Below are 142,325 nucleotides of genomic sequence, written 5' to 3'. Positions count from 1 at the left end.
TAAATTTAAGAATTTTTTCAAAGAAATGCAGTCAAACAAAGTGTAACCCAACAATTTTTCATCATAAATGACCATTTCCGATAGGTTAAGTCCAAGGCTGGTAAATTTCAGTCAATATCTTTTCTCCTGACTAACGTCTAGTAGTCAATGTCTCCGAAAGAATTGAACAAAATCAAAGTTTTTGATTTCCAACTTATGTTTTTCTGATTCAAAATTAATCCCGAATGTTTGTTTCACCATTTCACGTCATTTCAATGAAGAAAGTAAGTAGTTTGGTGAAGAATTACAGATCAAATATCAAATTCCTTAACGCTAGAAGAGTATCTGGAAAACTCCTTAAAATGCAGTTATCTATTCAAATAATTCATAGAAGCATTATTATTCACTTTTACCCAGTAAAGTTTTAAAAATAATCTTGGTTTTGTTGGAAAACTCAAGTAGTGCTATTCTTATTTCGCATCCTTTTTTTATATATATACAAACTCAAGCTCAGTCAATCATCAGTGATATTAAAAAAATAACTATCAGATATTATAATGTAGACTAGGAAAATATAGCCAAATCTACTAGCTGTTTAAATATTTTAGCGATATGCGGTTGAGAAATCCTCTACAGCCAAATCAACTTTACATAAACGCTAGTTTGTTTGTAGTTATCGATGTTGATTAAGCAATATTATGGGTTCAACCAAAAATATGTGATATAGATGAGCCAACCATACGAATTTTGATAACAACCTATAGAGTTTTTTATCCGTGATTGGAAAAATCTTTCTTTACCAAAACAATCATTCATATGAATATGTTGTAAATTTCTTTTTTGTTTTAATATTGATTAGTGATCATAATATTGATACTCTTCAAATCAGTGAGAAACCAATATTTACAAAAATTTATTTTTAAATTATTGCTAAAAAAACTTGAATGTCCTCTAGTAGACTTTTTCCCCCTACCCTACCTAATCATTTTATGAGAGCAATTCGTCGAGGTTTTGAATTTCTACTATGAAATCGAACCGTTCGCTCAGGAAAATTCGCATTAGATCTAATACCTATATGTTAAAATATCTATTCCTTCTGCTTGATAATTGTTTTATCAGTAGTGTTTCACATTCACTTCACTGTTATTGTGCTTGGAATTCAACCGTAACAACTCTTCACACAAAACTTTCGAGGCTCCACTTAGCAAAAATGAGCAGTTACTTTCAGTTAGCAAATTTTTTTTTTTACTGTTGAGTTAGCACTTTCCCAAATTGTCATGACTTTTGCTCAATTTTCGTAAAAATAACCAATTTACTACTAATTTTAGCATTTGAAGTAGCATGGACTCAAACTTTTAGCCTGTGCTCAAACCGCGTTCTTTATGTGCTCAAATTTTAGAAAGGCGACACAGGCGGGAACCTGTCAGATTGTTCTTGTTTTTATTTTGCACCGCGCGCGGGTAAAAAGATTTTTGTTTCGCTCCTCTGTTTTTCGTCGTTTGATTTCAATTTGAATTTGGTAAGTAGAACATAAAATAGTAGTTAAAAGGAGAAAAAAAGGCAGAGAAAATTTAGCTTGCCGATCCTCAAATCGGCATCGACTAACCAGGTTTCCGAACTTTTCCAGTATCAACAGCAGCTCGTGTTAAGGAATGCTGCAGAAGTAGCCGCATTCTCCCTCCAGCGGAACGGTTACCGGTTCGGTAATCAGTGGAAAAATTACGGAATCCCAACGCTGCCATACCGGTACACGATAACGAGAAAGGAGAAGAAAAGTGTGAAGCGCAAAACCGAACCCGGAAGCAGCAGTAGTGGTTCCACCGGGTGGTGTGGTTTACCTGTTTGGTGGTCAGTGTTTCTAACTATCAGCTAACAAAAAAAAAATAGACTGTCTACCTATTATAGTTTTATTTCTATTCTAGATTCTAATATGAAATGCACTAAATTAAATTATTTCTGTTTTTCAGATTTAATTGGTGAAGATGTATAGTAAATGCTTCAAGAACACGATGATGGAATACACTTTTCGAAACTCGCGAAGTGATGCGAACAAAAATAAAAAAGAAGAAAAAAAAATCAAACCTCATTTTTTAATATTTGAAAACCTTTCCATTGAAAATAATTTAATTTTGGATTTTACTCAAATTATAGCAAACGTTAGAAATATAAATTTTGCTAAAATGTTATCAAACAAAGGTTTTTGTTTGCTTGAAAATTAGTAAACATTCAGTCAGGACACATTTTGCTATTTTGCTAAAATTTTAGTAAAAAAAAATTGCTAAAATGATTGCTAAGATTTTAGCTGGTCAAATTTGAGCAAAATTTTGCTAATTTTCGGCCTCGAAAATTTTGTGTGTTGAGTCTGAGGTTCTCGAATCCAACAAAAACATAGAAACGAAAAAAAATACCATGGGGACAAAGCTACCTAACTGCTTCGCTGGTTTGAATTAATTCACGGGATTAATTTCTCCGATCTCGACGATCTCTTATCTGGGGAATAAACTCAGCGCCATCTCACATGCCTTGGCGTTGATACCTACATAGCTTAACAATGAAAAATCACTTTTGATTTTTAAGGGTGCCTAATCAGAATTGCGCATGGCACCTTTTCATATAAACGAATTTCAAATAAAAATCACTTTTAAATTTCGCTTCTGAACACTGATTTTGAAATTCTTATTCAAATTCAACGAATTTGTTACTTTGTCTGGAAATATTGATTGTAAATGATGTTAAAAGTTACTTCTATTCATACACACATTAATTTTAAAAATAAGTTTAATATTTTATTGAAATTAAAGCAATTTTAAATTTTTTTTCGTAATTATTTCGAAAAACTTACCAATAGGTGTATTAATTGGTGTAGAGATTTTAGGAAATACATTGATATATACAGCATTAGTCTTTGCCTTAAGAACCGCGAAGAAATCTAAGCTGTGAAACAACGCAATTCGGCATTCTATATCTCAGAATCCATTTGACCAAATTCTACATATTTAGTTTCTTAAGATATCTAGATCATTTTCCGAAAGATCGACCAAGAATTTCATCATTATCATAATGAGATAGTGTACGGCCCGCAAGCTCTGGTCATTGATACAGATTGGTACTGAATATTGAGTTTGAAATAGATGTAAAAAAAAATTTATTAGCCAACTCGAAACTCTTCTTATTGTAAAAATGCCTAGTTTTGCCATGACTGAAACATCAACATTCAATTATGTGCGTACTGTGATGGTAACGACTGAATTTGTTGTATGTTTAAATTTTGATTTCAATTTTAGCATACTCAATGAAATTATTTTCCATCGCAGAAAATTAAATAGCAAATCATGCTAAAGGGCATGCATACGGTCAAAATTTGGTCAATATCAACTTTACGTATTTCTTTCAATTTTGCATTTAAAAAACCTGAACACCCCTCATTTTGAAGGTGTGTGTGTGTGTGTGTGTGTGTGTGTGTGTGTGTGTGTGTGTGTGTGTGTGTAGAATGTTGCTCCTATTTTGATTTTGGAATTCACTCTTCAGTTGTCAAAATGCCGTCCAAGGAAGAAGAGCAGCGTATCAAAATTTTGCTCGCGCATCGCGAAAATCCGAGCTACTCGCACGCAAAGCTGGCAAAATCGCTAAAAGTTGCCAAATCAACCGTAACAAATGTAATTAAAGTGATTGGGGAACGTTTGTCGACAGCCAGGAAGTCTGGATCGGGGGGAAATCGAAAACCGGAAGCCGCTGAGACGACAAAGAGAGTTGCCGGTAGCTTCAAGCGAAACCCTTACCTCTCTCTCCGAGATGCCGCAAATAAGCTGGGTGTATCGTCTACAACCGTGCATTGAGCCAAAAAACGAGCCGGGCTACCGACTTACAAGAAGGTAGTGACTCCAAATCGCGATGATAAACAAAATACAACGGCTAAGGCGCGATCCCGGAGCTGCGTGGTAATGGACGACGAAACCTACGTCAAAGCCGACTACAAGCAGCTTCCGGGACAGGAATTTTATACGGCAAAAGGAAGGGAAAGGTAGCAGATATTTTCAAGCACATGAAACTGTCAAAGTTCGCGAAGAAATATCTGGTTTGGCAGGCCATCTGTATCTGTGGGTTGAAAAGCAGCATTTGCATAGCTTTCGGGACTGTCAACCAAGAAATTTACGTGAAAGTGTTTGAATAAACGTCTGCTGCCTTTCCTGAAAAAAAAAACACGGTTGTTCCGTACTGTTTTGGCCGGATTTGGCATCTTGCCATTACGGTAAAAAGGCCATGAAGTGGTACGCTGCCAACAACGTCCAGGTGGTTCCCAAGAACAAGAACCCTCCCAACACGCCAGAGCTTTGCTTAATTGAGAAATACTGGGCTATTGTCAAGCGGAACCTAAAGAAGACCAAAAAAACTGCTAAGGACGAGCAGCAGTTCAAGGCAAACTGGCTTTCTGCGGCGAAGAAGGACAAGGTGGCTGTACAAAATCTGATGGCAGGGGTTAAGCGTAAGGCCCGGCAATTCGGATTCGGAAAAGCGGAAGCCTAACTGAATATTTTTCCTGAATTTTATACTAATTAAACTTGAAAAAGAAATTTAATTTGATTTTTTAAATAAACGATTTCACAGATTTACACGCGTTTTCCCTTGACCAAATTTTGACCGTATCACCCTTTATTTTACTGATCTTCCGTTCCTGCTTTTTGAATATTAAAGAAACTTTAATGATGCCTTTTTTATTTATATTCCTTGAGTTTAGATATAAAAAAAAAACGTTGGATAAAACCAAACTCTTCGATGAAATCGATAATTTTGTGATAGAAGTTTCATTTGTTGAAAATGAACCCTCGATTCCAAAATTAAAGAAAAATTCAATTCTAACTACAATTTTTAATTGTGATTTAAGTAACCGATGCATCATTGATCTATAAACATGAAGAAACATTATGTTCCAAAAAGTGATGGATAGCTCATTTATGCCTCCAGATTATGCTTAGAATTTGATTTCAGTTTTGTATTTTTTTAATAAGGGATTCCCCAACGATGCCTTGTTTTGCTATTGGGTTAGTTGTACAGCGAATGATGCAATATATTGTTCTCATTTTTGCTGTGTACCACCTTATGTCAAGCAAAATGAGAGCAAGTTGGGCTCTCAGGGCGTGATAGCAAAATTTGCTATAATTTTGCCATAAAAGTCAGCTCGGGATAATTTTGATTTCGGGTAGTATTTCAGACATCTCGATAACGCCAAGTTTTGTTGTGAATTTAAATTCTACCAAATTTTTCTGCCTTTTTCACTGTTTATACCTAATTGTGGTCTCCGCTTGCTTTCAAATAAAAATATATGATACCTTTATTATGCCTAATTTTGCTCTCCTACAAAATTCAATAGTAAAAGATGCTCTCAGTTTGCTGTTGACACCATATCATGGTCTCAGTTTGCTTTCAATTTGGGCATCACAGTCTGCTCAGGATTTGAGTTATCGAAAATGTTGCGTTCAATTTTGTCAATAGTTTCATATTTAAATGCATAAAATACGAGTTATGCTTCTATCAGTAGCACACTAGCGCAGTAGTTTGGTAACCATAAGTTTAACAAATCTAGCAACTTTTTACCACTTTTTTACCCGACACTCTGTATATATCGACCTATTTATACCGCCGGGGGGGGGGGGGGTCAAATGACCCCTAACACTTTTTCTACTAAAGCTCTCTTGTTACTCAACCGATTTTTATAAATTTTATAGTTTTGGCAAGCTTGAAACAGGACTCAAATGTTATTCTGAGACAATATTAAGGTACAATAATTTATTTTCAAGTAAGTCTAAGAAAAAAAAAATCCAAAAAAACTGCTTCGGGAAAAACGCTGTAAGTCAGTTATTAATTGCTCGAAAAAAAATCACTTAGTGCTTTAGAAAGCTGAAGCTTGAAGTTTTTTTTTATTTCTTACTGACATTTTATAAATTTTTGCTGTATGTAAAATAAAGTAGGGTTCATTACGATTTGTAACAAGTCATAATGAAAGCATATTTTTACTATTTAATTTGAAAAAAGGATTTCCGGAATTCAATTATTTCGCTAAAATACTGTTATATTTCTAAAAAAAACTGTCGTGTAGTAGGAATATTGAAAGATTTAAATAAATTTGACCTTTTGTCACACAAGTTATTTAAAAGAATGCGACTGATTACTTATTTTATTTGAATAATAAAAGCTTTCAATTTTCCATAAATCGTAGTTTCGTTTGGAATCCCATAGATACATATCGTTTGAAATTTCGTAACTAGTTTTTATCCTGCGTTTACACGGATCTGTCGGTTGAGATTAAGCGCAATGTTTACCTTTCCATTTACCTATCTTGGTTGAAGCCTAAGGCAATGATCATTTAGTATCCGGGCAGTTACAAACGTGTGTATTTTAAAAACTATTCATTTGATCGAAAAACTTTCTATGGAGTAAATGAAGGTGTTAATATGATATTTAATGTAAAAACATAAAACAAATATTTATCAATGATTTCAAGAAATACTCTAACTTTTTCAAAAAATCTTTTTTTTTGTCTTTGCACACTTTCTTCAGTCATGTATTGATTTATTTTTTAATACCACAGAAGCAAAACCTTTGCAAAATCATGATATTTTACACAAACTCACCTAGAAAAAGCAATTGGAATCTGGTTGGAACCTTTTCATGAGTAGGCATCTCGAAGAATTTGACATCTTAAATTCGGTTTAAACATAAATTTCCCGGTCCATCAGAACACATCTGTTAGATTGCGTAAAAACCAGATTTACAGATCGCGATCTTTGGAACTGATCATTATTAGTTATTTACTTGGTGTCTACTAATCAGGCAACACTTTTTGCCTGCCGGAAATGGATGTTTTGCATTATTTAAAGAGTTTGCATTCAGTTATCCCCAATAACCATAGACTTTTTACCATATTTAAGATCAAGGGTTGCATTCCGATGGTTGGTTTAAACTTCGTGTTGATCCTAGAGTGGCTCCTTATACTTCTTAACCATTTGGTCCGAAAAAAAAATCAGAAAAAATCAACAGTCATTAGCTTTCAAGTCAACAATGAAGAATTTTCGAGGCACAAAATGCGTAAAATGAGTAAATTTGTGCAAAATTATTTTATCCATGTCTTTTTGCATCGTAAATATCTCAAACACATGTTAACTTAAAAATCTATCAAAAATAGGCAAGATAGTCCTTTTCATAACCAATACAACGCTACTAAAGTTTTGCATGTCCGAGCTCTATTAACGTAGCTATTATCGAAATAAGGTGCCCGGATACTAAATGATCATAGCCTTAGTCCACACATAGGAGACGGTTCGTCTCGAGACGGTCTCAGCGTCTCCCATTTTCTTCGGGAGACACTGAGACCGTCTCAGGTTTCCAACAACAGGCAACAAAGTTCGTCTCATAACAAAAATCGCAGTTCATGTTGCCTAGTGTGGACTAGGCTTTAGTTTTCTTTAAATGTAGAACTTTTCTTTTTTTTTCGCAGCCATGAACATGTTTTGATAATCAAACGTACGATACATGTGTATGCCCAAGTGCTCTCTATCTATCGATAAAACCGCTAACTTTCGGGTCGCACAGCGTTAAAGCAAAGTAATGGAGACAGGCGATTCGGCAACGCTACCGCTGGGTTCCACGAGCACTCCGCTGGTAAGGCCGAATACTTTGTTGCCCCCGGAGAAAGAGCCAGTATTCTTCCATATCAATCTTATCGGTGCTCCGCCGGAGGTCGAACAGTTGATCGAACATATAAAATCTGTTGCCGAGCAGTTTCTGTACCACTGGAAAACTTTCCCAATCAGTAAGTTTCACTCATTCACTATCGACCATCGCAGAGCGTGATGTGAATATTTGAACTGAGAATATAATAAATTTTGCAGATCTGCCAACACCCCTGTCAATCAATAACCAGGTGGGCGGAAGTTCGGGACATGTTGGTGCAATTGTAGCTGGAGGTAACAATACATCCAGTACCAATAGGAAATCACGACCCATCAACCTGCGCGATTTGTTTATTGCGCCCTCCTTCGATGAACTGGATGCGGTTGCGGCCGATGGGACGGGTGAGCCGCGCCTTCTCAACAACACACAGCTGCGTTCGTTACGCGAGAGAGGGTATGTTGCGTATAAACACTCTCAAATAGTTTATATTTTTATTCATCGCCAGTCTGCAGCGCCTAGTGATATCCAGGCGCGCAATTTCAATCTCAGTTATTTGCGTTCGCGTTAATTGTTCCGTTCACAGATCCAAACAATGGGCACCGATTTAGAACACTTGTGTATGATTTACCCCTATTGCTGTACCTAAATATCATCCCCAATGTAGGTGATGAAATGGAACCGTTTCACTTAGTTTTCAGATTCTTTCCACTCCGAAGAGAAATGTGTTGCTAATTAACACTCACACAGAACACATGGTATCGTTTTTTTTTTTAAATCTCAATTGCAATTTCCAACCACCAACATTAAATAAGACTTAACATATAATATATTTTGTTCTATCAATTCTGTAAATATTCCCTTAAAGCTTGCAAAAGGACAGATTCGGCAAACCGAAGAAATTAAATTTGGAACAATTGGACTCGATACAGTTGACAGGGTAATGATCAAGATCAGCGTTGGTTTTCCGTTTTCTTCTATTTGTTTGAAGTTTGAATTGTGTTTATAAGTAAAAAGCATATCTGAAGCACACGTTGTGAATTTTTTTTATGACTTTTGAACAATTTCAAATAAATTGGCTCAAATAGTATTAGATAAGCAGCATGAAATCGAGATTATCACTGTAAAATGTAAACAGTTAAGCTATGTGTTTTTAAGAAATTCGTATACTGAAAGGCTTAAGGACGTTTAAACTTAGTTAAATTTCTATTCTTCACGTTCCTGACACAGACAAGTCGTAAGATTTTTATTTTACGGATAGAATCTATAAAGTTCATTTGTTGAATCAACTTATGACAGGAGACCCCATAAGATTGCACACCTCAACCATTTACCTACGTCGATGTTTGAATTTATTTCCTTTCTGTAGCTGATTTTCTGTTTTTATGTTTTGATGTTTCTATGAGTGTATCTAGTACGGACCTTGTAACCCTCTGTAAATCAAGAAAGAAAAATATATTCGTGTAGTAGGTGAAAGTGTTGGACAATTGATCACTATCGTTTTTAACCGCTATCTACAGGGAGTTCGAGGTTCCCAGTTTGAATTTCCCGGGCCAAATGCATCGCTGGAGGTTGTCCCAGATTCTGCAGAAAGGCTCCGAGAGAACACGCAACTCATTGCTAAACGATCTAGCCCTTTCAGCTCGCTTTCTGGTAATCACGGCCAAGAGTCGACTGACAGGGCACTTTTTCTCCCTTGCTCATGCAGCCCATGCTTTGTTGCTGGGTTTAGTCAAGCTTGTCGACATGATCGTTGGTAAGTATTTGGGTTTGAAATACAAATTATAGGAAACTAATATTATGATTTTACAATGTTTGGCAGGTGTTCCCTCACTCTTGGCCCATAATTTAGATAACAAGATTAAAGAGGAAAGGTGTCGATTTTTAGTTGCCGAGCTAGTTTGTAGAGTAAGTATTAGTATTGAAAAAACCTACCGGCGGACTATCAAGCACTTTTTCCCATTTTCTCCATGACAGAACGAGTACGAAGACTGTTTGGATTCGTTGTGCGGTTACGTACGGCATCAACTGCGACGTGCTACTATGGAAAAGTTCGATGTCAATTGCCAACAGGCACAGCCCGTCCCGTATTTGTACGTGACCCCTAAAGGGCAGGACATCGATTTACGATTGTTTTCCAAAGACATCATGCGTAAAGCGCTACCAATATTGGTGGGCATTCTGGAAAAGGAAACACGTGGTTGGTTTTTGCATTTTCGCGAACGACTGATTGCCGAGTTGCGTGAGCGCAAAATGACCGATGCCGAAATCGAGGAGGAAGTAAACGATGCTGTGATGAAAGAATATTTGCAACGAGTCTACACCTCGATATTGACCAATTCCGATCTGGCAGATTTAGGCGAAAACATTCCTCAACTTTTGGTGCAACAGGCTCAATCTGTAGTCATAATGCATAAGTATGAAAATCAAACTCAGCTCATGGTTAATGAGAATAGATAATAAACAATTAGTTTTCGATTCCTATTTCAGAGCTGTCGACAAGATTCAAAAAGAGTTGAAAAAATCCCGAGATGAACAAAGAAAACTGCTAGAAGAGCAACATCCTGTCCTGTCACAGATTACCCCTTGGCTTCGCACAAAATTGGAGAACGCAGAACAGACCAAACTTTCCAAGATAACCTGGGGTGCCCACGAGGAAGCTTTGAAGATCGCACAAAAGCACAACTTGCATCAGACGGTTTACTTTTTGAGCCGTGATTTGGCGTTTATGAAAGAGGTAATCGTTTCCAACGAAATATCTACATTTGTAACACTTATTAAAAATTGTATATTTTACAGCGAGAGCCGGTTCTTTTGAAAGAACTGAAAAATGCCAAAACCCCTACGAGAAATTTCCAGTGGGCCTGCCGCATATGGTCACCTAAATCATGGATTATTCGACGAAGTTTCCAGGGCCACTCGGAAATCATTCCTACTGTAATTACTCAACAGGCCACCTCGATAGTTACACCTCGGTCCGACCCCAGTCAACCGGTGTTCCTGGTCGAAAAAGAACTCGTACGATCGACTAGCACACGTTGGCCAATGTGGCGTCTGTTGAATCTCTTCCAGAGAACGTGGACTTGGACATGGAATATAATGTTTCTGTTGGGTGTCATTGTGCCATGGTGCAGCTCGCTCGGTCTACGTGCATTGTTCTGTGTGAAACCTTTTATGGGGGATCTGGAGTTGTCCCAAGTGAACGGAACGTTATTTCCGCGAAAAACTAGCATAACTCAGACTATGTGTTCACGTTTGGTGGAGTTGTGGAGACACATTTCAAAGGCACGAACTCATTTCGAAACGGAGCCAGATACAGGATTCGTTGGGAAAGGCATGACTAGACATTTGAATCGCCTTTATAACTATTTTATAAAAGGATTCCTGGGATCATTCCTGATACTAACTTTATTTCCTCTATTGTGCATAAGTGTTAGTTTGTGCAGTATTGCATTCGCCATTGCAGCGCCCTTGTGGATGCCTTTCATAACAGTAACTCTGCACCTCTATATGATGCTGGTGTATGACTTGGACTGTCCAGACGAAAGTCGGCGTAACAGATATTGTATTTTTCTTGAAGCAGTCGGGTGGAATATAGTGGCCCAAGGTTTCGTTCAACCAGTTATTGCTCTTGTGGTGGCGGTATTCATTTGCCCGCTGATTTCGGTATTTGTGCTGTTCGTTGGAGTAAGTCGCTACTGGATTCGACTTTTCTGGGACGCTATCACGTTCCATTTGTTTATCAAAAAATGCGGCAGGGTACCAGCAAGTGATAGCTTTGCAGTGAAACGCATTGCTGGTCCCGGACTAGTATTGGATTACTATTTTGCTATCAAACCCGAACAGGCATTGGCAGCCTTCGAGGCGAAAATGGAACTGGACGAATTACAGGTAGGCTATTTTATCAAACTCATTTTTCTTAATTTGTGATTCAAAACTGTCATTATAAATCTTAGAGACTAAATTATTCAATTATTGATTTACCTATCAACAGGCATTTCAACATTCAATGGAAACGGTCATCTGTCAGCCGCAGAAAGACTTCAGCCAGTTTATTGACGCTTGCTTCGGACCATTTTCGGCACAGCTTTCCAAATCGATGGGACCTTATCGACAGCTGGAACGCGAATGTCAAGACCTGATGACTTCACTGCACGAGAAATTAGAAAAACGTCGGCGCGATCTGCAAACCGGACTGACCACAGCTGTGAAATCACGCATCAAGCTAAACACTATGGAATTAAAAATCGTAATTCAGCAGTCAGCATATTTACTGGAGAAGTTTTATCCTTCGCATGTTATTGCTCGATTATCGATTAGCGAGGACGAGTTTTGGGATGCGAAAGTAAGTTTTAAGGTACTTAAACGTAGATAATTATTAAATTTATTATTGTTTTAAGGGTCTTTCTGTCGGAGATTGGGCTGGCTTAGCTGGCATGTTGTATGCCGACATTTTCAGCTTAGATTTCTTGACACCTCTCTCGGAGACCGATACGCAATTCAAACTTGAGCCACACGCACAATTAGATATGTTTCGTTACACTGAAATGGTTCAAAACACCAGCGATATAATGGGTATAAATGGTCCAGACTTGTTAGGGAATGTATACGCCCCACGAGGCAATATTCAAGTACATTCGCCATACCTGGAGGTTTCAGCTTTTAATCCACGCTCGCGAGTAATGATCAATTCCAGAAGAGCGGACAAAAGAAAGTAAGTCTTTAGAACTACTTATGATGAAAAAATATAAATGCTCTACCTTTTTTAGCGATACATCGTCTGGCCTAACGACACCTCGGGTGAGGGCTCGAAGATCTCCGATACCGACGGCAAAATCACGAAACAGTTGGAAACCTTGGAAGCGAAAACAGTTGAAGAAACACGTGGCCGACAAGCTGCTTATACCGTTACCGATTCCACATCCTGTTCATATAGCCATATCAATATATAATCGGGATTCTGATCACCCGATTCCAATAGAGTCGGACATTTGTTGGGAGATTCTACGGTCCATAGAAGAATGCCAAGGCGACCTGGAGGCCATCGTTCGTTTCAAAGAATCCGGCGTTGACGGAAATCGCTCTGTAGGAATAAGCGTCGATGGTTTAGCAGCCATTGATTCCAGCATCGACTCTTTGGATTCAAATTCAACTAACTCTGGGACCAAGGACAGCATGGACATGATTGCAGGAGCTAGTGATACGCTTCCTTGTACAAATAGAGAGGTAACGATCATAATGCCATCATCTGCTATTAAAGATGTAGACGAGTCTAGAGTCACAACCAAGCGTGACAGTATTGAAGCGACTGTCGATGAAACACCTTCTGCACCGTCGCATTTCCATTGGACTCTGCGAAATTGGGGGGCCAATAGCGATGGCCAGTCGGTGATATCGGCAAGAAGAAGAAATACAAGCTACACCTACAGTAGCAACACAAGCGGAGGGCCAGGAAATTTAAATAGTGCCAGTACAAACTCCCAAAACGACACACAACTCGAACAAATTCGTGTTGATCTGGCTAGTCCAGAAGACATTTCGTTAGATACTGATAGTACTAGGGCTGTATTTAGTGCAGCATATGGAACCACAGTTTGAATTTTATAAAATTGATTTTTTTTTCGTAAAAAATCATATTACTGATAACTACACTTTCTTTGTGATAATTCGATCAGCACTACTTTTCTCACCTACCCATAAACAAATAATTTTAACGTACAATGTGAAATGCGAGTTTAAAACCCGCAATTTTAATGTATAGTTTTTTTTTGTTTAATATTCTTATTCAACATTAAGAATATTTTTTTAACCGATGAAGTCATTTAAATTCACTTTAACCATTGATTCCATCTTTTTGGTTTGTCTAGTCTGTCGCATTATAATTACGTGTTGATTTTCAGAATGTCTTTTAATGTATGTTTTAATGTGTACCGAGTCATGGAAATGATAAAATATCTGAGTTTATTTTCTAGATAACATATATTTATGATATTTATTGTGCTTTTCCAACTGCTGAATATAGAATATTTACAGAAATTAAATAAGAAACAAATGAAAAAACTGGTTCGTATCGAAAAAGTTCGATGCTCATAAACTCAAGCGAAAAGGCATTTAATGTTGCATGATCCAAACCAAATCTATGAGTACATACATTAAAACAGTAAAATTAATAAAACTAGGAAATCTTTAAAAGCTCGTATATTGGTAACAAAATATTCGCAGATTTTTTGTATTTTATCAAAATGCAGTACAATACTGAATCTGACACCACTGCGATGAACTATTTAGAGGAAATAGATTTTTTCTGTCTCATGTTAGGTCAATGCTAAAAATCTTTTTTGCGAAAAATTTCAGATTGAAATCCACTACAGATATTAGTTTTCTCACTCTACAGTTTTATATAACCGAAGGTCACAGAAGCAGCTTATAGGCTGATGACGCACTGACGCGCCGATTTTAAAGTCAACTTTAGCGAACGATTGAACAAATCGGCTTTGGCTTTTTAGTTCCCAATATGTGAGATCTGAGCCTTTCCAATGGAAAGTAAATGGCAATAGTTGAGACGCATAGAGTCGAGCGCCTCAGTATGTCAACGTCCATACTCGGTCAATTGTGTTTTTCGGATTCTGAATTGCTGTAGAATAGATATGATATTTTTTAATCGGTCATATTGAATTGTTATCTTAAAGTTGCGTTTTTCGACTCCGAAAAACAGATTCTTTCACATTTTACGACCTGTTGTTGAACATAGTTTAACATGATTTGCGTACAAATTATGAGTTGATAATACATTTTTTTGAAACATTCATATCATTCCATTACCCATGACCCATCATAGCGTTCAAATCGGACTGAATATTTCGTAACAAAGTCTCTCTCGCTTGATATCAAGCTGTTGGCAAAAGTAAACGATGAAATCACCTCAACAAATAAAAGTCTAAGCAACATCCATTTCACACGGCAAATCAGTCTGCCCTTCATGTACAGTATCTCGAAAACCTGGAACCATTTCATTCACTTATAAATTAGAAAACTAGCTTTATAAGGAATTCTCGTTTAACAGGCAAAACACAAAATGATCGCAATATGTATCCACTCATGTTAAGCAAAGCAAAGCAAAAGGTCCATCTTTTTACTCTAAATGTAACGAAAACCAAAAAATAACATAGAAACACAAACCCAACTGCTCTCTACATTCAACAAACCTTATTATTTAAATCCGGCGTTTGAATTAAAAATTGTGTATCTGATGATTAAGTTTTAGCTACGTCTTTTAACATTTTAGACCTAAAAAAATCTCTTCTTACAAATACCTACTTGTAGGATTAACATTATGTGTGGATGGAATAATAAATACGATCAAAACCTGAAAAGCAAATTTCGTTATGCTTCACACTTTCTGTGGCCACTTAGTAGTTATTCAAAACTAAAGGCTTTCGTTTTTGCTTGTGCTTTTCAAGCTGAAAATCTAGCTTTTACGATGCGGCCATTTGACAGAATGGAATTCAACAAATGTCTTTGGAAATGAGTGTAAGCGAAAATGAAAAAGTAAATCTACAACAAACCTATCTATAGAAAAACAAAATGATTCCTTGCAAGTCGAATTTCATTGATGAAAAACCAATAAAGTTGTCCACAGTTCTGAAGAGTATGCTGCAAAAGCTGAATCTTCTCGGCTACGTATTTTTTTTTTAATTTTATTTAATTGTGATGACACTCCCTATGGAGATTTTGTGACTAAGCTAGACTGTGTATCAGATCTCAGTGCCACCAGCGCAAGCATAATTGAATAAATATCGTAAAATACTTTTAAAAAGGAGAAACGCCAGAAAAATATAGGTCTAGTTCCCTCTTAAATTTCTGAACTGAACATACAACTAATAATCCAATCCAAGTTTTCTTCAACTCAAAACATGTACCTACACGCAGCGAAAAGATTTTTTATTTCAAAGGAAAGTGCCGCAAAAACAAAGGATTTTTTCCTTTGATTTTGGGATAAATAAAAATTCCTTTGGTTCAAATGAATTTTTCTTTGTTTCAAAAAATTTTTCTTTTGAAAAATCTTTGAATCAAAATTCTAATCCTTTGAAACAAAAAACAGTTTCATTCGATACAGAGTCGTTTTCGTTTGCTACAATGTAACAAAGATTTAGATTTAAAAGCATTTATTCATTGAACTCTTTCTCTTTATTCCAATTGGAAGAAATATTTTCAGTTGTTCCGAAGTTCCTATTAGGAATTTTAAATAATAAAAAGAAAAATATAAAATTTTTAATTCTTTTTTATTCACGAACTTAAGAAAAACACTTGTTCACTATGTAAATAATTGAATGGTCCGATCCTAAATTTCGGTGACACCAGTCTGGCGTAGAGGCATTTCTTCGTGAGCTGACTTCCGGAAGCAAGTCTCGTTGCTGGCTTTCCTTGCCATCCGACTGGTAGATGCCGCTTAAGATCGGGCTGAAGATAAACTAACCGCTGAATTTAGGGTGGAATCAGCAGTGGTCCTGTAACAATGCAAGCGCTTATAGAAATTCTTAAATATTCCCTTTTTTATTAACGGATACACTTACCATTCTTCATCCTGAATTCTCCTTAGCTAACTCTGATTAACTGGTTTAGATTTTTAACACAACCGGCCAAACTCAATTCTATTTTTATGATTTATTCTTCTCGCTCAATCCAAAATAACTCTAAGTTTGAAGTTTTTATTTAAAGAAATTATTCCTTTCCTTCGAAAGCATTTTTCTTTGGTTAAAAGAAAATTTACTTTGTTTCAAAAGAAATATGCAATTGAACAAATGTCTTTTAAATCAAAGAATTTCTTTCAAATCAAAGCCCAAAATTATTCGATTCAAAAAATTTATTCTTTCTTTCAAAAATTATTCATTTGAATCAAAACCATAATTCATAGATTCAAAGAAAACAAGAGTTTGATTATAAAAAATGAATTTTTTGATTCAAAGTCAGTTTTGTTTTGTATCAAAACCCAAGTTTTCTCTGCGTGTACTTACCGTGTACTTACCCATGCATAATAAGAAAAATTCTCGATATTTCGTGCTGAAAACATTCACTTTATTGTTTGCCAAATTCGTTTAAAATTAAATCCTGCATATTATTGTCTCCATCAGCAGCGCATCAACCCCATAAAAGTTTTTTTTGTCGCGTCTAAATCTTCTTCTTCTTCTTCTTCTTCTTGTTCTATCGTTGATTTCTCTTTTGAGCCATCAACTGGTTCATGGGGCCGGTAGCGGTGACCATATACCCAGCATTTCTGATTGAGTTTTCCGTCACGCGGTCGGACGGGTTATAACTCCGCTTTTATTTCCTTGAGGAAGCTGGTGACTTCCTTATAAATTTTTAGATCTTGAGTTTTACATAATTCGATGAGTGTTGTAAACTTTCTCCCGAAGGAATAGTTCGCTCTTATCACGTTGAAACGGTTGCAAAAGAGTATGACGTGTTCAGTTGTTTCCGGTATTTTGCATATTTCACAGTTAGGATCGCTCACAATTTTCCATTTCGCTAACCAATATTTGCAAAAACTGTGTCCTGCCATGATTCGATTCATGGTTCTTATTTCCCAGTTAGTGAGTTTCTTTCTTGTGTACCATGGCGACTCTTCAAAGCTGTTTTGGATAGCTTGGAAGAATTTTCCCGGTTCTCCATCCCTTTTAGTATAATCTGTGTACCATGTTTTTGTAGTTCTTATTTTTTCTTGACGAAAGATATTTAGTGCATCTTTTAGAAATAAGCCATTTTTTGTAAATGTCCGTAGAGCTTGTGCCAGCCTTTGCCAACGCGTCAGCTATGTCATTACCTTTTATTGAGATGTGACTGGGCATCCATTGGATGGTTGTATCCAGTTTGGATGCTGTGTCGATTATCTGCTGAACTATTTCGTTTCTTAAGTTGCTCTTTAATGTGTTCTTTATTATTTGACATGATGACAGTGAGTCTGTGTAGATGACTCCATTGTATATTTGATGACTATCAAGATGTTCTAGGGCAACTTGGATTGCGATCATTTCAGCTGTGGTGATGCAAGTTTCAGCTTCGAGTTTCAAGCTGATCCTTTTGTTGATGTTTTCAAAATAGATGCCGATCGCACATGTCTCTTGGAGCTTTGAGGCATCAGTGTAGATTGCAGGGCGGTTTTTGTAAATTGAGTTTTGGACAAATAGTACCATCTGTTTCCAGACCCTCGGGCCAGCATCTTTTTTAGACGATTTAAAACAAGCAATTTCGGTTTTAACATCCAGTGAATCAGGTAATACGGTTTTAACTATTGGAATAATCGATTCGAAAATATCTCGATATTTTGTGAACGTCTTTTCGACCAAAGTAAGTTTATTTCTTGAAATATCCTCCTGCAGTTCTGTTAGTTGTCTCGCAACGACTGTTTTGTTAGCCATATGTTTTGATATTTCTTTGCACGTGATGTAATTAACTCTTATTCGTATCGGACTCTCTGCAACAAGAGCAGCCAGAGTGCTTATCGGCGTTGACTTGGTGCAACCGGTGATTTTTCTCCAGCACAAATTCGTGAGTACTTCCAACTTAGATATATACGTTTTGGCAGCATTACCAAAGATTGATATGCCGTATTCTATAACACTGCGTACTAGTGCCCTATAAAGCAGGACCCACGTTTCGGGGCCAGGCTTCCGAAAAGTACTGCCGAACGACAGTATTCTTGCGAACGCCGCACGTTCGTCTCGATGAAAGCTTGCCGAATATTTCTTCCCCGACAGTTTCAAAAGGAGCGGTCGTGCGATGTACAGCGAGGCCTCGTTTTACCTCGTGCGAAAGTTTGATCGTGGGTATGAAAGCTTTTTAAGCTCCGTGACAGTTTTGGGATTATCTTCGTGACAGTTTTCAATGCGTTGAATTTCGCATGACAGTACTGCTCATTCCGTCCGACTGTAGCCAAGATTCGTTTTGGATTATCATCGGCTCACGCTCGGGTCGGGTTAATTTCAAATTAAAGCACGTATGAACTTTCCTTCTGCTTGAAGCTCAAGCAGCAAGCTAGCAACTGCGGCTGGCTATCATAACGTTATAAGTTGGTCGGCATTGATGCGTGTTGTATTCCAGCCTGAAATTGGGTGTCGTTTATAAACATCAAGTTCAAGATTTTATATTTAAAATTGAGATACATATGAGATTTCAGATTTCAGATAAAAATTCGTATTTAAGATTCAGGTTTATGATTTAAATTTCAGATACAAATTTAAAATTCAGATTTCAGACGTAGATTTCATATTATGATTTCAGAATTATATTTAGGGATCATATTTGCGATTCAGATTTCAGATTCAGATTTCAGATTCAGGTTTCAGATTCAGATTTCAGATTCAGATTTCAGATTCAGATTTCAGATTCAGATTTCAGATTCAGATTTCAGATTCAGATTTCAGATTCAGATTTCAGATTCAGATTTCAGATTCAGATTTCAGATTCAGATTTCAGATTCAGATTTCAGATTCAGATTTCAGATTCAGATTTCAGATTCAGATTTCAGATTCAGATTTCAGATTGCAGATTTGTATTTCAGATTGCAGATTCGTATTTCAGATTCAAATTTCAGATCCTGAATCCAGATGCTAATTTCAGAATCAGATTTCAGTTTCAGATTTCTGATTCAGATTTCAGATTCAGATTTCAGATTCAGATTCAGATTTCAGATTTCAGATTTCAGATTTCAGATTTCAGATTTCAGATTTCAGATTTCAGATTTCAGATTCAGATTTCAGATTCAGATTTCAGATTCAGATTTCAGATTCAGATTTCAGATTCAGATTTCAGATTCAGATTTCAGATTCAGATTTCAGATTCAGATTTCAGATTCAGATTTCAGATTCAGATTTCAGATTCAGATTTAAGATTCAGATTTCACATTCAGATTTCAGATTCAGATTTCAGATTCAGATTTCAGATTCAGATTTCAGATTCAGATTTCAGATTCAGATTTCAGATTCAGATTTCAGATTCAGATTTCAGATTCAGATTTCAGATTCAGATTTCAGATTCAGATTTCAGATTCAGATTTCAGATTCAGATTTCAGATTCAGATTTCAGATTTCAGATTCAGATTTCAGATTCAGATTTCAGATTTAGATTTCAGATTCAGATTCAGATTTCAGATTCAGATTTCAGATTCAGATTTCAGATTCAGATTTCAGATTCAGATTTCAGATTCAGATTTCAGATTCAGATTTCAGATTCAGATTTCAGATTCAGATTTCAGATTCAGATTTCAGATTCAGATTTCAGATTCAGATTTCAGATTCAGATTTCAAATTCAGATTCAGATTTCAGATTCAGATTCAGATTGCAGATTCGTATTTCAGATTCAAATTTCAGATCCAGAATCCAGATGCTAATTTCAGAATCAGATTTCAGATTCAGATTTCAGATTCAGATTTCAGATTCAGATTTCAGATTCAGATTTCAGATTCAGATTCAGATTCAGATTTCAGATTTCAGATTTCAGATTTCAGATTTCAGATTCAGATTTCAGATTTCAGATTCAGATTTCAGATTTCAGATTCAGATTTCAGATTCAGTTTTTAGATTCTGATTGAAATTTAGATTTCAGATTCAGAAATCAAATTCCTATTTCAGATTCAGAATTCAGAAACATAATTCAGATTGAGATTTAAGATTTAGATTTCAGATTCAGACTTCAGATCCAGATTCTAGATTAAGATTTCAGATTAAGAATTCATATTCAGATTTCAGATTCAGATTCCAAATACAGATTTCATCAGATTCAAATTTAAGATTTAGTGTTCAAATTCAGATTTCAGGTTCCAGAATCAGATTTCAGAGACAGATTTCAGAATCAGATTTCATATTCAGATTTCAGATTCAGATTTCAGATTCAGATTTCAGATTCCGATTTCAGATTCAGTCAAATACAGTCTTCGTTCCCGAACGTGTGTGCTTTTGCGATGTTGCAAAGCTGTACTTTTTGGAAGCCTCCGTAGCTGTTGCTTTAAGCTAGCTTCTAGGTTAGTCAGTCTTCCGCTGAGTGTTGAGTGATAGGTGCTCCTTTTTTTTGGCTGGTGGATTAACGAGTATTTAAAAACAAATCCGAACGATGAATACAGAGGGAAGTGAGGGAGTTTTGAGTGTGTTTGGTGGGAGCAACAGTGATGCTGATGGTGATTTGGTTTTAAGCAATGCGCGAGGTGTGGGATTGTTTGGTGGGAGTGGAAGTGGGGGTATGGGAAATGCAAATGCAGATTCGGTCGTGGGGGTAAATGGTGGTTCCCGAAAAAGGAAGCCAACGTTTAGGGACATTGCCGAATCATGCATGAAATTGCAAGATGATTTCTTAGTGTGTGCTATTGATCCAGCTGGATGTCGGGCCAATTACAAACAAAAGCCGCAGCGTCTCGATATAGGAAATTTCATCCGGCACCTTCGCGTGGAGCATTCCGACTTAGCAAGGGAACGCGGGCTCTTTAAAAACGCGAACCCCGGCCCTGCAAAGAAGAGACGGATTGCAAAAGTTTCCGTCCCCATTGATGCACAAACTGTCATTGAATCAATAGTGCGAATGGTAGGAGTTGAGGACCTTCCAATAAACAAAATAGAGTCAGATGGTTTTCGGATGATTTTGGACCCTCTCTGCCATGCATTGGGGTTGACCGTTAACGAGAAAACTACCATGGCTCACGTGAACACATGCGCGGATAATATTCGGAAAGAAATAAAGAAGGAGGTGGAAGGAAAGCTGCTTTCGTTAAAAATCGATTCAGCGTCGCGTCATGGCCGACACATTCTAGGCATAAATGTGCAGTTTTGGAACGGAGAAGAGGTTCTGATCCGGACTCTTGGTAAGTACGAATTAAAATTGACAGATTGAACAGTCCTGCCTTCAAAATCAGCTTCTGGTTTCGGTTTTCTGGTTCAGATTTCAGATTTATTTAAGGATCCAGATTTCAGATTTCAGATTCAGATATCAAATTTCAGATTTTAGATTTCAAATGCAGATTCTAGATTCAGATTCAGATTTCAGATTCAGATTTCAGATTCAGATTTCAGATTCAGATTTCAGATTCAGATTTCAGATTCAGATTTCAGATTCAGATTTCAGATTCAGATTTCAGATTCAGATTTCAGATTCAGATTTCAGATTCAGATTTCAGATTCAGATTTCAGATTCAGATTTCAGATTCAGATTTCAGATTCAGATTTCAGATTCAGATTTCAGATTCAGATTTCAGATTCAGATTTCAGATTCAGATTTCAGATTCAGATTTCAGATTCAGATTTCAGATTCAGATTTCAGATTCAGATTTCAGATTCAGATTTCAGATTCAGATTTCAGATTCAGATTTCAGATTCAGATTTCAGATTCAGATTTCAGATTCAGATTTCAGATTCAGATTTCAGATTCAGATTTCAGATTCAGATTTCAGATTCAGATTTCAGATTCAGATTTCAGATTCAGATTTCAGATTCAGATTTCAGATTCAGATTTCAGATTCAGATTTCAGATTCAGATTTCAGATTCAGATTTCAGATTCAGATTTCAGATTCAGATTTCAGATTTTTTTTTTTTTTTTTTTTTTTTTTTTTTTTTTTTTTTTTTTTTTTTTTTTAATAAAATAAAGTTGTTTATTCACAAAATATACACATTAGTTACAAAGGTTTACATATTTTCCAAAATGTTTCTTCAATACAACTCTATGATTCCATTTGTATTCGTTCAGGCGTTTTTTAAAAATGTATAAATTTCCTATTCTTCCTAAATTAAAGCTCATTCCCCTAGCGACTAACCATAGCACAGTTTTTTGACATTGGTTTTTGGGCTGTATTTTCCACGAAAGAATATCTTCAAGAGATTGTACAGATATTTTGAATTTTTCTGTAATGACTTTTTCTATCCACTTCCATACAGGCTTTGCATTTGTGCATTCTTTGATGCGATGTATATTCGTATCCGGCTCTGAGCAAATTTCGCAATTGCTGTTTTCTAGGCGACCTATATTATACGAACGTAATTTTTCTTTGTTTGGCAACAAATCATTAACTAACACAAATAATCGCGATCTATCTTCAGCTGCTAAGAAGTTACTATTCAAATTTTCCCATATTGTTTCCCAATTTATAAGTGGTAAATTTTCTTCAATTTTTGGAATGATCTTTTTTGTATCAATGAAATACCAATATAAAGCTCTGACATTTGTCAATGAAAAGTTGGTTTTTAAAATAATCGCTTCTTCAATCCAAGCTCTCCCATTCCTCGGTAAAATTTCAAATGATCTTAGGTTAAGGAGATAGACCTCATCCACTGGTTTCATAAAGAATATTGCGGATATACAAAGCTTTAGCTTTACTCTCAGGATCTATAAGATTTAGTCCACCTTCTTCAGGTCTTAAATATAACTGATTCCTTTCTATTTTAAAAATAAAATTTTTCCAGAAAAACTGTCCTACTGCCTTTTTTATTTTAGCTATGTGTTGATTAGTAGGAGGGAATACTTGTGCTACATACCAAAATTTAGATAAAACAAAGACATTCAAATAAATTACTTTATCGATTAAATTCATATCACGAAACTTGCTGTGCAGTAATTGTAATTCTAAATTATCAATTAGTTTTTTATAAGTTAAATTTATAGTACTAGTCCATTTGCAAGTAATTATCACTCCTAATATTCTTTGAGACTGTACTTCTTGTATAGGAAAAGGACCTCCTTTACAATTATTTATCCGAATAAAAGATGATTTTCCAAGGTTCAACTTTATTTTTGAGGACCTGCTGTAAGAATCTATTAAACTTTTCATCAAATCAAACTCTTTTTCATCCCTTACAAAAATCGTGAGATCATCAGCATAGGCCATTATCGTCTGAAACCTATCAAATACTAGTAACCCTTTGATATTAAGCTGCAGTTTTCGAACAAGAGGTTCAATATAAATTACAAATAGAATCATGCTCAATGGGCAGCCTTGTCGGACTGACGAGTTGATTTTAAATTCCGATGTAAAAAATCCATTGAATATTACTTTAGAAGTAGCAGTTGAATATATGTTCTTTATACAAGTAATTAAAGAATCGGGAAAGCCAAACTTACTCATAATTTTCCATAGAAATACATGATTAACTTTATCAAACGCCTTTTCAAGATCTAAGCTGACTAAAAATCCTTTGAGTTTTTTATTTTCCATTGATTTTGTTATTAATCTGCGAATATTTTTCAAGCTATCTATACAAGATTTATTCTCGGTGCAAGCTATTTGGCCTGGTCCTAAAATTTTATTTAAAATATGTGAAACTCGTTTTGCAATAATCTTCATTAGTAATTTGTAGTCAGTATTCAATAAACTAATTGGTCGCAAATCTTGAATACTTCGAGAATTGCCCGATTTCGGTATCAATGTGATAATCCCTGCAGAGAATTCTTTAGGTGGCAAAATACTATTCGAAAAGTACAAATTAAACAATTTAAGCATGTCGTCAACTATGTTATTGTAGTTTTTGAGGTAAAACTCATATGTTATGCCGTCAGGCCCTGGTGATTTCTTTTTAGTGCATGATTGGAGGACTGTTTTAAGCTCGTCAGCAGTGATCGGAGCAGTAAGAGAAATTTTATCACTTTCATCTAAAGCATTTTCTATTAAATCTAAAGAATCATCACTATCATTATTTGTATTTATACCCTCGCCTGATTCAGATTTCAGATTCAGATTTTAGATTTCAGATTCAGATTTCAGATTCAGATTTCAGATTCAGATTTCAGATTCAGATTTCCGATTCAGATTTCAGATTCAGATTTCAGATTCAGATTTCAGATTCAGATTTCAGATTCAGATTTCAGATTCAGATTTCAGATTCAGATTTCAGATTCAGATTTCAGATTCAGATTTCAGATTCAGATTTCAGATTCAGATTTCAGATTCAGATTTCAGATTCAGATTTCAGATTCAGATTTCAGATTCAGATTTCAGATTCAGATTTCAGATTCAGATTTCAGATTCAGATTTCAGATTCAGATTTCAGATTCAGATTTCAGATTCAGATTTCAGATTCAGATTTCAGATTCAGATTTCAGATTCAGATTTCAGATTCAGATTTCAGATTCAGATTTCAGATTCAGATTTCAGATTCAGATTTCAGATTTCAGATTCAGATTTCAGATTCAGATTTCAGACTCAGATTTCAGATTCAGATTTCAGATTCAGATTTCAGATTCAGATTTCAGATTCAAATTTCAGATTCAGATTTCAGATTCAGATTTCAGATTCAGATTTCAGATTTCAGATTCAGATTTCAGCTTCAGATTTCAGATTCAGATTTCATATTCAGATTGCATATTTCTAATTCAAATTTCAAATTCAACTTTTAGATTTCAAATTTCAGATTCAAATTTCAGATTGACATTTCAGATTTCTATTTTAGATTCAGATTTCAGTTTCAAATTTCATATTCAGATTTCAGATTTCAGATTTAAGATTACAGATTTAAATTTCAGATTTCTGAATCAGTTTCAAGATTCAGATTTCAGATTAAATGATGGCAGTTTTTCTTATAATTTCATGATTTTTTTTATATTTTTTTTCTTATCTCTATTTAAACTTTCTGATACAAAACTTAAAATTGGGATTAATTTTTCTACTAGCTATGCTCGAGGTTAAAGGACGGCAGACTGCCAAATTCATCGTTCAGAAAACTGAAGAGATTCTCAAGATATATGACATATCACTCGAACAAATTTTGACTGGAACATGTGACAACGGCGCAAACATGTTGGCGGCCATTAAAGCGTTGGACCAAAACCTTCAGTTGGTTGAATCTGAAAGACAACCTTTGGATGACGACGATAGTTTCGAATGCATCAATGACGATCTTTATGATGAGCTTATCAAGGAATTCGAATCTAGAATCTGCCTTGTGAGATGTGCGGCTCACACCTTACAGTTGGCTGTGACGGACGTTATCAAGCACACAGATATTCGAATTCGCAGCATAACAAATGTGGTAAAAAACTGTAGGAAGATTGCATACAGAGATTCATTTCATATGCATAATGTGCCTATTCCACCGATGTACTCAAAAACAAGATGGGGAGGAGTATATGAAATGATTTTCAACCTTTTCGAACACGAATCCTTTTATAAAGATTTAGGAGATCAGTTTAAGGAGCTAGGTAAGTTAAAAAACACGTAAACAGTTGCTATTTGCTTGGTGTATAAGTTAATGATTTTCTTTCTTATCACATGACCTTTCTTCAAAATAAAAACTTGGATTGAAAGGTCCAGACTACAATCTAAATTGATGACCTGTTACTTATTCCACTGAACTGCTGATTGCCTTATATCATAGATACAATAATCTTTGAAAACAAATCATATTACGGAAGATTTAAGTAAACGTTTCTGGTTTTATTTATAAAAAAATATGTTTCCATCTATTGATAAAAAATATCAATTTGTGAGAAACTAAAAATTTAAAATATTTGCAAGAAACATAAAAAACAAATTAACAGTTGGATTCATAAGAAAACACCTTTATCATCGACCAAATAATTTAACGAACAATATATTAAATAATTTGTATAACCCCTCTTTTCCCCAACAGATCTGTCTGAACACCGGGATTTTATACATGAGTATGAGAACGCTCTAAAGCCCTTGTATATCTCTACCAAAGAGATGCAAGCAAAGCATCTATCTTTAGGAGATTTTTATATTCAATGGTTACGTTGCTTGATGGAAGTTAAACAATTAACAACCAACGAATTGGCGAAATCTCTGATCATTTCATTAACTACGAGACTTCAGCAACTGAAAAACAATTTTGCCTTTAAAGCCGCTTTGTTGATTGATCCCCGGTTTAATTATTTATCTTCAGCTGTTTTCATGCCTGAAGAGAAGGAATCAATCAGGGTATTTAATCACAATTTCTGCTTTAATGCCTAAAGCTTTAAAAACATGTTTTTTGCAGAATTTCATCATTGCAACATCAAAGAGAATACGTGCATTGAAACCCGTCGAACCAGTGGTAGCCACGCCTTCTGTACCCGAGCCTGATACTGTTACTCAAGATTTAGATGATTTTATGACTGATCTATTTGGAGGGGTGCCACCGTCGGCAAATAACGACAATGTAGGCCAGGGCCAGGACAGTTTTATCAAACAGTTGAATGCATTAGATCTCGAGAACCATCAAAATCACAAATATGATATTTGGAAGCACTGGAAGGACCGTATCAACTCTCATCCTGAGCTTGCGGAGGTGGCGCTCTCTATCATGTCGGTTCCTTCGACCCAGGTGTCGGTAGAGCGCTCTTTCAGTGGGCTGGCGTTGGTGTTGTCACCTGCTCGCACAAATTTAACAGCAAAAAATTTGGAAAATATCCTTCTAGTTAAACTTAATAGCGAGTTATTAAAAACCATTATACCTAACATGTACGATTGGAAGCAGTATCAGGGACTAAGCGCTCTGCTTGAATAAAAATAAAATCAACGAATTTATTTCAGAAATAAGGCATATTATCATTATTTGGTCGATTTTTTTAGTTGTACTGTTTTTGTCGTATTTGTCATGATTTTTGTTTGTTTTGTTATATTTTTGTGATGGTCCCTATATTTTTGTCCTATTAGTCATAATTTAACTAGATTTTTGTAAGAACTTTAACATGTATTTTTTATTTTGTCACATTTTTATCATTGTTGTCATATATTTGTCAGAGTTTGGTCATATTTGTCATAATTTTGCAAAATTTTTTCATATTTTCATCAGAATTTTGCCATATTTTTATCAGAGTTTTGAGATATTTGTCATGATTATGTCATATTTATGTTTTGTTTTTGTCTTATTTTTTGTTGTCAGAATTTCAATATTTTTGTCATAAGTTTGTCATATTTATGTCAGCATTTTCTAATATTTTTTGTCAGATTTTTGTCATGTTTTTGTCAGAATTTCGTTAAATTTTTGTCATATATGATTTTGTCATATTTTAATATTTTTTTTCAGAATATAGTCATATTTTTCATAATTTTGTCATGTTTTCAGAATATTGTCTTAATTTTCCGTTAATAATTAATTGTCAGAATATTTCCATTTTTTTCAAAATTTATCATATTTGTCATGATTTTGCCATATTTTTATCATTTTTTTGGTATATTCTTGTCGTAATTTAGATTATGTTTTTGTAATATTGGTTATGATTTTATCATATTTGTTATGATAATTTCATATTTTTGTCATAGTTGTTTTCATGTGTTATTTTTTTTAAATTTTGTAATATTTGTCATATTTAAGTCAGAGTTTTGTCATGTTTGTTTCACAATTATGGCGTTTTTTTGACAGGATTTTGTCATGATTTTGTCAAATTTTTGTCATAATTTTGTCATTTTTTTCACATTTTTAGTCAGATTTTTATCATATTTGTCAAAATTTTGTTATGTTTTTTTCTGAATTTTTTTAAATTTTGGTCATATGTTTTCCATATTATTGTCAGTATTCTGCCTTATTTTTGTCAGAATTTGGAAATCTGTTGTGTCAGAACTTTGTCTTATTGTCATGACTTTGTCATATTTCTTTATTATAAACTCACGCGCGCCTATTCAAACTCCCAGGCTCCTTTCATGGTATCTTCACTTGTCATGTTATCAATTTGAGCATTTTTGATTAATTTTTAAAATGATGTGAATAAATTAGGATAAAATCCAAGCATCTGGGCCGAACCAGACTTGTTTCGAATTATTCACTGAATATCTAGACAACTTCGGAAATTTTCTCACACACCCAACGCATCTCCCGAATCAAATCTTTTTACGTGTCGGGTTTGAATTTAAAAATCATTGTTTTAAGAAAGAATTTCTAAATGAGTTTTAAACTAGCAAAATTCTTCCTAGAACTTTAATTAAAGTTTAATTAAACTTTAATTAAATTTTAACCAACCTAATTACCAATTTTAAAAGAATTTATTCCGAAATCTCATACTGTTTAAAAGGCAAAATATTGTTTGTTTCTCAATGTCAAAAAAAAGTTTTTTTTCTACAGAAGATAATGAGCATTCAAAATATATATTCACTACGGAATGTTCAAATCATCGTGCGGAAAAAAAATAAATAAATTTTTCATCTTGTTTTCACCTCGCGTCATACATTTTCGTTTGCTGCTGCTGCTGTGCTCTCAGGATCAGATCAGACGAACATTGCCAGCGCCCAACATAAACGAACGACAGCACGTGCTTAACAGCCGGTCGTGACAGTTTGATCACCGTATACCAAAACTGTCGCGGCAATGCAGCCGGCTGTAGGATCGAAATAATTTTCGAAAGAGTAGGTATGAAAGTACGGAAACCGAACCTTCAGTTCGGCTCGCTAAAGCTCAAGCACAAAGTTTTCGGCACAGCTACCCAAGAGCCGATCGTTCAATTACAGTTTCTCGCACCCGAACGTGTGGCTGTGGCCAATGCTTTGCTGTTCGTGATCAACTATACAGCAGCGACTTAGTGGCTATGTGAAACCGAGACAGTTTGTTCGGGAGGGAAAAAGCTTTCATCCAAAAGCTGTACTTTTCGGAAGCCTGTTCGGGGCTACCACCATATCTTGAGCCAGAGATAACTTTAAGCATATCTAATCGATCCTTGACTTTTTTGTCTAGAGACTGGATATGAGTTCGATAACTTAGACTTCGATCAAGTTCGATTCCCAGGTATTTATAAGTTTTTACAGTTTCGATTCTTATTCCTTGTACGCGTAGTTCCATTTTTTCTGTGGTGTTTTTGAAGATCATCGCTTTAGTTTTGCTGGGGTTGATTTCGAGGTTCAAATCTCTAGCTCGTGTTTCGAAGATATTCAGGAATTCTTGGGCTTTCTCTGATGCTGTTTTGGTATTGTTAGCTGTAACAATCACCACGAAATCGTCGGCGTACTGAGCTAATGAGACATCGCTGATTTCAATTTGGTGAAGAGGAATCGTGTATAAATTGAAAAGGGTGGGTGATAAAACGTCACCTTGAGGTAATCCGTTGCTTATAACCCTGTGAATATCACCGTTCCCAGACCTGAGAAAGATTTTTCGATTTCTCAAAAATGCTACAATCCATCTTACAAATTCGTATGGGATTTTTATATCTGACATTAATTTCTCAAGTATCTCGGTTCGTACTGCGTTAAACGCGTTCGAGAGATCTATGAACACTACTGCGGTTATTAGGCCCTTTCTTTTATTCGCTTGGATCAGGTTTGTCACATACGTGCAGCAAGTGATGGTTGATTGGCCTTTCCTGAAGCCGAATGATAGTTCCGGGAGAATGTTGTTTGAGTCCAAATAAACTTGCAATTTTCGGTGTACAGCCGAATTTAGAATTTTGGTGAGTGTTGGGACCAGGGAGATGGGTCGATTTCCAGATGCCGTTTCTTGATCCCTACCTGGTTTAGGTATGGCAATAGTTCTTATTTCTTTTAGAGGACTTGACAAGTTGCCATGTCTCCACATTTGGTTAAGATCGTAAACGATTGCTGACGCAGCATATCATATGAAATTTTGTCGTTGCCTGGGGCCGTTGATTTTTTATTTTGTAGAATGTGATACCATCCAACTCGATTTAAAATGTTGTATTGTGTTGGGTGTTCAACACTAATAGGTTCATCTAAATAGACATCATTATCCCCAAAATGTAAATCTAAAAACTCATTTGCAAGTATGGGACTATCTTGAACTGCATTATTTCGTTGTGTTTTTCTTTTTCCCGTCAGACCACACGCTAACTTTTGGCTACCCCTTAAAGGCGTAAAAATGACCCGTTATTGAAAACCCCCATGATCTGTCAAATAACGGGTCTTTTTATCGGGTCAATATTACCCCTTATTTCGGAAAAGGAAAGTCCGCTTAAAAAGGGTAATTTTGAAACTTGCGAAGTTTCAACTAGTTGATACTTTTCTTTGTCCGTCGATGTGATTATGGAGAGAAATTGCGGTAAGGTTTTTATTTCATATTAAACTTCTTATATTAATCAGAACTGGTTTTCATTTAGATAACTTCGTGGTGCACCAGATGGATTTCGACGACACAAAGGATTCAGCTGTGGATAAGAAAAAGCTGGTAAGTTATGTATATTTATTTTATTTTCATAATCTAAAGTTCGATTTTGTTTTAGGATTTGCCCAAAGAAATAAGCGGACAACCAACGAATCTCAGTACCATCCCCGAAAAGAATATCAACATGAAAAAATTTAAAAAATAGTGTCGTAAAATGTGATAGTTTTAATAGATTCTAATCTTTAGCATTCCAATAAACCAAAATAAAAAATATTTTGTTGGTTCTATTTCTTTCTAGCGAACAAAATTCCTTTTAGTAAATACTCGAACCTCCACCAATTGCAAGCGTTTCAAATAAGGGGTAATTTTCATCCGCTACAAGCGTTATCAAGGTGAGTACCCCTTAAAGGGTACAACGGCTTTATCCCGAAAAAGGAGTTCTCCCAGTCTTATCGAATAACGGGTCAAAAGTATTCGTTAAGGGGTAGCCAAAAGTTAGCGTGCACGTATTTTTTGCCATAGTTGAGATGAACTTGTTTGAGGAGGGTTTATTTCTTCTGAGAACTTTTTTAAGTTTGATTTCATTCGTTCTTTCTTTAACCGCTGGAAGATAGCAGTCTGTTTTTTAAGGTCTAATAGATTGTTTAAGTTAGATAATTTGTTGAATCTACTTTGTGCTTGTTGTTTTTCTAACCACGCTTCCTCTACTGCATCATCCCACCAGTATTTGGGTTCAAATCTGTTTCGAACTCTGTTGCTTTTAATGATTTGGTTGAACTGTTTGGTGAGTTCACCGGAATCTGAAATTTGATGGACTGATAGTTGGTTTATCTCTTTGAGTATTTGAACTTTTTTGTAGGTGTATTTCTGTTTTTGTGGTTTGTTTGTTTTAATTTCTATATGGATGAGCGAGTGGTGGCTACCGACTGTTTCGTCTAGCACCTTCCAAGTTACGTCAAGATATAATTCGTTAGTTATGGCAGTAATATCTATTGCCGATGGGCTTTTATTCAATTCCAGCGGTCTGTACGTAGGGCTGCCGTCATTCAATATAATCAAATTGGAACCGTTCAAAATTTGAAAAATGGCTGAGCCTTTTCTATCCGAGTTATTATTGCCCCATGTCGTATGGTGGCTATTGACGTCCCCGCCTATAATTAGTTTGGGAAAATGGGAAAATTCTTTGGTGATATTTTCTAGCTCTTTTTGTATATCGCCACAACTTGTGGAAGGACTGATGTAGATTGAAATGACCACTATATTGTTGGACAATATTTTGGTCGCTACGCACTGGATTGTATCACACGTTGTTGAATATGGTATTCTTTTAAAACCGAGATTATTGCGGATATAGATGGCAGCACCCCCATACCCATCATTACGAGATTGTAAGATTTTATGGAAACCACTGATGTGGTACATGTTTGTTGCTTCTAATTCTTCTTTGGTCCATGTTTCACTAAGGATGGCCAATGAGTAAGATTGCGACATCAATGTACGCTGTAATTCTTGTCTGTGTTTCGAGATGCTTTGTATGTTACTTTGTAAAATTTTCAAACTCTCCATTTTGATTTATGAGGAGGGTTAGGAATGTAAATAGTTATTGATGTCTGTATGTTTATTTGTACTATTTATTTTGTTTTATGTATGGTATCAAAGCCTATGAATTTCTTACTTTTTTCGATGAAATTTTCTCTAACTTTGCCTTTTAGACTACACTCTTCTAGTACTTCAGTGTAGTACTGAATTAAGGCCTCTTGCACGGCTAGGGTAATCGCTGTGTTGTTAGCTGCTTTATTGTTTTTGTCAATTTCTGCGAACTTTTGTTTCCACCTTTCGGCTTCGCTTACCTTAACACGATCGTCGCCACGTCACCCATATATGGGTGACGGCTCTCTTAAGCAAGGTTGCCGCTCAGTTCTGCCACGCGTTGTAAATCTGAAGCTCTCTCGCTTTACTTTCATGCTCTGAGATTTTTTTTGGGCGACGAACGTGTTAAATGGGTTGTTGAGCGCCGTGCCGGTAATTTCGGGATCGCTGGTTGATTTTGGTCTCTTCCTGGAAATTTCACCTGTTGATGTGCTGGGTTGCGGGCTAACAGGTCTGCGTCTTATTGTTTGGCTGGGTTTAGGTTCGTTGTTCCTTTTCAAGATGTTTGCAAAACTTACTGCTGGTGTTGGTTCGTCGGCAAACTGTGACAGGGCATCAAACTGATTAGATGTGCCGATGGAAAATTTGTCTTTAGCTTCGTGGTATGAAAGCCCATTTTTCGCCATAGCTGTTTTGATCGCATTTTGCCTCACACGTTCGGAACAATTTATGTCGTCCGTACCGTGATTTGCCTTGCAATATACACACTTTTTCTCCAACTTACACTGTTCAAAGTCGATACTGTTTTCGTGTTGCATTCCACAACGTAAACAACGTTGCGAACTTCTACAATCAGCTGCTTTGTGATTGTATCTCAAGCAGTTGAGACACAATAACGCTCTACGGACATATGGCTTAACTGTCATCATACATGAATAGAGTTTCACAGAAGTAGGGAGTTTATTGGTACGAAAGGTAATACTCACGGTTGTGGTGGGAACGGGTTTTTTGTCGACGAAGCGGTTGAGACGGTATACACTCATAATCGGTACCGGTGTGTACAATTCCTCCTGATGTATTTCTTGGATACTCACATCAATTGGGACATCAGTGATCACTCCTGTGACCGACACTAGGTGGCGCGGTACATATGCGTTGTATCCATATGAAGCTGGGAGTTCGCTGAGGATCACTCGGTTAGCCGCAATGTGGCTGTTGAAGTAAACCATCACTTTAGTTCTGCCGGTGCTTTTTATTTCGGTGATACAGTTCTCAGTTCCAAAGATCCTTTTGAGCATTCGTCCTACACCAATTCGGTTGATGAATTTTTCCTTTCCTTTGTTCAATTCGATGTACACTCTATATGGGGCTGGGTCGTCGGCGCGGTAGTCAAAGTTCTGAGGTGGTGGGGGAACTTTTTTCTGCTGGGTATCCTTGCTGGTCTCCGTACACTCAGAAATAAATAAAATATCAAACAATTATTTTTTAGGTATTTTCACGTTTCTCCCTCTTTACGCACAAGAATATTTCTCATGGTGTAATTACTGGGATATTTCTCACTGAGAAATATTTCTGCGATTAAAATTTATGCATTGAGAGATGGACAACAGTGACATCTGGTGGTCGTAAAAATAATTAAACGGCGGTTATAGCAGTTATATGAATAATCATTGCACCATAATGAAAATTTATGAAATTTTTTCAGAATTAATAAAAATAAAGGGATGAAAAGTTTTAAAATATTCTTTATTTGAAGCTTCACATAAAAACAAAACAAAGTTTTCACTTAAAAATAAAAAAAAAAATTTCAACCCAAGCTTCTTCAGAACATCGTCTTCAGTGAGAAGAAGAAATACCTCTATCGTGTCGACTCCGGTTTCTGAAAATATACAAAATCAAGATTTTTATTTTAAATAATGTGGAACATCATCGTTTTCAATTCATCACATTTGTATTAATTAACTGACCTATCACGAAAAAGAATCCCATCTATTACTAAATGTTTTACAAGAAGAAAATTCATCATTTTACTAAAGATGCATTAACGTATTCTGAAATATGATTCAGATGGGTGGTGAGGTGGTGTGGTTATATAATTTTGATCTACCTCCACGAAACGTAAACTTTTGAATTGAATTTGAAAACGGAATCTGGCTTTACTACGAATTAAAGCTATAACTAGCAGAACTGGCAATGTTTACTTTAAGGCAATTTTTTTAATTTAATGAAACTTATAATGTTGTCATAACTTGACTTACCTCGTAGTTGCTGAGTTACAGCGCTTGCAAGCTGACTCTTCACACAATCCATGACCGCTGTGCACAAATACAAAAGGCAAAACACATAAATTTTCTAAAATATCGCAGTAAAAATAGCACTGGATGTGTTAAAACACTAACCGAATGCTACAATAAGTCCAAAATCAAAAAGGGAACAAAAGGAAACACCTGCCCAAAAGAAGAAGAAAATGACAGCTGAAATGTTTCGGTAATAAAATTTATGCACCGGATGATTTCTCAAAGTGAAATGTTTCCAATGCATAAAAAATAATTATCGCGGCAGTTACTTTTTAATGACTGGAGTAATTTATCATCTAGAAATCACTGAATATTTAGATAAAAATTATTTCTGTATTTCATTTATTTCTGAGTGTACTAGAAGCTGTTTCTCCATCGGAAATATCCGGGGGGTCTGTATTCATACTTTCTTGTTCCATTTTTTCCACTCGCCAATATGGCGGCGGAGAGTATGGTATTAAAGAACGAACACTAAAATCTGGCTATTTCCAACTTGGTTGGTGAAATAAACTTTCTTCAAATACTAGATTTGCACTTAGTGATCGCAGAGCGAATTGGGAATCTTTATTTGACACCAAATTTTGAAATTATAATCAAAAGTATTCTGCTGAGCAGGAAAACACGCGTCTACACTTTACAAATGGCGGAGAAAAAGTGCGTCTAAATCTTCGACCTTTCGTTTTTTGCCGATCAGCTTGCTGAAAAGTAAACAAATAATGTTTTTTTATTTTACTAATATATTCAACGTTCACACCAAAAACATCAAATCGAACTTACCATTCCGGAGATAACAATAACATTTGTTGCATTTAAGCTTATAGCTAAGTTATTAGTCCTAAAAATATTTCACGATACGAGCGATTGGCAAACTAACACATAAAAACCCATCCCCATATAGAGAAAAATCAGCGTGTTGTTATTATTAAACCAAAATTGGTTAAAATACGCCAAGCGTGAAATTTTATGTCAAGAGCACCCAAAAATGAGGAAAGGAAACGCAGCGTGCAACAAGAGCTGTCAAACGGGCCACGCGGAACAGATCCGCCATTTCGTTCCTAGCACCGTCGTGAACAGACGGAAAAAGTGCCGCTAAAAAAAATCGGGAAGTGGGGTTGCGTTCGCGGATTTGCCGGAAAAAGCAGAAATCCACTCCAGAGCGCGTGCCAGACGAGCCGGAAGGTACACCTTCAATAGATTTGGCCGAAGAAAAGAAAAAGAAACCTATCGACGAGACAAGCCGGCCAGAAGAGGTGGACAGGAAAAAACAAAAAGAGCCGCACAACCACGCTGCGTAAGTCGTTCGCACTAGACCCGTAAGCCAGCATTTTAAGCGTTTCCTTTCTGCTTCCTCAGGGCTCTTTTTTCCCCCCTCACCTCAACTGCCTTCCGGTGCGGCAATTTCGGGCGAGCCGAAGAAAATCAGCAGCCCCCTGGTAGACCCCAGGAGGCGCCACAAGTGTAGGACGGAGGCACGAATCAACCAAGACCAGCAGCCCCCTGGTAGACCCCAGGAGGCGCCACAGGCGTAGGGCCACAGTTCCCGCAGTGCTGCCAATCGGCACTCCGAATCGCCGAGCAGCACAACAAAACTCGGAGGCCCCGGGACTCTGCCGTGAAGAAAAGTGGAGGTCTTCCGGCAGAGAGGGTCCACAAGGGAAAGCAGCAGCAACAGCGCCACCAATCGGCCCCAGGCGTAGGGCGGCCGACCAGCAGCAACAGCGCCACCAATCGGCCCCAGGCGTAGGGCGGCCGACCAGCAGCAACAGCGCCACCAATCGGCCCCAGGCGTAGGGCGGCCGACCAGCAGCAACAGCGCCACCAATCGGCCCCAGGCGTAGGGCGGCCGACCAGCAGCAACAGCGCCACCAATCGGCCCCAGGCGTAGGGCGGCCGACCAGCAGCGACAGCGCCACCAATCGGCCCCAGGCGTAGGGCGGCCGAATAGCGGAAGAAGCACGAGGTGCCACCCGATCGGCGCTCGGTCGAAAGGCGGCGGACGCATGCCGGGCAGGCGAGGTGCCGTACAGTGGGATCCATTCGGCGAAAATGCGGTGAGTACACGCTGGTTTGGGGAAGTGTGGGTGTGTCTTGCCATAATCCTTTGTAGCCATCATTTTTATTCATGTGGCATCGCCCACGAAAAGCCTCTTCGATAAATGGCGCCCAACAAAAACGAACCGCTTAAGTTTTGTTCGGGAAAAATAAAATATCATTTGTATTTGTGATGATATTAGTATGTTTTTGATTGTAACAGTAATTTAGTTAAACCTACTGTTATGTTATTATTATTATCGCTCAATTTTTGTATCGTATCGTAATTTTGTAATCTGTAAGTCCACATTTGTCTGGTTTTTTGATCCTAATAAACCTAAAATAGAATGATGAATAAACAAATTGATTTGTATCATCTTAATGATGAGGAGATGGAATATGAATTGGCCTTGCGCCATGTTTCAAATCTAGCCCCATGCTCTAGAAGAGCTAGGGTTGTCAAGTTAAAAGCTCTTGTCCAAGAGGACACCCTTAGAGACACCATCTATGTTAATTCAGAACACGTAATGTCGCCGGAGTTGAACATCGAGGTCTGCCAGAGGGCAGTGGTAGAATTGAGAAATCATGTTGATTTAGCCACGCAGAATAGAAATGCCGATCAAATGGCTTGCGCGAAATCGAGATTGCTTCATTACCGGCAAAGATTATCACTGATTCCAGTGGTCGCGAGTTTAGAGGAAACGCGTAGGGTCGTGTGCGAGCTTGTAGAGACGCTGCTAGCTCAGATAGAGTGCGTGAACAGTGCAGTCAATATGGTGTTAAGTGAAACAGAAAACACTAGCCTTTCAACTAGTGTCCCAACCATCCAGGCAGAGAACAGTAGCAGTAGGGATGCCTGCGATGCGTTGACGATTCCACCGAGGCCACAAGCAGTCGGAAATGATGAAGGAGCACGAGCACGGATGCAAGAAGCGGATGTCGAGCCGTCTTCTCTTCCATTCCAAGAAGGCAGACAAGGACAGAGGGACTTGGAGGAAGTAATCATCCGGAGGTCGGGTAGTTCGGCTGGTCTGGCTGCTGTGAACGTTCTGGACGAACTGCGGTTCGACATTCAACAACGACAAAGGAGGCAGCAGCAGTTGAACGACAGCTTTACAAACCGGAGTGGTAGCAACTACGACAGGCGGATGCAGAAGGCGATTCACAATTGGCCTTTCAAGTTCCGAGGCGAAAAGGACACCACGTCCCTCAACATTTTCTTGGACCGGGTGGAGACGTTTGCCAGATCAGAGGGAATCGACGATCAGACACTTCTGGCTTCTATCAAGCACCTGTTGCTTGAAGACGCCCTCGACTGGTACTCCAGAGCACTTGCCCAACGTCGTCTGTATTCCTGGCAAGCATTCAAGCTATGTAAGCAACAACGCTGACCACAAGCTCACTCGGAGCACAAAACACGAAATGGAGAAGGCTGAAGGACCAACATCATCTTTGAAACCTCGCCCCAACAACTCGGAGTAAATTATGCAGAACTCTTCCATTCGAACTACTCAACGGAACACAGCGGATGCTAATTCGTCACTAGGACATCGACGAACACCACGAAGTAGGCCTTTATGAAGGAGACAACGGCCTTGCGCGGGACCAGCGTCGGCTGAATGGACTCTGAGAACTCTGCCAGGAAGTTCGTCAGAATTTGGAGAGGGCTGGCAACCTTGCGTGGGATTGCCGCCACTCATTGTCCAGAATGCAATCCTGTTATCTGAAGCAGCGTAGCAGCGCTGGGGATAGTAGTACTGGTGAGCCACCGTAGCCAGGCGCTACACACCATCGCAGAGAACCCATCCAGGTTCGGGATATTGGAATGTTCGGAAAGTCAAGTACAGCAGCTCCAAACACCACGTCGCTGCAATTGAAAGGATTGTCAGGACATCAATAAGAGGATTCAGCACCAGAGAACACAGTTATGCGAAGAAGTTGTGAGGAGTAGACATCATGACGGCCGCTACTACCATATCGACTTTCTCTCGCTAACTATCGAAAGCCACACGCAAATGATTCAGCTATGACCACAGCCAAAGCCTGTCAACCAAGCGCAACAGCGCAGGAAACACCGTTAGGCCGATCGGGAAAAATCGTGCATCTGGAAAACGCAGCGAGCAATATCTCTTATTTACCCCCTCGTGAGTACAGCAAAAAGTTTAGCTATGTCCGCTACCCAAGGTTGCCAACAAAAGCATCACCGATGCAAAAAACACGTTCATCGTCAGCACCACAACCATCTGCTTTGCGCGACGACTCCGGAAGAAGGGCCCGTCTGAGGGAGCTCATTCGCAGCAGCAGCAATATCCGATTTTGTCCCACAAACACGAACCCTGCTTATTCAGCACAGAATCAACAGGACGAATCAGGACAACGCCCAGGGTAACTTGAAAGAGGTTGCAAGATTCCTGCTGACTTTCTCCTAGTCCGGAGGACCATAGCTGACCAGGCTTCCCAGAAATAAGAAAACCGAACAAGTACATCCACAAGGAACTCCCGATTAAGACTACCCGATCAAGACTACCCGATCAAGACTACCAGATCAAGACCATCTTCAATCAACCATGACAACTCCCGATTAAGACTTCCCGATCAAGACTATCTTCAACCAACCATGTCAACTCCCGATTAAGACTTCCCGATTAAGAATATCTTCAACCAACCATGTCAACTTCCGATTACGACCTCCCGATCAAGACGAAATTCTCAAAAGTTATCTACCAACTTTGTCAAAACCACAAGCTATGAGAACACCATCTACCATGGTCCACACCCCAAAATACGCGCAGCGGAACCACAAATTACCCTCGCCTGAAATGGTGTCGACAGTTCAACTGTCCGATTCAGACTTGACCACAAATCACCAACCTCACAAAATGATACATAATGGATCATGCACAGTTGTCAAGGGGGTTGCCAAGGAAATATCAAAAGGAACGCGATCTGGAGGCGCGGTATAACCTCTATTCCGGGCCCTTGGTAATTAAGAGGATTAAATCCCTCTTTTCCTTAGACTTCTGTTGCTTTTAGTATAAACCAGTTAAGCTCCCACCTAAATTTCGTTTGTTAAGTTCTATTTGTAAGATCTAGGTTATTATCTCTATCAATAACCATTTGATTTTGGATTTTCGTATGCTGCTGAGGTGGATGTTATTAAGTAGATTGTTTTAAGGATTCGAAGGAGTTTCTTTCTGCCAGATATACTGGTAATGATCGACACATTTGCCATAACTTGTTGGCTTAAATTTTGTTGGATTCTGCCAAGATTCGTTGGCGTAGAGATATAGTTTATTGTCTTTAGTTTTGAAGAAACTCACCACTGCAGGGTGACATCAGTACGAGGTTTTCTCGACACAGCCGTCGATTTTCATATCTCCTTCGAACTCCTAGTGGCGTGATTATGAATTTTTCATGGATCCTTGTCATGATCCATGAAAAATTCTACCAAAGCAGCAATGTTGTGTTGCATTTAAGCTTATAGCTAAGTTATTAGTCCTAAAAATATTTCACGATACGAGCGATTGGCAAACTAACACATAAAAACCCATCCCCATATAGAGAAAAATCAGCGTGTTGTTATTATTAAACCAAAATTGGTTAAAATACGCCAAGCGTGAAATTTTATGTCAAGAGCACCCAAAAATGAGGAAAGGAAACGCAGCGTGCAACAAGAGCTGTCAAACGGGCCACGCGGAACAGATCCGCCATTTCGTTCCTAGCACCGTCGTGAACAGACGGAAAAAGTGCCGCTAAAAAAATCGGGAAGTGGGGTTGCGTTCGCGGATTTGCCGGAAAAAGCAGAAATCCACTCCAGAGCGCGTGCCAGACGAGCCGGAAGGTACACCTTCAATAGATTTGGCCGAAGAAAAGAAAAAGAAACCTATCGACGAGACAAGCCGGCCAGAAGAGGTGGACAGGAAAAAACAAAAAGAGCCGCACAACCACGCTGCGTAAGTCGTTCGCACTAGACCCGTAAGCCAGCATTTTAAGCGTTTCCTTTCTGCTTCCTCAGGGCTCTTTTTTCCCCCCTCACCTCAACTGCCTTCCGGTGCGGCAATTTCGGGCGAGCCGAAGAAAATCAGCAGCCCCCTGGTAGACCCCAGGAGGCGCCACAAGTGTAGGACGGAGGCACGAATCAACCAAGACCAGCAGCCCCCTGGTAGACCCCAGGAGGCGCCACAGGCGTAGGGCCACAGTTCCCGCAGTGCTGCCAATCGGCACTCCGAATCGCCGAGCAGCACAACAAAACTCGGAGGCCCCGGGACTCTGCCGTGAAGAAAAGTGGAGGTCTTCCGGCAGAGAGGGTCCACAAGGGAAAGCAGCAGCAACAGCGCCACCAATCGGCCCCAGGCGTAGGGCGGCCGACCAGCAGCAACAGCGCCACCAATCGGCCCCAGGCGTAGGGCGGCCGACCAGCAGCAACAGCGCCACCAATCGGCCCCAGGCGTAGGGCGGCCGACCAGCAGCAACAGCGCCACCAATCGGCCCCAGGCGTAGGGCGGCCGACCAGCAGCAACAGCGCCACCAATCGGCCCCAGGCGTAGGGCGGCCGACCAGCAGCGACAGCGCCACCAATCGGCCCCAGGCGTAGGGCGGCCGAATAGCGGAAGAAGCACGAGGTGCCACCCGATCGGCGCTCGGTCGAAAGGCGGCGGACGCATGCCGGGCAGGCGAGGTGCCGTACAGTGGGATCCATTCGGCGAAAATGCGGTGAGTACACGCTGGTTTGGGGAAGTGTGGGTGTGTCTTGCCATAATCCTTTGTAGCCATCATTTTTATTCATGTGGCATCGCCCACGAAAAGCCTCTTCGATACATTTAACATTGAAGGAAAACTATAATAACTATGAACTGGCGATTGCTTCGTACTGTTAGATGATGAAAAAAAAAACTGATGCTGATGCTGATTAGTTTGGACGCAAAAAAGTGGTTCATAAGATGTATCTTATGAAAATTATAATAAGATTTCCTCTGAGTGCAGTTTTTATTACACATTATCTTCATTGATGAAAGAAAATGGAACTAATTTGGTTCGAACAAAAGATGGTTATACTATTTTCGAGTAACTTACCCAATACACATACGGGTTTCAATGTAACTTTTCTAACTTAACACTCAGGCAAATTCTTACTATATTTTCATAAGATACGTCTTATGAAGCGCCTTTTGGAGTGTTAAATTATTTTTCATGAGAGTCTTATGAAATTCTTTCAATTTCCATAAGAAGTTCCTAAGAAAAATAGAAGAAACGGGATTGTGCAAAGATGATGAACATGTTATGCACATTCATTCCATCAGTCAAAATTTAACCGAAGTTGTGGAGTTATTCATTTTATTCTTCTACATGGTAAGTTTGAATTGAAGTGTGTTTGTTAGTGAACTCTTTATTTTTTTTTTATTTTTTTGTGACACTTTATCAACGTTTTGTCATTGGTGTCAATATAGTTAAAGTTTTGCAGTGTATCATAAATCACCTACAAAAGCGATTTCTCATGCGAGTCTTCATTTTTCAAAGACCTAAAGACGCTTATGAAAAAAATCTAAAAGGCGTGTCTAATGAAAATTATAAGAATTTGCCTGACTGACGGAAACAAAAAGGAGTTTTTATTAAATCTACAAAAGGCTATGATATATTCACTTCTTTTTCGTGATAACGATGTTCTTTGGTAAATCATTTAATATATTGTCTTACATCGATTTGTGGCTTTTGGAGAGATGCCGCCTTAACGATCCTCGACAACTGTATGGAACGTTACAGAAATCGCAAACAAAAGTTCTATAGGGACTGTGGCTTGCTGCAATGTGATCGTTTAGATGTGACTTTTGAAAATATCGCTTTGGACATTCTGGGCAGCCGAACGATCGTTCCTGGCGATGTTTAGCGCGTATGTGCTTCGTAAGATGATCCTTACATGCAAACCGTTGATCACACTCCGGACAACCGTGGGCTTTCATTGTGCTATGAACATTCCGCACATGTGCATTTAGATTGCAATTTGCGGTAAACTTTTTGCTGCAGTAAAAACAGGGGAATGCTTTTATGTTTGCATGTCTTTTAAGGTGGTATTTCAAGCCGGAAATAGAAGTGAATTTCTTATCGCATAACGTACAAAACAGGCTGTCTTGGACAAGTTGAGTAACCGGTTGTATGTCATTGCTGGTACAAGAAACAGTTGAGTTATGCTTACAATCATGTTTTTCGAAGTTGCATTTCTTTACAAAAGATCTTTTGCACGATTTGCAAACAAATAAAAGACTTTGATCTGTGTCGTGGACCATGTAGGTTTTGGTTTCCGGTTGAACAATTGATAGTGCTATCTCGGTTTCCGGAATTAAATTCTCACGAAACCTGGTATTATCTTTTAGATGTTCGCTGCGATGAGACCTATATTGTTGCGTTCTGTTAAAACTTGCTCCACAATCGTTGCAAATGAGACATGGCAGATCATGAACTTCTGATAGATGAATAGTGAGATTCATCTGTTTTTCGAAACCGAGTTCACATTTGGTGCATTTATATCGTTTCGAATTATTCACGTTAGCACTTTCCAGATAGAAATCGCAGTTATCAATCAAATATTCCTCTCCACCTTCAATATACTTAGTCCATATTTGATCGTTTTCAAAGGCTTCATCAAGAAATTCTTCCAAAATCATTTTATTGGCATCAAGGCAAGTTCCCTTGTAGATACTTTCTGTCAGCTGAATTCTCCTCAAGCTAAAATGTTTCAAAAAATCTTCTTGCTTTTCGTCATGCTTCAACTTGTCATGATCGACCTCCAAAGGAAGCCCAATGTCTTTTATCAAAAATGAATCGTTCAACAATTCTTCGTAAGGGTTATCAGTTGCTTCACAGTCCTTATGATGTTGCATTATGTGTTCGTTAAGATCTATAAGATCAACAAACGAAGTCTCGCAACTGCAATGGCCACAATATAGCTCCAAACCAGCAACATTGTGCGCAGTTTTTAAATGTCTGTTTAGCAGTTTTCTTAAACGTTCTTTTCTTGAACAGTGATTACAACGAAATAATCGATCGGAATGTTCGCTTCTGACGTGTTCAATAAGTTTCTGTTCGTTGATCCAACCTCTATCACAGAATTGGCACAGAAAATCCAGATGATATTTCTGGTGGTTCTTCAAATGAGCTTCGGTCTGGAATGTTTGTTGACATAGTTTACATGTAACATGGTTAGATTCTTCCCAAGAGTGGCGGTAAGTCATATGTTGATGTAGCCCTCTGAGAGTTTTGAAATACTTGAAGCATTCCGCACAACGGGGTTGCTGTCGTTTTTCGTAGGTATGATCTAGGTGTTGAAAACTGACATGTGTCAATGAATCGACATTGTTCGGGGCTAAGAATTCCCCTGCTCTTTTCTTGTGTAACCCTATGGTTATATGTTGTTGATCTCTATATTTTAATGATTGCAGTGTTTCAACTACACGTAGGTAAAAATGGAAAGCATTTTCCAGATGTCGAAGGCACGTTACACATAAGCTTTCTGTGAATGTGCAATCCTGGAAACGTCAATGAATGTTTAGTGCACAGACTAGTGTTTGATAAGTTTTTCCTACCTCGGGAAGTTTGAAAATATTCCACATCTGCTGAATTGTGACGCCATGTCCTTTTTCGGGCCTTTTATATTCCGGCGAAAATGATTGCAAACACACGGCACAGCTCCGCATAGTCTGATTATTTGCCATATTGATCCAGTGGCAATATACTGTAAATAAATCAACAATTACAATTACAATGAATAACCGAATAAAACGAATAAAACCAAAACAGCGATCAAAAGAAAATCGGTAGTAAATTTTGAAAAGGGCGAATGCGTCAAATGTAACAAATGGAGCAAGGTTATTAGAAACCTACAAGGTTCTCTGCCTTTCACATATAGTCCACACCATGATGGCTCTAGATATGGTGATCTCAGATGCCAAATCGCCATTCCGCCATATTGAAAAAAGTTTTGACAGCCGGCTGTAGTGTTTACGAAAAAAGGGGTCAAGGGATGCCAGGTGTTAGTGATAAAAAATCAGATGGGAAAAAAGTGTGTATATGTGCAGAAGCCAATCGTAAAGGAAAGTTAAAAAGATTTAAAACCGTACTGGGGTTTAGTTTATTTTATTATATTTAAATTGAGTTTTCGGAAAAAAGCAATGATATGAGTATATTCAATGAATTAATTTGTATTCTAAACACTTTTTTTCAATAAAATTACAATACAGTTCGGTCTATCCGTATGTTCCGAAAAAGAAAAACTTTTTTTGACCGTTATGATAGAAAGGATCTTAAAGGGTGGAACAAACAACTAAAACCCTAAACCGGATGTTTGCTCCTTATATTCTTTTTACCTTATCCAAAGAGCTATTTTGTTTCCCTTTAATCGAAACAAGTTGGATGAAAATAAACGTAAATCGGTTCTGCTAAAGGAATGCTCTAAATTCTGCTATTGATCATTTTCATGTACGATTTTATGATTCGAAATGCTACCCATCAGATCCGGATTACTCGATTGGATCTTCTGGAGCAGCGATGGCAACAGACGGGGTCCTCCTGAAGCAGCTTTTTCATCTCGATGAAGATCGAGTCCTCCTGAAGCAGCTTTTTCATCTCGATGAAGATCGGATGTTCCTGCAGGAGGGCCAGCCGCTTCTCGGACGATGGAATGTAACGCCTCGCTATGTTACCATCCGATTCGATGACTTTCTGCTGCTTCTAGATAGCTCTTGAAAGAAAAAAGTGTTGAATAAGCATAAATTTATCATAAGTAATGCAAAATTAATGTTATTAACCGCTACCGACAAAGCTGGCACCGTCGTTTATAGGTCCAACTTCTTCCAGCTTTGCTTACCAGCCCGGAGCTCAGCCGGAAGATTTTGTTTCGATTCTATGAATTATATTTGCAAAAATCAAGGCGAAATCTTTGTCTAAGCAATATTTTGATGATTGGCAAAACTTCGTGTTTTACAAAAAATCAGAGCACCTGGCATCCCAGCCAGCCAGCAGCCAGCCGAACAGCCAGCTGTCAAATTTCGGCTCCTCCTCCGCCTCCAACCCTCGTCTACTTTTTGCCAAAGAGAGACCACCATATCTAGAGCCATCATGGTCCACACTAAAGCCCATATACAGTAAAAGTGCGGCAGACTGAATTTCTCACCGATTTGGCAGCACTGAAAAAGCTTCTGCACGGACAAAAAAAAACTACCCACTCTAGGTACTTTTGACGTAAATCGCCACTTCAGTGCAGGAACTTACTAGTAGGTTAAAACACAACAACCTAAAAGTAGGTAGTTCACGCAGAGAAAACTTGGATTTTGAAACAAAACAAAACTGACTTTGATTCAAAACACTCAGTTTTTTGAATCAAACTCCTGTTTTCTTTGAATCAATGAATTCTCGTTCTGATTCAAATGAATAATTTTTGAAAGAAAGAATTAATTTTTTGAACTGAATAATTTTGGAATTTGATTTTAAACAAATTCTTTGATTCAAAAGACATTTTTTCAATTGCATATGTCTTTTGAAACAAAGTAAATTTTCATTCAACCAAAGAAAAATGTTTTCAACAGAAAGGAATAATTTCTTTAAGTTAAAACTTCAAACTTAGAAGATAATTTGGATTGAGCAAGTACCGAATTTCGAATAAAGTTTGGCCGGTCGTGTTAAAAATCAAAACAAACAAAAGTGAATCAGAGATAGCTATTTAGGAGGATTCAGGATGAGGAATGCATACCATGGTAAGTGCGTGTTAATCCATTAGTCAAAAAGTGAATATTTAAGATTTTATATAAACTTTTGCATTGTTACAGGACCACGGCTGATTCCGCCCAAAATCCAGCGGTCTGATTATCTTCGGGCCGATCTTCAGCGGCAATCACCAGTTGGATGACCGGAGTTGCTTCCGGAAGTTTATTGAGCGGTCCAAGAAGAATGCCCTCAGGCCAAAATTTAGGACCGGTTAATTCCATTATAGTGAACCAGTGTTTGTGTTAAGTTTGTAATAAAAATGAATTTAAGATGTAAATTGTTTCTTTTTATTGTTCAAAATTCATAATTGGAACTTCTGAACAACAGAAATTATTTCTTCCAATTGGAATAATAGGAAATAGTTCAATGAACCAATCCTTTTAAATCTAAATCTAAATTACATTGTAGCAAACGAAAAAGACTTTGCATCAAATGAAACTGTTTTTTGTTTCAAAGCATTAAGATTTTGACTCAAAGATTTTTCAAAAGAAAAATTCTTTGAAACAAAGGAAAATGTCCTTGAACCAATGGAATTTTTATTTATCCCAAAATCAAAGGAAAAAATCCTTTGTTTTTGCTGCACTTTCCTTTGAAATAAAAAATCTTTTTTCTGCGTGTTGTACTTTAAGGTCCCAGTGGGTGAAAATAATGACTTACTTCATTAATTTATGGGAAAATGAATAAAAATACGTCGGATCGATGTTTTAATGCTGTTTGTGACATTTCTCATGCTTCTAATGCATGGACCCTCATTTTAAAGCCAGGTTTGGTAATTTTTATAGTGAATTTATTCATTTTTTCACATTGACGAGTACATAAAACTTCAATAATACCGATCATTGATAGAGCAGCGGGTTTGGGATTTGATTCACAAACTCGTGCCGGATATGGATAGAATTGCATCCACTTTGTTGATGGCTAGGGCTAGGCGGATGTCCCCCTGTGATGCCACTGCCCTCCTTTTCCGGTCGATGAGATCGGTCCCTTCCATGTGTCGTTGTTTCCATTGATCTGTTTATGCTGTGTTGCTGCATCTGTTTGGACGGCTGGTCTTCCGCCGCAATCCTCCCAGCCTGCTGTGTTGGATGATTCTTGTTGGTGAGCGCTGCAACTTTCCCATCGTAAGCCCGAGCCGACCTTGTTCCAACTTATGTTGCTGCTGTTACTGAACTGCTAGCTGCTGCCATCGGGAGGTAGTAAATTTTAGGTTAAGTCGAAGCACTGGAATAGGCCTTATTCTCCGGACCATCTTGTGCCATCCGTCGTTGCTGTGGCTCAAGCTCCGGTCAATGGCTGAAAAGTAGAAATCAAGATTCCAATCAATGGATTCATAACTCTATTGGAATCAAAAGTAAAACAACTCACCAGAAGCATTCTTGCGAATGTTTCGCCGGAAGCGAAACCAACCTACATCTTGCGCCTTCCGGACTCGTCTTTGCCCGCTTTGCATGTTCTGTTGCTTGTCTCGTTCTTTTCCGCCGGAGTCATCTGATCCAGGAAATACATTGAGAGATGCTACTTCAGGTGACTGGTAGGGCACTTACCTACCACCTATGAAAAAGTTTTATGCTGGCTCAAAATAACCAAGCCGGAAAACTGCTTTAGCACCTGTGAAATAAAAGATGTTTGTTTATTTAAATTAGTTGTTTTTTATGAAAAATGAACAAAACAACTTACCAGAAACTTGAGAGGTTCTTCTTTCCGAGGAAACTGGCCTAAAATGAAAAACGCGAATATTCGCTCATAACAAAATGTCTGACAATGCAGGAAAAAATGCTACCCAGCCAGTGGGTACTTCGATGAAAACCTCAAAGTACATCAAAACTACTCACCCGAAACTACGTACTTTGGGCTTAATGTAAAACAACCCAGTAGTGAGTAGTCCAGTGGGTAGTTTTGTTTTGTCCGTGTGTAATCTTTCAACACTGCCAATAACGTAAACATTCGCACGCTCCTCAAAATTAAGTAGTTTTGTTTCAAAACAGCACTTCAGTGGCAGCCCTCAACTTTGAGTATGACTGGACAATCGCAAAAATTAGGAGCACCTGTATCCGTGGTCCAAACAGTCGGTTTAGACTCAAATTCCAACCCGAGCAACCGCACTGATGATCCATTATACCAGTTTCAACCCAACTTTTTTTTGAACTGATATAAGGATTGATCCAAAACTGATGAGATTTGGATCCAATTTGACGCAGTTTCAAACTGTTTGACAGTTAATGGAGCACGAATGGGGTTGCCAGTTTTTTTCACTGGATTGGATCTAACGACTTTGGTTCAATTCTTGTATAAATTCTACCCAAGAATGGACCATGGATAAAGATGCTCTATAAGAGGTCCGTGGTCCAAAGAACCGGTTTAGACCCAAATTCCGACCCGGGCAACCACACTGGTGATCTATCCATTATACCAGTTTCAACTCAATTTTTTTTAGAGCTGGTATAAGGATTGATCCAAAACGGATGGGATTTGGATCCAATTTGAAACAGTTATAATTCTATAAACCGTTTGACAGTTAATGGAACACGAGTGCAGTTGACAGTTTTTTCATTGGATCGGATCTAATTTCTTTGGTTCAATTCTTGTATAAATAAGACCCAAGAATAGACCACCCCCCTCTCCCCTTTTGCGAATTGCGATTGCCCAGTCAAACTCAAAGTTGAGGGCTGCCGGCTGCCACTGAAGTGCTGTTTTGAACCAAAACTACTTAATTTTGAGTTTAAAAAAAGGAGCGTGTGGACCATGAGTTTTCCGCGTGCGATGAATTCGTAAAAACATCGCACATTGTTTACAATTTCATCGATTCGCACGTGCTTCTGTTTCTCAAACTCAAATGTAAACAGTGATCCATTTATACGATTTAAAAAGATGGCTAATTTCAGAAGTAACAAAAAGTATCCCCAGCATATAAATGGTCAATCTACAAAGAAAAAGTTCGAGTTTAAATCTAGAGGCAAACCCAAAGGGAACCAATTTAGGTTTTCCGTTAAGGAAGAAGAGCAGGAAATAAGTCGGTTGCGGGACCAATACTTCTCGATAACAATCGACTCATCGAGTAAGTTCAGTGATTTTCCTCTTTCGAAAAAGACATCTCGAGGATTAGCAAAGGGTCAATACAAAAATCCTACTGCAATCCAGCGCGAATCAATTTTGCCGGCACTACAGGGTAAAGATATTCTGGCCGCGGCAAAAACAGGAAGTGGTAAAACGTTGGCGTTTCTTATTCCTGTATTCGAGAAGCTCTACCTTGAACGATGGACCAGAATGGATGGGCTAGGTGCTCTAATTATTACACCGACTCGTGAACTTGCACTGCAGATATTTGAAACCGTTGCTAAAATAGGGAAAGACCATGATTTTACTACGGGACTGATCATCGGTGGTCAAAATTTAAAGTTCGAGAAATCCCGACTTCATCAACTCAACATCATAATTTGTACACCTGGACGACTGCTACAACATATGGACCAAAATCCGCTGTTTGATTGCACCAATCTCAAGATCCTCGTTTTGGACGAAGCTGATCGGTGCCTTGATATGGGGTTCGAATCTGCCATGAATGCCATAATTGAAAATTTACCGAAAGAAAGGCAGACCCTGCTGTTTTCAGCAACGCAGACTAAATCGGTCAAGGATCTGGCTAGATTGAATTTAAAAAATCCGCTATACATTGCGCCCCATGAGAAGGAGGAATACACAACGCCCAACCGGTTGCAACAAAACTACGTTGTTGTTGAGCTAGAAGATAAGTTGACTATGTTATGGTCGTTTCTAAAGGCTCACCCCAAGCAGAAGATAATGGTGTTTTTCGCAACATGCAAACAGGTAAGATAATAAGTTATAACTTTTATCATTAGGTATAGTTTCGCTAATCTAAAAAAAACTTAAAAATTACAGGTGAAATATTTCTATGAAATTTTTCGAAAACTTCGCCCCAGTATTCTATTGCTTCCACTCTACGGTGGGATGAACCAGGAGAAGCGAAATAAAATCTATGCCGAGTTCTGCTCTCGAAGTAATGTTTGTTTGCTGGCAACGGATGTAGCATCGCGTGGTCTAGACTTTCCTAAAGTGAACTGGGTCGTTCAGCTGGATTGTCCAGAGGATGCAGCCCAATATATTCACCGAGCTGGCCGAACAGCTCGATTAAACACTAGTGGCGAATGTTTGCTAGTGCTGTTGCCCCAGGAAGAAGACGGAGTTGTGAAGTTGCTCGAGAAAACCAAAGTACCCATCAATAAAATCAACGTTGACCAGAAGCAATTATTTTCACCGCTGGTGAAAATACAGTCTTTTTTAGCACAATCTCCGGAATTGAAGGAAACAGCTAAGCGAGCATTCGTTGCCTACATAAAGTCAGTGGCACTTATGAAGGACAAAACCATATTTGATGTCAGTCAGCTCAACTTAGATGGTTTTGCAAAATCGTTGGGATTGTTGGTTACACCTCGTGTTAGATTTTTGAATAAAATGAGCGTAAAAAAGAAGAATGTGGATGTCAGTCTAAAGGTGACAGTCGATGATGAGGAAGAAGAAGTCAGCGACAGCGAATTGTTCTCGGTTAAGAAGTCCGGAAGGGCTATTGCTGAAGATGTTCAGGTTGAAAATGAAAAAGAATCTGTTACATCTAAAAAAAAAATTACCAAGATTAAACTTTTGAAAAAATCATTGGTAACGAACAAGAAAATCACATTTGATGAAAGTGGAGACATTTTGAACGAAAACGATGACGAAGAAGTTTACGACATTGAAAAGGCGCGCGCAAAACTACGAGAAGAGGATGTGGCCGATAAAGAGCGTTACAAGAACCTTCATAAGGCTAAGAGAATAGCGAGGAAGGAAAAACTGAAACGCAAGGCAGATGATGATGATGAAGTAGATGACTTTGGTAGCGATGAAGAGGACAGTGTGGACTTAAGCTGGTTGCCAGATCCAGACAAAGTTTACGTAGATCAGAAAGAAGGAAATTCTGAACCGGAGGAAAAACCTGTTCCTAAAAAGGTCTCATCGAAAAAGCGGAAACTTGCAGAGACTATTGGTGATATAACACTCACAGAGGCAGAACAGCTAGCAATGAACCTTCTAAAGTGAAACTTTTATTAGAAAGATTTGTATGAAAATACGAACGGTAATAAATGCGTTTCATTGTTTTTTAACCAACTGGAGCCAGTCTCTTGGACTTTTTAGAACGCTGATAATTTCACCTTCCCTACTTTCCGGATTCGGTTGGTGCATGTACTCCCAGCGCTGTAAATTAGAGATTATATTTATATTCCTTATGCTTCAATGAATCTTAATTGTCAGAAATTTTGAAGAGCGCTCACTTAGACTAAACGAAATGAGTAACTTCAAACTTACCGCAATGAGAGGCAACGACATCAAAATACTTTCGTAACGTGCTCCTGGAGTATACAGGCCGAATTTAGTTCCTCGATCATAGATAAGATTGAATTCCACGTAACGACCTCTTCTTAGAAGTTGCCATTGACGTTCACGGTCGCCATAGTCGGCATTTTTATGCTTTCTAACCAAGGGCAAATATGACGGCACGACCGAATGCGCACAGCTGGAAACAAAATTAAATGCGCTTTCCTGATCGGGCATGTCTAGATCGTCAAAGAAGATACCGCCAATCCCGCGTGACTCGTTGCGATGGGGAATAAAGAAATATTTGTCACACCATTCTTTAAACTTGGGATAATAGGTTTCATCGTGTTCGTCACACGCTTCCTTGAGCGTTCGATGGAAATGAATTGCATCTTCTTCATTGAGATAGTAAGGGGTCAAATCAGTCCCTCCTCCAAACCACCACTGTTTGTTTCCTTCGGAATCGGTTACCTCAAAGTAGCGGTAATTGAAATGGATGGTCGGAACCAATGGATTTCGCGGATGAATTACCGCACTGACTCCAGCGGCAAAGAATGGCAACTCTCCATCAGCCAGCTTTTTACCCCTTGAACGCATTTGTTGGATTGCACCTGGAGGTAATTTGCCGTGCACAACAGAAATGTTGACACCGGCCTTTTCAAATACATCCCCATCTTGGAGGACACAGGTTATACCTCCACCACCCTCTTTCCGTTCCCATCGGTCTACTATAAACTTTTTCCCGAAGTTTTCCTCATTTTCAAGGGCGTGACAAAAATCAGCTTGTATTTTCAGAATGAGCAGTTCCATTCGTACTTTCATATCGTTTGACCCCAACATGGATCTTTTGGCATTGATAGGTTCGGCCATGAATCTCGAACTTTGCAAATTACGAGCCATGTGAGCCTCATTATGCTGGAAGTAGGTAGCTATTGTTCCACCTGCAATTACGGTTCCAACGGCACTGATAACGAGAAAAAAAAAATCATTTGCTAATCGGAGTGACTTGAGTATTTTTACCCTAGGATTCGTTTTCCTCGTTTGTCTGCTAACCAGTTAAGGATTCGAATGTTTGTTCGAAACACTCGGAAGACCATATTGCAATTATAATATTTACAACTAGTATTTCTAATTACACACATATAAAACTTATTCTTTACTGATGTAATCTTTAGAATAGGCACATTCAATAACAGCCACTACTTTTATCAAACGTATCAAAATGATATCACGGAATTAAATGAAACAAGTCCATAGATGTGTATACGTGACATTTAGCAGGTTCTGTTGCTGTTGATTTTTGACTCTTTTTCTCCTTTTTCCGACCAAAGTTGTCAGATTGTATAAGCCGCCCAAATCTGTACATTCGACGAAAAACGGAAAAAATGGTCGTCAGTTTGAATTTATCCGTACATTTTTTTCAATAGTCCGTGGAAAATCCGTGCGAAATGTAAAAAAATCCGTTTATTTCGTTGAGCACCGATCGGTACAAGTGCTCAAAATCTGTTGATCTGGCCACGCTGTTCCTGACACAAAAAAAACACGGAAAATAAAAAAAGGTACAATTTACCCAGAAGCGAGGTGAATTTTTTTCACCCAGCTTTCTCGGGAAATTTTACCCATTTTTTCATTCACCCATAGCAAAATGCGATCATGAAAAATCCAATCGAACTGATTGAGTCGTTTGTTTACTGTCACGACTTTGTGGATTAAATGAGTGTGGAATGAATGACGAAAGCAAAAATTATTTATTCACTGTCAGTTGAAGCACTGCAAATCCCGACGAAATAAAATTCTAACGCAACATTTCAAAAAGGCGAAACTACCAAATATAAACAAATCGAGTTCATTCGGGATGTAAGCGGTTGCACTTTAACTCAAAAACTCAGCGGTTTCATTTTAAAATCACTTACAACTTTCAAAAAAAAAAAAAAATAAAATAAAATTCAATTGGGAGAAACTTCCTGTTGTTGTCTTTTCGTTGGAACGTGAGTTACGCCTATTCAAAATGGTATTAATTTTTCAATTTGCGTAGGGCCAATAGGCGTAACTGAGTTGACCGTGTGCAACAAAGTGGCCTTATTAGTTTTTTCGTGTAGGATCAAAGGGCGAAACTTCAAAACCAAAATAAAAACGACCTATATGAATTGGGCAAAACTTGCATGCAGGTGTAACTGCGGAACCGAAAACAAAAAAGGGCGGAACTTGATAATATCTTAAATTTAGTGAAAAAAGTTAAAGTTTTGATAACCAACAAACAATAAGTGAATATAATGCACATTTTTTATATTCTTGACCAAAAAGTGGTCGATTTTTTAAATAGGATTTGTAGATGTTTCGAAATTTTAAACACGTTTTTCTGGTTTTTCTCGTTCTCGCTAACGCTAGACCCTTTACATTATTTTATTGCCGATTTGGTTCAGTGTGATGTCGAAAACTAATGCCATATTTGTTTTCATCTTGGTGGTGCACCGGTAGTGCACCAAGTGCTGTCAAAGCGTTTTTTTTATATGAAGATGACAGCAGTTGGTGCACAACCATCTTTCCACCAGATGAAAACGAATATGGCATAATAAATTTCATTGGGCATCTCTTCCTTGAATGAAATGTCAAAAGCGTCAATAAAGAAGGTTTGAAAAACCGAAGAACATACGGGTTACGGTTTTTACGATGATTACGAAAAGATCTCTAAAAGTTTTAAACTCAACCCAAATTTCACTATAACAAATGCCGAGCTACTAGCCATTCTAGAAGCAATTAAATATGCGGATAATAAAAAATTAAGTAACGTCTGTATTCTCACAGACTCAAAAAGTAGTTGTGAGCTGTTGGAAAACAATAAAACTGACAATTACATCATAAATGAAATAAACAACTTCACAGCAAATGCAAGTTTTCAGAAAGTAGCAATACAATGGATTCCTGGACATTCTAACATCTTAGGGAATGATAGAGCTGACATTGCTGCCAAAATGGCTAAAATGAAAAATTATGTTGAACCCTTCGGTCTTACCTTAGGAGATGCGCTTTTAACACAAAAAAACGAAATAATTAACGAATGGAATAAGAATTACAAAATAATATCCCAAGAAAAAGGAATAAAACACTTCACAATTATGCCTAACATTCATACCAAACCATGGTTTCATAATATGTTTTTCAACACCAACACGACAGTACAAATATCAAGGATAAGAACATTCCATACTGCAACAAAGGATCGTCTCCAAAACTGGGGTCTAATTAGCTCCAACCTGTGCGACCACTGTGGGGTGATCGAAGACCTCGATCATCTCCTTTTTGATTGCACAAAGTTCACCACTCACCGTACAGTCTACCATTTTCTTGAAAATAAAAATAGCTTCCTAAAAATGTTAGAAAGAAAACAATATAGTGAGTATAAACTCTTCGCAGATTATTTGGATGAAGTTAAGATAAATGTTTGAACCTGTAAAGTTAAGATTTTAATATGATTGTTTACTAAACTTCACTCAAATGATATTTTGACCGCGTAACGTATAATAATTATTGTCAATCGACATAAAACTCAACACCATTGGCTTTATGGAACACCCATGGTCCGTGCCAAAATTAAAAAAACGAAAAAAAAAAAAAGGTTTGAAAAGGAAAATATTTTCATGCATTTTGAATTCGTTTGTGTAGCTGCATGGTGGTTCGCCTGAATGCTTAAGTAAAATCAAAGAATCATCGGCCACTTGCTACCAAGCGTTAATCAGTTTTAATATTGGCTTTTAAAGTTTATACCAGTAACATTTTTAACTCGTGCAGTTTCAAAGCTACGTTCGTTCAGAAGCATTGGAAAAATAGCTAGCGAATCAGTGTTCATTCTCTTCATTGTGCTAGAAAGAGAGAAAAAACTACTAGAATTAAAATCCACCTATCAAGGCCCCCACTTCTAAAGGTTTTTTTTTTCTTTTGGCCGCTCATTAAACGCAATTGGAAATGTTCCTCGTCGGTTTAACCGGTGGCATCGCGACCGGAAAGAGTACCGTGTCCAAGGTTTTCCGCGAGAATGGAATTCCAGTCATCGATGCCGATGCTATCGCTAGGCTGGGTAAGATTTTCTATTTTACATTTGTGGTCATTTTTTTGCTTCAGGATTGGTGCTGATATTCTCGAAATATTTTGTTCTTCCTACGCTATCATACAATTCGCTTCACGCACTGATATAAAGTGCGAAATAGATGATTTGAATTGCTAATTAACCCTTGGATATTTCGAGGACATTATGAGTAGGCCATCAAGGAGAGTGTTTGATTTAGATAAATTGTTTCATTTTGGTTTTAGTGCTATTGGTTGTTGTTGCATAACATTTTGAAGTGTGTTGTGCAGTAACAATAAAAAAAACAAAGATCGCTCGATGTGATTTGATTGACTTGATGATTTTCTTTCTCCTATTAAATATTAAAATGATAAATTCCATCATTACAATTAGGTACAAGATCACAATTATTTGGTTAAGAATAAATTGAATTTAAAATTCGGTTTTGGTTAATATCAAAACAAACCCAACATTTCTTTTTTTTGTAATTAGACATCATGTCTAAGACATGTAGGTATATCAATAAAAGAAAATGTCAAGATATGTATGCTGGAAAAAAATGATCGTCCGGAAACCATTTTTGTCACAAAATTCATGTTGTGCAAGTAAATTTAACAAAAATCATAATCATTTAAGCGATTGAATTTAATATGTTTATCTTTTATGCTTAAAATAGGTATTTACTCTAGCTTAGTTAAAATAGGAGCACATGTAAACGTAAATATTTAATTAACTAATAGGTATTATGATTATTGACAGTTGTCGAACCCGGAAAACCCGCCTGGCACAAAATCAAGGCCGCATTTGGCGAAGGTGTGTTCAATGCGGAAAATGGCGAACTCAATCGAGAAGCGCTAGGAAAGCTGATTTTTGATAACGTGGAGAAACGGAAATTGCTAAACGAAATCACGCATCCTGAAATCCATCGAATCGTTTACAAAGAAGTGCTGAAATGCTTCTTTCTAGGCCACAACTTTGTGGTGCTCGATCTGCCGTTGCTCTTCGAGACGGGTCTTATGATTAATTTAATGCATAAAATAATCACTGTCACATGGTGAGTTTTGGCAATCTATGCAATATGGGATTGGGAACTGAAAATATTTTCCCTTGCAGTGAGGAGGACATTCAACTCACAAGACTTATGGATAGGAATCATCTTTCAGAAGCCGATGCCAAAAAACGAATCAAACAACAAATGCCGTTGGAGCAAAAGTGTAACCAGTCACACTTTGTTATAGAAAACTCAGGTACATCCCAACTTTTTTCTTTTAACACCTGATCTACTCACTCAAAAATGTATTCTCTTATATTTTCTAGGTACACTTCAGGACACTGAAGAGCAGACATTGAAAATCATGGCTGTCCTACAGGACAGTAACCAACACTGGAAAATCCGTGGTGTAATATTTGCAACGGCTGCAATCGTATTTTCTAGCATAGCGTGGATCCTTAACTATAAGTATAAGATTTTCTCCAACAACTGATATTTGAAAAGGTAAATTGAAAGACAAACAAAAAATCGGAGTATGAAGCATGCGAGTTTGATGCAACTAAACATCAAACATCATCTATAGATGAGCAAGCGCGGTCGATGGAGTGGGTATCCAGACAGATAGGCTAGGCTTAAAGATACATGTCTTTATATTTCTTATTCAAATAGATTTTCATTTTTACTGTTGAATTTAAAGAACAGTATCTAGTTTCATGTGCATTTCAATTCGTTGGTGTGTGAAGGGGAGCTGATCGGATATAAAATGAATGTTTCAAAATACAATTCCAGTGAATATAGACAACACAGTTTTGTTTATGCAATCCGAAAGGCATTTGAAATTTTTTGAAACCGTGCAGTACCTAGAACTTTCGGTTGAATTATAAGATTAGAGGAGAGTGGGGTATTGTGGGCCAATCTCGATATCTCGGATGTATGTTGAAATAAAAATCTCGATCCAACATTCCTCGTCGTATACATATACACCAAGGTCTTTTTTTTACACTGATATACGTACCGCGTAAAAAAACCGTGTAAAAAACCGTGCTAATTTCCGAAAACCGTGTCAAAAAAACCATGCTAATTGCGAAAAACCGTGTAAAAAAACCCCTCAAATTTATGCAGCTTTGAAACTTGAAACAATAAGACATGTAACTTGACGCTGGTGGTCTGATGTCTCAGGTTTCAGGTCTCATGTATCATGTCTCATGTCTCATGTTTCATGTAACATGTCTAAATTCTCATGTCTCAAGTCTCAGGTCTCAGATCTCAGGTCTCAGGTCTCAGGTCTCAGGTCTCAAGTCTCAAGTCTCAAGTCTCAGGTCTCAGGTCTCAGGTCTCTGGTCCCATGTTTCAGGTGTCATGTTTTATGTCTCAGGTCTCAGGTCTCAGGTCTCAGGTCTCATGTCTCAGGTCTCAGGTCTCAAGTCTCATGTCTCAGGTGTCAGGTCTGAGGTCTCAGGTCTAATGTTTCACGTTCTTAGTCTCAGAGCTAAGACAAATACACAAATAACACACGACGTATTACAGGACACGACACTTAATGTTTTTACTAACGTAAAAAGAGTGAGGACTACGACAACAAAGTTCGGGACATGATTTCGACGGGCCCGTATGAGGAATGCAGTTACAAAAACGGTAAGCCAAAAGACCCTCTCAATAATATGATCGAGGAAGCAAACAGCACAAGGCAAAAAGTGGCTGACTTAATGGGTGAAATAAAACTAGAAAGAAAATTCCTCGTCCCGAACCCAAAAGTAGCCTCATTGTATTGCCTCCCAAAAATTCATAAGAACCCAATCGCAATGAGGCCCATTTCTTCAAACATCTGCACTCCAACCGAAAAAATGGCAGCGTGGTTGGTAGAAGAAATGCGGAAATATCCAGTTAAGCACGGCAAAAGTGTCCTCAACTCGGTTGACCTAGTGGAAAATTTGAAGGATTTCAAAGTGCGTCGAGGAGAGATTTTAGTCTCATTTGATGTCTCCGCACTTTTTCCCAGCGTCCCTATTCCTGACGCCTTACGCAGCCTTCGCAGACACCTAGAGCGACGCCGCGCACCCCCAAACCAAATAGAAGCGTACGTCACCATAACCGAGGTTTGTATGAATCAGAATTACTTCTTGTTTCGGGGTAAATTCTACAAACAAACCTTCGGCCTCAGCATGGGAAGTAAATAATTATCCCCCCTACTGGCTGAACTTTTCATGAGTGACTTCGAAACAGATCTCGAAAAACGGGAGGAACTTTTCCCTCGTGTTTGGTGGCGTTATGTTGATGATATCTTCGCCACCGTAAAGGAACGGTATCTCCCGCAAACGCTTGAGGTTTTGAACAACCAGCATAGTTCGATTAAATTTACCGTCGAAAAAGAAGTTGATGGGAAACTTCCATTCCTTGACCTGTTAATTTCCAGAAAAGAAGATAACACAGTGAAATTCGGTATTTATCGTAAACCCACGTCAACAGATCGCTATATTACGGTTGATTCAAACCATTTTGGAGCGCAAAAGCAAGCTGCCTTTCATTCGATGGCCCACCGTCTGTACAACATACCAATGGAAAGCCATGAATTCGAACTAGAAAAGCAAAAAATTTTGCAGGCTGGTGAATTAAACGGATACGATAAAGAATTTGTCAGCAAAATCCTCCGAAAACACGAAAGAAAAAAGCTCCGTAGCAACGCAACCACATTCAAACCAGAAAGAGATGAATCCCAAAGAGTCAGCCTGCCGTACCACCCACCACTGACAAATAGTATCCGTAAGATTCTCTCTAAACATGGTCTGAAAGTGGCTTACAAAAGTTCAAACACTTTGAAAGATCGACTGGTTTCTCTAAAAGACAAAGTGCTACCGAAAGAGAGATCTGGAATTTATGAGATTCCATGCCAAAACTGCCCGGCCGTCTATATTGGGCAAACCAGACGGAAATTCAGAACCAGAATCAAAGAGCACAAAAACGCAGTAGATAACAGCAGGAGCAACGAATCAAGTGTAGCTGCCCACGCGTCAGAACTTAATCATCACATAGATTGGGAAAAGGTTAAGTTCAGAAAATGTGTACGCAAAGCGTCACATTTAAACGCATGGGAATCCATGTATATCACCACATCGGAAAGGCCACTTATGAAGAAGGATGACGCTCCAATCATATCACCGCTTTTCAACCTGCTCAAACCAAATTTTCAACAACCCGACCACCCTTCGACGAATACTATCGGATAGTATGAACATGTGTTAGTGTTTTTCCTTCATCTAGTCAGTCGGACATCGTCCTGTAGATGGGCAACATCGAGCCCGAAACCGGTCGACAAAAAAAGGTAAATTTAATTCCTTTTTCCGTTAGTAAAAACATTAAGTGTCGTGTCCTGTAATACGTCGTGTGTTATTTGTGTAGCATTAGTTTTTACGTTTAGCACAACCAGTAAAATGAGCGAAATCAGAGCTAAGATTTTCCCAACTTCAAAAAGATTCTAAGTGTTTTCCTTTGAAAAGGACTTATAGAGAATATTTTCTCTCAAAAACCGTGTTAATTCCCGAAAACCGTGTAAAAAAAGCCGTGTTAAAAAAACCGTGTAAAAAAACGCGTAAAAAAATGCTAGGTGTATTAATAAACAGTTGTTAAAGGGTGTTCGGATCAAAAAGTGGTCAACTTAAATTCGCTAATTTTTTCATTTTGTAGGTGTGTGTGTGTGTGTGTGTGTGTACAATGATGCTTCTATTTGGCTTTCGACATTAAGTCTTAAGTTTTCAAAATGGCGTCCAAACAAGAGGAGCTATTGGACTTGGGCCTGCTAAAAAGAATAAAGCTTGCTCTTTACTCTTACACAGATTTCCATAAGAATGACTGCCAATCGAAGTGGAATTGGAGTGAAGCCTATTGCATTGCAAAGTCTTTTTTAAACTATCAAGGTTTTCCAAGAAATATCTCGTTTGGGAAGTATCTTTACATGAGGCTTGTAAAGCGACATTTTCGTTGCAGCCGGGATCGTCAACCAGGAAATTTCTGAAGAAACATGACTTGTCTGTGCTGTTTGGCCGGCCATGGAGTGTTATGCCGCTAACAACATTCAGGTTGTGCCCAAGAATATAAGGGTGATCGCTTCAAAAAGTGGTCAACTTAAATTCGCCGTATTGTTTCTAATCATTCATATTAAAAACCTGATAAGGATAAAAACTCTACACACACACACACACAAGAACTTCGCACAATCTTTAAATATTGGACGGTAGCTGAGTAGAACTATAAAAAGACCCAAAAACTGTTAGCAGCAACAAGCTGTTCACAGTAAACTGACGTTCTGATGGCAGGCGTCAAACGAAAGGCTCGCTAATTTAGACTAGGTCAACCGGAATCATAACTGAACATTTTTTTCCATCTTTTATACATATTAAACTTCAAAATGAAAGATACTTTGACTTAATAAACATTAAATTAATTAACTAAATTAATAAACAAATAATCAATTTACAAGTAATTTAGTCTGACCACTTTTTGATCCGAACACCCTTTATTAGTAAAGTTAATGCGCCGTGTGTTCGTGTTTCATCCGAAAGATTTGCCCGTGATACGATCTCTAGTACTTTCGAAGGTAAAAATGGATATATTTATATTCGTCTAAAACTCGACTATACTATACATTTCATGGTTGAAGCTAGGTGGAATAGATCAGGCATGGTTGAAAGATTATTTTTGAACTGATTTCCTTCTTGAAATCTTTCTACACTCAAAAGAAAAGCATAGAAAAATTACTAAATCCGTGGTTTAAATGAACAACCATATTTTTGAGTCAATAATGTTTTGTTCTTAAAAATACTCCACGCATGGTAATTTTACTATTTACCTATTACCTATTTTACTATCTTGATTTTTGATGCGCATGATAATTTCGACTGCAAACGTGTTAAAACTGCCAATGACAGCAAAATTTCTTTTACTTCGTACATTGTAAAAGTGCTATTTTTGCATGTCGAAAATAATTTTCTTTTATGGTAGAAACGAGTATGGTATCATGATAGAAATATCAAAATTACTATGTTGCTTAGTAGAACTATCGCATATTATAGGCTTACCACCCGAATAGGATTGCACCGTGAAAAAACCATGAATTCCGTATTCACAGACTATGAACTGTATGGTTTACACAATGATTATTATCGTCCTCGATACCGTGAATGCACATTGGAATTCATAGTTTTCGACCATACATTTCATCGTTTTGACGAAAATAACCATGAAAAAGGGGTATTGTTATGCAGCGTGACCATGAAAAAAATGGCGATTTTCCATACATTGGGAAGCCCAAAAATATAAAGTTCATGGTTGTAACAGCTTCCAATTTTTCATAGTAAAACCATGAAAATAAGATGATTTTCATTGTAAAACCGCTGTAACAAAAATATTTGCTCAAGGTGGGGTTTTTGTTGTTGTTTTTGAATGTCATCATTTTCTTAATTTTTTTTAAAGTAAAAACGAATGAATTTATTTAAATTTAACTATTTATTTAAAGAATCTTTAACACTTTACTCACACACTCCAAATTATGATTCTTCCACTGGATTTTTGGGGCTCGCAACTCCCGCATCTTATTGCTGCTCGTGGCATCCGTTGGCTACCTCATTCATCCTGTGCCACTCGTTATAGTGTGTCTGTTTGATATTGCTGGAATTGATAAAAAAAAAGATTCTTAATATATTTGCCCTTTGGATAGCTCCGATATTAAACTTACTATTACCTATTACGCCCATTTCCGAACACTTAGAACAAATTCTCAAAAAAAAACTCTCGAAAAACTGTCTGCCGGCCGACCGAGAATGATGAAGAGGAAAAAACACGTGCCGCCGCTGTCAAAATATCAATCGTACACGAAAAACCTGGAGTGTGTAAATTCTTGAATAACGCTCGGATGTTCTTTTTACCATGAAATACATGCTAACATTTAAATTCACCGGAATATGAATGTGATACCATGGTTATGTGCTATTCGGGCAGAAACTTTCAGAAAAAAGCGGGACATTTCACGAAAAAAAGCGGGACATCGTCGATAAAAGCGGGACATTTTAGAAACTCTTCGAAACCTCATTTTCATGACCATTCCTATACATACATATGTATAAGTTCTTTAGCTTAAGTAGTTCATAGAAAGTAACAATATGTCGATGAATGAAATGTGTTCTGAAAATTGAATTTACAAGAAAACTTCCATCTTTTAAAACAGTGAACACACAAGTTGAAAATGTGGTAGTTCAAAGTAATTTAAAATCACAAATTTGAAGAAAGTTTCTAAATTTTCTAACAGCCGTTTTTATCATCTCCCAAGTTTATTCAATTTAATTCGACCATTCATTCATTGTTTAATCGAAAAAAGTTCATTTCCGCTCGGTAGTCTTTTTTATCCGGAATTTGTTTTTTCCTGACATTACACTCAAATGGTTTTTTTTTAGGATTCTTGAGAAACATCTGGAGCCACCATCATTTGGAAGCAACTTAAAGAATACTTTCTTTAAAAGAAAAATATTAACCTCGCTAGAACGTGCTCAAAGAACGCTTGACTAAACCAGATTGTTAAGGTGATGCTAAGAAAAGTTTACTAGATTGCCCGGTTTTATCAGGACTTGCCCGGGCCGGATATTTGACAAAATATTTAGGAAAATTCGGTCCTGCCCGGTTGCCCGGATTTCAGATAAAAAAGCCTGGATTTTGCCCAGATTTATTTACTTTATTTCGGAAATTGAACAAAAAAAACTCAGATTAAGTTATTATAAATTTTGATTTTTGCGATCTTTTAGAGCAAGTTTTGTCTGAATAATCATGAATAGTTTTTGGGAAGCCTAAAATACGACTAAAATTTGCTGATGTGTTTAAAACAAAATTTTTAAAAATATATTTTCAAGTATGTTTTTTTTTTGTTTTTTATTGAATAATCCCGAGATTTCGATCAAATATGCCAGATATTGCCCAGATTTTAGGTTGAAAATTTTGAAATCCATTGCCCGAATTTCACAAGGTTTTTAGATAAAAATGCCCGGATTCTCTCGTTTCGGATATGCCTGGAAAATATTCTGGCAACCTTAAATGCTAAGAACTTAACGAGTTATTTATTCTTGTCTCTTATAATTTTTGATCAATTTGTTGTTCGACCGGGAATAATTTTGAGGTTATGTATTGGCTTTTCGGTCTTATCAGGTCAATTATAACACTTTTTATATGTGCTTCATCCAACGTTTCGAATTATATTAATTCTTTATCAAGGAACTAAAATTAAATACAGGAGCATAAAACATATTTTCTCATAATTAATATTAACATTAATTACTCACTCGGACATTCGTGTTATTGTCCAAAGCAGATGCACTCCTACAGCGTTCATCAATCGTCGGGATTCTGGCTATAAATTTTGAATTTGAACTCTCATTTCATGTCGGAAGTGAGGAGGAAAGCTTGCGTGTGACTTACGTGTCCAATATTCTGGTATCGGCCAGGGCGTCGGCGCCTACTCCGTCGTTTTGGAATACGTCCGTGGCAAAACTTCTATCACTCGACTCACTGTTTGTTATTATTGTTTGAGTTTTCGTAGCGTTTTCTTTACCGCCAGAACCCGGCGTCCATGAGTGCTTGCGAGTGTTTGCGAGAGAGTGAAACACTCCGCCGTACGAGATTGCTCTCCCGTCTGTGTCGCTCTGGATGTTGACGGTATTCGGGGTACTTTGTATGTAGCACATTTCGAGTACCTCTAGGTGCCTACGGTGATTGTTGGAACTGTCTAGGACGGTGGCTTTATCGAAGTCAAACATGTGCTCCTGTTCGAAACAATGTTCAACAACAGCTGACTGCCGCAGTTCCCGGATGCTGGGGTTTGACGCTGTGGCCCCTGTTGCTAATATGCGTTTCAATTTGGTCACATCACATTTATGTTTCGACATTCTAGTCCGTAGTTTATAGCTGGTCTGCCCAACATAGCATTTGGAGCATTCTTCATCTCGTTCGGGAGCGCCTGCGCATGGGATATGGTAGACCACATTGGAGCGATCGATCGGCGATATCGGATCTTTGACCACAGACAGTAGGCTGCGTATCGTGTGCTTTTGTGTGGTGCCGATGCGTACATGCGGGTAATCCGTCTTAAGTGCGCGGATTACTTTTGCAGTTAGGCCGTCGATGTGTAATATGGATCGGTAGTGTTGTGTGGGTGTATCTTGTGTGTTTTGGTGGGTGTCGGTTTCGTTCGCTTTTCGAATTAATCTGTTGATCAGGGTCTTCGGGTAATCGTTGATTCTCAGATTCTCATGGATTAATTTGATCGCCTCCTCGGGGGGAACATTGGTTGAAAAGTTTTTGACTCGTTTTATAAAACGTTCGATAAAATCCCTCGAACAGAAAACGCCATCACATAACCACCGGGCGTTTTTCAACAGCACCACGGTAGAAGTACCACAACCTGTGCAACTCCTACTGAGTCTGGGATCATTCGCTTTACCATCTACAAATAACAAACCATCCACATTCTACCACCTAATAGCAGACATCGTGGGCATTATTGAAACAACAGAAGACGAAGAAGTAAAAGTACGCAATCGCAGTGCAGCAGCCAACCAAATTATGAACCACATCCACGCGCATAGAAACAATACAGGATGTAACCCGTCGGACAACTTCTACAAAACCGCAATAATCGCCACAAGACAGTTCTTAAAATCTTATCCGAATATCATCGTACTGGAAGCCGATAAAGGTAACATAACGGTGATGATGAATCGCGAGGATTATGACAGAAAGATGCTGGCGCTAATCGAGGACCAAAACACCTATTCGAGCCTCACACGCGACCCAACAACCGGCTTTCAAACCAAAAACAATGAGTTTGCTAAACGATTAGCAGATTTAAAACTAATAAACCGAGCCACAGAATTGAAATTAAAAACGTATAAAGCTACGGCGCCTTGCATTTACGGGACACCCAAGGCACACAAGGAAGGTTTACCTCTAAGACCAGTAGTACCGTGTATGACGTCACCATCTTACCAGCTGTCTAAACATGTGGGCCGGATACTCCAAGCGTCGATCAACAGCAAATACAACGTCAAAGATTCATTCGAGTTCTGCGAATTTATCAATGACGTCGTTTTGCCTCCAGATCACATCCTTGTTTCGTTCGATGTTGTTTCCCTGTTCACATGCATCCCCAGGGACCTCGTTTTAAGCAACATCATCAACAATTGGGATGCCATAAAGAAGAATACTAACATTAATTTAGATATGTTTCTTGAAATTGTAAACTTTTGCATGACCTGCAGTTATTTTAGATACAAAAACAAATTCTACAAGCAAATATACGGAACGGCGATGGGCAATCCAGTTTCTAGTCCGATAGCTGATTTTGTCATGGAATCGCTCTTGGACAACGTGACACGGACACTCGATTTCCAGATACCAGTTCTAAGAAAATATGTCGACGACCTACTGCTAGCTCTGCCCCGCGAACATGTTGAAAAGGTAAGAGAAAAGTTTAACCAGTACCACCCCAAAATTCAATTTACGGTTGAGATCGAGTCGAATTGTCGTCTCCCGTACTTAGATTTAGTATTGATTAGACAACCCGACCAATCAATCAAAACCGAGTGGTACCAGAAATCAATAGCTTCGGGACGATTTCTCAACTTTCGATCAGCACACAACACGCGCCTCAAAATCAACACAGCGTTAAATTTTATAAAACGAGTCAAAAACTTTTCAACCAATGTTCCCCCCGAGGAGGCGATCAAATTAATCCATGAGAATCTGAGAATCAACGATTACCCGAAGACCCTGATCAACAGATTAATTCGAAAAGCGAACGAAACCGACACCCCCCAAAACACACAAGATACACCCACACAACACTACCGATCCATATTACACATCGACGGCCTAACTGCAAAAGTAATCCGCGCACTTAAGACGGATTACCCGCATGTACGCATCGGCACCACACAAAAGCACACGATACGCAGCCTACTGCCTGTGGTCAAAGATCCGATATCGCCGATCGATCGCTCCAATGTGGTCTACCATATCCCATGCGCAGGCGCTCCCGAACGAGATGAAGAATGCTCCAAATGCTATGTTGGGCAGACCAGCTATAAACTACGGACTAGAATGTCGAAACATAAATGTGATGTGACCAAATTGAAACGCATATTAGCAACAGGGGCCACAGCGTCAAACCCCAGCATCCGGGAACTGCGGCAGTCAGCTGTTGTTGAACATTGTTTCGAACAGGAGCACATGTTTGACTTCGATAAAGCCACCGTCCTAGACAGTTCCAACAATCACCGTAGGCACCTAGAGGTACTCGAAATGTGCTACATACAAAGTACCCCGAATACCGTCAACATCCAGAGCGACACAGACGGGAGAGCAATCTCGTACGGCGGAGTGTTTCACTCTCTCGCAAACACTCGCAAGCACTCATGGACGCCGGGTTCTGGCGGTAAAGAAAACGCTACGAAAACTCAAACAATAATAACAAACAGTGAGTCGAGTGATAGAAGTTTTGCCACGGACGTGTTCCAAAACGACGGAGTAGGCGCCGACGCCCTGGCCGATACCAGAATATTGGACACGTAAGTCACACGCAAGCTTTCCTCCTCACTTCCGACATGAAATGAGAGTTCAAATTCAAAATTTATAGCCAGAATCCCGACGATTGATGAACGCTGTAGGAGTGCATCTGCTTTGGACAATAACACGAATGTCCGAGTGAGTAATTAATGTTAATATTAATTATGAGAAAATATGTTTTATGCTCCTGTATTTAATTTTAGTTCCTTGATAAAGAATTAATATAATTCGAAACGTTGGATGAAGCACATATAAAAAGTGTTATAATTGGCCTGATAAGACCGAAAAGCCAATACATAACCTCATAATTTTTGAAAAAATGCTACTTATTTTGAGAAAGAAAAACACAAAAAAATATTATATTTGAATGATTTCCTGTGTTGAACCAATGAGTATAAATTGAGGCTATATTTAGGTTCTTCCAGTGTAAGTCAGTGAAACATCATATAAGTGTTATTTAATTCTACAGCTTTATCGGTGATTGTCATTTTCCTCAAGTAAAAACATTTCTAGTTTTGAAAATCATAGATAAATAAAAGAAGATTAGAAAAAAATGACAGGAGTTGAAAATGATTGAGGAGAGATTTTATAAGAAGCGTTTTCACAAGCATGGAACAATTATTTTAAAGTGGTAGAATCAGAGAGGGTGGAGACTACTACAAAAGTGTTTTCAAAAAAAAGCGGGACATTTTGAGAAAAAAGCGGGACGGCGGGACACTTTCTAAAAAAGCGGGACAAAATACTCAAACTAGATTTGCTTTCATTCAGGATTTGCCTGTTAAGAGAAAAGTAATCTAAATACAAGAAAGTTTAAATCGTTTTTTTTCTAAATTCTTTAATTCTTAGTGCAATTTGCCAATCCCTAACCGAAAATTGAAAAAAAAGATTATGATGATACAAATTTCGAAGACGTTTTCAAACATTATATTGATTATGGAAGTGTTGCTGTAAAATGAAATTAATAGTTACTTTTTCTGAATTGTTAAATATTTGTCAAACTCAGCTCTGGAAATTCACAATAAGATTCAATTAGTGTATTTAGTGCAAAGTCCGAAAAAAAGACATTTGAAATTATTAAAAAAAATTAAAAACTTATTTTATTTTTATTGTTCTTTAAATGTTCCGGGTCAATTTTTTTTAATTTTTATATTCTGTCGACCATGCTTAAAGAAAACTGTAATGTATTTAAATTCAGAGGTAAACACTAATCGAAAAACTTATTTATGACGACTCCAGCAAAAAAGATCCATTTTCTGTTTAAATCAATCTTCAACATTTTTAAAATTCTTTATCAGATAGGAGTTTTTGTTTTATAGGAATGGTGACTAAACTAAATTGAAGCTTGATAGATTAAGCGTTCTTAAGTTACCGGAACTGATCATTAGCAGAACTTTATTATACGCTACCTCAACAAGAAAGTAAGTTCGCTACACTAAAGTTAGCGAACTTATTAGAGCAAATCGTATGAGCGTTTTTGTGTCACGAACTGCCGGTTTCGAATACAAATTTATGAATAATATTTTCTATTCCATTAGCGGTTTTTTGAATGAACTTAAAAAAATGAAATTCGAATAACCATAATTCTGGATTTTTTTTCTGATTCAAAGGTATCCACTAGCTTTTATACACTTAAAAGGAAGGCTGACTAAGGAACAGTGCTAAAATATAAAAAAAAACCCAACAATTACAGGCTTAACCAAGTTTGCCGGGTCAGCTAGTAATGTAATATAAATGTAATGATGAATTGGTACGAATAAAGACATATATAAAAAAAAAATTAAAATTAGCGGGAAAATCGGTGGAGTAGAGATTTGAATGATTGAAAATACACTTTTTATATAAAATTTACCTATTTTACTTTTAGAAAAAATCGTTGAAAACATTTAATTTAATAATGAAGTTTTGCAGTTTTCCCTTATATATTTTGTTTTATTAAAACACATTTGAATTCATTTTTTCAAACCATTTAAACTCCAAAAAAAATAATGGAACTAATCTGGTAAATTTTTAACATCAAATGTCTGGGCGCTATTATAATAAAAAATTATAATTCAATATAATTATAATTATTATAATAATAACACTAGTTTACAGCATTTTTGAACTCAATATACTGAAGGTCATTTCTAATGTGAAATCGGGCGCTGAATCCGAAAATGAAATTCAAAAAAATCTCAGTAGAACCGTTTTTGAGTTATGCTCCAAATATGAAATTTCGGAAAAATTAAAAAAGTTCTTGTACTTAGATTAAAATATCTTGGACGGCATAACAGTAATTTGAAATCCCTCTTTTGCATATTGAAGGTGAATAAATTTTCTATCGATCATTTGAACACTGTTTTTGCGTTTGACCAACAGTATTCTTGATATTAGTGACTTTATGAGAGAAAAAATTATAAAAAACACATTTTTTTAGGAGAAAATTTTGTTTCAACGAAAGTTTTAGACTCGATGGTAGCATTCAAAAAATCTGATTTTCTTTTGCGCTTAAATGTCAATTTAAAACAAAGATTTTGAGTGATTATTTATCAAAATCGGTTGAAAATTGAAGAAGTTATGGCTACTCTACCATAATAGTATTTTTTGTAGTATTTCATAATTTAACGAACCGCAGTACACTTATCATAGTATAGGAAGAATGAAACATGATAAATCTCACTCGCTCCAAGTCAAAATTATTTATTAGCTTACCAGAAGGTCACATGCCAAGTTTCAGGAAGATCTGACCATAGAGAGGGGTTGCTTGTTCTAAAACGTGAATAAAATTTTGAGGTATTTTGCCCGGAAGGAACGAAAAATACTGACCAGCTGATTGCTTTTTATGGTTGATTTTCTTAAAGCCTAAATTGAGACAAATATTTCACCCGAAGACTGTAACTCGATTGGATTTGAAACAGAAAAGTTATTGCGGTTCAAAGATTGTATTTTGGTCGAAAATTCTCGTATAAAACGCAATGCGTAAAAAGTACCGTAAACTGGGGGAACTTTGATCACTTTTTTCATTCATTTTAGAATATTTTGGAAGGGATTGGTTTTTCGTAATACCTAAAAGCTTTAAAACCCTTACTGCGGTGAGGAGTTTTAAACATGATCATGGATTGCAGAAAATTCAAACGACATTTGTGGTCATAAATAAATGTTTGTTACAAAACCAGATTTCGAGTTTCGGGGTAACTTTGATCAATGTGGTTTTTACGTATCTCAACATCTTCAAATTTATTGTTTTGATGTCATTAAGCACAGAAGGCTCAAAACATCGATAACAGTAATTTTTTGTTTGGATTCAATTGAATTTTTCAACGTTTTCTTTCAAAAAGAAATATACTCGAAAGATGGACAATGTTGCTGCATACATTTAGGGGCAAAAATTATAAACATTTCTCAATATTTTTTGGCCTCGAAAACAAATAAAATTTTACCTTCATGCAATTCCCTAAGTCCTCGTACTGTTCCCAATTTCTTTTTTTTCTTCAAACCTTACCATTTGATAAGGTTTTAAGCCATTTTACCAATGCAGGCTTTTTCATGGAAAATGACCGTTTTTTCAGTATCCTAAAATTATCATCAAATGACCATAAAAATAACAGTTAAACTTAACCTTAACCAAGAAAAATAGTTGAACTTTCACATTAAACAACCCATTTGCTCCTAAATGCTTAAATTTGATCTGGAGAAATGTTTGTTTGTGAGCCTTCAAAAAACCAGATATTTTGAGATTTTAAAATTATATTTTAAGTAATATAAAAAATCTCCTAATAAAAACCAAATTTAGCTTATTTGTAACTCAATTTACAGGCTTTCAAACGTAGTAAATTGTTTTCAGATATTTTAACTTTATACTTAGTTAATGATGATTATCTGCAAAAATTTCATGTTGATCAAAGTTACCCCGCTGATCAAAGTTTCCCCCAGTTTACGGTACTCATTATGTGTTGGACAAAATTTGCGGCCTTTGAACTGCAATAACTTTTTTACTTCAAGTCCAATCGTGTTTCAGTCTTCGGGTGAAATATTTGTCTTAACTAAGGCTTTAAGAAAATTAACCATAAAAAACAATCGGCTAGCGATGAAAAAAGTTATTGATGAAAAACCAGTATTGTTTGTTCCTCCCGGGCAGAAAACATTAAAATTTTATTCACGTTTGAGACTCAAGCAACCCCTCTCTAAGGTCAGATCTTCCTGAATCTTGGCATGTGACCTTCTGGTCAGCTAATAAATAATTTTGACTAGGATCATGTGAGATTTACCATGTGTTATTCTTCCTATACTATTATAAGTGTACTGCGGTTCGTTAAATTATGAAAAACTGCAAAAATTACAGTTATGGTAAAGTAGCCATAACTTCTTCAATTTTCAACCGATTATGATAAATAACCACTTGAAATCTTTGTTTTAAATTGACATTTAAGCGCAAAAGAAAATCAGATTTTTTGAATGCTACCATCGAGTCTAAAACTTTCGTTGAAACAAAATTTTCTCTAAAAAAATGTGTTTTTTATAATTTTTTCTCTCATAAAGTCACTAATATCAACAATACTGTTGGTCAAACGCAAAAACAGTGTTCAAATGATCGATAGAAAATTTATTCACCTTCAATATGCAAAAGAGGGATTTCAAATTACTGTTATGCCGTCCGAGATATTTTAATCTAAGTACAAGAACTTTTTTAATTTTTCCGAAATTTCATATTTGGAGCATAACTCAAAAACGGTTCTACTGAGATTTTTTGAATTTCATTTTCGGATTCAGCGCCCGATTTTACGTTAAAAATGTTGGTCAGTTAATCAAGTTCACGATTTTTTTTAAATTTTGTAAACTAGTGTAATTATAACTTCGTACAGCTAGATTGATGTTCTGCACCACTGTGGACGGTTGAGGAAGAAAAATTTAACCAAAATATTTATTCAATCATTCAGTATGCATCCTAATCATTTCTACCGGCAGTGTACTTTCTTCATTCAAAGTTCGCAATACAAACATTGAACCGCGGCGCATCTTATGATGAATCACGAGAATCGACATGGAATCAAGTCCACTCCGATAACCAGCAGCTGATCCATGATCACCAACACTGCGTCGATTACTTGAAAAAACGCGAATGTTTTGATGGCCGGCTTGATGCTTTGTCGTGGATCGTGGACGGCTTCTAGAAACTTACTTTGCCACAAACGAACACCCGTAAACGTTGTTGTTATGACGGACTAAGCCTCAGGGTAGTCTGACCTGCAACAGTCCTGCTTTCAATTCTCTAAGAACAAGTTCACTGGTGTTGGAAAAAGTGGTAGAAATTTCGTCCCATTTTGTACATTTTGAAAATTTTGCCATGCAAAAACATTTTCAAGATCTGTAGCCTTCAAGTTTTTTTACAACACGTGTTGTGTTTCCGCATGCAAAAACAGTAATATTTCTATCACATACGGCTGAAATAGAAACCGTGCTGTAAAAAAATACAACACCCAGAGATCTTGAAAACATTTTTGTCTGGTAAAATTTTCAAAATGTCAAAATTTCTACCCAACACCAGTGAACTTGCTCTAATAATCCGTTTCAAAGTGATAGTTTAACAAGTCTGGAAAAACCGTTTTTAGCTAAACTTACTGTATTTTGACATTTTTTATAAACTTTAAAAAAAAATCCGATCGTACTCTTGAGTAAAGTGCCTGCTAGATCAAGTGATCATTGGATCAAAGTGCAAGTTATTTGACAGCACGCATACACATTAAACTGGAATAACGAAATACGATAACGAAATACTTCGGTTTATTAGTTCGGTAATTTTTCAAATGACCGAGTAACTGTAGATAGGTAATTTGATTAGGCAAAGTGACAAACGTTCATATGCGACAAAAAGTTTCACTAAACAATCGCCGAAAGAAACTAGAGCTCGGTAGTTATTACCGAAATGCTGCAATGTTTAGGTTACCAATTCGATGTTTTTATTACCGAATTCTATAAGGTGGTTTTAGATCACTGTTAACCGAAGAATTGATAATTTTTTCCGAACAAAATGTAGGTACAACTTCATTCAATAATATGATCGGTAAGTAAAACTACGGAACTTGTAGTTTCCCGGGTGATTATGAATAGGGGCTCGGTTTTTTCGTTCGTTAGAAGTAAAAAATATAAAAAAACTGGTCCCTACATCTTTTTGATTGAAATTGACATATTAGGATGAGATGTGCCATAATTATTATATATAAAAGCAGACGTTGAAAAATGATACAAGAGGTCTGTTTCAAATGATGTGATGAACAATGCAGAAAAATTACCTATTTAATTTCTGGCACTTCAGCTTGAACATTAATTTTATCTAAAGTCTAAAGTATAATAGTTCTAGGCAATTTTAAACTACGCAGACGATCGACGCTGTTGCGTATATGCCAAAAATTGCTGCCGTCACCTTCGAAGCCGGTCATAAAACTCATGTCTTCGTAGTCTGGATCGGTTCTCCGTCGTCGGATAGGTGCAGGCAGACCTCGCTGTACTAAACCACTGACGTTTTCGAATGTTATAAATGCGGCTCAAGCTTCGGACGAGCTGATCAGTTTCGGTTTAAGTTCCGTCGGCTAAGCTGGGTCGTCACCCGGTGGCGAAAGTAAAGTGAACATTAGGAGACATTTACCTACCGGTGATCAAGTTGTGGTTCGATTGAAGTGAAAACCACCTTCGAGTGCAGCGTGCGAAGTGAAAAGTGACCGTGATCGTCGTCCAAGAAAGACGAGTAACATTTCCGAGAAGTGAAATTTGCTCCTCAAAGCCTCCAAGATGAAGGGTTTTCCTCTTGTCTTGCTCGTGGTTTTCGTATCGATATTTGCTTCTTCCAGATGTTTCGAGTAATTTGCAACTGTTTATTTTTTCATACTCAGCTTGATACGGTTTTTCGTTCGGTTCATGCTCATCATAACTGACTAGTATAACTAATCCCTCGCATCTCCATTTGAACAATTGTTGATAAATGTTAACGGTTTGGCACTACTTAGCGCCCCATATCAAACGATTTGCAGAAAGACAGGGGTCGAGACAATTGTAGATTGGATAATGCTAATATCAAACTGTAGAGCTACACATGTATACGAGTGCAAAATCATCAACGAGAATGCATTAATGGCACTTTTGTTCAATGAAACGTGCAATCGAATGCAAATTAGTCGACAAATTTCCAAACCGAGCGTGTGATCTTGTCAAAATTCAATGCGAACTGAGAATCGTTTCTATTCAAATCTGTTCCTTGTGAGCTGATTTCTGTACAGTATTTAAAAGATCAAACTATGATATATGGGTGATTCAAACTAAACGTAGAACATTTGGGCAAATTTAAATGAAGGCTTTCAAGATAAAAATGCTTTGAAAACGGTGAAGTTTCTTTTAAACCTTAATTTTTCTAAACACCAAATTTAAAATAGAAATATAAACAAATAAACAAATTTTTTGTGTTAGTTTTCTTCAAGTCGGTTTCAACTTCACCACCTATAGAAGATTCGCGGCAGTGAAATTTAAATATCGAAAAATTCCAGATTAGAGCCGTTTCGGACAAATAAATTGAAAAATCCACAAAGCTTAAAACTTAAGACAATTCCACTATCCATTCCATAACGAATTTGTTCAAACTTTTACAGTGTGGTAATTTTCTATGTTCTTAAAAAAAAATTAACAAAAGGGTTTATACGCAGAAAAAGTGACATATATGTAATAGATACCAAAAATGGAATAATAAATTACATGGAAACAACCTGTAATTTTTCATAATGAGCACTACTCTTTTCTACGAAAGTATGTATTTTCTGAAATAAATTTTCATGATGATTTGTTTCGTTCTTCCTATAGTATTAATTTTTCACAAAAAAAGGAATCTCCTTATCATCTTTACAGAGATATTTAAAAAAAACTGGCTTGGTTCTCAAGTTACGAAAATATTATAATTCTTGAGCACCACGAAATAAGCTCTTATGATCTTAAAATAACCTTGATCTCTAATGTACGCACTGCAACATGATGTACACATTGTTTCTCAATTTTTATCATCATAAAATTTTTGATTTTTCACTTTTATCAATTTTAAAACACGTTTTTACTTAAATTCTCAAATGGTTCTCATTATGCCAGCCACTGTAGGGTTTTCAGCTTTTGGCAAAAATTTTTAAAAAGGAATTTTTTAACGTTTTCATCTAGTTTTTCACGTTTCAGCCCGTTAGGGAAGAGGCTTTTCAAGTGTCTGAACACGAAACAATAATGAAACCTCCATATTGTAGCTATTTTCTATGGTTAAATAACCGTTTTCCTTAAGGTGGCCATTATGCCCCCATCTCCCCTACAATCTGAAATGCTTAGTGTTGTTCCATCTATTAAAGTCTGTGGTAGATGAAGTAAGGACAGTTTAGTATGAAAGTTGAGACTTCACGAAAAAACTAAAACTTACACTAAAAGTGTTCACAGCAAGAGATCGCAGATTGTATATAATAAAAATATTAAATATTCTGTTTTTTTATGTCTTTTGACCATGATTGAATAAAACTCTAATAAACGTATGAAGTTAAAATTATAATATTGTACGGCGACAATGTGAAAATTGTTTTCAGATCTTTCTCATGATTTTTGTTTTCACTATCGTACAATTTGGGCCGGATGTCTTGCTCTTAACCCAGGGCTAGAAGTTGGTCACTTTTTAGTAACTTTGTCACTTTTTTCAGGCTGGTCACTCACAAGTTACTTTTTTCGAAATTTGGTCACTAAAGTCACTATTTTTTTTAATAATTTCCTTAGCTTATTTTTTTCTCCTTTTCTTCCCTTTCGAGTCCTGTGGGAATTCATACGATCTAAATTGGGACAATGGATCAGATTCAGTAAAGGAATATTATTGTTTTGTTCTGCTTTGATGTATAACATTTAAACATTATTTGGATGATAATTTGAATTAAAATAAAAATCGTTTTTCGCCTTAAATAATATATATTTTTTTGTTTATTTGTGACACTTTACTAACGTTGTGACATTCGTGTCAAGAAAAAAATGTATTATTAATAAATTTATTACATGAAATATTTCCTAAAGAGACACTCCTACATGTTTGATCAAGATTGAGACCAATTGAATCGAAAATATCAGATATTTCATTTATAAGTTCCTTTATTTCTAGACATTTTGCAATCATTCGAAAGATTGGTAGCTATACAAAGATGATTTCATAACCTATTTGTAGTTTTCGATAACTTTGAATAATTTCTGTACTTTTTTAGAGGTTTACTGGTATATTTTCTACAATATTCCAAGAAATTTCTGAGGTGTCTTTTGGATCTGTTTTTTTTGTCGTGTAACATTTAACACGGTGTTAAATCATTTGTGAATATATTTTTTTAATTCCTTCCTTTTTGAACTACGTTTTTTTCTAATAAATTTTTCTAATGATTGATATGTGAATCATGCAATAAAGTCTGCAGTGAATCTTTTTGGAAATGTTTCATTTTTGAATGTAAATTCTTTTTGAGTTAGTTTTAAATTTGAAAAAAAAATTTCTACCTTAAAGATTAGTCTCTTAAATTTTTTTAGCTTTTTTTTTGTGTTGTTATCTTGAATCTAAATCAACTTTACGCTAAGCTTCTTTGAGTTGCAATCTTCTGTCAATATTTTGTCGTTTTTTATTTTCAATCTTATATCATTACTTTGTCACTTTTTCATGACGACCTACTAATTTTTTATTTCATGACTCTTTCATGAAACGAAATTTCTGTAAATGTAAATCTTAACTCAATTTCAAGTACATTCTTTAAACTTTTTGTAGAACATGTGCTGGTTTTTCATTTAAATTTGTAAATTTCTCACATAAAAACAATTTTGTTTTAAATTTTTGGATTCTTTTAATTTATTCCGCATTGTTAACTTTTTTTAATATAATTTTAAACCTTTTCACTTGTTTTAATGACATTGAAAAATTCGGATTTGGGTGTATACTCTATAGAGTGAAGAATAAAGAAAATGGATAAGCTCGAAGTTTTTGTCGGACTTAGTTGTCCTAGTCCTTTGGGTACGATCTTTTGGTTTCTTTCCATTGTTTCCTTAGAACTTTAGGATTTTGCGGTCGTAATTCTTAAATTATCTAAGCTCATTCAAAATGTTCCTCTTTTGTCCAACGTATAGTGCTTTTCTACTAGTGAGACCAAGAGACTTTCAAAAAACGTTTTTCAATTAACAGAATTGTCTTTCAAGCGATTTATTTTAGTTTAGTTTAGGTCACTAATTTTACCCTAATTTTACTTCAAAGTAACTATTTTGCCCTACTTTTTTACCGCTTGGTCGCTTCTAGCCCTGTTAACCCCAAAACTATGAAATTTCTTTATTTCAATGGGACAATAGACTGGGTCGATTTCTCAAACCCTGGGGTATAAAAAGCTTTGTATTGGTTCAAAACTCATCCATGATTTTTTGCAGAATTTTACGTACCGTTTACATGAGTAAATGTGAACTTTTAGGTTTGTATAGGAAAATTGAATATTTCGTACTGTAAAAATCAACAACAATTTTGTTTTTTTCTGTGGAACCGGCAGAATTTAAAACACAGATTAAGAAACAGATTCACACTCGGAATGCAGATTATGAATTCACTTTTAACATGAAATATAAAACCACCATTCAGAACCAAAAATTACTATCAGACTCAGAATCACAATTAAGAACTAAATCCAGAATCAAAACAAAATTCAATATTTCTCGCGTGAGCTTTCATTACGGTGGAGGGAGGGTTATTTACGTTTATAGGAAATCCTACTTGGCAGATAGGATTGATGGGTTTTTTTTTGTAAGTTCTTTATTTGATTGATGGGTTAAAAAATATTAAAATGTACACATATACACAGATTAATAAAAATGGAAAGAGCTCACTAATTTTTTGTTGTTGCTCAGCATTGACACTGCGCTTTGGAATCTTTCACGTGGTTCCAATATCTTGAAATTTCTGATCCTTCCAAATCCATTCCTGTATCACTGTATGAATTGAACGGAGCTTCATATTTGTCTGCAGATTCACATTTCATCACTAACTACATGTTTTCAAGTATAAGCTGTTTCAAAAAAAATATTTAAACCAAAAAATTGGAACTAAAGTAAAGTTCACTAATCCATAATGTTGGATGCCTGAAGAACTTGTTTCAAATAACGCAAACAAATTTAAAACTAAAAAGTTAAAATTAAAGTAAACACTTAGCTTGGGACTTGAACAAACGGATTGTGCTTCAGGTTCGGGTGTACACCTATGCTGTAACCATCACCTGGACTACATTCTGATGGGAGTAACTGGTTGCTTACACGTTACTGACTGCACCCTTGGAGCGATTGGCCGTGCCTGATGACACGAGAAATCCTCCGACACACATTGCTGGTTCCATTTGGGGTCTTTTTCGGCTTGATTATGATTATTCCTGATATTTATTTACTTTTGAAACTAACGAAAATTCAGAGCTTGGAAAAAACACGTCCTGCTTCAGTCGATGACTACTCCGATGTCCCCGTTGAAAAAATATTTTCTTTTTTTAATTTTTTTTTATCAAATTGGTCACAAAATAATGTCAAAAGAAAAAAGTTAAAAAAAAAATGTTATAAAAAATTTCCCCTTTACCAGTCATTTTGACTGGTCACGGTCCAAATAGGTATTTTCAATTTGCCGGTCTTTCTCTAGTGTTAAACAATTTGACATCACATTTACTCCTGCATATCAATTCAGAAACAACAATTTGTTGTTGGGATAAACTCAACCGAACTCTTGAAAAGACACTTTCGAAAAAGAATGAATACTTTTCTTCGATTTGAATTGCATATTTCAAGAAAGTCGGACATTCCTAAGTCAATATATTGGAGATAAAAAATATGCTGAACTTCCTTTCATCAGCATCAGGAACCAAACTTAAGCACTCGCAGTTGCCCCTGATTGGCAATTTTTTTCACAGAATGATCCCAATTGACCCCGGACCCACGGTGGTCACTACATCTATATGATTTATCATCACAATCCGGCGGTTAGACCTTTTAATAATTTCATTCTAACTTAAAATGAAAACGATAATCAATCGAAAGTTTTTGTGGACGAAAAAAAAAACGCGTGCGATGCGTACAAGGCATCGCCTACTTCCCAGCATTGAATGAATTTCAAATTCTTAAATCATTATCTCCCTTATCTTTTTTGGTATTATTTGCTGCCAGAAATAGCAATGAAAATTTTGGAAGCATGGATACAATTTTTTTCATTCAAAATTCTCTAGAGATGTACTGGAAGTTCTAAAAAATATTTTGGATGAAAAATATTCCTTGATTTTTGCAATACAATTCATGTGAACAAAGCACAAACCGAACTTGTACCTCAGAAAAGATAATCGATGTTATACACATTTTTTTTTTTAAATTTTAACGTATTTGACTCTTTATTTGAAAGCTGGGTAATCGTAGGATGAGAATAAAAAGTCTCAAAAAACTGCTTTGCTTTGCCAGGGAATTTTTTGATATATGTATATTAGAAATTTGTATGGGATGATTTTTACAAAAATTTTTCAACGCGGCACCCCCTAGATTGGTGCATTTAAGTGAAAAAATGACTTTCTGAACGTTTCAGCTCGTTTGGCAGAAGCACGACCTGGCGCAACTTACTTGAAATTTGTATGGATATTTTCGGCAAATGTATGAAAAATCGACATTCTTTCACTCTTTGAGTTCTAAAATACGTTTCCAGTATGCTAGAAAGCTCAGAATTTCAGGAATTGTCGTTCAAACAATGACAAACAAGTTTGTAAAAGATTGTGACGCGATACAAGTTGACTGTGATGAGTTATTTGCAATTGAATGTGTGATTTTTTTCGCATTTCATCGATATATCGTTTCATTTTTGTATGGAAATTTGTAGGAAAGCAGAAATTTTTACACATTGAATCATCCAGAAAATTCAAATAAGCTTAAAATGAAATTGGTCTTTGATTTCTGGTTTTGACTATTCTTAAGCTTCATTTTTTACTAACATGACAAGCAGCTAAGCATTTCATAAAAAAAAGTTATAACCATTTCAAAATAAAAAATCTGAATTCATTGAAAAGTATTCAAAAATGGCATACTTTGCTTGCTAGAGCTTTTAATTATTTCATGAAATGTTTTTGCAAAGGTTATATACATTAGACTGGCCCATAACAAAAATAATCATTATATTCCAGTTGCGCTAACTCAAGAATCAACCAAATCATCTCAAATTTTACACAGATGCTTGGTGACCCAAAAGGCATCGAAAGAACATATGGGGTCAAAAAGTAATTTTTGCAGCGGTCTAGTGCATATCTCCAAAGACATACATAATAGTTTGGAATCACAAGGATCTACTTATGTTGATCTACAAATCTCACGTGAGCTTTCATTACGTCCGTCGTATGAAACATCTTAAGAATACACAGAAAACTGTCGCAAAAGTTTTCAAAACAACTTTAAAATTTGTGACTCACACAAGAATATGTTGTGCAGACAAAAAATATTCTAAATGGAAAAAAGCGACTAGTTTATATCAGTTTTTATATTTTTTTGTTTGCTGTTTATTTACATTTTGTTTCATATGACGTTTTTGAAAATTGAATTCTTTTCAGATTCTGAATTATGTTCTTAATGGCGATTCTGAGTCTGATAGTAATTTTAGGTTATGAATTGTGATTTTACATTTCATGTTGAAAGTGAATTAAACATCTGCATTCCGAGTGCGAATCTTTTTCTTAATCTGTGTTTTTAATTCTGCCTTTAAACGTTTGAATTCTAAATCCTGAATCTGATATTGTTCTGAACTTTGATTGTATGTTGTTACTTCTTATCATGAAACATCTAAATAAAGTTTAAAAAAATTGAGTATCTTTGAGATACCTCAATTGTTGCGTTCAATTTTGTTGAATATAGTTTCATGATTAAATGAAATAGCTAGCTTATTCGCGGAAAGGGGAAAAAACAAGATTTCTCGTATTTGGTCCACAAAGTGGTGAATTCTGGTTCTGAATTCAGTAAACGGTATTTCCTCAAGTTTTAATATAATATATTATGGAAATTTCACATTGAGAATGTTTCATTGATGAAAATTTGTGGATCAAGTCCTTGATATTTGAAACAAACAATCGAATAACACCGCCTGTAATCTAGCTCTTGCTGGCTAATCTTGTCTTCAAACCGAATCTCTTGTTCCGTCAAGTGGCGTCGCAGTTTGCATTCATTGTCCAATCTATAAAAATTGCCCTTCTCGCGTCAACTAGCGGGTAATTTAGTTGTTAAATTCCATCAACCCCGGTCCTGGTTCAACCCGTCCAAACTCCAATACATTCGGACACATTTTTGCGCACATGGTGTGGTACGCGGGGAGCTGTGGGGGCTATTTGGGCATCCTGAAAATATGATTTAATGCCAAAAATTTTTATGCACATAATATGTACATTAGACTGAGTCGATTTGGGGTAATTTTCGAATTTCTCAAACCTTGGGGTCTTAAAGCTTCGTTTTGGTTTAACATGAGTTAATTTGAACTTTTAGGTTTGTATCGGAAAATTGAATATTTTGTACTGAAAAATCAACATTAATTTTGTTTCTTCTGTGGAACCGTGCCCGCTGATGGTTTTTGTGTCAATTTATAAATTCTGTTAAGGAAATTTTCCACTTTGTCGAAGACCGTAACTTCGTATTTCATAAGGCAAAAAAGAAATTAGCTATTTATCAGGGGTATGTCTTTTGACATTGATAAACAATAAATTTAATTGACATCACTTTTCGTGCCCCACGAAGTATTGCATGAAAAGTAGTCATGCAATACCTCGCTAAGCACCCAGCAGTGCAGTGGCGTCAATTGAATTTCAATTAAATTTCTTTAACAGAATTTGTAAATTTGCACAAAAACCATCAGCAGGCACGGTTCCACAAAAGGAACAAAACTATTGTTGATTTTTCAGTACAAAATATTTAATTCTTCCATACAAACCTAAAAGTTTAAATTTACTCATGTAAACGTTACTTTAAATTTTTTCAAAAAATCATGGATGAGTTTTGAATCGAAACGAAGCTTTTTAAACTCTAGGGTTTGAAAAATTCAAAAATTATCCCAAATCGACTCAATCTAGCGTGCAGCAAAAGTTAAAGACAAAAGAAAATGTTTATTTTTTTCGAGTGCAGTCCTTATTTCCCTGGTCAGCTTGCGAGCACAGTTCAATTCATGTGTGCACTTCTTTCCGGTATAATCTTGAGTTTTTTTTATCTACCCGCTAGGGTTTGGTTCTCAAGCGATTCTGTAACATAGCTTTTTTTTTAAAAAAAAAGCTCTATTCCCAAGTAGCTTGCAATACTCATGATGTCCAAAAGACCCTCATCTCCCCGTGAGCAACCCAAACATAAAAGTCGTCATCAATTCACACGCGAAATAATTGAATCTAGCGTCACTTTGTCATGGATCAGAACCACGATATGAGAAACCGTGCAATCCATTTCCACATCCACACTCACATGCAATGATGCTCACATTGATGAACCGTAATCACCAAAACCACTTGCAGCTTGTTTGACGAGGACTCGCATAGACTACTAACCCAATTCGGTGGGCCAGAAGACTCACCGTTTGCCAGTTGGCATGAGCAAGATAACATCCCGAAACGGTTGAGGGATCTACACAGTGGAGGAGAATCTCGCGATGGTGTGGGATTCGTTTGGTTTCCTTCCAATAGTGATGATCTTGATGAGTACCTTGATGATGAACTGCGTTTCAGGGCACCGTCGGAGTTCCGTTACGAGCCGGATCGTGAGTCGGCCGACCAGGAACCCAACCTGAGAGTTCTCGGACTAGGACGTGATCGGGAGTCGATTGGTAAGTATTTTTTACAATTTTTAATAATGTTTACACATACAGTTAGTGCTTGCTCAGCTTTTTTTCGGGTTTATGATCTGAATGACTAAAAAGCTCTTTTTAGATGCGATATTTTCGGAAGGCTATATATCAGTTTTTAACTCATTCGCAAATGCGAAGCTCTACAACAACTCGTTTTTGAATTTCTGAGAAACGGTTCAGCAAGAAAACCCGGTAACTGTATTGACTATGTGTTAAAATGACAGAACCGATTTTCATAACTATAACCAATAATGATTTAAAAATCTGATTCTGTTTCTTGGTTATGTATGTATGTATGTTTGACCCACCAGTGGCTGATAGGTCTTTCGACCCGAGTCGGTACGGGAAGTCTCGATCGCACATTCAAATACTGTTCATGCTTAACTCATCAAAAATAATTGTAGCACAACCGCGGAGTCCGTGACAACTGCCATGTGACAGGTTTGACTCATCTTACTCCCTTCCAACTGTTCGAAACAAATAAAGAATCCTGAAAAGTTACTACTAATGATTCCAAATTTATCAAGATACTCCGGCTGGCTTGAACCCACAACCGATTGTATATTAGTTTTCCGTTCGTTTGATGTCCTGTCTTATCCCCCACTTATTCCCAATAATTGAGTTAAGCTATTTTAAATTTATGATCAATAAAAGTTACAGTTTGGTTTACATTTCTAAAATTTTTCCCTGTAACCAACTGCATCTTCCATCATCGTACTTACCCGACAAAATATTGACGAAACATAAAGGATCGAGCTCACCATTTTTTAAAAGCAGCAGCAGCACATCAGCCGCTGACTTATATCATATTCCCAAACCAAGTCAGATGGAGATCTGATGGAACAACTCTTCAGCAGACTACCCGTAATTTTCATTCACTCAATTATACGCAATCCATTACACTTCCTCATCACTATAAATTTAATTGCAACGTTTTTAATTGAAAGAATCTTAAAAATTTTTATTTTAGTTTTCGGAAAAAATTTACAGCCAAAAAAACATTTCTTGACAATTAAAAAAACGCCTACTCTTTTTCATCTGATTCTGTTTCTTGGTTATGCCTTTTAAATTGTATAGGGAAGAATGATGATGATAATTGAATGATGATGATACTTGATCCCTGGGAATACTTGATTCCTTAGCTATACCTCGAAACTGGAATGTCTTACATAGATCAAATGTTCTAGAAAAAAATGCCAAATAGAAGAAAATAACAAACGTGTAAAGGATGATACGGTCAAAATTTGATCAAGGGAAAACGCGTGTAAATCGGTGAAATCGTTTATTTAAAAAATCAAATTAAATTTCTTTTTCAAGTTTAATTAGTATAAAATTCAGGAAAAATATTCAGTTAGTAGGCTTCCGCTTTTCCAAATCCGGATTGCCGGACCTTACGCTTAACCTCTGCCATCAGATTTTGTACAGCCACCTTGTCCACCTTCTTCGCCGCAGAAAGCCAGTTTGCCTTGAACTGCTGCTCGTCCTTAGCAGTTTTTTTTGGTCTTCTTTAGGTTCCGCTTGACAATAGCCCAGTATTTCTCAATTAGGCGGAGCTCTGGCGTGTTGGGAGGGTTCTTGTCCTTGGGAACCACCTGCACGTTGTTGGCGGCGTACCATTTTTAACCGTAATGGCAAGATGCCAAATCCGGCCAAAACAGTACGGAACAACCGTGTTTCTTCAGGAAAGTCAGCAGACGTTTATTCAAACACTCTTTCACGCAAATTTCTTGGTTGACAGTCCCGGAAGCTATGAAAATGCTGCTTTTCAAGCCACAGGTACAGATGGCTTGCCAAACCAGATATTTCTTCGCGAACTTTGACAGTTTCATGTGCTTGAAAATATCTGCTACCTTTCCCCTTCCTTTTGCCGTATAAAACTCCTGACCCGGAAGCTGCTTGTAGTCGGCTTTGACGTAGGTTTCGTCGTCCATTACCACGCAGTCAAACTTCGTCAGCATTGTCGTGTACAGCCTCCGGGATCGCGTTTTGGCCGTCGTATTTTGTTTATCATCGCGATTTGGAGTCACTACCTTCTTGTAAGTCGATAGTCTGGCTCGTTTTTTGGCTCGATGCACGGTTGTAGACGATACACCCAGCCTATTTGCGGCATCTCGGAGAGAGAGGTTAGGGTTTCGCTTGAAACTACCGGCAACTCTCTTTATCGCCTCAGCGGCTTCCGGTTTTCAATTTCCTTCCGATCCAGACTTCCTGGCGGTCGACCAACGTTTCCCAAACACTTTAATTACATTTGTAACGGTTGATTTGGCAACTTTTAGCGATTTTGCCAGCTTTGCGTGCGAGTAGCTCGGATTTTCGCGATGCGCGAGCAAAATTTTGATACGGCATTTTGACAACTAAAGAGTGAATTCCAAAATCAAAATAGGAGCAACATTCTGCACACACACCTTCAAAATGAGGGGTGTTCAGTTTTTATAAATGCAAAATTGAAAGAAATACGTTAAGTTGATATTGACCAAATTTTGACCGTATCACCCTTTAATCTAAAAAAAAAAATCAAAATTTTATTCTTTGAGTTATTGTACTTTGTTTTAAAAATCTAACAAAATATGACTTGAACATCTTTTTGATCACTTTAAAATGTTTTCCACCCGAAAAAATGGGTATTAAAATATTTATTCCAATGTGTCAATCTTTTAAGTATAATATGAAATTCATAATGTCATATTTTCAAAGCAGTGCTTTTATTTAAAAATAAAAAATCGCGCCTTTAAGTATGCAATTACAACAAACTTTTAGAATTCTCTTTGTCTGATATGGAAACTTATATGGCCGAAAAGTCAATGGAACTTTTAACGCTTCTAGTTCAACTACGGGTTCATGTATCGATCAAACTATTACAGCGTATGAACTTGAAATTACACGCTGTCAGAAAATGCAAAAGACAGCGATTTGCTAAATTTTGCCAAAAAGTTGTGAAAATTAGAAAAAGGGATCAAGTATCCCCATTCTCCCCTAAGCAAAATAGAATTAAAGTAAATATCAATTTCATCCAAACATCAATTCGTCCACTTGAATGTATGTAGATACAAAGTTTAGAATAAACATTAACTTGTTTTCGAAGTGTCACCTATCTCCTCCGCCAGGTTTACATAAAAAGGCATTCATTTGGAGAAGGGCCGCAATTTCGCAGACAAATAGAAACGTCTCGCCGTAATCGATCGCTCTGATCGCAATGAATCCTACCGACCGAACGCAAAGTTTGAAAAGAAAGTGTGAGCCATGAACCATGAAAACGTGGAAGCACCAATAATACGAAGATGAAGGTCCCCATAAGCCTATGCTTTTGTTATGGTTTTGCATGTTGTTTATGCACTCTGCTGGTGCTGTTTTCGTGCGGCAATTTAGCAAATAGGGTAGGTAAGTTGTTCGTCATGAGATGATGAACCATCGCCAAACGAGACTATGGCTGCATTTATGGGGGTGTTTGGCTTTTCGTTTGCGGACGAATGTCTCAAACTCAAACCCATCCGTAGAGACAGCTCAATTGTGTGTCTGAAGCATTTGAAACTTTCAGGGTGATTATTCAAATGGTGCAGGTTATGAACGTCAAGGTCGGTCTTAATATTTTTGAGTGTTTTCTTTGCACCTCATCAGCCAACACTTGATATTATTATCTTCTTCAATTATGTACTTAGGAGAAAATATGTTATAAGGAAATCGAACAGTTTGACATCAAATTAATACTTAATAGTTCAGACAACACATGGAAGATTAGCCTTAAATGGAAGATTACACCAGTTGAGAGTTGATTTCCTAAATGATTGATCAATGCGTAAGAAACCGACCAGTAATAACCACAAAAATGGACATGAAATTAAAAACTTTAAGAAAACAATGCTCATTGCATTATTGAATGAAACTTAATCGATTGCTTTGATTCAGTAGAATTATTCAACCGAGTAGGCTCACAACACACATTGAAGTGGTTGAAACTGTTGTATTATAGAGATTTGACGTTGAAATGACAGTTTTCATCAGCTTATAAATTTAACCGGTATTACAATTCCACTCTAAATAGCTAGACAAGACATTCGAAAACTTTGCAATCAACGGTCAGGCTTAATATTCTTCCTTCACCACAGTAAGTGTTTTAAAACTTCCAAGTGTTATGAAAAAGGAACCCTTTCGAATAAATTTAAAAATGTGTGGAAATATGATCAAAGCTCTCCAAGTAGGGGAGAATGAGGATACTTGATCCCTGGGTATCCCCAGCTATATAGATTCCTTAGCTATATCTCGAAACTGGAATGTCTTACAAAGATCAAATGTTCTAGAAAAATGTGCCAAAATGAGCAAAATAACAATGCTGTAGTTTAAAAAATTTTAACAAAATAATTGTTTGAGTTATTGAACTTTGTTTGAAAAATTTCACAAAATGTAACTTGAAGATCTTTTTTCATCACTTTAAAATGTTCCTTACATGGGAAAACTATGAAAAAAATATTTGTTCCAATGTATCAATCGTTCGAGCGTAAAATGAACTTCATACTGCCATATTTTCAAAGCAATGGAAAACTCTCAACTTTTTTCAGAAATTTTTTTCTAAAATGTTGATTATGGGTATAATTGATCCCCTAGATTTGGGTACAATTGATCCCCCTTCCAAACGGCATATTCTTCTTCTGAATTGATCGTTATGATTGCTGATTACGAAATTACTAATATTTATCCAAAAACTTATATTTATCAACCATTTGTCTGAAGAAAAGAGCAAAAATAACTAATTTTCTCTTAATTATAAAAAATAGCGCCTTTAAGTATGCAATGTTTTTAGCGTTGAGACAAAGTTATAGAATTTTCTTCTTATGTCTGCTATAGTTTGTGAAATGAGAACAAACATGACCAAAATAGTCAATTAACATTCTATCTTGGGGTTTTTTTTTATTTTTATACAAGGATTAGGGCTTCCTGAATAAAAGATCAAGTCCCCTTCAATAGGGGAACAAGTCTCCCCTAACTTCAGAAAAATCGCAATTTTTTTACTCCCACGAAAATGCTTCTTGTTCATCAACGGGTTCAAGTATGGTTCTAATTTTTTGAGCATAGAAACTTGAAGTTACAAGCTGTCAGAAAATGTCAAAGACGGCGAGTTGCTAAATTTTTCCAGAAAGATATGGTGAAAATAAGAAAAGGGGATCAAGTATCCCCACTCTCCCCTGCTCATATTTTTTATAGATTATTTATACCTACATAATATATGCAAATAATTTGAGGATGATGAATCCCCATATGGATAGATTATTCTGTAACGTTCTTTCGTAACTTTTCGAGATTCATGGTTTGAGTCTGAAATAGTTAAAACTTCTCCCGAAAAATGATGAAAATTTCATGCAGTACATTAAAGCTTTCATTTAGAATTGGAACAAACTTTTGCTAATATTGTGGCGCTTCTGGTAGACGGATTTGGAAGTTATTGACGCCCACGTCTGCATCTAGGGTAGCTAAATAACTGAAATTGTCCAGAAATACCGTATGGCACGTTATCAAACGGTATTAGGAAACATTGACGACGATTCGGAAGCCTTAAGCCAATCGTCGGGGTGGAACTGTCGACCGGAAATTACGTGGTAACATTTTGAAGACAATTAAGAGGAATTTCAATCTGTCGTTCCGTGATTGGCCAGAAAATTCGGTGTTGCCCATCGTACCTTGAGGAGAATTCGACTCCGGGAAGTAATCAAGTCGTATCGAGCTAGCAAATAGCCAAATCGGATAATAAAACAGAATAGTGTGGCCAAAATCCGTGCTCGGAAGCTATACGACCAGGTGCTGACCAAGTTCGACAAGTGTCTTCTGATGGACGATGAAAACTACATATGTCAAGGCTAACTTCTGCCAAATTCCAGGTCAAAAATTTTACTTGGAAACGGCTCGGGGGAATGTTCCTGTGAAATTTAAATTTGTTTTTGCCGACAAATTTGCACGAAAATTTATGATTTGGCAGCTGTGGCAAAAAAAAGCAAAAATTTTCGTTACAAATGAGACAATGACGTCGGAAATACACCAAAAAGAGTGTCTCCAAAAACGAATTTTGTTGTTTATTCGATATAACGACCATCCCGTAATTTTTAGGCAAGCCGTCATTACAAAAAAGTCGTTCAAGAATAATATGCAGAGAAAAGAGGAGTCCTATTGAAAAATACTGGAAAATCATGAAGAGAAGACTCAAGGCAAAGGGAAAGGTTGTCAAAGACATCAATCAGATGAAGACCTGGTGGAATAAGATACAGTATGCAAAAAAGTTTATCCACCCCCAGCGAAAAATTAGATTTATTCCAAAAAACCCTACGGAAAATTAAAACACAGTTAATTGTTGTTCAGTTTATTATTGTTTATGTTAAAGCAAAGTCAATTCATTCAAGTTCCAAAATAACATATTCTGTTGCATTTGAGATATGATGTTAAGAAAAAGAATAAAAAATAACGCAAAAAAGCTTATCCACCCCTCTGGCTCACATAGCTTTAGTACTTCGTGTGACCTCCTGTGGCTTCAATAACTGCTTGACAACGTCGTGGCATCGATTCAACAAGCTTAGCAGTTGTTTCCGGGGGGATTTTGTCCCATTCAGTTTAGATTGCCTGCCGCAATTGCTGGATGCTTGTTGGTTTTTGCTCCTGAACCTTAATTTTCAAAATTGACCAGAGATGCTCGATCGGATTAAGGTCGGGAGACTGTGCTGGCTACTCCATAACTCTGATACGATTTTCTTTGAATCATTGCGAAACTAGCTTTGAGGTGTGTTTCGGATCTCCGTCTTGTTGGGACGTATATCTGCGCCCCAACTTTAGCTTTTGTGCAGACGCTGGTAGTTTCCGCTTCAAAATATCCAAATAAACCTCCTTGGTCATGATTCCATCGATGAATTGAAGTTTTCCAACGCCGGATGTAGCCATAGATCCCCACACCATGACTACCTGCAAATGAAAATCAAAGTTATGCTCAATTGGCTGAAAAATCAATGTATGTTAAGTAACGCATCACCGCCATGCTTGACTGTAGGCCGCAAACACTCCTTTTTCAAACTTTCACGGTTCGCCGCCATTTTCTTGTGATACCATCAGACCCAAATAGCATTACTTTCGACTCATCTGACCAAATCACCTTATTCCAGTCATCACTGGTCCATGAAATGTGGTGCAGGGCCCACTTCAATCTTTTTTTGATATTTTTTGCGGACAACCATGGCTTCTTAAGCGCTACTCTGTCCTGAGGACCTTTCTTATGAAGAAGATTTCGCACGGATTGTGATGTCAGTTGAATGGAAAATTCGCTTTCAATCTGTTTCACAATTTTCGGAGCTGATAGTCCCCGGTCCAGCTCTGCCTTCTTCACGATAGCTCTGTCAATTCGGCCTGTAGTCTTTGAAGGACGCCCCGATCGCTTAGCTGGTGAGATTAAACCACGCTGTTTGTACACCTGAACAATCCTTGCAATCGTATCTTTATTACGCTGGACAATATCGGCAATATTACGATAGCTTTTGCCGGTTTTGTGATGTTCAACAATCAAATTTCGGATGCTGATCGGAATTTATGCTTTTTTGGGAATTTTGCAACCAATTAATTTCAATTTTGAACACGAAACACGAAACGAAAACTTCAAGAGCGCTAAATGACGGCTAGACACAATGTTTACATTCAAGAAAGCTGCAGGCTACACACTAAAACTTTGTTAAACACACTTAAATCGTAGTATCCATTTGAAGGTGGATAAACTTTTTTTGCGTATTTTTTACCCTTTTTCATAATTTATCACATAAAACCCCGAGGTAATATAATAAATAAACATAAAATGATAAATTGTGGAGGAACATTCATGAAATCAACTTGGTTTTCACCAGAAAAACATTACAATTGTAAATTTGTTAGCTGGGTGGCTAAAATTTTTTGCATACTGTAGCTAAAACAATGGACGAAGAAAGTGTGCACCGCCTATGAGCCGTGTAACAGGAAAAAAAAATTGAGAGTTCCTTCTAAATCGTGACGAATCATTTCATTCCTATTTTTTTTTAAGTATGGGGAAAACGCTACATTTGTATAAAATGTTGTTGGAAGCACTTTGGGCAGTGGAAAGGAGAGACTGGTAGAGGTAGAGTAGAACAAGGAATAGGTACTTTATTGCACTTCACCTAACTGTCTTTTGTACAAAAACCATCCCCATGGTTACTTTACTAATTGTTTAATAATTATGTGTATGTTGTTATTTGTCCTATCCATTGATTCGATTAAACAAATCTCGACATAAAAAGATCTTGATTCAATAATAAATAACTGAAATACAGACAATTGTTTTCGTTCAAATTCTATCTGAAGTAAGCTTCAGTATGTTTAAGTGTTTATAGATTGTTACAGATATTTCCTATTTGTTACTTTTTTCTCTCTTATTTCATATTATTATTGGATACATTGGTGAGAATTTTAAAATAAACTAGATTTAGAAATTTTTAAAGCTTCGAAGTTAAAACTTTGAAATTTTCAGCAGTGCTGTCAGAAATCAGATCAAATTTCATCTTTTAAATAAGGCGTCGTACACAAATTACGTAACGCAAAAAATCTAGAATTTAGACGCCCTCCCCCTTATGTAACAATAAGTACCCCCTTCTATAGGTACGTAACGCTAAATAGCCCCCCCACCTATTCAATTATGAAATTAAAAGTAAAAGTACACAAAAGTTTATATGATGCATTTTTATTCTGAAACGTTCTGACACTTAAGTGAAAAAAATCAATAGAAAAAAAAAATTAAAAACAGTCCAACGGTCCAAGTTGGGTTCATGTGTTCATCAACTGTGACGACAGGGAAGGTATTTGTATCCTCCGCCATATGTTTTTTTTTCATTAATTTGTTACGTAACTGAACCCAGTACCCCCCCTCCCCCCTATGTAACAGCAAGTAACGCAGACTCAACCACCCTCCCCTCCTACATGCGTTACGTAATTTGTGTACGACGCCTAATTATCCTTTCAAGACAACGAATAATTCGCCAAAATTATAATTTAAAATCAGTTTTTCTTGGTCGTAAGTAAAATGATTACCGCGTTTCAGTTGTGACTTCTGTTTTTTTTCCTTGTACCTATGTATGTATGTATGTATGTTAGTTATTCACCATGGGTGCACGGATTCACCGCAATTTTTTGCCTAAGTATGTGCTCAAATGCATTCTTAGATTATTAGGTTCGACAAATCTCCAATGCAACGCGTACATACCCGGACCCTATGGCTTCGTATGAACTGTTATGTAGTGAATGTATTGTAGCGAGTCAATCAGGTGGGCTAGTTTACTTACAGGTATTCCGGCATCCGTGTATATACATATCTGGTCAGCAAGCAACTGATTGAACATTCTTATTATATAGTCAGTTAATAGGAGGAACACATGTTACCTGTCGGCCACTTATGGGATTCGAGTCCAAAAGTTTTCTTGCCGATACCGGGAATCCAACCCAGTGTGCCTGGCATACCCAAACTAGACTCGCGCTAGCATATCTGCCAGACCACATCGGCGCTGTCACTTCTGTGTTTTACTTGTATCTATATATAAATTTACAGATAATCTAGATAATGTAACATATTTTGAAAAAAAAAAGTCAAAATAAAGATTATTTTTGAGTTTTTATTTTGTTTTTGCGCTGATTTAGTCGGCTGTAACACATAGCAAAACACTGTCACATTACTGCCATCTTTTGGATATGTTAGGTTACGTAGGATATTATTAGTGAAAAGGTATATTTGGTTTCTAATTTAGCACTTTTATACTTCTTCAAAAAAAAAAACCCTTTTTGAAGTCGGGGTTTGGTTCACGACGGATCAATAACCTTAGAAATTTCTCCCTTGAATGCAATAAGTTTAGAGAAGTTGGCCTTCAAATTTTTAGTATTGAAATTAATTACACCAGAAAACTGTTTTTCACGTTTTTTTCCGAACATACCATCCTAAAATATCATACCAGAATCAAACTCGCTCTGTAACTCTTTTCGTAGTCTAATTTGGTTGAAATTTTGGAGATACGGCCTGATAGGCCTAGGAAAAATTTTTACCTAAAGAATGTATTTAAGTTTTTTTCTATTCATTCCATTTCAAGCTCAAATGGACCTTAAGTGAACTGTTTCTGGATTTTAATATTCCACAAAATTTGTAATGTTCTATAGGCAGATGTAAAAAAATCTCATCTCTTTTCGCCTAGATTCGGATGCCGAGGTGTTGCCTTCCCAGTTCGACGATAGCTCGGAGGATTCCAAGCGGCCCCAGTCCGGCAAGACGCCGGCAAGGCCCTTCCACGGTGCTCCAGTGGATGCCAGTTCGTTGTTCCAGCATCATTTCAACACATTCTTCAGCGCACCGGAAACGGACTTTTTCGGTGGTGGCGGCGGATTCCCCGGTTTCGGGCTCTTCGACTTGCAGTCCAGCAAGCCCTGGTGGAAGGGGTAAGTAGCTGATGATCGATTGCTGTTGCCTCTCCAGATCCGACACGGTTCGGCGATATTCCGCAAACAATGGAGAAGTTGTACAAACGAAAAAACCTGCTTGCTTGAAGTGTGCAATATTTTACTTGATATTTACAACGTGTATGCACCCAACTGCCTCTGAAGATGGCTATCGTGAAAAATGTTGGTTTTGATACTCTTTAGTCGTCAAGTGTCACACTTTTTGTCAATCCGACTGAATAGTAATTATATGGTCGGCTTTCTTTGAGGTTTTTCTAAACTGCATTAACTAATGGCTTGGTCTTGTTACTAAACAAAGAATTTAACCAACTTTCGTACGTGTTAGCATAGGCAAATTTTTTCTGCTGCCGTTGGAAAAACATAAATTCGCATGTTGATAAAAGTTGTAGGCACGAAGCCACGGTAAACAACTCTGCATTTTTTCTACCTGTTGTTGTTCAGATGTTTTGTTTTACTATCGCCTAACAATAAACCAACTTGGTGTCCGGAACACTTTATGAAATGTTCGGAATAAATTCTTCCACAAGACCCACGATTAGTAAAGCGCTTTTTTGGGTTGAATGTTTCTGTTTCAAATTTTGTTAATTTTGATGGAAACTTGATTGATTTTTTCGATTTTTCGATTGATGTTCTTGAATCCTGAAGTAAAATAAAAACAAACTCCAAATAATATTTAAACCTTTTAAATGCTATTAAAACTTAATGCTGAGTTGAGTTTCCAATTTCAGTTAATCAATGAATAAATTTAATTTTTTTTTTGTTTCGATTATAGTCGTTTCAACATCTTTATGTCAGTCGTGACGTTCCAGTGTTTTTGTTGCTTTTTTTATATTCCCAAATAATGTTTATTGCATTCATGAAACTTTTAAAGCGATAACTTATCTGAATCAGAAATACGTCAAATTGAAATCATTTATTTTTTTAGCTTGAAGATTGTTTGCCAGAATGAGGGTAAACTGTATAATAATCATTCGAGGTCCAGTCATAATTTGGAGTTTCCCAGTTTTTTTTTAAACTTTAATCAAGCTTAACACACACACGCGCCAAGCTAAAAGACTTGTCCTCGTTTGGTTCCTTTCTTTTCGTTTAGCAACTTTTATTTTATTATGACTCAGGGAATGAAAGTTGCTCGTTCAGTTAGTCACTCTGTTTTTTTTTTTGCTTCTTCATTTCTCCGGTAAAGTGGTTTTGGCTTTGCGGTTTGGTGTTGTTTTTTTCTCAATTTAATTGTTTTGCTCATCTGTTTTTTTTATTCTGTCAGCGTTTCGGAGCTTGTATAAAAGTTGCCGCAGTAAGAGAAGGGATGAGAAATAAGTTTATGAATATAGTTAACATCGTTTTTTGTTTTGTTTTTTAATATTTAGCATCGATATAAGCTTATCAATGCAAATCATTATTGATTCATTCAATTCGAATTTCTATGCAAGAAATGATGTTTTTTCGGAGAATTTATTCAATTGGTAATGACGTAATGTTGCAGAAGCTTGATATTTGGAAATTTTTGTTGTTTTCATACTTCCAACAAATGCGGAAAGAAAGAGACAAAATGCGATGATAAATGACTTTTTATCTTTGGCTCATTAATCCTTAGTTTTAAACCTAATTTGTCCCAGATTTGTTTCCCCTCTACAGTTCTTGGGGTGTAAATTTTAAACTCCTGACTAAAACCGCAATATCTCTCTTGCTTCTTTACCGCTTTGTATAAAATTTATAGTTTTGGAAACCTCGTTATTTTGTAAATGAAGAATTAATTACCGTAAATTCATGTTATGAAATTATTTTATCGGCTGAAATTTTAAATTCTTTAAGAAAGATTATTAAAGGATAGAAGATAAGAATAAGGTGAAAGATGTTGGAAATTAGCGGATGTGTAATTTTAATTTGAAAAACTTTTTATCACATTCAATCTCTTTGTTCCTCACGGGTCTACTTCTTTGCAGTGGTAGATAATTACAGATAGAATTGTAGCTACCACCACACAATAGTAGGCCAAGCGTTGTTCGTCCCACAAGGGGAACTTGCAGTGTGAACGTCTATAATTTAGCTCAGTAACCGCCATAAATAACTGAACGAAATTTACCTCTCATGTTAAAAATTCATAAACGACCAAAGAATCGGCAATAGGCTTACCTCAAGAACCACAACAAAGAACAGATGTATTATTTTCTCCCTGAGGATGGTGCCAACAAGCACTGAAACGTTGGTTGGCTGACCCGGCAAACTTTGTTGAGCCTATCCGGTTAAATGCGGCTACGGCCGTTTGACGAAATGGCTGACAGGACATCATATCTAATCAATGCAATTAGAAAATCCCCCGCAGAAAGATGCCTAAAGATAAAACCATCAATCATTGGTTTAATATATTATATTCATATTTGAATGCGTGGAATCAATCATACAATTGAAGCTCAATCTATCATATTTACAGTTATATTAATTATACTATTATTGCTGAATCTATTATATTTATGATTGATTGCAGAAGATCAATTAACAGTTTGTAGTTGAATCTATTATATTTATAGTTGAATGACTGAATTCAATCATACAATTTTAGTTGAATCTATCATATTAATAATTAATTCAATCATGCGATTATAGTCGAATCTATAATATGGGTGATACGCTTTGAAGATAAGGCAAAAAAAAATTAATGAATAAACCAACTCAAAAAAAAAAATCACACAAGGCTTCGATACCTTTTGATGTAATATTTGGCTTTTAAAAATTAAACGTAAAGAAGCTCAAAACAAAAAGTTTGATGGTTTTTGTTTCTCATTCAAATGAACCTTAGAAGTGAAACAAATTAAAGCTTTTGTGATAGTTTCATAATGATTGGAAAGTGGAATAACTTAGTGTTTTTGTATGCCCTCATCATGTTTGTAAAATGCCGCTATCCTAGAATAACAGGTTAAATTGAATAAATATATGAGTTTTATCAATAAAACTTCGAATTGAAGCTTTAATTAACATCTTAAGAGCAAATCCAAGATTTCAAAACAGATTTGATAAAATTTATTCTAGGAATGAAATTCCTCCATATTATGGCAACCCTAAATTTTATTTATTCCATAAAGTTATAAAAGACATAGATTTTTATAAAAGTTCAGCTTTGTCGTATGGAATTTATCAGTTTCTGGCATTTCCAATGAAATTATACGGAAATATTGCCAAAGAAACAGAAATTTTACCTTAAACATAAATAGGCGCGTTTAGCCCGCACGTTTTGCGGTTCGGCAATTTTGACAACAGTTATAATAAAATCAATTTCTCAAAATCGGAAGGAGATTTTAAAAAAAGTAATCTAATGTCTAGAAAATAGATGTCTGCTCATGTGTATATAGTTTTTGTACACATATTCGATATAATATTTGATTAAATCAGTATTCTGCTTAATAGGCGCATATAGCCCGCTCCTCCCCTACTTTTGAGATTTTTTTTTATATTTTAGCACTGTTCCTTAGTCAGCCTTCCTTTTGAGTGGATAAAAGCAAGTGGATACCCTTGTGTCAGAAAAAAATCCTGATTTATAGTTCAACATACAGTAGTTTTTAGATTTTATCACTGTTCGATTTTATCCATACTCGCTAAATTCACGCTCGATTTTATCACGGTTATGGATTCGATTTTGTCACGCTTTTTTAGAAATCATTCAGAAACAATTTCCAGTACCTTAATTTTCGTTCTAAAGTGTACAGCGTCTTTGTTCATGATATTTTTTATGGTTCATGTTATGCTATATAGGTAGTCAATATTATGAAAATTGATTTGCTTACTTTAGCTATATGGTGTTAAATTGTCATTTATATTTTTAAAATACTTGTAAAAATCGACATAAGTATTTTAACGCTACGCTAATGCTAGTGTTGTTATTTGCGCTTGGTTAGCTACGCTAAAAAGGAAAACTTTTTTGGTTATGCGAATCATATAAAGATGTGGGTGAATTTTAGCGTTTTTGAAAAGAGATAAGTGTCTCTGATTTATTTGTTTAATTTGTTTATTTGAATCCTGATTGGACAGCCTTTAGTATTGTCTGAATGGATAATTTTGGAAGATCAAAATGAAATTCTGCTTGTTTTGTCTAAAAATGTGTAAAAAGGACTAAGATTTCTGTTTTTCTATAATAAAAAACAAAGGATTATCTGGCCATAAAGCAAATTTCGAGAAACACACTTTAAAAGTCTAAGTTGAGCAAATTTCAAAATATTTTTCGAAAACGTAAACTTTTTAGTTAATCAAAGGTATGAAGACTAAAATATTGAAATTTTAAATTCTCAGAAGAAATTTTTCTTGATGCATGTTTCTTTGAACTCTTTTTTAAAATTGACATAAGAGATAATGACTCTTTAAATTCCATAAAAACTGAATAATTCACTTTGATTAGATGTAGACTATTAAATTGATATTCTACATGATTTTATTTCAAGAAACAATCTTAAAATTGCTTTTGAGAAGAATAATTTGAACTGAAATCAATTCTTTGTGTTTAGTAATCTCTGATAGTTACATATTATGATCAAAACTTATTAATACAAAACGTTTCCACTACTGGAAACATTATAAATTATTGATTGAAGACAATAAAAATACTGTTTTCCACTTTAATTTTTATTTTCGCCAAACTCAGAGTTCCGCAATATTCACGGTAATTTTTTTTGACCGTGATAAAATCGAAAAACTACTGTATAAATAAGTTACGCTAACTTTTGGTAAGCGAACTTATTTCTTCCGGTAACTTAAGAACGCTTAGTCAATCAAGTTTCAATATAGTTTAGCCATCATTCCGATTCCAAAAACCCCTAAAAACTTTAAAATTGTTGAAGATTGATTTGAACAGAGAATTAATCTTTTTGCTGGAGTCGTCATAAACTGGGTTTTTTTGTCAATTTGTGTTAAGGACGTTTGTATTTAAATACATTGAAGTTTTCTTTAAGCATGAGCGTCAGATTCGAAAAAATAAAAAATGAATTACACAAAACCAGAACATTCAAAAAATAATGAAAATAAACTTAATTTTCAATTTTTTTTGATTATTTCAAATATCGTTTTTTTCAGACTTTGTACTAAATACACTAATTAAATCTTATTGTGAATAGACAGTGTTAAATACGGTCGCTAGTGGCCGTCTGGGTTCTTTTTACCTGCCGGTGGGGGAGAACCTTTTCTATAACACGTGTTTTTTTCTTCCGGTTTTTCTTAAACTATGATTTTTTCTCTCTGCCTGCTTCGATTCTTAATTTTAATTAAAATCAGTAACAATTGCCATAGCAACTATTCTGGGGTAATAGAGGGCAAGAGCTCCATCTATCATGTGTCCGTAACAGACAGAGATGAGTTTGACAAATATTTAACAACTAGCTGATCCCGTACGAACTTCGTTTCGCTTTTAATCATTGGTACGTCAAAATGAGTTTAGATAATGAATTCGAAACATTCTTTCGACAATTTTGGGGAAAAAAATTCAACAGTGTTTAAAGTCGCTACTATTACTATTACTTGAAATTCAAATTAAACGGTTGATTGGCTTTTTATTAAAATTTATGTGCAAAATCTAGACATTATGGCATAAACATGTACCTACTATTTGTTTGTGTGCACGACTCTTTTGCTTGACCTTCACACTTAAATTGGTATCAATTAACTGCCTCCAAAAAAATTATTGCACAAAACACTGAACTTTCAATGCAACCCTCTTTTTCTGTCCCATGACTCCTGAACCTAAATTTGATAACTGTAATCGATTGTTCGTCTCTCAAAACACTCATGTGCAAATTTTCATCACAATCCGATGTATGATAACGCCAATATCGCATAAACATAAATCAGTGGATATGGACGACCCCTTTTGCCGACCCCTATCCCTAAATTTGACAACTGTAATCGATTGCTCGTCTCTCAAAACACTCATGTGCAAATTTTCATCACAATCCGACGGAAAATAACGTCAATATCGTGAAAACAATTTTTGTCTTGTATGGACGACCCCCTTAAGAAGGTACATACAGATAATTGTTTTTTATATATATAGATATAGATTTTAGTTTATGATCGTAAGATAAGAAACTGTTAACCAAACAGTTAAATTTAATTCAGAATTTTATTGTTAATTTATATCAATATTCTGAATTTGGCTTTATGAATCTGGATTTTCAGTTATATTTGAACGTAAATTTAAAATCTGATTTTCTTTGATCTTGATTTAATTTTTGTTGATCAAGTTCAAGTGTTTATATTCTAAAATTCACTTGTGCTTGATAGATTGGTTTTATTTTCATCTGATATCTGGTATGAAACTTTTTTTTGTATGTTTGTGTTTTGGTTCAGCTTTTTCTCTTTACTTAAATGTTTCGAAATTTTAGGTGGCATGCTTTTTACTTAAATGTTAAATTATTATATTCTTTCAAGTTTGATGATATTTTTGATTACGATCCTTTTTTCTGACTTTTGAAACTTAGAGTTGGATCTAATATCAAGTTAAAGTCCTATATAGCTAAACTTTGAAAAGTTTCTTTTAACCACTGAGCATAAAAGGAAGTGTGCATTTTTCAATGTTTCCTAATCCTCCAATACGTTCTTATGATAGTGATGCAATTTACTTGGAATCACAAAATTGATAACATTCAATTCTCAAACTGACTGGATAAATTCCTAACATCTTCTAAAAATCAACCAAAAATAAATAAAGGTGATTTTTTATCAGTTATATGACTTTTTATTGGTGTTATCAAAACTCATCGAAAATGATTTGGTAATGGTGCTGTTTTGAGACTATCTAAAATTTTACATCCATATTGCTTGAGTTGCTAAAGGAATATGACATTTAAAAAAAAATTAACGGTGCACGAACAATCATCTAAGAAAATATTAGAATTGCCTTGTTTCTGATGCAAAAAAAAAATCGTAAATATGCTTCTGCCCTGCTGTGATTATTTAAAATGAAGATGAAGAGAAATTGAAACCCCGATGAGTCCATCACGAACAACTGCCAAGGATGAGAAGTGTGGGAAGTCACTGCCGGCTGACGATGGATTTTGGTGAGATTGTTTTATGTTGAAACTTTTCAATCCTATCTGCCAAGTAGGATTTCCTATTTTACCCTTCCAGATCCCTTCTGAAACAGCTCTATGGGTCGTATGAGTTCTCTGCATCTGAAGAGTTTGTTTTTCTGTTTCAGAACTTTCCTACCATAATTACATTGTCTTGCCGCGGTGTGCAATATGGTACCACACTAATTTTCAGAAGTAACAATTGAAATGAATATTGAATCCAGGTTCTTATTTTGGCATCTCGTGTTGGTTATGATTATCAGTTGTACCACACATCAGCCAATGCAAGATGTGTGTAGACACCCCATGCTACGCTATGCTTTAAGTATTATGTAAATTGTTTTGATCAGTATGAAAAAAGGATTCGATTACAAGTCGATTTTTGAAATTTTTTCCACCCCACCCTGAGATGATAAGGTTTGTATTTGAGGTGCGAATTTTTGGAAATGTTTCAACTTTAAGCCAAGTTTAAGTTTAAGTGGCTGAACAAAATTTGCATGTTTTTATGGTCACTGGGTGGTGGCCCGGATATTTAATACAAAATTTGGAAACAGTCTGGCCAGGCCCGGTGGCCCGGATTTCCTTGAAAAATGCCCGATTTTATTCACTTCATTTGATAAATCACACAAAAAAAACAAATTGTGTTGTAAAATGTTTTTATTCGTGCCTCAAAAACGGATTTTTTTTAAACTAGTTTTATAAAAATAATCATGAGGGTTTTTGGAAACCTAAAATAGGATTTAAAATCTGTCGACACATTTGATGAAATTTTTGTCAATTTTTTTCTCGATTTCTGGGTTTTGACTAAATTTGCCAGGATATTGCCCGGGTTTCAGGTCGTAAAGTTTAAAATCAAATGCCTGGATTTTGCCAGGTTTTTATTAAAAATTGCCCGGATTTGTCCCGCACGAAAACATGAAAAAATTCTGGCAACCTCACTATAGTTCATTTAAAAAACTACATCCCATTTTTTTACAAAATAAAAAACACTGATTTGGCTCACGAGTTGATAAGTCAAAAAGATTGTTATTCTGATGTCATAAAGTTTAAGTTTCCATTTGCTTGGAATATCATTATGTAGTCAAGAAAAGGTCAGTTGCCTCTAGCTTAGAATCTAGCGGTTTCCATTTGTTACAATTTATTCAGCAGATTGCGGAAACCTTTACATCTATCTATCGTATCTCATCGGCATTGCATCGTTTAATTACTAATGAGCATCAAGCCATTTTTTCCTTCTTGTCTGTTATTGGCTTCATTCAAAGCTACGCTAGATTTCCTAGTTTTTTTTATGTCCAACAAAACCAAAAAGCGTGCCTTCAATTCGATTCGATTCAATTAACCTTTCCGCTGTTGTGATGTTCCTCGATGAGATAATTCCAGAAATCCGTTCTTCTGTATGGTGTGTGTATACCTACTTTTGGATTCCGAACGGAGATGAAACTCGTCACTTGCTCCGGATTGCGTCGTTCCAAATTCCTACCCAAATACTGGGGGCCTCACTCAGCTGATGCGCAATAGTGACCTCTCTTCTTCGTTAAAGTTATGACCGATTGGCCGCCTCTTTGGCCGCGTGGGATTGTTTCCCATGTTAAGATATACAAATTTCAGTTGAAAATTACTATTCTTCAGCCCCCAGAGCAAGATCAGTGTTCGGTGCCGGTAAACGAGTCAAACAAATAACTTCAAGGTTTCAATTTTGAAAGCCGCTTCTAAAAGCGATTGCTTTTACTTGTGCCATTGATTTAGCATGACAATAGAAACACTGTCTTATGCCTTTTTGGACCAAGAAACTTAATTTGAACCCCAAAAAATATCATTTGAAATTTCAGTCTTCCTTTGAAACGCTCTTCGGCTTGTTACAGAGAGTTTTCAAATTTGTAATCGCTCTTTTTTTTGTAAACATCATTTTTCCAATATTCCGTTTGTTAACAGTCAATCCATTTTTTTGTAATTGTAGTTATAAAATATTAAGAACAAAAATATCTTAGAAAGTGGGCTGGCGTTAAATTAATCGTGGATAAACGTGAAATTTCACATCATTAAAGGTGTGTTTTAGAGTTGACAAACCAGCAACTAACGACGTCCTTCAGTGGGTGGCAACGATTTTTTTTGCGACAACATTCAGTCATGTGTGATCAATTACGTTAACGCTGATTTAATGAGTCACCAAAAGATAAATTTCTTATAACGATCCCTGATATTCAATTAAACTTAATAAGTTTACTCTGTTGTTGTTTGAAAGTTCATCTTGGCTTGTTGTTTAGAGTCTTTTTTGGTATTGATTTTATCGACCGATCACTGTCGTTTCAACTAGTTATTTGAAATCAACTCGCCGAACCGTTCTCTCTTATAAGCAACAAATTATTAGATACGATGATAGATTCGCAGCAATAACGCAATAAATCACTTGACATATACAATGGCATCAAATATTTGAGTCATCTAGGAAGTTATGGTGCAGTTTTCAGTTGATTGACTTTGATGATAGCTGTATAATTTTCGGTGTTTGCCAAACATGCAGTAGAAAGACATTTTTTGGCGAGGGAGTAAGTGTGAACTTGTTCATATTCCACATTGATCAACTTATGAGAAAAATTGAGATAAAATAGCTCCATTTTATCCTAATTTCCCAAACATTTTCCAATTATTTATAGAAACATCTAAAAATAATTGGAAGGGAACTTATTACCTTAAACGGGGTAACATTGACAACCGGGGTAGTTTTGATTAACATGGAATTTTCCACATAATCATCAATAACTAAGTCTAAATTTAAAATATCTTAAAACTTTTTTCTACGTTCTAAAACCTACAAGTTGGGTTTCAAATTTGGAAAAACTTGGTTTGTTTTTGAAAATTTCAAATGTAAGTATAAAGATTATTTCAAAATCATTAAAAATCTTTTTTTTAGAAGGCTCGCTTACAAACACCCTTCCTGAAGAAATCAAAGCGTTCAGAAGCAGCAGGTTGATTTATGTGACGATTCAACTTTTTTTTAAGGTTTTGGTATAATTTTTGTCGTATTTTTCGGTAAATTTCAGATATTAAAAAAATAGAGACATTTTACAAGAGTAAGCCAGTCTAGGACAAAAGGCTAGAAACCGTATCAAATGGTATTTTTTCGTAGGTGATGGAAAGAATTAGAGAAACATGAGGTATCAAAGAACGAAAGAACATAATCCGTAAATATCATGAAATTTTCGAAAAAGATACAACGGCTCACCCGCAGGACTTGAACCTGCAATCTCCGCTTCAAAACAACGGCGCGTTAGCCAATTTCACCACGGTTAACATGATCGGCAGAGCTCGATTGCTCGTGTTCGCCGATTTCATCATGTTCATGTGTGTTCAATATAAATTTTTTTTTCATTTATTGTTCAGTTTAAGTTTATGTACATGTTGCTATTATTCAATTGTCAAGTGGAATTCTAATGCATCTACATCTACTACATTGTTGCTTTCATTTATAAAATCAATAAATTTAGCTAAAAGTTTCAATATTGCATTGCGTTTTGCAAGCCCTACTCTATCAAGCAGCGGTGTGATAAGATCATTAAGGGGGGGTAGGGTCTAACGGGTAAAAAAAACACCATTTTCACGATTTTTTTCTAGAGCTATCGTTCAAACAAATGTATTCAAATTTTTTGCATTATACAAAACATTGTTAAAAGAACATTTAGTTATTTTTTCGTAAAAAATAATATTGAAAAATGAGCCGGTGACGAAGCACTTTCAAGGATGCCTTTTAGAAAACAGGATTTGCGGTGGACACTGTATCTCAGCACAGAATCATCTGAAGTTTAAAAATCCGAGGAAAATATTTTTAATAGATGTTTTTCTGGACCCCAACGTTTTTATTTAACTTAAAAAAAATTTAATGAAATTTGTGTGGTTGTTTGAAGTAAAAACTACGATTTTTCACGAAAAAATCCGCCATTTTTTATCTGTAAAATCTCCCAAAAGTAAAAAAAAAGAAAAGAAAAACGTTGGGGTCTGGTATTTTATCTTTAGAAAATATGTTCCAAATTTGAAAAGAATCGGATAAGTAGTTTTCAAATGACGATGTCCACGGACTTTAAAAATGTGCTTTCGAGAAAAACGCTTTTGAAGTTTCTGCTCTTGCTTTCTTGCAGTATTAGATAGAAGGAGATAAAGGGCTATAATTTCTAAAGTTTTGCTTCAATTGACTTGAAAATTTGACACAACATTCTTGAAATGTTTTACAATAAGAGAATAAAAAAATAAAAAAATCGATTTTTTGAAAGTGTTAGACCCTACCCCTACCTTAACAAAAACTATTTGCTGATTGTTGAACAACAAGTTGATCTTCTGTTGGAGCAAGCGCGCGCCGGCTCTCACTCGATGGCATGAAAAAAAATTGTGTTCCACTGTCTCTACCTGGCCACAAAACTCGCAGTTTTCGTCGGGCACACGCCGTTGTATGTAAAATAGTAAATGGCTGAATATCCCCAACCTCCCCTAGCTTTTTTTAATTTATGCATAAATTTCACTGTAACAATCGAGCGATTCACATACCAAATGCAAAAACTAAGTGATTTAGTGTAAAATTTGTCGCTGAATCGAGTGGTGTACACCGCTTAGTGCTCAGCTTACGAGAATGAAATCACCCCGATTTCCCCTAAAATCGAGCGATATGTGGAAAAAAATCATTATAACAAATGACAATGCATCATAAAATGCACTGTGTAGAACTTATTGCTGAATCGAATGATGTACATCGCTCAGCGTTCAGTTGACGAGAAGAGCCTTAATCACCCCGATTTCCCCTAAATTCATTAAATTTCTTTGAAAAATACATTGTTACAAACGAGAATTTAATTTAACAGATACAAAAAACATTGAATCGGGTGTAAAACTTATTGCTGAATCAATTGATGTACACCGCTATGGTGAAGTTGACGAGAAGAGTCAGAACCACCCCAATTTCCCCTAAATTCATATAATTTCTTCGAGAAAAAATTGTAACAAACGAGTGAATTTGAGTATTACTGTCGAATCGATGAGAAGAGCCTCATCATGTTTAAACCAATATCAATTATCAATTCAACAAAATATTTTTCAAATTTAGGGGAAAAGCGGGTGATCCAGGCTTTTTTCTTCATCTTAACGTTCAGCAGTGTACATCTTTCTATCCAACAATTAGTTTTTCACATGGTTCAGTTATTTCTGTGCACTTCCTGATGCATTCTCGAAAGTAACAAGATTTTTTTTTCTTAAATAGCAAATATTTAGGGGAAATTGAGTGAAATAGGACTTTATTCATCAACAGAATTTAAGCGGTTTCCAACAGTTAGTTTCACATATGATTTAATGTTTCACATATGATTTAATGTTTTTGCACCTTTTTTGATGCTTTCTCATTTGTTACTATGATTTTTTGGTTCATATTGTATGAGTTTATGAATGAATTTAAGATAAATTGTGGAAAATGAGACTTTTCTTGTCAACTCAGTGCTAAGCGGTGTTCTTCATTCGATTCAGCGATAAGTTATCCACCTGATTCAATGTTTTTCTCATATGTTAATTCGCATTTTCGTTTGTTACAATGTTTTTTCCAAGAAACTGCATAAATTTAGGGGAAATTGGGGTGGTTGTGACTCTTCTCGTAAACTTCACGCTTAGCGGTGTACATCATTTGATTCGGCAATAAGTTTTACACTCGATTCAATGTTTTTTGTATCTGTTAAATTAAATTCTCGTTTGTAACAATGTATTTTTCAAAGAAATTTAATAAATTTAGGGGAAATCGGGTTGATTAAGGCTCTTCTCGTCAACTGAACGCTAAGCGGTTTTACACCTGTTTCAATCATTTTTGTGTATTTTATGATACATTACCATTTGTTATAACGATTTTTTTTCCACATATCGCCCGATTTTAGGGGAAATCGGGGTGATTGCGGCCATTCTCGTAAGCTGAGCACTAAGTGGTGTACACCACTCGATTCAGCGACAAATTTTACACTAAATCACTTGGTTTTTGCATTTGGCATGTGAATCGCTCGATTGTTACAGTGAAATTTATCCATAAATTTAAAAAAGCTAGGGGAAGTTGGGGATATTTAGCCATTTATATTCATTCTAGTACCAAAAAGTGACGCGATTAGATAGAATATGAATAAATCTACCAAAAATGATCATTCATGATAAAAAATTGTTGGATTACACTTTGTTTGACTGCATTTCTTTGAAAAAATTCTTAAATTTAGGAGAAAACAGGCAAAATGAGCCACTTGTCGTAGTAGAAACAAAAATTGGAGTACACCAATCGATTCAGCTGGCATTTTTACATAAATAAGTATGGTTTGTATGACTTTTTTGTTGCAAGGTAGATGGCTGCAATCGGAATTATAACTTCACACCCAAAAAAAAAATAGGGGAAATCGGGCAAAATGAGACGTTAAGAGTCATTTTATCAGAAAGCGGTGTAGACCATTCGATTTCTCGTGTTTTTTTACATAAAGAATGGTTGTTTTTTCATGCAAGGCGTTCTTGCCTGAATTGGGTACCTTTTTTGGCTCGAAAATCCCCCCCTCTCCAACTTAATTGGGATATCTCGAAAACGCGTGGATTTTTTTAAATCATAAATCAAACAAAAGAAAATTCAAAGATTTACCTTTGTTATTTATTACACATTTTCAATCTTTGTTAAGGAATTAGAAAAAAAATATTAAAATAGAATGCTAAAATCAAATTTAATAAAAAAGATCATTTCGGAAAATAGCCGGAAAAGAATTGGAAATTCCTTCAAAACAAATTTCCAAAAATATTTTTTTACTTTGATGACTAATTATTTAATAAAACTTGAAATAACGAAAAATAATGATGTTATTATTTTTCTGCATAAATCCAACGCAATCCGCACTTTTTAGAATCACCCATTAAGGGGTTTAATTTTATACGACTTTAACCATCCTTTAATTTTTTTAAAGAGATTTTAACTCCACAGGAAGCGTTCGTCCCTAGCTCCTTTAAATTATAAAGTTTTGTCGTTGTTATACTTTTTTTTAAATCTATGTAACAGTTGTCATCATCGTTGCTCAGCGTAAGCATATATTTCCATATATTGCTAAGTTGTGTGTACGCATAATATGCTTCTCCTATTCAAAAAGCTAAAACATGTGACTACATAAGAGCAAGTAATACCCGTAATAAATAAACATCAACAGTTGAAACATTTCACATCAGCTGATATGGAATCGTACTTTAGGCTTCCAAAATACTTGATTTGTATTTTGATAAAATTTGTTGAAAAATTTCGTTCTTGGACTCAAAAATTAAAAAAAAGTATATTTAAGCTCGATTTAAGTTTTTCGTTTGGTATTGCAAATAAAGTGAAAAAATTTGGGAAAGAAGTCAGGCTTTTTTCAACGAAACCTGAGCAATTAGCCCACAGTGGGCCTTTCCTAAATCTAGTACTGAATATTCAGGCAAGTCCGGGTAAAACCGGTTAATCCGGTCAAAATTCATCAGGACATCAAAAGATCGAAAGATCGAGTTGAAAATAAACCGATCTAATCGATTTTCTCCATGCTAAGGAATCGATCCAAAAAATCGAAGATCTGTGTTGAAAAAATCGATCTCCCAAAGATCAATCCAAGATTGACCAATCCTAGTTTGGTGGCACAACTTTTTTTTATAAAACAGTTATAACTCGGGGAAATAAATTTATTTAAAAAAGAAAACTATTACCAAATTATTCGTTTTCGAGTTATATGAAAGAAGATGAAGATATTTAAGATTATTTTGATTTGAAATTCGAGTTAATTAAGTTAACTTCCACGTCAATTTTGCAGTAAAACAGAAATTGTCGATGAGAAAATACAGTTGTTTTTCGATTTTTTCACAGATATGCTAAGAATTAATCAGATTCGATCATGCACTTGGAAAAGTTAACCTTACAAGCAGACAAAGAATTGACTTGATGTTCTCCTGCAAAGCAATTTCACAATTTGTCCTCAAGGCCAAAGCATGTAAATTGACTAATGTAGAATGATTGATGAAAATATTTAATACTTTGGATAAAAACAGGAAAGACAGTTTCTCTAATTTTGATTAAATAAAAAAATTAAAAAATAATAAATTATCTCGCGTAAACTCCAGTATAAAAATACCTTCTGATACGGCTTTTAAATCACACACGTCAAAATCATAACTTATATAAACTATCCAAAAATATACTAAACTATACTTGCATGGACTTTTTGTTACTAATAATCAAAGATTTGAAGAACCTCTTAGCTGAATGAAACTATGATTTCAAAGTAGTCGATGATTCCTTTGAATTCAGCTACAGTATTTGAAAGACCCAAATACTAGTATTTCACTAGCTATTTGCTAGCATCCTCAGTGGGTTATCGACTATCCAGTTGAGGATGCTAGCAAGTAGCTAGTGAAATACTAGTATTTGGGTCTTTCAAATACTGTAGCTGAATTCAAAGGAATCTTCGACTACTTTGAAATCAGACTTTTTGTTAATATGTACCGGGTCTTAAATAAGTCCGTTACTCAATATCAGTTCAGAAAAATGGCGATTCGGAATTGGTTTACAGGACAGAATTTTGACTACCGTTGCTTAGTGCATGGTCTGTATCTGTATTTCAACCGGCCATCTACACCAGATTTTTATGGAAATATGTTTTTTCCCCTGGGTACGTTAAATCCCACGGCGTTGGTAAATTTAAGAGCCTTGATTCGACTTCGGTCGAAATCTTGGATTGCCGCCAACTCAATACTACCACCGTCGTAGAAGGAGTTAAAAAGTACTCGCCTTCAGCTTCATTTCGAGTGACCTTTGCGGGTACCGCCCTCCCTCACTACGTCTTGATTGACGGAGTTTTGAGGCTTCCTGTGCGGCTCTTCGTGCCTCGCCCGATGGAATGCAAAAATTGCATTAAATTGGGGCATACAGCTTCCCATTGTTGTAGCAAGAAGCGTTGCCCCAAATGCGGGGAGGTTCATGGGGATGGAGCATGCTCAGCAATAGAACAGAAATGTATCTATTGCGGGGGCTCACCTCATGATTTCTCCTTGTGCGAGGCGTTTAAGAGCCGCTGGGATAGTCAAAGGCGCTCTTTGAAGGAACGGTCAAAACGTTCCTATGCCGCCATACTAAAGGGCGCGGCGCCTCCGATCCAACCGCAGTCCAGTAACATTTTCACAGTGCTGCCAGTTGACAACGAGGACACAACAGATGAGGAGAACCCGTTTATTTTTGTAGCGAACTCGCGAAAACGTTCAAAACCAACTACTAAGACCCCTAAGATTCCGAATAAAATCCCGACAATCAGCCCTCCAATCAACATCACCAAAACAGTGATTGCTACAGACAAGAAAAAAACAAATTCCTCCTGGATTCCGCGCGACCTTTTCTCCACAGAATAATTCAACAGCAGCTGGGACTTCAAAAGCTCCCGTTACTAATGCGGATTTGTCAGAATCAACTCATCAACCGGGACTTTTCAAGTTTTCTGACATACCTAATGGAATTTTCACGTTTTTTTAACGTTTCTGAATCCATAAGAAGCATTGTTAGTGCAATGCTTCCTATGGTTAAGACATTTTTGAAGCAATTGATGCAAACTTGGCCCCTTCTTTCAGTGTTTATCTCTCTCGATGGCTAATTTACGCCGAGAGGTCGGAGATATCACTGTTTTACAGTGGAATTGTCGTAGTCTCGTCCCTAAACTGGACCCGTTCAAATTTTTACTTCATGAAACTAGTTGCGATATTTTTGCGTTGTCCGAAACTTGGCTTTCTTCACAATCTAACATCTCATTCCACGATTTTAATGTCATACGTCTAGACCGCGACGATTCTTATGGAGGGGTGCTTTTGGGGATCAATAAGCACCACTCCTTCTATAGAATCCACCTCCCTTTATCAGGAGGAATTGAAGCTGTTGCATGTCATACAACTATAAGAGGTAAGGACTTATGCGTTGTCAGTTTGTACTGGCCTCATAGAGTTGCAGTGGATCGACGTCACCTAGAGGACCTGTGCTCAGTGCTCCCTGAGCCAAGGTTGATCCTGGGTGACTTTAATTCGCATGGAACTGTCTGGGGAGAACAAATTGACGATAGTCGTTCTACTCTTATCTATGACATTTGCGACAGTTTCAATTTAACAATTTTGAACACGGGTGAAAAAACACGAGTACCTAAACCTCCTGCAAGACAAAGTGCAATTGACCTCTCACTCTGCTCAAACTCACTATCATTGGATTGCCAGTGGAAGGTAATCCCTGATCTCAATGGTAGTGATCACTTGCCAATCAAAATTACAATCACCAATGGGGTTAGCTCTTCAAACACAATAAATATGACATATGACCTTACAAGACACATCGACTGGAAAAAATACTCGGACGAAGTAACATCAGCAATCGGTTCTACGAATGTTTTACCTCCTGCAGAGGAGTACCACTTTCTTTCACGTTTAATACATGAAAGTGCACTTTGCGCTCAAACAAAACCCATCCCAGATTCATCAGTTCCCCGAAGGCCTCCAAACCCATGGTGGGACCAGCAGTGTTCCAAGCTTTATAAGGACAAATCAAAAGCATTCAAAGATTTTCGGAAATATGGAACTCTCGCCCTTTTTGAAGTATATGTTTCCCTTGAAAATCAGTTTAAAAAATTGGTCAAGGGGAAGAAAAAGGCGTATTGGAGGAATTTTGTGGGTGGCTTATCAAGAGAAACATCCTTGAGTACCTTGTGGAGAGTGGCACGAAGCATGCGTAATAGATCATCTACGAATGAAAGTGAGGAATATTCACATAGATGGATATTTAACTTCGCACGGAAAGTCTGTCCAGATTCTACGCCTGTACAAAAAATAATCCGGGATGTGCTTCCTGAAAGGTGTGGTCTGGATTCCAGTTTTTCGATGGTCGAATTCTCACTTGCCCTCCTCTCTTGCAACAATTCAGCTCCGGGTATTGATAAAATTAGATTTAACTTGTTGAAAAACCTTCCGGACGCCGCCAAATTTCGCTTGTTAAATTTATTTAATCAATTCTTGGAGCATAACATTGTTCCCCAAGAGTGGAGACAAGTGAGAGTTATCGCTATCCAAAAGCCCGGAAAACCAGCGTCCGATGCGAATTCGTACCGTCCAATAGCGATGTTGTCTTGTATACGTAAATTGATGGAGAAAATGATTTTGTTTCGTTTGGATAAATGGGTAGAAACAAATGGTCTCCTTTCAGATACTCAATTTGGGTTTCGAAGGGGCAAAGGAACAAACGATTGTCTTGCTTTGCTGTCTTCAGAGATACAAATGGCGTACGCAAAACGTGAGCGAATGGCTTCAGTGTTTCTAGACATAAAGGGAGCTTTTGATGCAGTCTCAATAGAGGTGTTGTCAGACAAGTTGCACTCCCGGGGTCTGCCTCCACTATTGAACAACATCTTATACAGCTTGCTTTGTGAGAAACATCTGAACTTTGCTCACGGAGATATTGCAATTAGAAGAACCTCCTACATGGGCCTCCCACAGGGTCCATGTTTAAGTCCACTTTTGTACAACTTTTACGTAAGTGACATCGATAGTTGGCCGGGATTCGACCAGACCGAACTGAACGCCAAGTTGAAAAAAAATGAGTTATCTATTGCAGCGGATGCGAAACATGATAAACTACCTGTCCAATGAAAATCAGAACATTATTACTATTTTTTCTGATTTTATTAGAAAATTTCAATGTTGCAGACACTGGAAATAGCAAAAAAGCGTTGCACCAAAGTGAACTGAGAGCCACCTTAGTGGTAAAAACAAAAGTCTGTTTCGGTAATGAAAACTGATTTTGTGCGAAACAATCTTATGTGTGTTGGTTTTTTTCGATTCAAAACAGTTCTTCGGCTCGTCACGAACTAATATCTGATAAATTGAATGATAAAAAACGTTCCCGGGGCTAAAAACTTAATATTTCCGATTGTAAGCAATTGTTAAAATTTCGTTCCGCCAGAATGAACCGAATCCCTTGACTTTTGTTTTCAAATTTACTCAAGGGGATGTTAAAGTTTTTAACATTTAACGATAAAAGATACTTTATTTTATTGCTTACTGTCGTTCAGAACGGAACCGATAAGTAACAATCAAAGATATTCCGAATTTCAAAAGTTTGAAATTTGTATGGCTCGGTTCACTCTGGCTCAACGAAAAAAAACATTTTCCAAGCATCAGCCATACTCGTTGGGTGCTGCTTGTAAAGCGCCTATTAGTAGGCTCCTACTTTTAGAACAAATTGCCCAGTCAAATGATAACGCATGGCAATTTTTTAAACATTTTTGTTCGACCAGAGTGAACTGGGTGCAAACATATTGCTATTACAATTCAGTTTGCGGCTTGATGTGTAATCAGAAATCGACCAGTATAGCCTCGAAGGCTTTATAAGAGTCTAAATGAGATGATAAAATGATTAAATGAGATATCTAATAAAATGGTATCAATTGGTAGGGCTGTGAACTTTGAACTCGATTTTCTCCAAATCAAGTTTATGGCGTTCAGTTCGGTCTGGTCGAATCGCGACCAGTTGTCTCTCTGAAGGCTGCACTCTAAGACAACTTGCAGATGACGGCGTGGTGTCTGTCACAGGATCTTCCGAGTCTCATCTGCACAGACCTTTACAAGATACTTTAGACAGATTGTCTTCCTGGGCGTTGGGGCTTGGGATTGAGTTTTCCCCTCAGAAAACGGAGATGGTTGTTTTCTCTAAGAAACATAGACCTGCTCAACCGAAGCTTCAACTCCTAGGCAGAACGATCACTCAATCGAGGTGTTTTAAGTATCTTGGGGTTTGGTTTGACTCCAAGTGTACCTGGAGAGCCCACATTGAGTATCTGAAAGGAAAATGCCAACAAAGAATAAATTTTCTCCGATCAATCACAGGCACCTGGTGGGGAGCCCACCCAGAAGATCTTTTAAAATTGTATCGAACAACCATTCTTTCAGTGATGGAATATGGTAGCTTCTGTTTCCAGTCAGCTGCCAAATCTCACCTCATCAAACTCGAGCGTATCCAATACCGTTGTCTCCGCATCGCAATGGGCTCTATGCCCTCAACGCACAACATGAGTCTTGAAGTTTTGGCAGGAATACTCCCTTTGAAAGATCGATACAATCTACTATCACTTCGGTTCCTTATCAGGTGTGAGGTCATGAACCCATTGGTGATCGTTAATTTTGAAAGGTTACTTGAGCAAAATTTTCGAACAAGATTTATGTCTGTATACTATGTCCTCATGTCAATGCAGGTAAACCCTTCTTCGTACTCTCCAACTCGTGTTTTCAGCCCACACTACGATAATTCTTCTGTCCAGTTTGATTTGTCTATGCAGCAGGAAATTCGTGGAATCCCGGATTCGCATCGCCCACTTCTGATTCCAAGAATTTTCGAAGCTAAATATAGACACGTCGATGCTGACAAAATGTACTTTACCGATGGGTCTCTAATTGAGGAATCAACGGGATTCGGAGTGTTCAACGAAACAACTAGCGCCTCTTATAACCTCCAGTCTCCATGCTCTGTGTATATAGCAGAGTTAGCTGCTATTCACTGGGCCTTGGACAGCATCGCCTCACGGCCTGTTGGGCACTACTACATTGTAACGGATAGTCTAAGCTCAGTTGACGCAATACGATCAATACGACCGGGAAAGCACTCGCCGTTCTTCCTAGAGAAGATACGGGATACTTTGAGTGCTTTAACAAGACGTCGCTTTCCCATTACCTTTGTTTGGGTTCCCTCTCATTGCTCGATAGTGGGCAATGAGAAGGCAGACTCTCTGGCAAAGGTGGGGGCGACGGAAGGCGACACGTATCCACGTGAAATCGTCTTCAACGAATTCTACTTCTTGGTACGAGGGAACTCTCTTGTCAACTGGCAGCGCAAATGGGACGAGGATGAGGATGGTCGGTGGCTCCACTCGATTATCCCAAAGGTAAGCCTTAAACCCTGGTTTAATAGGTTGGACCTGAGTCGGGATTTTATTCGTATATTTTCCCGTCTCATGTCCAATCATTGTTCCTTAGACGCGGTACTCTATCGTTTTGACATTGCTGGCAGCAATTTGTGTAGTTGCGGCTAAGGTTACCATGACATCGAGCATATTGTTTGGTCGTGTGAGGTCCATCTTGTCGCCAGAACGAATTTAATAGACTCCCTTAGGGCCCGAGGAAAACCATCTAATGTTCCAGTGAGAGATGTACTAGGGTGATTTGCCAATCGTTGTCCCCTAACCCATTGTTGCACAGCATGACTTAAATTGTCAATATTTCAGCTATTTTTCAACTTTTCCTCAAAAATAATACTGAATCATGTAATTCGGAATGTTTTCTGATGAAATGAGGCTTTTGTGATATTTTCTGCTGGTAAGTGTGTATCTTACGAAAGTTTGAATTTTTCTTGTTTTTTTCGCGCGGTTTTTGTGCTAATTGTTAACAAAAACCTTAACAATCCTTCTACGGCAAATAAGGTTTTACGTCAGAACAAAACATTTTTTGTATCACTTTTCTATACGAAACGTTTGTTGGACAATTTTAACACCATGATTTTGAAAAAAAATTATGATCCATACTTTACCAGAAAATATGTTGGATCGTGCAACAATTGGTCCGCTCAATCTCCTCCTGCCCCATTGTTGTACATGATTCCGCAGCAAAATTTGTTTGAAAATTTCAAATTAATAAATTCGTATACCTCCAATAGCTTTGTTTGATTGTTTTTACAGCTAAAAGTACAAATAAAAACTTTGGAAGCGATTGATTGAGTCCGGAATTATAACAACGTGTTTTGAATAAGTAAGGAGGCTTGTACGGAAAAATCCAAATTTTCATTCAAAAACCATCAGCGAAAGTTCAAAAAACATAATTTTGTATTTTTAAAATATTTCTTGGTTCTTACAATACATTGCATGTGGACAAAAACTAAACCTAACTTGTACTCCAGAAATGATATTCGTTGACATACAAAAAATTCAAAAGAGGTAATTTTTTTAAAGTTTAGTGTTTTGACAGGTAATTTAAAAGCTGGTTAACCGGATGAAAATAAGAATCGCATTATACTGCTTTGCATGACCAATAAGTGTGATGATTTAAAACTTTCGCAAAAACATGTCATGAAATTATTGAAAGCTTCAGAAAGCAAATCCTGAAATTATACAAATTGACATACAAAATTGAACACGTTCATTGACTATATGCAACTAAAACAACTCGAATTGTCTATTGATATGACATATTTTTTTTATGAATAAGTGGATATTTATGTTGAACTAGTAATTTTAGTTAATTCTGTGCTTTAATTAATTATTTTCCACTCAGAATTTTCATATTTTTGCACTCAATATGAGTTTTAAAAATTAATTCAATAATTCAAAGACACTTTATATATCCATTAGTTTATTTTTTCTACCATCAAATCTTAAAATTGAAGTTTTGAAATTATTATACTCTTTGAAAAAACTTATGTATGTATGAAAGTCGGGAAATTTGCACTGTCTGAAAAGTGTCAAAGTCAACTCAACTGCATTGGCTTTGAGAGACTACTTTTTTATCAAATTCATTTTGAAATCCTTTATCCCGACCATTTACTCAACATTTTATGCAAATAATCTAAAAGCTGTTCTGAACAAATCTGTTTCTCTTATTTCGTGACGACAAATCTAAGAGAATTTTATTCCATGTTAACAGCGATCCCCTTGATATTGTTATTAATAATTTCAGAATATTCTACAGGAGGAAAACTACGACCCTTAATCCCAAAAACTAGAAGTCGAAGGTCTACTTATTATATAGCCTAAATATTACTTATCTGACGTACAATTTTCTCAGGAATTCGAATCTGCCGTCGAGTTGCCGTCACTGGACACATCTATGTGAAGGTTTATTTTGCCCTTATCATCCAGAAAAATAAACAGTCATAGCTTTGTGAAACTTAATTTGATCCAAAACAGTTTTTCAACCGGAAAAATCTTGGGATGCATTTCTATGTGATGTGATTGTTTCTTGAAGATTGATGAAATGCTATAGAGGTAACATTCATTACAAATAAACCCACTTATATGAAAAAGACATTTAAATCAATTAACTTTTCGAAAAAAAAAATCTCATACAAAATTGTATATCATGAGCATAAATCAGTCAAACAATCTCAAATTTGGGCGTGGTGGTGTCCATTTTCAAGTTTTATATTGAGATTCATTATGTAAAAATCGATCGACTTCCAAGTGAATCATAAAACATTTGTTTTATAAAATCGCATCTTCTTCATAGGGGTAAAAGGGGTCAAAACAGATCACGTTTTCTAATCTTTTCACCTGTTAATAGCCACTTAAAAATTAAGCATTAAATACCTTTCAGTTCATTCTATGGGATTTTAAAGACATAAAATTTTATGTTGGTAGGACATATAAAGAAAAAAGCTCAACACTGGGCAAATTTTGTTAAATAACACTCCACTCAAATGCCTTCGGGTAAATAAAAGGTGGATTGGAGTTTCTGAGAAAACTTCACGTGTGATAAATGATATTCCAGACACTCAAACCGACGGCTTTGTGTTTTTTTTTTAGGCCGAATTGGAATTGGAAAGTGCATTGGACGGTTTATATGGAATACCCCCCCCCCCCCTCATAAGGGGCCGTCTAAAAATTAGAGTGCATTTGAATTAGAAGTTCTCAGAATAAGCTTCCGTAACAAATATCGGCCTATTCGACCTCATCGTGACTGATTTTTAAAATGTGCAACCATTGGAAAAAATCGGACAACATTATGCACGACACAAAATTTGCCTGTGCAACTATTGGGCACAGACAAGCTGTTTTAAATGATTTTTCAAATTTTTATGTCACTTTTTTCAAACACTTGAACTTTTGGATCTTGTTGACCAATCTTGTATGAGTGCATCGACAAAAAAAATCGAGTGAATTTGGTTGAAATGACTGAAATACAGCATAAACACCAAAATCATGTGCTTAGCTGTGCAACGATTGGCAAATCACCCTAGCTGTGCTAGATTTGGACTACATGTTCGAAATCTACCTTTTTCTAAAAGCTATCGACCTTCGTCTATAATTTCCTTTTTATTTTCATATTTCCCTTTCTATCTTCCTTTCTCCTCTCACAAAGTGTTAAGTTAAGAAAACAATTGTAAACAACAAAATCGATTTTGGCTCTTTAAAGCCTAAAGGTATGAGCCGTTTCAAATAAAGAATTAAAAAAAAAAATGTTTTTTCCCCTGTCACTTGTCTCCAATAAAAGTTTTTATTAGAGTTACAGTTTCTCTTGTTATGAGTCACTGTTTTAAAATCCTACTTATTAAAAAAATAATTTCCATTTGTCTCGCCTGAAACCTATAACCTAGGAGTTTCATCTATGATTTACCATTTTGACCATATTTTACGATCTTTACGTGACGATTTGTGTACGGTTTTTTTCATTGTTTGCAAATACCTGGCCAACGAGCTACAGCGACGTCTGACTAAATATCCATCATCTAGCTAACCAATTTCCATTTTGATCTTGTTGATGTCTTCCGCAGCGAGAACGTGTGCGTCGAGCGTGAAGAGCAGGAGGAAGACACCAACGGCGGCAGCAGCGACAACCAAGAAATTGCCGTGGACAGCGGCAGCAATGTGCAGAGTTTCGGTTTCGTCAATCTGAACCTGAACATCGAATCTTGCTCCGAGCATCGCAACAAACATATCTGCACATCGATGTGAGTACTAACAACTGTCAATTTTTTTTATTGCGAAATCCCGGAAGCACTGCTTTTGCTGGTCAGTCGATCAGTAATACATTTAGATTCAATGAATTTTTTTAAGAATTTAAAATATTAAATGAGAGTCGCTATTTTCGAATTTTGAAATGTTTTTAACTTTGAACTGAATTCTCTCAATAATATAAATGAGTTAAAAAGTGTATTCTGGACTCTGATCACCAATACTGGTAGAAAAACAATATCAAAAACTCAGAATTCAGAAAACCTTAAAACTGTTGAATTTATATATTTATCAATGAATATTGCTCTATACTCAAATGCGGACGATCGATTTGTTTCCTCGAAATCTCTTTACAGCAAGAATCAGAACGGCCAGAAGCGCACGGTAAAGGTCACGCGTCAGTGCTGCCACGGTTACGCCCGGCCTAGGAATGGACCCCCAAATGCGCACTGCGAAAAGATGGATCTGTACCCGCTGGCCGAGACTGCTGAGCGCCTTGGAGCCAAGGAGTTTGTTGCCACCTTGAAGAAGAGCGGTTTGGAGTCGCTCTTGGAGAAAGACATGACGCTGTTCGTGGTGCCCGATGCGGCCTACACCAAGTTTGCCGAACAAATGTGGGAAAATGTAAGTCGGTTTGGCTACAGATACAGATTACTTAGAAGCTCAACGTGAGTTAACTATGATCTGTAAAATGTTTCCGCCTAACAGGTTGTAGGTCACACTTACAAACAATTTGGATGATAGTGTTCTACAGATAGTTATTTTTTAATATTTCAAACTTGACATTGATTTTTAAAATTTTTAAACCATGAAGACCCTTTTTATCAAACAAATGTTCATTCGAATTTGTTTTTTTTTGTTGTCAAAATAAAACTCAGGAAAATTAGGAAAAAAATGGGCTATTCTAGCTACGGTTTTTTCGATTTTTTTTAACTGTATATTAAATTTTGTAAAGCAGGATTATTTTTGTGGTTATATGATATTTTACACGAATAGTTGAAGTAAATGAAAAGAAGGTATCGTCATCATGCCTCATATGGTCAGTTTCTTACAAAATATTTAAAAAATATTTTTTGAATCTCAATAAGCAACTACTTAGCAAGGTTTTGACAATCACTAAATTTTTCGTTTTCGGATGAAAATATTAGGTTTTGACTATCACTAGATTTTTCGTATTCGGATGAAACTATTAGATTTGAAGAAAAAATTTATTAGATTTTTAGAATAAAAAATGTCTTTTGATCGCTAAGAGATAGGTACTCCTTTAAATGTACATTGATAATATGCCGAGCAACATCTATGCAAACCAGTCTACCTGCACAAGTGGATTATTGCTCGACATATTTTTAACCTTATTAAATGTTTCAGTCATTGTATAAAATATTATTTGATACTTACCTATTCCTGTTTAGAATAATTTAGAATCTCAATTAAAAATTTCATACTTAAATTATTATCTCCAATTTCCTCATTATTAGTTATCTTAATTTTGTTTATGAATTACAATTACAGTTCATCATTTTACATGTTTCTGAATGCTAAGCTATGAGTTTAAATACAAAAAAACAGACGTACAAACTAGCTCAGGAAACTTGTGTAGAAATTCCGCCGACTTTGTTTTAATTAATTTTTGTTTTTTGACTGTGCCACAGGATGTCTCCAAACACACCAGAGAGAACTTTAGAAACAAAACGGAGAAATCAGTTTTGAACAGGTCGAAAGGGCTACTGGACATATTTCAAGAAAATCACCGTTAAGTTAACACATTCATCATATTGCATAGTGGAAAATATCTTAAAACTAATTCGCTGTTTCTTTCAAATTTGCTAGAAATATTGAATTTTTAACCATGGGATGCAAAAGTAATACGTGAAAGTAACCCGTTTTGAGATGTCTGAAATCTGTTGGATGAAATTTATCGTCAAGAATGTTCCCATTTAACTGGACATTGTCAATGCGTACCTCTGACTCCGATAACCGTGCATCAACTTATTCACTACAGTTAGATACTTTGAATGCCTCAGTAGTGTCAAAAGTAACTCTATCTGAATTTATCAAGCAATAAATTGCAGCCGTCTGTTAAAATTCTAGTGAGGCATTGATTCATTATTTTATGAGTTCATGTACGATTACGCCTTTTTAAAAAACACACTTTGAAAGTTGGTTTGTAACTTTTGAACGGCGCAATAGATGGCATTGTTTCCAGACAATTTTAACGTATTCTTCCGATGATAGAATTTAAAATTTAAATACTTTTTTGAATATTTTTTGTTCGAGCTTGTACGTCTGTTCTCTATATTGGTTTAAGCTCAAGTGCTTCAAAGGCACATTTTTTTTATTACTGAAGTCTCATTATCTTTTAATTCGTAGACTGTATTTTTCAGCTGATTCTTATTATGCTCTAGATTCTCATTTTGGGGCGACTAAACGCACTAAAAGAATCTGGGTTAAAAATCTGATTTCTGGTCAGTTAATTGGCATTTCAGGAAAATGAAAACAAAACAATGCATTGCGTTCTCATTTTACTGGAATACCAACCAAAACTACGAATCAGTCGTACAAAATAAATAAATCCATATTTAAATTGTTTTTTATCAGAGTTGTGATTTTTATTAAATATTGAATACTTTTTCAGATTTTAATTTTTTTAATTTCCTTTGGTTATGTATGTTTGGTTTTGTACCTTGAACGTTCGAAGCCCAGCCTTAGTTTAGGCCTTCTGGACAAAATTTCGGCTTAGGTGCAGCTTCTTAGCCACATCCCGAACGGAGGCGTACGGGTTTTGGATGAAGGCTCCAACTACACGGTTGTGATTTTTGGTGTTGTACGGATTGCTTTTTCCTTCAATTCTGGGCTTCCGATCGATGGTCAATCGTTCCTCGAACCGCTTAATCACTCGCGACACCGTGGAATTCGCGATTTCCAACGTTTTAGCGGTGGAACGATGCGAGAGATCCTTGTTCTCGTGATGAATGCGCAAGATTTTATCACACACGAGCTGTTCTTTCGACTCCATTTTCGCGAGTTTTGTTCACAGGGTTTTAAAACTTGCAGGATGTTAACAATGCGCTATGAACTAAATCCACCCAAATTTTCATTAAATTCTACCCAACGGTTAAAAAGTTAGAGCAATTTCATATACCGTATTTTCTTTCACCTGGGGGCAAACCAGGGGCAACCTAAAGAGCCTGTATTAAAAACAAAAGAGACGCAATCTGATCCTTTTGAAAATAAATCATATAGCAACCCCGATGTCATTTGAGCGCAACACTGCTTTGCTTCAAACTTCACATGACTTCAATTTTGATTACGTTTATCTTTTCGGAAGTGGTTTTGGTCTAGTCTGAAAAATTGATAAGGACATTTACACTCTTCAGATTAAAAACATTCGAACCAAAGAAATGTCATAGGAATAGATTTGATAGCAGATCAATGGCTATTTAGCACTAAGCAGCAAATTATTTTAAAATATTGTTGAATATTTGTAATGTTCGAGTTACTCTGATTGTTTTCTTTGGGTTTAATAATAAATATTTTTGTTACTGTTGATGTAAATGTATTTTAATAACAACATCCTCACTTAAACTTTTCAACTGATGATCTCGATGAGCTTGTATGATTTAAAGAACAAAATTTCCATTTTAAAACTTATGTTTTTCTTCATTTGAATCGATTCAGGTATATCTGTAGGATTGGTAAGAGCGCCATCAGTTGTACTTGCACTCCGAAATAGCATTTTCCATGCGGGAATCATCCTTCAATCTGTTCAAAAAATCAAATTTTTATTTAAAACTAGCTTGCCCAGAATGAAAAAAAAAAAACTTACCGTTTCGCTCGTATTTTAAATGTTAACGGAAACGCGTTGGCTTATACTCGAGATAACTTGCTCGACCAGAAGACGTTTTACAAATTGTCATCGATCGAACTGTTCTTAACCGAACCGATGGGATCCGTCAAATCGTCTAGCATTTTCTCGGCATCTTCCTTGTGGGCTGAAATTCAATTCCGTCCTTTCTGGCTGGTGTTTCAGGTTGTTCCGAAGCAAAGAATTGGTTGATGGGATACTTTCATCGTTGACCGTTTCGTATCCCCCCGTGGTACTTATCATTTGATTGCTCGAATTGAGATTGAGACCAGCGGATAGACGACTGCTCTGGCGGCGAAGATTCAACAACCGATTCATCAAACTATGATCAACCACTTTTTCGTCTTAGATTTGGCCAACAAATTAGACAGATATATCTACCTACAACCAAAAACCAAAAGTCAATTCGAAAAATTACGTGTATTTGAATTCTCACTTACCAATCAGCATTCCTACCACACTAAGCACTCCGGGGGATTCAACATCTTTTACTGGCAATAAAAAAGCATAAAATGAAAAAAATATCTATCATAAATAAATCATAACTTACCAATTAAGCACCAAGAAATAAGTCCTAGAAAATCTTGCCATCAAAATCGAACATTCAAAATCTGTGTTATGGTTATTTACCTTTTGTTTACAGATTTGAATGATAATACTGATCGCTTTAGCCGCTTTCGCAATTCCAAATTTTACAGTTTGACAAGTCTTTTGCTCGATTGGAATCAGGGATGCCAGGTGTTGAGGAGTAAAAATCTGGGCAATTTTGAAAAAAAGTCTGTGTATGTCTGTGCATAGGGAAGATCACAAATTTGGTACTAAACAAAAAATTTGACGATCCGTGTGAGCGGGGGGGTGTTCAGTTTTCCTGTGTTATTCCTGATATTTTCGAGTTGAGAGAGAACTATATAACAACCACTGTTTCCTACCATGCCGATCTTATTTTTAAAACAATATGTTTAATGAATAATTGGTCAAATACCAATGAATACAAGCGAGATTTCAATCTAATCTAGTACTTACGGATCTAATCCGATACATGAACGTTGATTTCATCACTCAATTTTGAAAGTCTGTAAAATCTGGGCACTCTCAGCAAAAATCTGGGCAAAATCTGTGTCTGGCCAATATCTGGACGAAGGGTCAAAAGTCTTGGTTTTACAGACAAATCTGGGCACCTGGCAACCCAGATTGGAATGACACTGACAGAAAATCGAAAATTCCAATCGTGACATTTCGTCTCTTTTGTTTATTATAGGCTCGTTAGGTTCACCTAGGTTCGCTCTAACTGCTGTCATCGTGCTCATTTATTGCTCTAGAGGCAACCTAGTTTCGCTCGAAAAACGAACGGAGTCACCCTGAGAAGAAAGACAGTTTTGCGAGAAGTTCACCAATAATCTCAACGTTGTTGTCAAAACATTAAACAGCTATTTGTAGCTGAAAGCAAAACAGTTGAAATAATGAACGGGAAAATGATTATTGTCGCGATTTTGAACCTTTCAGACAAGAAAAATCGTACTAGCTGCTGTCCAGTGCAATCCGGACACGAAAAAAGGCAATACGGATGTGAAGAACCGAGTGAAGAAATCCAGAAGGGAGAACAAAATGACAGCGCATGTAAACATTGCGCTCGTTCTCACGCACACCTACGTGTGGAATAACTCGAAAACCGAAAGTCGTTTTTTTATTCGGACGGATCCAGCGCCAAATCCGGAATAAAAAAAATACGCCAATAGTGTGACAATTTCATCGTGGACACCCTTTAGAACAGTTTTTGAGTTTTGCTCCAAATATGAAATTTTGAATAAAAAAAATACTTGTACTTCGATTCAAACATCTCGGACTGCATAACATAAATTTGAAATCTCTCTTTCGCATATTAATTGTGAATAAATTTGCTATTGACTATCTGAACTTTATTTCCACGTATGATCAACAGTATTGTTGAATCATATTAGTTACTTTATGAAAGAAAAGATTATAAAATACGCATTATTTTTAGAAAATTTTGTAATATCGAGAGTTTTAGACTCGATGGCGACTTTTAAAAAATCTGATTTTCTAGGGACTTCAAATGACAATTCAAAACAAAGTGGTTATTTATCAAAATCGGTTGAAAATTGATGAAGATATGGTTACTTTAACATAACAGTAATTTTTGCATTTTTTGAATAATTTAACGAACCGATGAAGGATCCACCCTTTAGAAAAACAAACAGGATGGATATTCAATACAAACAATAAACTCTTTAAATTAAAAAAATCGCCCCTATTTGAAGCGGGAGGAGTATTAAGATAAAAGTTAACTTTGTGCATAACCAAAAAGTGCCAAATTTTATGGAAACACTAAAATATTGGTTTTGTTAATAATATGTATGTATGTTACATTTATTGAATACTAGCTGACCCGTTGTGCTTTGCTACACCTTCCGGAAATAAATGTAATTTGTAAAAATTTATTAAAATTTAGATTTGAGAGCATTTTTTTTTTAAATCAAACCTCATCATACTTCAGAACCAACAACTTTGAAATGAGAGCTGCAGCTACAGTTCTGAAAAGCAATTCAAAGATGGTATATATTATTTACTGAAACTTGATCTATAAACTCGTTTTTCAAGATCTGAAATTTGTACTCTGTACCCAAAAAAACCTTTTTAAATATGGTCCCTTCTTTGAAAAGCTCTTTATCTTAAATTTACATGGGAGCTCTCCCATCTTTTTCAATTTTGTCGCCCACTGGTTGAAGAAGGTAGGCAAATTTAACCGGCTCGATACCCAAACAGCACTTATCATGGTAATTAAAAATATATTAAATTAGTTATGTATTAAATACAGTGCACATTTCCTTTTTTTTTAAATAAATTTACTACGGTAAACATATAAATATTTAAAAAAATATCAGTTGCATCACTAAATAAGTTCTCAGCGTTTTTTTTTATATTTTCTCTTTGAAAGTCAAATATTCAAAAATGTAGGCAAAAACAGTTTTCTATGTATACATCTGTCCCGTATTTTGGGGCAAGTGTCAATGCTAAGATTATTTACAGATGCGTCAGAGTAATGGCTTTAAAATGGATTTAATACGAATTCCTGTTTTTTGTTCTATCAAGTTTCACTGATATATCTGCAGTATTCCTGCAATATAAATTTATGTTTGTTACTCCACTTTTAACGAATGCTGTTCAAAGGAAATTACTTTCATTTACAAAGACACTTAAAAATTTTCAATATCCGCTGCAGTTTCAACATTCGGAAAACCCCTTCTGGTCTTCCCAACATATTGAATCATTTTGAAGATGAATTTCTCAAAAGTTCGATGTTTGCCCTTGCCCCACCGTGTAAGTTGACAGAAGGGAATATTGTTTTTAACCTTTAAGGGTAAACTAAAAATTTTGCGTCCAGTTGAATATCAGTTCTAAAGTCTCGCTTTTCAAAAACGAAGCGGATCAAAAGTCTCTTTTATGCAGTTAAAACACATGTAACACAAAAACACTTTTCATGTTAAGTACGTACTTGAATTGGAATGTAAGCAAAAAGTACGATGGTTTTTTCAGAATTATTTAAAATAAAAAGCTCCCATTTTCATTTCTTAATTCGTTTCAGTTGTGTATTTGGGCCGAAGTAACAATTTCTAGAAGAAAACATGATTTTTAATTTTTTAACAGAAAAAGTTGAACGTTTGAACATGTTCTAATGTTCCTTGAATGAAAAGTCGAATGCTACCTACATTAACACGAACTAAATATGGAAGTATTTTTGCAAATCTTTCAATTGGTTTTGATTCGATTGATAAAATACCAATCCGTGTCAAATCTAGGCGTCATTTATTACCACGTGCTGTGTACAAATCAAATAAGCAAGAAAAAAACACATCTAGGTTGCATATCGCCCCACGTGTTTGAGAAACAGGCGCCTTATTGTTAAATTTTCCAACAATCAATGAACAGTATGCTTTGGTTGCTATCCTCTTGCGACGACGTTTGCTCGCCCATGGAGACGAAAAACAAACCCCAGGTTGAGAAATACGCGCCAAAATATTCCTACTGATCAGTATGGGTTACTTTCCTTTTGCGACGTTGGCTCGACGCCTCGACCTTGGAGACGAAAAACAAACCGCCCAAAGGAAGAAAAAATCTCGAGAAAATGGATGTCATGACTTTAATTTGTTTCGAAAAACTACAAATTTTGTATGGAAGCCTCTCCTTCCTTAAATCGGATGGAATTTTGACTATTACAGAAACCATCCCCGGCCTCAAAAACCCTCAGATGCCAGTTTTGACGATGATCGGTTCAGTAGTTTCCGAGTCTATAGGGAACAGACAGACAGACAAACATTCATTTTTATATATATAGATGAGAGTCTTCATTAAAATAGGAAGCGCCAATTGATATAATGTATTTATCATCTAATTTTGAATCTCTGGATTCATTAAATCATCTGATTCTGTCAAAAGCTGACTTTTATTTGTTTTTTTGTTAATTTTGTATTATATTTATATTTTTATTATATTTTGTTTGAAAATATTATAGGAATCATTCCCGGTCTGAAAACGGCTAAACACCAAATTTTTCGTTGATCGGTTCAGTAGTTTCCGAAAATTATTCGATTTGTGTCAAAATTTTGATAATTTGGTTTGGCAGCCCCCTCTTTTTGGATTCGGAGAGGTTTGAAAGTATTATAGAAACCATTCTTGCTTTTAAAGACAGCTTCTTCACGTGGATCGGCTCAGTAGTATCTGAAAATCGGTTCAGTAGTTTTCGAGTCTATAGGGAACAGACAGACAGACAAACATTCATTTTTATATGTATAGATAATTCTTCCTAGACTAAGATTACTACACTGCGATTCGTTAAATAAATCAAAAAATGCAAACATTATTGATTTGTTAAAATAATCAACTTCTTCAATTTTCAACCGATTTTTTTTAATAGCATCTTAGTTTTGAATTGATAAGCTGAGCTAAGGTACACATTTTCATCAAGTTTATCAACCAGAATTTTAAAAGTAAGTTTCCTTTAATCCATGAACATTGAATCAGCTTTCCCTTTACTTGCTAGGACCTATGACGAATAGAGTTCTTATCGTAAAGTCAATCAGTTTCTGTTTCAGTTAAATTTAAAAATAATAAGTGCAATTATAAAATCGTGAAGCTTGATACTATTTTTAATTTGATAATTGAGAGAGTTGACTATGTATGTAGTTGAGTACATGAAGATTTTTTTTTTCAGAATCTCGTTGCCTTCGATGGAACAGCTCGTGCCAAGCGTCAACTCGACATGCCCAGTATGACCGCTCGGGATCTTATTCTGGCCCACGCAGTCAATGGATCCTACCACATCGAAGACGTGAGCAACGAACAGCTGCTTAAGACTGAGCTGGCCGATTCCAACATCCGTATCAACATTTTCCCCCGGGCACCATCGGACAGAACCTCGGACCATCCGTACCGTTACACGGCCAATTGTGCCCCACTCGTTAAGTTGAACCGCGTTTCCGAGAAGGGAATTGTGCACGTGGCCGATCGCGTTCTGATGCCGGTGCGTAGCAACATTATGGAGATTGTGCGTTCGCGGGACGATATGACCGTGATGAGGACGATTCTCGAGAAGACAGGTCTGGACAAAATGCTCGAGGAAGCTGGCGATGATAAGCACTACACTCTTTTCGCGCCCAATGACGATGCCTTCCTGAAGCTGGACAAAGATATCCGAAGAAAGTTGAAGGCCGGAAACGGATGTGCCATGAGTAAGTATCATTGAAATTAGAAACATATTTGATTGACACCGTGATCGGAACAGTCGTTTACCAAATACTTTGCAAGAATGTCAAAAGTGCAGTTTATCTACATGTCACCACAGAAAAAATATTGTTTCAGAACAGCTTCGCATTCGATTGCAAAGGGTGCGGCTTTTTCTATATATTCCCACCTTCCTACTTGTCTGCTTGGAATATCAATGAAATCGGTTTACCGAATAAACCTTTCTTAGTTTTCAACTTGCAGCGAATGGCTATGTAAATGGGAGTCATCTTAATGCTAAATCTAATTCGATTCAGTCACCTCTTTGTTTGACCGCATTTTCGGGCCTCGTCGCCATGCTCGACCAGCATTGGCCAATCTGCCACAGCTCGTTCATGCTTAGTTTAGAATCTTTTTTGTTGTTTTCGATTAGTCATTATTTTTCATTCAGCATTCTGACCGCGTGACAGCCATTTCGCACATTGTAATTGCTCAGCCGGCGAACAATCCGTCTGCGAAAAGTCATTCCTTCGATCCGCGCCTAAAGTGTGTTATGGGGGTAAGATTTTTTTTGTGAGTATTAATTGTTTTTGTCTCTTTTTGATTGTTTCTTCTGCAGACATTCTGAAGAATCACATTCTGGATATTACGTTCTGCTCGCTTGCCGCCATCCATGGAGTGAAGACCTCAACGTACAATTTGTTGAATGAGAAACTCGAGTTTGAGTACTCTTCGATGGCCAAATCCGAAGTGGATGATATGACCAACAAGAAGAACCATAGGCTCAAGATCAATGGGCTGGCCGCGGTTCAAGAGATGGATCTTATGGGAACCAATGGCGTTGTTCATGTCATTGATACCGTGCTACCGACGAAAACTGGAATGCCAATCTCGAACACGCTGGCCACGCGCAATTTGACAATTTTCAAACAATTGATTGACGATGCCGGTATGGAGGATGAATTCGATGCCATGTCCAACAAGACTCTGTTTGTTCCCTCCGATAAGGCCTTTGAACAGTCCGAAATTGGCCAGTACTGGATCCAACAGTTGAAGGAACGCCCGGAAAGCCTGAGGGATAACCCCGAGTTGAAACAATTCTTGGAGTACCACGTGGCCGCACCGCTGATCAAGACTTGTGATCTGGAGGAAAAAATGATCCCATCGGTCAGTGGCCAGGAGCTCAGGGTTAATTTGTATACCACTGTGAGTAGATATTTTAAGTGCCTTACATTCGAAAACTATATCAATTTTGTCTCATTACAGAACCCAGTCTTCAGCAACGTTATGAACCGCGCTACTGTAAATTGTGCCAGGTTGATGCATTTTGATGACGAAACGTGCGGATCCGTTGTACATGAAGTCGATAAAGTTTTGGAACAGCCCAAGACGGTAAGATAATCGAGAAAAATGTTTTTTTTCAATTAAATTTATTTTTAATTTTCTTTGTAGAATCTCATTGAGGCCCTGCGAACTAATCCGGAGTACAGCATGTTCCTCGAAATGGTCGAAAAATCCAATCTCACTGAGCTGCTTAGCAGCATGAACGAAAGCCTAACTGTGTTCGTGCCCAAGAACGAAGTCTTCCTGGAGGTGAAGGAATGGTACGATCAGATCCTGGACAATTCCGACGAGCTGGATAACGTCATCCGGTCGCACATCGTGCCCAACGTCATCTGCTGCAGCGGAATCATTCAATCCGATTGGCCATTCATTCGCACCACGGAAACCATCAACCAGCAGCGACTAAAGTTGAACCGAAACCGACGTCCCCAGGTTCAGAATGCCGGTGTAACCAAATGTGATATTGTGGCCAAGAATGGTATCATCCACGAGATTAACGATGTGATTAGTGTGCAGAAGAAGCGCCAGGAAAGCTCGGAAGCGCAGGGTTTCCCCAGCTTCACTCGTCCGCTTACATTCTGGTTCAAATGAATGAACCTGTGAGTGGGGATATTTTTCTCAACAAGAGAGCACTGAATCTGTCTCAACGATAAATTATATAAGTTTTATTTAATATGATACGTCAACTTCACACTCTCTACTTGTTAATTATTTCAACAAGTGCTAATTGTACAAGCAACGATTGTTGAGACATAATAAATATATGATAAAATACTAGACATTTATATCTAATAAAATTTTGATGTTTGTTTTCTTCCAAGTATCACAATCTCTAATGGAACACGATGAATCGGTTTGAAAGTTGAATATTTTTATTAATATTACTGTATAACATTTAGCACAAAAGTTGTACAGTAGGGTGTCCCAAAACTGTATAATTTCTGGGAATCTGGGGGCTCTCCTCCGAAATGGTAGATTAAGAAACAAACTTGTGTATGGGGCCGACTAAAAATCATGTTTAAAGGTTCCGCAAGGGCGATCTTTGAAAAAAGTCCACTTTCAAAATATTTGATTTTAAATAAATTCTGGGTTCAAAAATTTTCACAGAACTTATATATTTTACATTTTTTTAAATTTTGTTTGGGTTAAATGTGATGTGATAGTTATTTGTGAAACATGGCTTTTAGATGAAAATTGTTCTTTGTATGAGATTCCTGGCTACTCATCAATCTTCTCGTGTCGTAGTCAACCGAATGGCGGTGTAGCAATGTATGTTAAAAATAACCTCAGATTCAGAACCATCAGCAATATTGCTATCGACGGTTTCCACAGCATTGCCGTCGAACTGTCCATAAACGGTCAAATTATTGACATACATGGTATTTACAGACCACCTTCATTTTCTTTTAATGTTTTCTATGACAACCTTGAGTCTTTGTTGTCTTCCGTACCTGATAATCATTCGTGTTTTATCGTAGGTGACCTCAACGTTCCCATTAACCTAGTTAATAACAATTCTGTGATTAAATACAAAACTCTGCTCGAATCTTTTGGTTTTTTGTGCTCTAACACCTTGACTTCAAGGCCTAATAGTAATAATATATTAGACCATGTAGTCTGTAAGTATAATGATATAACTAAGTTAAAAAATGATACCATTTACACCGACATTAGTGATCATCTTCAAATTATTACATCCTTTGATCTTTTTTCGGATAAACAGAATAAAACATTAACAAAAACCATTACAAACCACTCTGAATTGAACGAGAGGTTTGAAAGTTATTTGAGAGGAATTAGTGCTGTAGAAGATGCAGACTTGTGCATTCAAAACGAACAACTCCTTGTTCAAAGCCTGTTCAAAAAAAGTTAGGAAATCGATTAAGCTCAAAGGCAATCACTGTCCGTGGATATATTTTGATCTTTGGACACTGATCAGAATAAAAAACAATTATCTCAAAAGAGTAAAAAAAAATCCAGAAAATACACATTTGAAAGAAATGCTGAATCATATTTCGAAAAAAGTAGAAGTTTGTAAGAGGAAATGTAAGAGTACTTATTATGAAAATATTTTGAGCAATACATCTGATTCAAAACTATGGAAAAAAATAAACTCAATACTCGGAAGGTCGAAAACTAAATCCGACATCTTCTTAAGAGTTGATAACATCGTCGAGGAAAACCAACATGAAGTTTGTATTACATTTAACAATTACTTTACCAGCATCGGAGAATCTCTCGCAAACACTATTACTAGAGACCCTGATTTCAACACTTTCTCGCATATAAACCGGGTTTCTAACTCATTGTTTCTGCGGCCTGCTTCAGTTAACGAGGTCACTGTTGCCATTGAATCTTTGGAAAACAAAAAAAGTAGTGGTCCAGACAATATCTCGCCACAAGTACTCAAAAATCACAGTACACATTTTGCCAAAATTCTTGCGGACTGTTTTAACAAAATCATAGAGACAGGAGTTTATCCAGAATGCCTCAAAACTGCAAGAGTAATCCCTATTTTCAAGTCTGGTGATCAACTCGATGTAAATAATTATCGACCCATTTCAACCTTAAGCGTTTTTAGCAAAATTTTCAAGAAGATTTTGATAAGCAGAATGAATAGCTTTTTAAATGAAAACAACGTTTTTTACCGTTTACAATATGGTTTTAAATCAGGATCCAGCACGCTTACAGCAATCTGCGAGCTGATGGATTCTGTCATTTGTGAAATAGACACGAAAAAAAATTGTAGGCGGTCTTTTTCTTGACATTAAAAAAGCCTTTGACACTTTAAACCATGAAATATTGTTGAACAAACTTGAGTGCTATGGCATGAGAGGCTTAGTCAACGACTTAATACGCAGCTATTTGTCAAATAGAAAGCAATTTGTCTGTTTAGGAGAAGAAAAGAGCTCCCTAGAAAAGCTGGAGGTTGGTGTTCCGCAAGGCAGCAATATCGGACCCTTACTCTTTCTACTTTACATAAACGATCTCAGTAAGTTGCCGTTACACGGTACACCCGCCTGTTTGCAGATGATACAGCTCTCTTTTATCCCGCAAACTGTTCCAATATAATTATCAACCATATGGAAGAAGATTTAAGAGTTCTTAATAGTTATTTTTCCGCCAACCTCCTGACCTTGAATCTTGCTAAAACAAAGTACATGATTTTTCACTCTCCTCGGAAAAAAATCGAACCACACAACGATCCTAAACTTCAACTTCAAGTACTTGGGAATAACTCTAGACGAAACTTTTTCTTGGCGCTTCCACATTGATCAATTGCAAAAACAAATATAATCTTTTAGCGGTATTTTATGGAGAGTAAAAGCATTTGTTCCACGTCATGTTTTACTGAAATTCTATTTTGCCTTCATACACTCCCGTCTGTATTATTTGATAGCGGTTTGGGGTAGAGCACCATTGTCTCTCCTCTCCCGTTTACAAACCCTCCAGAATCGATGCATTAAAACAATCTATAATCATCCCCGTCTTTACCCAACCAATTTACTTTATTCCGATAGATCTCATAACATATTACCTCTCTCTAAACTGTGCGATTTGCAAACCGTAGTTTACGTATTCGATAATCTGCACTCGTCTAACCATAACCAAAACTTGATATTTAATGCGGGCCGGAGAGTTCATAATACCCGTCAATCTCACCATCTTATGCGCAGCACAGCCTCTACTTGTCTTAGTCAACGTCGAATTTCTTTCATTGGTCCTACGAAGTTCAACAGCCTTCCAGAAGATATAAAAAACAGCTCTAGTAGAAACATTTTTAAGATCAAACTAATACAATACTTCAAAGTAATCCTAAACCAATAACCAACCACTAATTTAGCATTTTTTTTAAATTTTTTTTGATAATTTTCTTAGCAGTAAATTTAGTTCTAATTACTTAGTTTTAGTTTTTTATTATCAATTCTTATAAATAAATAATTAATTTGTTAATCATTAAAATGGATCTCTTCAAAGGAATATTCTTCCACTGAGATTCATTGAGTAAAATTCTCTTTTGTTTTTTCATACTTCCTCGTAGTAAATAATATTTTTTACGTTCTCAGCATGATTAAAGTTTGTCCGCGTTTGAGTTTTTAATGTTATTTTCTTGTTTGCTGCCAGACATGCTGAGAACAGTTAGCGTCCATTACCAGGGGGCTCAAATGAGCTTTTTGGTATGGGGGAGTGTGGTGGGCCGCTAAGAAAAAAAAAATACTACACATAAAAATTGAAAAATGAATCAAATTCATATCAAAATTGTAAAAAGCACGCTGTTCGAGCCAAACTCGAAGAATTGGCAACGTAGCAATTGCGCCACCAACGAAAAAAATCATCACCGATCACCGCCTGCTACTTTTGTGTGTTGTTCGTCCATTCAAGGCCATGCATTCATACGTGTGCATAAAAAACGCCGGTAAACGCCGGCCGGCGTACAACAACAATTGCATGCTGTTGCTTCAGCCAGCGGACAGTGGAAATTTCCATTGCGCTCACAGATGTGTGTGTGCGTGTGAATGAATCGATCATCCAAGTAACCGGCGTGTTCGTCATTCATTTCAGATCCTTTCAAGTTTCCGGCCAGTTAAGACGTGGCTCCTTAAGAAGTTAAGATTCCTTCCTACAAGTTTAAGTTTTTTCCTACGAGATTCCTTCCTACGAGTTTGTTCCTTCCAAGTTAAGTTTTCATTCTTTGAGTTATGTTTCCTACAAATAATTTTAAGTGTAAATAGTGTAAATAAAACTGTACATAGAGAACAATTCAGTGCCTCGTTATTAGTCAAATTTCCCTCCAATTAACATCCGGTGAATTGTGTCTTCGGACTTTTCGAACGGTCCCCAAAGTCGAGCAAAATTACAGTCCACGGCTCTTTCATTGGTCCGATTCGAACCGGATAAGAACTTTGACTGTTTCGAAAGTCTGCTGCGCTCCGGGTGCAAAGTTTTAAGTGAAAAAAGCCCCCAAAAACTTAAGTGTAAAAGCTTTATCGTAAAAGTGATTGGACTAAATTTTCCTGCCAGTGAATCGGATTCAGCTGCTCCGATTTTTAAGTGAATTGTGCTGAGTTTCCCAAAATTTCACCACCACAAACAATATGAATTCCCCGACCCAGAAAATGAAGAAAATAGATGCTCTGATTCTCCGCAGGGAGTATGAGCTCCAAAAAGTGCAAAAAATTGCAAGTGCGCTACATCAGTATGACGGCTTAAGTTTCCAGATTTCCGTAGGAAGAATAAGAGCCTACTTTAATTTTATCGGCCAAGCCCAAGAAGAATATTTTGCCGCTCATAAACAAATTCTAGGTCTTGCTTCCTTCAAAGATCTTGAAGCCCACTTTGAGCATCTAAGTGCCTTTGAATTGCTCTGTTCCGAAGTTTTGAATGCTCTCCAGAAACTGTCTTCTGAGATTTCCATAAATTATGTGAGAACAACTTCCGCCTTAAGTCATGCACCATTTGTTAAATGTGAAGTTCCGAATAACACGTTAAGTGAAAGTTTCGCAATCCAAGAAGAACATATCTGTCAAAATTTTGAACAATCCTCACATCAGATTTCAAAATGTGAAGAAATAAGTGAAGATGAAACCTATATTATTCCCGAAGAAACCAAATCCAATCCCGAAAAAATTAATTCCTCCAAAAATAGTGAAGAAAAGTCCAACTCTGAAGAAGATAAATTTTCCCAAGAAAGTGAATTGAAGTTTCCTCCAAAAAGGGATCCAATTAAGAAGCAACTTCCGGTTCTGCTTCAGAATGAAGTTCCGTCATCTGCCAACAAGAAAATTCCCAAGGATCTAGTGTTCCCTTCCAACAAATCCTTCCACTTTAAGTGTAAACCAATCCGAAAAGGGAAATTTAAGCATCATATGAAGAAGAAAAATTTTCCTGTCGTCCGCGTCGCTGAAAAGGCTCCGGAAAAAATTCCAATTTTTGAATGTAACAAACAATCCAAGAAAAAGAGTGCCATAAGAAATTTTCCAATAATCGTGGAAAATTTTCCAAATCATCCTTCAAAGTTAAGCAAACCTCCCGAAAGATCTAAGATCAAAACAATGTTCCCACATTTCCAACCGAATGGCTATCCTTTGATGCAATCTCCTGATGGCATTTTGCTTCGTCGTCATCCTCAAGCAGATCCCTTGGCACTCTTGGAAAATTACTTGTGCCAGTCCTGGTTCATGAGTGCGAGGTCGACAGTGCGCAAAAAACTTGGTATTGCGTGCACTACTCCGAGGTTCCCAGCGTACCGGACAGCCCGACGACGAGGAAGATTGAAAATCCGAAGATTCCCCGGGGGAGTATGTTCGAGCCAAACTCGAAGAATTGGCAACGTAGCAATTGCGCCACCAACGAAAAAAATCATCACCGATCACCGCCTGCTACTTTTGTGTGTTGTTCGTCCATTCAAGGCCATGCATTCATACGTGTGCATAAAAAACGCCGGTAAACGCCGGCCGGCGTACAACAACAATTGCATGCTGTTGCTTCAGCCAGCGGACAGTGGAAATTTCCATTGCGCTCACAGATGTGTGTGTGCGTGTGAATGAATCGATCATCCAAGTAACCGGCGTGTTCGTCATTCATTTCAGATCCTTTCAAGTTTCCGGCCAGTTAAGACGTGGCTCCTTAAGAAGTTAAGATTCCTTCCTACAAGTTTAAGTTTTTTCCTACGAGATTCCTTCCTACGAGTTTGTTCCTTCCAAGTTAAGTTTTCATTCTTTGAGTTATGTTTCCTACAAATAATTTTAAGTGTAAATAGTGTAAATAAAACTGTACATAGAGAACAATTCAGTGCCTCGTTATTAGTCAAATTTCCCTCCAATTAACATCCGGTGAATTGTGTCTTCGGACTTTTCGAACGGTCCCCAAAGTCGAGCAAATTACAGTCCACGGCTCTTTCACACGCTATTTTTAAGAAGAAAAATTTTTTGGTCCTAACATTTTGTATTCAACTGACCAAAATGTGTACCTAACGTAAAATATATTTGATACCAATGCCATCAAAAGATGCGGATTTTTGTGCACTTATACTTTGCTGAACAAAGCATGTTATTTGTATCATTGTTTGAAGCGCAATTCACGGTTTAATCCTTAATAAAAAAATCATTTTTTTTTATTATTATATATTTTTTATTTAATTTATCCAAATTCGTCTTAATATATACCTACTTGAAAATCAAAACACTTGCAAAAAAGACTTGGATGGATTACAGAAATCATCAGAAGGCTATATGGCAAATTTTAGCTGAATCTGATAACGGAAAAGGGTTGCACTGAATCTCGAGTGTGGAAGGGATTCTGAGACACAGATACAATCTTTGAACAGTCATAACTTTTTTGTTTTAAGTCCTATCGAGTTGCAGTCTTCAGGTGAAATGTTAGTCTTGATAAAAATTTTAATAAAATTAACACAACTAAGCAATCGATTGGTAAAGAAAAAAAAATTGATGAAAAACCAGTTTTTATGCTTCTTCAGAACACAATGTCTCAGAATCCCTTTCACACTTGAGATTCAGTGCAACCCTTTTCCGTTGTAAGATTCAGCTCAAATTTGGCATATAGCCTTCTGATGCTTTCTGTAAACCATCCAAGTCTTTTTGTTGCAAGGATTTTGATTTTAAAGTAGGTATTTATTAAGACGAATTTGATAAATTAAATAAAAAATATCCTAAATTGTGATTTTTATTAAGGATAAAACCGTAAATAGCTTTTCAAACGATGATACAAACAACATGCTTTGTTCAGCAAAGTTTAAGTGCTCAAAAATCCGCATCGTTTGTTGGCATTGGTATTAAAAATATTTTATTTATTTATTTATTTATTTATTTTATTTCATTGATCATCATGTAGTTTAAGGTAATTACATTCCTTATAAATTACCTTGCTACTATACTTGCTCTGCTTAGTATAAATTAAGGTCATTCTCTGATTTGTGTTCTGTTCAACTAACAATTATATAACATTATAAAATCCGTAAATTCTATTAAAATTACTGGTTCCTTACATTAAGAAAATTTCTATAATCTCGTCTGAAAGTTGAAAGAGAATTACAGTTTCGTAGGTTATTTGGAAGCTGATTTCAAATACCTAAACCTTTGACAAAAATAATACGTCCATATGAATCGGTACGATGACGCGGAATAATGAAAAATCTTATCGAGATCTAATGATTTTCTCGTTGAGATAAGCTGGTTTACCCGAGTGAACGATTTTGTGCAGAAAAATACAAGCTCTATATTTATAAAAATCTTTAAAGGAACACTCCAACAGCTGGGGGTGATGATGGCTTACTCTGTGGAATCGATTCCAATTGAATATATAACGAACAAAACAATTCAAAGCTAAGCGGAGACGATTCATTAACATTGCTGTAGCTTGTAACAGGAATTCAGCCCCGAAGATGAAGTGTGGAAGGATAAGTGCTTTAAAAAGAGTTAGTTTAATGGCCGAAGGAAGAATACTTGTTTTAAGTCTAAGAGTTCGTAAAACAGTATGTATATATTTTGGTACACTGAGCATTTACGAATGAATTCCATTGTAAATCTCTTTGAATAGGTAGACCTAAGCTTGTTGCTTTTTCTACATACTGAATATTTTGATTCCCGAGGACTAATTGTGGGGTACTGGTCAAGTCGAAGGTCGAAGGAAAAAAAAAATGCTTGGTCTTATCATTGTTAATAGGTAACGAATTATGTATGGACCATTGAAAAACGCTCTGTAAGTCTATATTCATCAAGTTAATTGATTTGTGTGGGGAGGCTTCTGATAAACAAATATAGATTTGCACGTCATCAGCAAATAAATGAATGTTGGAATTTGAGCAAACGTTTTCTAAGTCGTTAATGTACAAAGAGAAGAATAAGGGCCCCAGAATGAAACCTTGTGGCACTCCTGATAAAACGTAAGCCGGATTTGATTGATCATTTCCTGTAAACACAATTTGAGTTCGATTATTTAAATATGATTGTATAAGAGTAACAGCACTGCGTGAAAAATGGAATTGAGAGGATAATTTCTTCGGTAAATTAACGTGCAAAACTCTATCGAAAGTCTTAGAAACATCTATCATCAATAGAATGGCAGTTTGTTTCTTATCCACCAGATTTTGAATGTCATCGATTACTTTTAACATTGCCGACGTTGTGCTATGGTGTGCCCTGAATCTTGACTGAAATCGACTTAGCAAATTCATGCTGTTAATATAAGACTAAATTTGTTTATTTATTATGCGTTCAAATATACTTTGGAAAGCGAACTAAGAATGCTTATGGGACGCAAATTTGAAATTCCTTTAGCTTTTGTATTTTTTTTGAATCGATATTATTTTAGCAATAATTCTTATACATTTTGTTCAGTTGAATACAAATTTTTCATTAAAATAGCTTGCATATGTTCCATTTTGATACAAATTTGGTTTTTTTTTAAATATATCTTTATTAGTACCAATTCATCATTACATTTATATTACATTAATACATTAAATTAGGTGTTCAGTTCAATAATGAACTTTCAGAGCCCTATAGTTTAATAATCACTAAAATTTATTTATTCGACTTAAATTTGCTGAGCACAATCAAGCATTTTTATAAAGGAGAACATCCTGTAGTGAAAAAAAAAATATTTTAAACTAAAAACTAAAGCTATCCTAAAATTAAACTAATTGTAGAGAGAACGAATCTCTGCGATGGAAGACTGCATCGATTTGCCTCTGAAGTTGGAGATGATTTTGTTGGCCATCTCTTCGATAGATTCAATGCCTGCAATCCGATGAAGATCTTCGGTGCTGTGCCAAGGTGGAAGCCGCAAAATCATTTTCAGAACCTTGTTCTGAATCCTCTGGATGGCTTTCTTCCTCGTCGCGCAGCAGCTAGACCAAATCGGAACTGCATACATTATCGCTGGTCGAAACACTTGTTTGTAGATAAGTAACTTATTACGCAGACACAACTTGGATTTCCTGTTGATGAGAGAATAAAGAGATTTAGTGTATTTATTACATTTAGATTGAATATCTTCAATGTGATTCTTAAAAGAAAGATTCCGATCAAGTGTGAGTCCCAAGTACTTCACGTGATCAGACCATTCTAAAGAAACCCCATTAAAAGTTATGGAATGATTTTCATTAGGTTTTAAACAATTTGCTCTTGGCTTATGGGGAAATAAAATAAGTTGAGTTTTGGAAGCGTTAGGAGAAATTTTCCACATTTTCAAGTAATTCAAAAAAGAATTTAAATTTTGTTGCAATCTACTGCGTACCACCCGTAAATTTCGACCTTTGGCTGAAAGCAAAGTATCGTCAGCAAATAATCTTCTACCTTTTCCTTCTGGGACATCAGGAAGATCAGAAGTGAAAATATTGTATAAAATTGGCCCAAGTATACTACCCTGAGGGACACCAGCTCTAATGGGTGTCCTTTCAGAGCATGAATTTTGATAATTTACTTGTAAGGTTCGGCTAGTCAAATAATTTTGAATAATTTTGGTGAGATATACAGGAAAATCAAATCGAGCTAATTTAGCTACTAAACCTTTGTGCCAAACACTGTCAAAAGCTTTTTCAATATCAAGAAGAGCAACACCAGTTGAATAACCTTCAGATTTGCTAGCGTTAATCATATTAGTTACACTCAAAAGTTGATGTGTAGTAGAATGTCCATGACGAAAACCAAATTGTTCATCAGGGAAAATAGAATTCTGATTAATGTGAATCATCATTCTATTCAAAATAACTCTCTCAAATAGTTTACTTAAAAAAGGAAGCAAACTAATTGGTCGATAACTTGAAGGCTCTGAAGCACTTTTTCCAGGTTTCAAAATTGGAGTTACTTTGACATTTTTCCATTTATTGGGAAAATAAGCCAAGTGAAAACATTTATTGAAGATTTTAACTAAAAAATTTAAAGTGCTTTCAGGCAACTTTTTAATAAGAATATAAAAAATCCCATCTTCCCCCGGGGCTTTCATATTTTTAAATTTTTTGAAAATCAATTTAAGTTCATCAATATTTGTCTCACAAGAACTTTCAAACACAATTTGCTTAGAAAGAATATCATCAAATTCTAGGGAAATTTGAGCATCAATTGGACTTACAACGTTTAAATTAAAATCATGAGCAGACTCACATTGTTGGGCTAATTTTTGAGCTTTTTCTGAATTAGTTAAAAGAAGTTTATCCCCATCTTTCAAATTAGGAATTGGCTTCTGGTTCTTTTTTAGAATTTTAGTTAATTTCCAAAATGGCTTTGAGTAGGGTTTTATGTCCTCTACTGCTTTAGCAAAATTTTCATTACGAATGAAATTTAAACGACGTTTGATCTCTTTTTGAAGGTCGCAATAAATTAATTTCAAATAAGGATCCCTAGTTCGTTGAAATTGGCGTCGACGAATGTTTTTCAGTCGTATCAAAAACTGAAGATCATCATCAATTAAAGGTTGATTAAATTTATGTTTAACTTTAGGTATTGAAGCGGCTCTAGCATTGACTATTGAAGTTGTCAAATTTTCTACAGCCAAATCAATATCTTCTATTGAATTCAATGGAACGTTTACATCTAAATTACGTTCAATAAAATTCATATATCGCTCCCAGTTAGCCTTTTGAAAATTAAAAGTTGATTTTAAAGGGTTTTCAATGGGATTTTGGGATAAAGAAAAATTTACTGGAAGGTGGTCTGAATCGAGGTCCGCATGAGTAACTAATTGACTACAATGCTCGCCTAAATCCGTTAGAACCAAATCAATTGTGGAAGGATTTCTAATCGAAGAGAAACAAGTATGCCCATTAGGATATTCAACAGTGTAATAACCTGCAGAGCAGTCATTAAATAAAATATTCCCATTTGAATTTGATGAAATATTATTCCAAGATCGGTGTTTTGCATTAAAGTCACCAATAACAAAAAATTTAGATTTATTTCTGGTGAGTTTTTGTAAATCTCCCTTCAAAAAATTTTTCTGTTCACCGCTACATTGAAAAGGCAAATATGCGGCAACAATTATAATTTTCCCCATAGAAGTTTCTAATTCAATTCCAATTGTTTCTAAGACTTTTGTATTGAAAGAAGGAAGAAGTCTAAATTTGAGACGACTATTGATGACAATAGCTACACCCCCACCTTGTCGATCAAGTCGATCATTTCGTAAAATTTTAAAGAAAGCATTGCTTTTCAAGTTATTGTCTGGCTTTAAAAAAGTTTCAGTGATGGCAGCAATATGTATGTTTTGAGTTTTCAAAAATAAAAAGAACTCGTCTTGGTTAGCCAGCAAAGATCTAGCGTTCTAATTCATAATATTTAAACATCTATTTGGATCCATGAGGGAATCGTAAAGTCATAATAATTTTGTTAGCATAATTAAAAGAAGTTTGGAAAGCTTCAAACATTGAATTTGCTTTCAACATAAGTTGCATCATTTCCATTAAATTTTGATGCAAAAATTTTAATTTTTCCTCAGTAATCTCACCCAAATCAACATAATTGTTAGAATCAGAAGAGGAAGGAGAAGAAAAAGTATTTGAATTTCGGGGATTTTCCCAAGCCTTCGCATGAACGTTGAGACTTGGTTTTTTCCTATTTTTATTAGTTAAACCTGAAGAGGGCAACCCATTTTCAACCACCTCTGAGAACGATAAACAACGAGTCTGTGGCGCAGAATCAGCCCAGGTGACATTAAAATCACTTCGGGTATTACCCAGCCGTGATTCCAATGTAGACCGAGGCTGACTGCGAACAGGCAGGTTGTTTGCCGGTCTGACGTGTGTAGACGAAAAAGAGGAAGGAGGAGAAGAAACTTTTCTGGAAACTTTGGGGTTTTTCCTAGAAGCAACAATTTTTGCCCTAACGGGACAATCTAGAGAATTCGAGGAATGATTACCTGCGCAATTCGCACACTTAAAAAATTCTGTTTTTGGCTTATCAC

The 142,325-nt window shown here is 36.5% G+C and overlaps 8 protein-coding genes and 1 long non-coding RNA gene across 11 annotated transcripts; 6 read left to right on the top strand and 3 right to left on the bottom strand.

The window, feature by feature from the left end:
* The first annotated feature begins 6,108 nt into the window (after window positions 1-6,108).
* LOC129751698 (uncharacterized) lies at window positions 6,109-15,327 on the top strand. Of its 2 annotated transcripts, XM_055747361.1 has the most exons (11): window positions 6,109-7,786; window positions 7,866-8,100; window positions 8,513-8,584; window positions 9,165-9,400; window positions 9,467-9,552; window positions 9,622-10,061; window positions 10,135-10,381; window positions 10,444-11,535; window positions 11,639-11,989; window positions 12,045-12,358; window positions 12,414-15,327. In XM_055747361.1, the coding sequence occupies exons 1-11, from the start codon at window positions 7,582-7,584 to the stop codon at window positions 13,240-13,242; spliced, it is 4,107 nt and encodes a 1,368-aa protein (XP_055603336.1). In that variant the 5' UTR covers window positions 6,109-7,581; the 3' UTR covers window positions 13,243-15,327. The 2 variants fall into 2 exon arrangements, with proteins under 2 accessions (XP_055603336.1, XP_055603337.1); XM_055747362.1 differs by lacking the exon at window positions 8,513-8,584 and having other exon boundaries at window positions 6,111-7,786.
* Window positions 15,328-25,122: 9,795 nt separating this feature from the next.
* Window positions 25,123-27,241, top strand: LOC129757363 (uncharacterized). Its single transcript, XM_055754565.1, has 3 exons — window positions 25,123-25,811; window positions 26,243-26,550; window positions 26,609-27,241. The coding sequence occupies exons 1-3, from the start codon at window positions 25,286-25,288 to the stop codon at window positions 27,116-27,118; spliced, it is 1,344 nt and encodes a 447-aa protein (XP_055610540.1). The 5' UTR covers window positions 25,123-25,285; the 3' UTR covers window positions 27,119-27,241.
* A 9,693-nt stretch (window positions 27,242-36,934) lies between these two features.
* LOC129758605 (probable ATP-dependent RNA helicase DDX10) lies at window positions 36,935-51,489 on the top strand. Its single transcript, XM_055756151.1, has 3 exons — window positions 36,935-40,529; window positions 40,592-50,154; window positions 50,227-51,489. The coding sequence occupies exons 2-3, from the start codon at window positions 49,198-49,200 to the stop codon at window positions 51,418-51,420; spliced, it is 2,151 nt and encodes a 716-aa protein (XP_055612126.1). The 5' UTR covers window positions 36,935-40,529; window positions 40,592-49,197; the 3' UTR covers window positions 51,421-51,489.
* On the bottom strand, window positions 42,238-44,389 carry LOC129758607 (zinc finger protein 425-like). The gene is made up of 2 exons (XM_055756152.1): window positions 44,154-44,389; window positions 42,238-44,096 (listed from the first exon to the last, which is right to left on the bottom strand). Exons 1-2 carry the CDS (start codon window positions 44,280-44,282, stop codon window positions 42,267-42,269), a joined length of 1,959 nt encoding a protein of 652 aa, XP_055612127.1. The 5' UTR covers window positions 44,283-44,389; the 3' UTR covers window positions 42,238-42,266.
* Window positions 51,404-53,182, bottom strand: LOC129758608 (oxygen-dependent coproporphyrinogen-III oxidase). Its single transcript, XM_055756153.1, has 3 exons — window positions 52,717-53,182; window positions 51,688-52,660; window positions 51,404-51,576 (listed from the first exon to the last, which is right to left on the bottom strand). The coding sequence occupies exons 1-3, from the start codon at window positions 52,836-52,838 to the stop codon at window positions 51,472-51,474; spliced, it is 1,200 nt and encodes a 399-aa protein (XP_055612128.1). The 5' UTR covers window positions 52,839-53,182; the 3' UTR covers window positions 51,404-51,471.
* A 1,012-nt stretch (window positions 53,183-54,194) lies between these two features.
* LOC129758609 (dephospho-CoA kinase domain-containing protein) lies at window positions 54,195-57,552 on the top strand. Its single transcript, XM_055756154.1, has 4 exons — window positions 54,195-55,771; window positions 56,519-56,813; window positions 56,873-57,006; window positions 57,077-57,552. Exons 1-4 carry the CDS (start codon window positions 55,660-55,662, stop codon window positions 57,241-57,243), a joined length of 708 nt encoding a protein of 235 aa, XP_055612129.1. The 5' UTR covers window positions 54,195-55,659; the 3' UTR covers window positions 57,244-57,552.
* A 7,303-nt stretch (window positions 57,553-64,855) lies between these two features.
* LOC129753003 (uncharacterized) lies at window positions 64,856-72,499 on the top strand. Its single transcript, XM_055748795.1, has 3 exons — window positions 64,856-64,861; window positions 65,127-67,218; window positions 72,294-72,499. The coding sequence occupies exons 1-3, from the start codon at window positions 64,856-64,858 to the stop codon at window positions 72,497-72,499; spliced, it is 2,304 nt and encodes a 767-aa protein (XP_055604770.1).
* Window positions 72,500-73,873: 1,374 nt separating this feature from the next.
* Window positions 73,874-130,204, top strand: LOC129751415 (periostin). 2 transcript variants are annotated; one of them, XM_055746906.1, is made up of 9 exons: window positions 73,874-74,182; window positions 82,883-83,190; window positions 93,417-93,657; window positions 118,279-118,455; window positions 118,816-119,083; window positions 127,555-128,071; window positions 128,683-129,269; window positions 129,330-129,455; window positions 129,516-130,204. In XM_055746906.1, exons 1-9 carry the CDS (start codon window positions 74,115-74,117, stop codon window positions 129,996-129,998), a joined length of 2,775 nt encoding a protein of 924 aa, XP_055602881.1. In that variant the 5' UTR covers window positions 73,874-74,114; the 3' UTR covers window positions 129,999-130,204. The 2 variants fall into 2 exon arrangements, with proteins under 2 accessions (XP_055602881.1, XP_055602882.1); XM_055746907.1 differs by having other exon boundaries at window positions 73,875-74,182; window positions 83,093-83,190.
* Window positions 122,039-122,997, bottom strand: LOC129751416 (uncharacterized). The gene is made up of 4 exons (XR_008738701.1): window positions 122,875-122,997; window positions 122,765-122,815; window positions 122,286-122,705; window positions 122,039-122,221 (listed from the first exon to the last, which is right to left on the bottom strand). It is a non-coding gene; the product is annotated as an uncharacterized LOC129751416 (long non-coding RNA).
* Window positions 130,205-142,325: the final 12,121 nt, after the last annotated feature.

This window comes from Uranotaenia lowii, chromosome 3, assembly GCF_029784155.1.
Source record: "Uranotaenia lowii strain MFRU-FL chromosome 3, ASM2978415v1, whole genome shotgun sequence".
Classification (NCBI taxonomy): domain Eukaryota; kingdom Metazoa; phylum Arthropoda; class Insecta; order Diptera; family Culicidae; genus Uranotaenia; species Uranotaenia lowii.
Note: the sequence above shows the minus strand (reverse complement) of the source record. Positions and strands in the feature narration are given on the sequence as shown.

Excerpts from the sequence above, each read along its gene's own strand:
- LOC129751698 (XM_055747361.1), top strand. The coding sequence starts at position 7,582 with ATGGAGACAGGCGATTCGGCAACGCTACCGCTGGGTTCCACGAGCACT. Across the intron at positions 9,553-9,621 it reads TTGCCGAGCTAGTTTGTAGA|AACGAGTACGAAGACTGTTT; the intron begins GTAAGTATTAGT and ends TCTCCATGACAG. Across the intron at positions 12,359-12,413 it reads AGAAGAGCGGACAAAAGAAA|CGATACATCGTCTGGCCTAA; the intron begins GTAAGTCTTTAG and ends TACCTTTTTTAG.
- LOC129757363 (XM_055754565.1), top strand. The coding sequence starts at position 25,286 with ATGCTCGAGGTTAAAGGACGGCAGACTGCCAAATTCATCGTTCAGAAA. Across the intron at positions 25,812-26,242 it reads AGATCAGTTTAAGGAGCTAG|ATCTGTCTGAACACCGGGAT; the intron begins GTAAGTTAAAAA and ends TTTCCCCAACAG. Across the intron at positions 26,551-26,608 it reads AAGAGAAGGAATCAATCAGG|AATTTCATCATTGCAACATC; the intron begins GTATTTAATCAC and ends TGTTTTTTGCAG.
- LOC129758607 (XM_055756152.1), bottom strand. The coding sequence starts at position 44,282 with ATGGCAAATAATCAGACTATGCGGAGCTGTGCCGTGTGTTTGCAATCA. Across the intron at positions 44,097-44,153 it reads ATATTTTCAAACTTCCCGAG|GATTGCACATTCACAGAAAG; the intron begins GTAGGAAAAACT and ends TGACGTTTCCAG.
- LOC129758605 (XM_055756151.1), top strand. The coding sequence starts at position 49,198 with ATGGCTAATTTCAGAAGTAACAAAAAGTATCCCCAGCATATAAATGGT. Across the intron at positions 50,155-50,226 it reads TTTTCGCAACATGCAAACAG|GTGAAATATTTCTATGAAAT; the intron begins GTAAGATAATAA and ends TAAAAATTACAG.
- LOC129758608 (XM_055756153.1), bottom strand. The coding sequence starts at position 52,838 with ATGTGTGTAATTAGAAATACTAGTTGTAAATATTATAATTGCAATATG. Across the intron at positions 52,661-52,716 it reads CGAGGAAAACGAATCCTAGG|TGCCGTTGGAACCGTAATTG; the intron begins GTAAAAATACTC and ends TCTCGTTATCAG. Across the intron at positions 51,577-51,687 it reads TGTCGTTGCCTCTCATTGCG|CGCTGGGAGTACATGCACCA; the intron begins GTAAGTTTGAAG and ends TCTAATTTACAG.
- LOC129758609 (XM_055756154.1), top strand. The coding sequence starts at position 55,660 with ATGTTCCTCGTCGGTTTAACCGGTGGCATCGCGACCGGAAAGAGTACC. Across the intron at positions 56,814-56,872 it reads AAAATAATCACTGTCACATG|TGAGGAGGACATTCAACTCA; the intron begins GTGAGTTTTGGC and ends TTTCCCTTGCAG. Across the intron at positions 57,007-57,076 it reads CTTTGTTATAGAAAACTCAG|GTACACTTCAGGACACTGAA; the intron begins GTACATCCCAAC and ends TATATTTTCTAG.
- LOC129753003 (XM_055748795.1), top strand. Across the intron at positions 67,219-72,293 it reads ATGGACGCCGGGTTCTGGCG|TGTACTTTCTTCATTCAAAG; the intron begins GTAAAGAAAACG and ends TTCTACCGGCAG.
- LOC129751415 (XM_055746906.1), top strand. The coding sequence starts at position 74,115 with ATGAAGGGTTTTCCTCTTGTCTTGCTCGTGGTTTTCGTATCGATATTT. Across the intron at positions 93,658-118,278 it reads AGCAAGCCCTGGTGGAAGGG|CGAGAACGTGTGCGTCGAGC; the intron begins GTAAGTAGCTGA and ends TGTCTTCCGCAG. Across the intron at positions 129,456-129,515 it reads TTTTGGAACAGCCCAAGACG|AATCTCATTGAGGCCCTGCG; the intron begins GTAAGATAATCG and ends TTTTCTTTGTAG.